The 133,388-nt window shown below is 38.6% G+C and overlaps 8 protein-coding genes across 14 annotated transcripts in view; 5 read left to right on the top strand and 3 right to left on the bottom strand.

Annotated features, from left to right (window-relative positions):
- Positions 1 to 16,774: 16,774 nt before the first annotated feature.
- On the bottom strand, positions 16,775 to 41,078 carry LOC114464977 (asc-type amino acid transporter 1-like). Its single transcript, XM_028449670.1, has 12 exons — positions 40,861 to 41,078; positions 38,711 to 38,887; positions 32,947 to 33,151; positions 30,149 to 30,300; positions 26,806 to 26,931; positions 26,577 to 26,730; positions 25,237 to 25,360; positions 23,458 to 23,561; positions 23,278 to 23,374; positions 23,016 to 23,165; positions 20,039 to 20,216; positions 16,775 to 17,501 (listed from the first exon to the last, which is right to left on the bottom strand). Exons 2-12 carry the CDS (start codon positions 38,841 to 38,843, stop codon positions 17,371 to 17,373), a joined length of 1,554 nt encoding a protein of 517 aa, XP_028305471.1. The 5' UTR covers positions 38,844 to 38,887; positions 40,861 to 41,078; the 3' UTR covers positions 16,775 to 17,370.
- Positions 41,079 to 41,790: 712 nt separating this feature from the next.
- On the bottom strand, positions 41,791 to 49,194 carry golt1bb (golgi transport 1Bb). The gene is made up of 5 exons (XM_028450272.1): positions 49,047 to 49,194; positions 46,155 to 46,246; positions 45,905 to 46,083; positions 43,681 to 43,762; positions 41,791 to 42,846 (listed from the first exon to the last, which is right to left on the bottom strand). Exons 1-5 carry the CDS (start codon positions 49,069 to 49,071, stop codon positions 42,808 to 42,810), a joined length of 417 nt encoding a protein of 138 aa, XP_028306073.1. The 5' UTR covers positions 49,072 to 49,194; the 3' UTR covers positions 41,791 to 42,807.
- Positions 49,195 to 50,637: 1,443 nt separating this feature from the next.
- On the top strand, positions 50,638 to 63,670 carry slc35b4 (solute carrier family 35 member B4). The gene is made up of 10 exons (XM_028451578.1): positions 50,638 to 50,892; positions 52,270 to 52,383; positions 52,448 to 52,550; positions 52,643 to 52,692; positions 55,454 to 55,535; positions 56,583 to 56,643; positions 57,478 to 57,587; positions 57,653 to 57,728; positions 59,483 to 59,558; positions 62,087 to 63,670. The coding sequence occupies exons 1-10, from the start codon at positions 50,816 to 50,818 to the stop codon at positions 62,328 to 62,330; spliced, it is 993 nt and encodes a 330-aa protein (XP_028307379.1). The 5' UTR covers positions 50,638 to 50,815; the 3' UTR covers positions 62,331 to 63,670.
- Positions 63,671 to 64,750: 1,080 nt separating this feature from the next.
- On the top strand, positions 64,751 to 74,295 carry LOC114465274 (proline-rich extensin-like protein EPR1). Of its 2 annotated transcripts, XM_028450182.1 has the most exons (9): positions 64,751 to 64,963; positions 67,214 to 69,137; positions 70,706 to 70,820; positions 71,654 to 71,834; positions 71,952 to 71,966; positions 72,104 to 72,187; positions 72,345 to 72,415; positions 73,708 to 73,843; positions 74,173 to 74,295. In XM_028450182.1, exons 1-9 carry the CDS (start codon positions 64,889 to 64,891, stop codon positions 74,194 to 74,196), a joined length of 2,625 nt encoding a protein of 874 aa, XP_028305983.1. In that variant the 5' UTR covers positions 64,751 to 64,888; the 3' UTR covers positions 74,197 to 74,295. The 2 variants fall into 2 exon arrangements, with proteins under 2 accessions (XP_028305983.1, XP_028305984.1); XM_028450183.1 differs by lacking the exon at positions 71,952 to 71,966.
- A 1,462-nt stretch (positions 74,296 to 75,757) lies between these two features.
- Positions 75,758 to 87,211, top strand: LOC114465275 (neuroepithelial cell-transforming gene 1 protein-like). The gene is made up of 12 exons (XM_028450184.1): positions 75,758 to 76,056; positions 77,092 to 77,158; positions 77,264 to 77,323; positions 81,326 to 81,433; positions 81,841 to 82,008; positions 82,086 to 82,148; positions 82,217 to 82,313; positions 82,394 to 82,470; positions 83,508 to 83,765; positions 83,855 to 84,025; positions 84,687 to 84,873; positions 86,835 to 87,211. The coding sequence occupies exons 1-12, from the start codon at positions 75,923 to 75,925 to the stop codon at positions 87,122 to 87,124; spliced, it is 1,680 nt and encodes a 559-aa protein (XP_028305985.1). The 5' UTR covers positions 75,758 to 75,922; the 3' UTR covers positions 87,125 to 87,211.
- Positions 87,212 to 87,996: 785 nt separating this feature from the next.
- On the bottom strand, positions 87,997 to 96,015 carry asb13b (ankyrin repeat and SOCS box containing 13b). The gene is made up of 6 exons (XM_028448644.1): positions 95,354 to 96,015; positions 93,976 to 94,175; positions 92,661 to 92,811; positions 92,401 to 92,535; positions 91,237 to 91,428; positions 87,997 to 89,560 (listed from the first exon to the last, which is right to left on the bottom strand). The coding sequence occupies exons 1-6, from the start codon at positions 95,394 to 95,396 to the stop codon at positions 89,412 to 89,414; spliced, it is 870 nt and encodes a 289-aa protein (XP_028304445.1). The 5' UTR covers positions 95,397 to 96,015; the 3' UTR covers positions 87,997 to 89,411.
- Positions 96,016 to 98,392: 2,377 nt separating this feature from the next.
- tasor2 (transcription activation suppressor family member 2) lies at positions 98,393 to 123,357 on the top strand. Of its 4 annotated transcripts, none has more exons than XR_003674205.1 (23): positions 98,394 to 99,053; positions 99,235 to 99,377; positions 99,929 to 100,024; positions 100,115 to 100,187; positions 102,913 to 103,004; positions 103,089 to 103,226; positions 103,550 to 103,683; positions 103,761 to 103,777; positions 106,286 to 106,385; positions 106,447 to 106,541; positions 106,626 to 106,732; positions 106,930 to 107,002; positions 107,322 to 107,396; positions 107,478 to 109,310; positions 111,083 to 111,830; positions 112,509 to 112,863; positions 113,159 to 115,438; positions 116,336 to 116,455; positions 118,956 to 119,109; positions 119,192 to 119,297; positions 120,528 to 120,709; positions 121,459 to 121,773; positions 122,257 to 123,357. XR_003674205.1 is itself a non-coding variant. In XM_028448642.1 (22 exons), the coding sequence occupies exons 1-22, from the start codon at positions 99,020 to 99,022 to the stop codon at positions 121,599 to 121,601; spliced, it is 7,098 nt and encodes a 2,365-aa protein (XP_028304443.1). In that variant the 5' UTR covers positions 98,394 to 99,019; the 3' UTR covers positions 121,602 to 122,231. The 4 variants fall into 4 exon arrangements, 2 of the variants coding, with proteins under 2 accessions (XP_028304444.1, XP_028304443.1); XR_003674204.1 differs by having other exon boundaries at positions 121,459 to 122,178; XM_028448642.1 differs by lacking the exon at positions 122,257 to 123,357 and having other exon boundaries at positions 121,459 to 122,231.
- Positions 123,358 to 126,836: 3,479 nt separating this feature from the next.
- taf3 (TAF3 RNA polymerase II, TATA box binding protein (TBP)-associated facto) overlaps positions 126,837 to 133,388 on the top strand; it is a 10,728-nt gene continuing 4,176 nt past the window's right edge. For 2 of the 3 annotated variants that reach the window (XM_028450884.1, XM_028450883.1), the window contains exons 1-4: positions 126,837 to 127,214; positions 129,049 to 129,291; positions 131,120 to 132,918; positions 132,980 to 133,095. In XM_028450884.1, coding sequence (XP_028306685.1) covers positions 127,049 to 127,214; positions 129,049 to 129,291; positions 131,120 to 132,918; positions 132,980 to 133,095 — 2,324 coding nt within the window. In that variant the 5' untranslated portion in view covers positions 126,837 to 127,048. The remainder of the gene's footprint in view (positions 127,215 to 129,048; positions 129,292 to 131,119; positions 132,919 to 132,979; positions 133,096 to 133,388) is intronic. The other variant, XM_028450885.1, reaches the window with a different exon arrangement.

Here is a 133,388-nt window from a genome sequence, read left to right as displayed (position 1 = left end):
ATTTTTAAAACGCGGTTTGTTGCTAAATGTTGCAAAAAGTTGCTATTTATTTTAGCATGCACAACTTTACAATCGGCACCCCATACAGTTCTTACGATACTTTGCTTGGCATTGCTGCCTAAGATTACTCTTGCATTTATGCCCTCTGCCTGGTCAGATGGCTAGTGCTCTAGGGCAAAAAGTCACAGTACATGGGCACCAAAGGCAGCCAAACAATGCCTTTATAGGACCAGGTGCTGCTGCAGCATTACCATTTGATTGTGTTTCACTACAGTGACGGGCTGTGCTTGTCACAGAGGTGCATTGATTAAAGCACATAAACAATTTGTTAGACCTTTTTATGTGCGTTTTTGTGTTTATATGTATGGTTTTTATGGACCCGAGAGTCAGAAATAAAGGTATCTATCCACTGATCTGTTCTAATGTTGTTCATAAAGACCACCTATAAGACGCAGTCAAATTAAATTAAGGCTGTACCAAACATACAGGAACATGCAGAAGCACATTATCTTATTTGTATAGTAATAATGGGATGGTACTTTTTTTTATATATGTCATGGACTATCAAGTTAGCCTCTGGATGGTGTTTTCAAAACAAATGAAAATCGAAATTTGTTAATTGGACTCTTGAAGATTTACAAATGGAGTATTTTTCAACGAAATGCATTAAAATGCATTTTTTCTCCCAAACAATACCAGGATAAAACAAGCAGGTTTGTTTTTTTAAACTATTGTTATTACCAAGTCTGGCTGTGAACTGTGAACTCAAGTGAGCTTAATTGTAATTTAATTTCTGAGGATAAAGAATAATTGTAATTTAATTGTAATTGAAAAATGTAATTGACCCCAACCCTGGTGAGGATTCATCCTCACTAACTTAACTCATTTTAACCTGCTGGAAGGACCCAGACACACACACACACACACACGCACACACGCACACACGCACACACGCACACACACACACACACACAAGCTAACACAGCTTTGCCACAAGTGTGTTTTAATACAATTTACATTTAAATATGTATTTTCTACATATATGACATATATAGCTAAATTATTCATATCCACAGGCCTAATAGATAATAGATAATAGAGAGCCTGATAAAGGTTCAGGTTTTAAGCCTCCTACAGCAGCAGCTTGTTTAAGACTTAGACTTTCTTTATTGTCATTCAAACTTGAACTTTACAGTACAGATAAGAACAACATTTCATTGCATTGGCTCGTTTTGCAGGGGAAAAAACAGAATTAAAAACAGCATAAGTATTTACATAAGATAAATAGAAGGCGTGTTGAAAAGAATCGATTTGGCAATATATCGCGATATTACATTGTGCGATTCTCGGATAGATTCTAAATGCATCCATATCGATTGTTTTTCAATAAGAAAAATAAAAAAAATAACCTTTATTTAACCAGGAAAGTATTTTCCACTGCAGGAGACATTATAACTGCACAAAGAAGTGTGCTGAAACCTGAGAATGTTGACCAGCTTGTGTTTTTTCAATAAAATCTAAAAAGAAAGACTAACTTTCTGCATTCATTTGTTGTTCTAGACATATACCTCAGTCATGTTGCACTAAAGTCAAAGTTGGTTTAAAAGCCACAGATAGATTGTATTTTTTTTATTTTAGGTTGTAAGCACATGGCATGTTAAAGCCAATGTTTCGAGTGTAAAATATTCCAATAGAATATATTTCATACATAATGTTCTTATGAAGGTGTATACATTTACATATTAGTTGTTTCTTAAGTCATATATATATAAAAAATTGCAATAACCACCTTATACTTTAATATCGGGATATATCGTATCGTATCGTGACCTATGTATCGGGATACGAATCATATTGCCAGATGCCAGGCAATACACACCCCTAATAAGTAGTATTAAAATAAAATAAGGTGCAGATATAAATGGATATCAAGAAGAAAAGCTAAGATTCCTATACAGATATTCCTATACGATATATTGCAGGCTTTTTTGGGGTTATCTTTTATGCATGTTATATTGTTTATTTATTCAGTCCAGTAAAGTATTATTTTCATAATAAGAGCATCAGACCTCAGTCTCTTTATTTACAGGCCGGTGGAGCACATGGTCGGCGCACACGCACGCACACACACGTGCACACACGCACACACAGCTGACCTCCGTGACCTTTCCTCTCGGCCTCTCGTGACCTTTTCCAATAGGCTTGGGATCCACTCTCTCAGCACACTCTATTTAAAACCTAGCATGCACTCAAGCATCAAGCATGCACACTGTACACATAACAAAGAGACACGTTCAAACATTATACAGGCCTCACAAACTGCCTCATACAAACACAATCTGTCACACACAGTCATGTCGTGCTTCTCCCTCTGTCTGTCTCACTCTGTTTCTCCTTGTCCCCTCTGTCTGTTTGATGTGGAATCCTCATTAAACTGGTGAATATCTCCATCTTGTGGACATTGTTTCAATGGAAATTGTGGTTTAAAATGTATGCTGTCCGTGTCAAATGAGCAACATTTATCACAGCAGGGTCCACAAAACTGTATGATTGTCTGATCCAAGGGTCAGATTATATACATCCATGTCAGCATTCAGAATAATGACAGGGTTCTCGCCAGCGCTGTTGAGCGTAGGGTCCCTCGATGTTGTAATTTTGCTCCCCTACGGCACAATGGCGCCCCCTACGTTCAGTTTTCAGCAACATAGGGGGTATTTTTTGTTATTTTTTCCTTTTTTAATCGGTATCGTCCTAATAACTAGTACACACTTGAACACAAAAGGCACTTCCAGGCTTAACTGAGAAACACATACATCAGCCGCACTGTCAATTTAATACAGGCAATCTGCTCGGATGCCCGTCTTTAGCCGAGGACCTAGAGGACCCCTGCCGCCACTTAGCTGCCCCCGACGCTGCCTGCCCTGTGTACTTACTCCGCTTGATAACTGTAATTACTGTCCAATATAAACAGTGTGCTTCAACCATACATAGTGTGTATGTTTCTAACTCACAACGGATCATATTACCGTCTGATTGAAACATGTTTGGGCTTAAAGCAGGGTCGGTTGTAGGCAGGCATATATGAGGGGGCAGTCAGAAATGTTCAGGGACCATCATATGTACACATCATGCTCCAACACTTAGTTTCCCCTGTGCTTATAGTAACAGCGTTCGGGCTCGGAGGTGGGCCCTGGTCACCTCTGCTACGGCCCTGGAGTCAACTGAAATGTGCACCTCAGCCCTGGTGGTGATGGTGGGACATGGTTTTGGGGGGGGGACTCTCTGGTGGTGATGAGACCTTGTCACCCCCTCTCTACCTGTCCTCCCTCACCTCCTCCCCCCTGCTCATTCGCATCCTCTACACGAGATATGATGAGAGCTTCCATCTTCTCCAGAGTCTCATCCTGTAAATGCATCCCCAGGTTGCGTCTAACCCAGGACGAGGCTCTCTGGAAGGGGTCTCTCCAGTCTGCTGTGGGCATGCCCAGGAGGGCTTCAAACTCAGCCTCCGTGGCCACCGTGTAGTGCAGTGACGTGCGGTGAGGTTCGCGGCTGGTGAGGCACTGACTTTTTCAGATTTACAAATATTTGAACCTATTTATAGAGCAGATTAAATTCACCATTCAATTGGCAGCTTGCACATAAACTACTGGTTGTGTTTTATATAACATATCAACACACACACACAGACATATTTGACCATGGAAGAACGTTATATTCATAGTGCCTCAGAGAAAGAGCACATTTCCTCTGCACCCTTATTGTTTTCTTAATTTGCCATTGCAATTCCATAATTCATACTCAATGAAGATAAAACTGCAGTGTATTTATGGTCTTACCTTTACTTTTAGTGTCTTACACACTGATAAAAGTCAATTATGTTCTCAGTTTAGTCAACAACAGCAGAAAGTCAATTTTAATGGAAGATTATTCTAATTAAATGTAAATTTCACAGACAATGGAATTTGTATTCACCATCAAATTAGTTATAATTAACATTTAAAGATGTTAGTTAACTACAGCTTGCAGAATTAACCTTTATTTTTTAGCCCTCCAGCAAAGGTGATTCAACTCATGCAACTGTTACAAAAGTTGGCAACACATTCAAATCTACAGTAGCACTTCCAGTGATGAGATGGCTAAAAACAGGAAAAAAGTGTGCGGTGCTTGGTGCCTCGAGCAGGCCACGGCGCTTTCAGTCACAAAAAAATGTTGGCACTCTGTAGCCATGTGTAGCGCAGCGGCCCCCAGCCCTTGTGACAGACGCATAGGTGCGCCGCTCGCAGCTGTCATAGATGTGGTCTGAGGAGCATGGCGGGCGGTGATTGTCATGGTCCCGACGGGAGGAGACCACCGTCCACCCGCCTTAATTTCCTCGTCTATCCATAACAGAAGTAAAACAGCACAAAAGGAAGAAAAAGCAAACCGGTAACGTTACGTATCAGTCCTTAAAAGGACCTTCTTTAGGCAGGCTTGCTTGCTAATACACATGTAAAAAGGTGCAGGAACAGAGATGCGTCTCTCGTTAAATCTGAGTATGGAGTAAGGAATCATAATCTTTGATTTGAGGGGGAAAAACTTTTATTTGAGGAGGCATTGCCCCCTCTTGCTTGTGCGTAGAGTCGGCCCTGGCTTAAAGAGACATTGTCTTTATTCTGGTCAGACAGGTTTTGGCCGTGTTCTCTTCTTTTTTCGGCACGATCAAATGTGTGCTTCCACCTCGCGGCGTGTGTTCCAATATTACTGCAGCTCCCACGTAATACCTCATTTAAATTTGAAAAGCGCGTCTTAGAATCAGTCTTTTGAATAAAATATTTCTTGTCACCAATTCAACAAATAACTTTTAGCTTTAAAGTAAGACTGGAACAAAGATTAAAAAAACTACAAAATTAGACAATTATACATTTATACAAAATTAGATAATTATACATTTTAAAAATGTCCACGCCAGTGTTGTTTGCTACACACGTGATCCCTCTATGCTGTGAAAAATTTCAGGTGAGGACCGTGAATTATCAATCTGAACATTATCACAGCAAGTACCAAAGGGTTTTGTGTATTCTTGGCGTCGTTTTGCATTTCTTTTCTGTCATTTGTCAGTCTTTTTGTTGTTGCTTTGTGTGTTTTTTGGGAGTCAATTTATGTTATGTTGTAATTTTGGAGTCATTTTGACATTTTCCATCATTTTTTGTACATTTGTTGTCGTTTTTTGTTGTTTGTCATATACTTTTTTTGTAGTTTTGTCATTATCTTTTGTATATTTGTAGTAATTTTGTGGCTTGTCTTTTTGTTGTTGCTTTGTGTGTTTTTTGGGGTCAATTTATATTTTTGTTGCCATTTTGTGTTCTTGGAGTTGTGTATTTTAATATATATATATATTTCTGTTATTTTTGTTGTCGTTTTTTTGTGTGTGTTTTACCTTTCATATCGTGAGTTTTTAGAATAATTTTGTGAGTTTATTTTGGGGGACTCACAGAATTAGACCGAGGGCCACAAGTGGCCCCGAGGGCACCAGTTGCCTGTCTTGTCTTTTTTGAAAATACGTAAAGCATGTTTTTATATTAACCTTCATAATGACCATAACATGCCTGATTATAGAAAATCATTGTATCTGTAATTCGATAATCAAAGTAATTTTCCCAGGACCCGTGCACGTGTGAGGTAAATTGTCTGTGCTGTAAACAACTTGTGCTCATGTGTGAAACGATGTGCCTACATGCACACGCTCCCAGGGTCAACAAGGCTGCCCGCTGACTTTATCTTGAATGTCACTTTGTTTTTGGTTGGTTAGACAGTAGCCTCTCTTGGATTAACTTCTCGGATGATGGCACAGGTGAGGCCCGTGGAGGAGCACCGCCCACCCCCAACACACACCCTCTCACTCCACAACGCTTACTCCACCAAAGCAGCCCTTCATTTTAATATGCAACATCTGTGCCGCCTAAACCTTCCAAAATGGATGTTCCTTAGAGAATGTAGTATCTGCTCAAACTTGGGGTTGGGGCATTTGGTACTGCAACGGTTCCGCACAGATGTTCACACTTACAATGTCACCCTGTCCTTTGGCTGGGTACCTTTGGGAAGTCTATTTTAAGTGACGATGATGTGTTTTCTTCCTCAGTCATATGAGATCAGTCTATCTGTAACTGCCAATGTGATGAGAACTCTACACAGACTTTCTCTGATCAGTGAGAAATGAAAGAGCTTCTCTATGTATCCATTTATCCTTGGTTAGTTTCAGCCATTCTATGGTGGTGCTGATTAGTACTGATTAGTTTTATTATCTTTCAGGCCAGGGGCCACAAAAATGTGATCGTATCAGAACCGAGGGCCACGTTATCAACATTTATGTCAGCATTTAGAATAATGATTGATCTAAACATTAATATGTGGTTTTCTTGTTTAGTCAGTTTTTAGTAATTTTGTGTGCTTTTGGAGTCATTATGTGTGTGTCATTTTCTGCATTTATTTTGTCAATTTGTGCATTTTGGTGTTACTTTTGTGTAATTTTGTTAACACTTTGTGTGTCTTTGGAGCTATTCTGTAATGTGTTGTTGCTTATTGTGTTTTCATAGTCATTTTGTTTGTTTAAGTGGTTTTTGTCTGTCTTTGTTGTCATTTTGTGTATTTTAGGCATTTATTGTGTACTTTGTGCATTTTGCTGTCGATTTGTGTGTTTTGGGAGTTACTTTGTGTATCACATTGAACTTTATATTCCTTCAAACTTCTTGAAATACAATTTGTGGGGATTTGTTTTGGGGGCCGCACAAGGCTGCCAGTTGCCTATGTCTGTTTTAGGCAACAGAGAGAGTAAAACTACTGAAAACAGCACAAAAAGCAAATGATCTTAGCAGCCCTGAACTGTATGTATGTGTTGTGCTCTCAAAAAGAATTGAGAATATTTGAGAAGCCATGACCTAAAGGCTGCTTGTCACTCGGATTATTCAACTGATTCTTATAGACTCCAGACAAGGCTGCAGAGATTCATGGAGGAAAAAAAGAAAGATTGCAACACAAAAAGGGAAGAGGACTTGTAGAGTGCTTAATGCATGGCTTACACAAAGAAGATGTTCATATTTAATGCTCATCATTAAGGCAGGGTTTGAGCATGGAAGACACTTCTGCTATTTTCCCACACCCCTTGAGCCAAGTCCTTGTGACAGCCCTCCACTGCATCCCGGCAAATTATCCGCATGAGCTGCGGCGAACAAAAACAGCCCAGTGCGGGGGAAGTGAGGCCCAGCCTATACTCCACTCCTGTGATGGGAAAACACGTCACTTTGCATCAGCTCCAGCCTTCAAAACCACATCATCTGCAGAGAGGGGAACAGGACCACTCCATGGGGAGAGGGCATGTTGAAGGGAATGAGGCTGATGAGAATAAGATAGAAAAGGAGTAGAAATAAAGGCGTGGACCACAGGACAGGAGAAAGATGAAGGAATGAGTGATGATGCTGATTCTCATCAGGTGATCTCATTTACCACGCCCTCTGGCTATAAATCCCATGATAAGCCAGGAATGGGATTGTTGATCATTAAAACCAGTTTTAATGATAAACACTATTTTTTTTGGATGCGATTAAACTTTTATAATATCCACACGCACACATTGAGGATGGAAAGCCCACTAGAGCTCTGCATTCTGAAATTCCCACACTTACTCAAAGTGGTTTGGTCCCTCACGCACACAGCAGCGTTCAGGCAGACTGTGTGTGTTTCTTTGCAAAAGTTCACCTCATAAACGAAATGTACTGCTTTTCTTCTGTTTTTCTCTCCTTAAATTTTCAACGTAATAAAAGACGTTAAGCGTTGTATACCACTTTCAATAAAAAAACTAAACAGCTTCACAAAAACAAGTCCCACATGCTCTACGTGCAGCGGTGTCAAACTCATTTTAGTTCAGGGGACAAATATGCAGAAGTTTTTAGGTGATCTTAGGTGGGAAAAGAGCAAAGTCAACATTAATGTTCCCGAGTTTGCACTTTCAGATATAAATAAATTATATATATCATTATCAGTCCCTATAGGATCTTCTCTTAAAATTCTCAGATTTTGTGAACTTGGGGAAATTTCGTGGGAATAAATTGAGGAAATTTACCAGATTTTGGAAAAATGTGGAGTTCTTTCAACAATTTGAGATAAAAAAAAAGACGGCCATTATGTGATATAATATAGAAAATGTATATGTGTATGGTTGCTGTACGGACAACCCCCGGTGCTATTGGTACGTTTACACAAGTACAAGTACATAGCGTCTTAGGATTAGGGTTAGGTTTAACCCTATATCGCAACAATTGTTAGGGTTAGGCTTATTCTCAGTCACGTGACCTAAACTGGCCAATGAAGGGCGCTGCGTACGGATTGAATGACGGTATATTGATACAGCAACCGTACGGATAGCCACTGCCTATAATATAATATTGAAGATTTGAATATAGTTTTTGTTTTTGGAGGGCTGAGATATCCACAATTAGTTGGTAATTTACGAAATGGTTCATATCTTTGTCTATCATATTTTAATTTCTCGAGCGGGACCGAATTTGATGCTTTCAAGGGCCGGGTTTGGCCCACGGGCCTTTAGTTTGACACATCTGATCTAGCGCCTCCTCGTGGTTTGCTGCAGCGCAGGCAAATCTATCAACACTGCCAAAGGCTAAAATACATACATTTTATATGTCATTTCACAAAAATTACAATAGCTTTTACTATATTTAACAGGAGCACTTGGCACCTTTCTGTGTCTACCGGGAATTTTCTAATCCCAGTGATTTCTAGCTGGAACTGTTGGATCGATTCAGCCCATTTCAGACTGGAATACTGATTATAATTATTATTTTTCTTCCATAGTCCAAACCATGTGCTAAAAGTCTCCAAATTATGGGATCTAATCTTGATCCACAACAAAAAAAAAACATAAAAACAATTCTACAGGTTCTAAAAGGCTCGCTGTGCTCCAACACATCTTAATAAACGCATCATTCAACGCCCAGAGATGTCATGAAACCAATTTTGATTACATTTAGGTGTTCAAGCAGGGAGAATGTAAAACATACAGAAAATGAGACCAAACTTCTGCATTTTTACCCAACAGTGGACAAACGATTCCAGTCATAGAGGCCCCTGACTTACAATATTAGTAAATCATACAATTCTGCATCTTTAACCATTAGGTCACCGCTGCCCGTGTAAGAAAGCAAAAGGATGCAAAGCAGTGACGTTTTATATTTAAGCATCAGGGAGAATAGTTGGTTTTACCTGGTTAGACTCATACACACATACAGGTGGTGTCTGTGGCCTCTTTCTCAAGGATACATCCCAGCGGCCAAGGAGACTGGAGAAAAATGGAGTTACACCAAAATAAACCTGTCTTCCAAGATGCATGCTGGAAGACTAAATTGCCCTATTTAAAGGCATAACCATAGACCGTCTTTGAATAATATTGACTTGCAAAGCTTGTTCAGGTCAAGGACAGACAAAAGTAGTTGGCACATGAATGATGGAAATAAAAACAGATACATTACGCAGAGGTAGGCAACTTTTATCACAGCGAGGCTAAAAAAAAACGTGTTTGATCAACGGGCCATGTGATCAACATTTAGAATAATGTTTCTATAGTAATTTGGTGTGTTTTTTGTCATTCTGTGTATGTTTGATGCTGTCTTGCTCATTGTGAAGCATTTGTGCATTTCTGTAGTCCTTTTGTGTATTTTTCAAGGATGTACAGTATATTGATAAGGATTTAGCGATTCCGATGCTTTATCGACTCCTGCTAATCGATCCAGTTTTTTTCGATCCTCTTATTGATTACCAATGAGGTTGAAAGTATAGAAAAGAATACAGCCTGGTTTATTCATCGCTGAAAATAAACAATACCTAAATGAGTCCTCAATAAACAAATAAACAATACTCAAATGCGTAAAATGAGTCTACAAGTCAAGTGGCTATTAGCTTAGGATAATAAATTAACCTCTTTTTTTTATCATCATCATGTAACGTTGGCCAATATATAAATCCCTTAACTGCTGAACCAGCAGGCTGCTTTTATTGTGAAATATACAGGTATGCTACTACATCCTAAGAAACGAGGTTGGATGTAAAATTATCTGTGTTCAAATTAGGGGACGGATCTGGATAAGCATAATGCTTTTTTCCGTCGCCCTTTCCGGCATGAAAAAGGACAAAAAAAAGGACCAAAAAAAAAAAAAAAAAAAAAAAAAAAAACAATGATGTGATTTTGCTCTGAATGTCAAATGAATTTCTGTGAATGCAACCATGTCGGAAATGAACTGAATAAATAAAATAAAATAAAAATCCTGTCGCCGAATTAGCTAAACTGAATAGCAGCCTGAGTAACAATTAGGGCTGGGCGGTTCATACCGAATACCGGTATATGTTTTTGTTATGATATGAATTTTTAATATAGCGCCATACCGGTGTATTTAATTACACAACTTTTGGAACCCTACACGCAGCGTTACAGACTGGACCCTTTTTAACATTGCGCTTCTAAATAGGAAGGTAAACAGTAGCACTCTGGTGTAAATCATTAGTGTAAATGTGCCTCTGCTACAGGAAAACACCACTCATGGACACGGAGGCACGGTTAGCTTAGCATGTTGACAGTAATACACAAAAAAAAAGAGCAAAGCGTCACAATTTGTAATTCCTATAACGCGGAAATAAGTCCTGGTGGAGTTGCAAACAAAACGCTCCCTTATTCACCATAAGAAGCCACCACACCACTGAGTATGTAGCATTTAAAGCTAGGAATTAAGCTAATGCTAAAGCTAAGCTAACGTGGCAAAGAGCCATTGGGCTACTTGTATTACTACTAGTGTGGAATTATTCTACAATATTCACTCATCATGACAGTAAAATAGACCATTTTAAGTCAATGTACTGCAGTAATTCCTCTCTCAATCAGTAGAAAATGCTGTGAACACCTGAATATGCATGAAAAAAAATTAAAATAAAGTTCTAGTTATCATTTCACCACCGGAGCCACTAGTCAGCTTGTCAACAGCTATCTGCTCACCTCTGGCGTTAACAGCTGTGAATAACATATTCCTCAGACATCAGATATAGATAAAGGAGACCTCTATAAACATCAGTTCTTACTTATCTTTAACTTTGGGGACTTTTCTACAGCATCACATGTAGCAGCTCACCTGCTGTGCAGCGGCTTGTGTGTGTGACGTCATCGCAAATTTGCGAGTGGGGTGCGTTTGTTAACCCTGGCGGCGCAGCCCGGGATGGGAACAATCGAAAGAGGGTTTTTGTTAGCGATTCCAAAAAAATTGTTTGACTAAGAACCGGTTCCCAACGAAACCGGTGTCACGGTCTGAGTTTACCTCCGTACTGAGATTCATACCTGTCAAGTTTTGGATTTGAAAATAAGGGAAATTTTCTAACGCAGAGATTGTTGTACTGATTTTAAAAGTCGACCATCGATAAAAAATTGACCAATGATAAAAAAAAAATACATGATTGTCATGATCAGATTTATATAAATACAACAGCTTATTATTGTAAAAACATTTTTTTATATATATATACAAACAATACATGTAATAATAAAAAACTGCATAGAATAAATTTTAAAACAACTTTTTTTTCTATTCAAACACAGTGCTTTGAAATTTAATTTTCAATCTCAGCATGGCGGAAGTAGCAAAACTCACAGCGTAAAAAGCAAAAATTAATTTTCTGGTAGTGCGCATTCTCATAATCGATCTCAGTATGAGGTAAACTTAGACCGTGACACCGGTTAACAATGCGTATCTCTAGTATTTTTCCTGTAAATATATATGTTTTTTGGAGTCATATTGTGTATTTGTGTGTGTGTGTGTCATTTTGTGGGGGTTTTTTGGACTTTTTTTTTTGTATTTCTGTTGTCGTTTTGCTTGTTTGTTAGTACTGTGGGTTTGCAGAGTCATTTTTTGTGTTCTGTGTACTGTTGTTGTCATTTTCTGTAATTTTGTATATGTATTGGAGTAATTTTGTGTATTACTGTTGTCGTTTTGTTCAATTTTGTAGTCGTTTTGTGTGGTTTTGGAGCATTTTCTGTGTTTTTATCTTGTCTTTTACTGTATTTTCCTGCAATGTTGTAATTCTTATTCTTATTTTTTAATGTATTCTTGCTCTTTCTGTTTATTTGTACATTTACTTTAAGGGGCCGCATAAAATTAGACCGTGGGCTGCATGTGGCCCCCGGGCCGCCTGTCGCCTATGCTGCATTAGCGGCTAGTGTGACAGGAAAAGCCACATAAATGTGAAAGATTAGTTCTCTTGGCATGAGGATAATGAACTTTGATAAAAATAAATAAATAAAATAAAATACATTTTTAAAAAAACCAGGCTTTATGTGTTCATTTGAAGAAGAAAAAAGGGTTAGTTAAAAGCATAATAATTGTAAGTTACTACACCTGAGCATTCGTTTTCCCAGGCTGATCTGATTGGCTGTTAGTCCTGGAGTGATACGTCAAAATGATGCATTCGATACAAACAGATTTTTGCAATTACAGCCAAATCATCTTTTGAACAAATAAACTCATCTTTTTATTTTCATTATTTTGGATCCACTTAATAATATTTTGATTTATTTATCTCCAATTACATGTATTGTAATTCTGATATTATTATTATAAATGTATTTAGTATAATCCGTTTTTTAAACCTGGGTCACACTAAGCTCAAATAAAATAAAATAAGTCTAGTTAAAGTCTGAAACACCTTCTGTTTTGGATTGTACCTACCTTTTACCACAAAGTGTCGCTGTTTTTCATAAACTAAAATCCATTGCTTTGAATCCGTTTCTATATAAATGAAAATAAAGCATATCATCCACCCATAAATGTTGCTTTTCTGACAATGCACATTTAAAATTAACTTCTATTCTTAGCATTAAATAGAATATATCAAAATGATCTGTAAATCTGGTTGCTCAAGCCAAGTTACAAATGTAGAATAAAGATGCAATTCAGATTTTTGTTATACCAAGTTTGATTTTCATTTAATTTATATTTGAATAACTTTTATTGACAAAAAAAGACAACCTTTGTTTAAACTTGATGTCCCCATGAAAGGTCAACATTTAAGGTTTTATCCATAGAGATATTTTGAATAGAATGAATAATGCTCCTGCAGCAGTGATCCTACACTCACGCTGTACATGCAGGTTGTCTGTTTGAATCATTGCTTTGTGGCTGTAAACCACTCTGTATAGCCAGCACACTATCCATATTCATGTGATGTTTGCCTGAAGGCATTGGTGTCTGCTAAAAATAGCATGGTGAGAGAAAGGGGCGCACACTGTATATCCAAGCATTCATGAGTCCTGTCCCTTTAATTGCATTGTCTTTTTGCTGAGGTCTTTATTTTTGTAAATATGAACCCTGTAAACAAGGTGCACATTGGGATTTTTTTCAAACTGAGAATAGTAGAAATTGAAATCCAACCACTATAAGCCATAGACCAGTAGTACCAGTATAGGGACAATTTGATACCGGGCGGCAGAATAGAATGAAAATATTTTTTCAATTTAATTTCTAGTTGTTTATTATAGTAAATAATTTCTACTTCTGCTTTAACACTTTGCAATGCTATACAGGCAAAAACTGCCTGACTAATGGGCTAATAGACCCTTTCGCTTTGACATCATCATCCGGGACATTTGCCTTAGCAATACCCTCCGCCATTTTAAGAGGGGTATACATTTGCCTGACAACCGCTATTTACACTATTTACCATGAACAACACAAAGGTTTTATTCAATGTCGTACGAATATTTTAGCAGATTAGAGCCAAAGGCCAAGCACCGTTAGGAAGGGAAGTTACATCTGCTTGGTTTGGAATCGTGTCCATACCAAGCACCTCAAGGTTCATGGAAAAACAACCCGATAACATGGCCAGATCTCCAATGGCCTGATATTTACGAGTAACTCATTAAAATCCCTGGCGTCTACACAATGGAGAAGACGAGGACTTACAAAATCTTGGATGCATATATTTTCTTTGACGTAGGCTTATGTATGTGTTTTTGTGCCTATATAGGCCTGTGTCATCATGATAATTGGCTCGTTGTGCATTGTGGCTATGCTAGGCTAGCGCCGCTAATAATATAATAATAATACACCCTAAATTTAAAAATAATTGGGTATATGAAGCACATTTGTTTATTTAATATACAATCAACACAATGCATATTTACTGTTCATTTCCCATTGCTTGTCTTTAAATTAGACATTTACATTAAATTTTCACTACATATTTCATTTTAATTTCTCATGCTCACTCATGTGGTTCTCTCCCAGCATGTAAGCCCTTTAGTTAGGCCTAGCTAGCCATAAATATTTTAGTAATTACTGAATAAATTACAATTTAAATGTAGGCTAATTCATAATTATTGTCATAAAATCAGTCAGGAAGAAATTAGATCCCCAAAATGCACAACCTACCATTAACGAAATGTCTACTGCAAATATACGACCACTTTGGTTTTGGGCTCCATGTAATTTCATCTACGTTTGTTCGCCTCAGTGCTTGGATCCATAATTTCCAGCCAGGCATGGTTATGACTGCCAAACACTATGCAGGATTTGGGAATTATGCAATAAAAATCAGCCAGACTGCAAGATCTCCACCATGTTGTCAGCGGTAAATAGCAGATGTCAGGCAAATGTATACCCCTCTAAAATGGCGGCACGCGTTGCTAAGTCAAGTGTTGACGTCACGCAAAAAGGTGTATAGCATGGTGTTATGGAAATTATTATATTAATCATATCATCAAATGTGTGTTCATGTATGCAATCTGTCATGTGTTCATACGATGACTGCATTATATCGTACTTTTGAACAGAGACGTTGCTCCTTTGCTGAGTCATGTTAGCCTTTCACATCTTCCTTCGGGAAGAGTTTAGTATTCTTTCACCCTGCACTCACAGATAAGACACTAGATGACTGGACTTCGTCATTCAACTCGGGCACAAATCATGTTTCCAAAGAGGGCGACCGTAAATTTGCCCTGACAATGGTTTCTAAAACTAATCAACAGTTTTCATAACATACACCAGTAGTTCTCTAACTTTTTTGGCTCAAGTACCCCCTTTTTTAAAAAAAACATTTTGAAATCGTATGCGCGGATGGGTGAAGTCATATTAATTCAATTAATTAATTAATATATGACTTCACTCGTCTGCGCATACGGATCGAGACACAGGCTTCATCAGCTGACTCTGTGAATGGGTAAAAGTGTGACATTATTTATGATATTAGTCCATTAGACTGGGATATCCCATCCAATGGATTAATATGATGAATAATATCACAATTTCCCGCTAACGGAAATTAATTCAGGATATAATTATCTAGATTTGTAGCATAGGGCCAAAGTGACTGAAAACTGACAAAACAACAACAAAGCCACAAAGACAAAAAAAGACAAAACCCTTCCCCCACCCCCTGTATTAATGCTCAGATCAGTCATTATTCCAAATGCAGACATAAATGTTGATCATGTGGCCCTCAGATCAGATACAATCACATTTTTGTGACCCCCGCTGTGACAAGTTTGCCCATCCCTGCTGTAAAACATAATATAATTTAGAAATATTTTATTCTTAATTATCTGTTTTATTTTTACAAATCAAAATGTTAGCATTAATCTCATCCTCAAACCTAGAATTTTTCACAACTGTTACACTTCTTTATCTTTTTTTTAGTTGGTAAACACTAAACAGAATGACCAGCACATTATCAGTGGTTCTGTAAATGGCAGAGAAATAAATGCAACAGATGTTTTTCTTTTCGTAGCAAAGACAAAGGTCTGAGACCCACTGTGAATGAGTGTGCAAACCATTTTTAGGTCCCGACCCATCTTTAGCAGTGGTTCGCAAACTTTTTTGGCTCATGTACCCCCTTTCTCTTATTTCGGAATCCAAGTACTCGCTTTGTCCGACTACAACATTTTGCTCGGGATTCTATGAAAAAACAATTACAGATCATAATGACGGAATTAATGAGTGATAGCACATTTTAAAGAATCTAATTTTGTAAATAACTCAATTAAACAGTATTTAGTGTCTGCTGAATAGATTTATTTCTATAGTTTTAATCGTTTACGGTCACCTCCCTCCTGATGTGGGACCAAGACTGACCCTTTGTATTTTCAGTTTATGTTCTAATTAAAATAATTTCTATCATCATTTTGTGTGTTTTGTTGTTGTTTGTCTTTTCTTTTTATTATTCAGCATATTTTTCTCTTATTGTCTGTTTTTGTTGTCATTTGTGTGTTGGTATTATTTAAATTATTCTCTATCTCAGTGTGTGTGTTTTTGGTGTCATTTGGTTGTTTCTTATGTTGTTTTGTAAGTTTCTCTGTTATTTTTGTGTATTTTGTGGTGATCTTGTGTCTTTTTCTCTCATATACTGTCTTTATTGTCATTTTGTGTATTTTGTTGTTTGTTTTTTTTTTTTACTATTAATTATTATCATCTTACTTTGTGTGTTTTTGTTGTTGTTTTGTGAGTTGCTGGCAATGTTTTGTCATTTTTGACTAAAAATAAACATTATAAAACCCCATATTTTTAATGCTTTCATTTGTTAATTTTACATTCTCTCTCCATTCACGTACCCCTAGGTGTACATCTACCCCCATTCGAGAAACACTGGTCGAGAACAACAGCAACTGGGAGTTGATCCCATTTGTTTTCGTGTATTCCCGATGTTTGAACACAGTTATTACGCTCTTGGGACAAACCACTTTTCATTACAACCAAGTGTGGGTTATTAGCTGAATAAGAAAAGGAAGTGGGGGGGGGGGGGGTAGTTAATGGCTATGATGTGGATAATTAGCCACAGCGGTAGTAAGGTGACCAATTATCCCTCTTCCTCATATATTTCAATCTGTGGTTTAAACAGACAGATCCCTTTTAGCCTTTTTGAACATGCAGGACATCTGCCCTCCAGCACTGTATGTGAAACACTGTCATGTTAAATGAATGAGTTTCCTATGACTAAGAGGACATTATTAGCATCTAAGGCTCGTATATACGCTTAAACACTCATAAGGTGCTACATGATGAAAGAAGTTAGAAGGGCTTTAAACATCATTTCTATAACTGTTTACATGCACTTGTGTGAAAATATCTCAAGGCACTAAAGATCCCAGCTTCAGCAGGTAGGTTTGCACTGTCCGTCGTGGCTCCGAAGAGGAATAAATGTCAGACTGTGACCGATGACTGAGATTTAAAGACCCACACATAGGATGGGAGAAAGGCGGGTCAAAACGTCCGACGTGAAGTTCCCAGAGCGTGAGTCCAGGAGCAGAAACACAGAGGGATCGTCCTCGTATGTATATCCCCGCAGAGAGTTTTAGGAGCTGCTGGACAAACGGCTCTTTCCTGATGAGCGGTCAGTCCATTCCAAAGGGTTGGGAAGGTCAGTGGTGTCGATCTGAGGGAAGACCACGAAGCACAGCCGCTGGCCCACATACGTCGCTCTCTCTGCAGGAGGAGACAAACATGAGATACAGACACAGGTCCCATGTGTTTAAACATATGCTGGCATGAATTCTTTATTGTGGGAACGTAATCAGAGTTCCTACACCGTCAGCCAAATTCAATTTAAGACTTTTTAATGCCATTTGAAATTAAATTTAAGACCAACTTAACAGTAAACACAAATGGGGGGGGGGGACGCCACATCAATTACAGTACATAGGGTTAGGGTCAATTTTTTTGCAGTGTCTGGTGCAGACATGTAACTGGCACAAAACACACAAAAAATACACAAAATGGCAGTAAAATACACACAAAAAAAAAAAAAAATCACTCAAAACATACAAGATGGCTACAAAAATATCCATAATTATATGAAACAACAACAAAAATCCAAAAAATAAAAATTATTAAGAAAAGCCATTCAGAAAAAAACAATTTTCATTCAATTTCATTAATAAATTCAATTCAATTTAATTTAATTTGTTGGTTCCGCTGTTGTGATTGCGCAAAGTTACGGTAAATTATAATTTTTTTAAAAAACAAATGTGACCATTTATTTTGAAATGTGAGACGCATTACAATCATAAAATCATACTTACTAATGTGTTGAACATGAAGACTTTTTAAAAATTGATTTAAGGCATTTTAATGACAATTAAGGTCTGAATTTAATGAATTTTAAGTCTTTTTAAGGATCCACAGGAACCTTGGTAATGCCAAACAAAGCCACAGACACTTTAAACCTAAACGCTACTGATTAATACACGCAACTGTGCATCAAACTCACATCAGTTTGATGAGTTTGATGAATCTGTTATATCACTTTTGGTAAGATAATAGCTAATTTTTATTTATTTTGTAAAAAGAAAAAGAAAAGAGCTAATATTCATTAAGTAATCCAACAGCGCCACCACATGGACAAATGTGATACTGTAACACTGTTATGTACTGTGGCACTTTTTAACTGATGAGAAAACAATAAATCATTAATAATTTTATCAATCATTCTATAAATAAATGAAAGATGTTATTACAATTCTCTGATGACTAACCATACTATGGTACTATGGAGACGTGTCAGTGTTTCATCTACAGACTGAATAAATAAAACCTAAAGTGGGTTTAAAGGGGTGGTATTATGAAAAATTCACTTTATAATGGTTTTTCTACAGTGATATACATTCCTTTAGCCTCATTCAGAGGGCCAATGTTGAAAAAGTTCTGTTTCCTCCCTCCCTTGTTATTCCACATTTTGTAAAAAGTCGGTTCCAAACGGGCCAGTTGAGTTTGTCTCGCGTTATGACGTCAAAACGTGGAAACTCCTCCTCCTGACAATCCTGGCTCCTCCTACCCTATATAAGAGTGTGAGCTCCTCCCTCTCACACTACCTGCTAGGTCAAACAAACAAAGCGACAGCAGGTTGATGATACAGTTAATATCTTTACGTTCGGTAAATAGATTATCCAGTATAGAGATAAACCGAAGAGCCCTCACAATCAGTTTCATTTTTAGTAGCTGTTATACCACCTTGTATCACCCTTATGGGATGATCTGACGTGTTTGTGACCTAATGCAAAGCAGCGGTCGGACAAAACAATGGACTATCGTCTTAAATGGACTATTTCTGTGACCAGAAGAGGTGAGGATGACAAGAAAGCGGCGTAGCATCTCATGTGAGTGTTTGAAACAACTGACAGTTGAGAGTTTACTTCCCTGTGGCGCAGCCCGAAAGCTCATAATCAGTTCCACTTTTAGTAGCCGTTATACCACCTGGTATTGCTTTTATAGGATGATCTGTAATGTTTGTGACCCAATGCGACGCTTGGACAAGTCAGTAGAGGTGACGAGAAGAAGGAAGACTGTTAATGATTTACTGCTGCTTCTGTAATAAACACACATGCTGGAGCAGCCCCTAAAGTAGCGCGTGTTTACGCCTAACCATGCATCTGCAATAAGGCCCAAAACTGCCTGTTTTTAGGAGTGCTCTGCAAGTGACTTTTCAGAGGGCTAAAACTCCAGAAAACAGGCGAGTTTGGGAAAATAAACCTCAAATACTATGTTGCTGTTGTTCTTAGAACAAATGGAGATAGGTGAAAAATAGCAAAATACTGGACCTTTAAAAGAGAAAATGTTTGAATTAACATTCCTCTAATGATTTTATCAGTATATACTGAAAACACTAATGTAAGATGACTAACATATTACTGTCCTCTAGTGTTAATAAAAAACAATTTAAAAAAGACATTCCTGTCATATGTCTGTTTTTATTGCGTTTTCACTATTTTTGTTTTCAACATTTTTTTTTGTTTTCTGTTTTCACTGTTTTTATTTATTTGTGTTTGTTTTTTGTCCTTTATAGTCCTGTAAGTCTGATAAAGACTGCTTTTTATTCTTTTAGTCTGTTTTTTCTCTGTTTTAATTATTTGTGACAAAAAGCAATTGAAAGAAGAAAAAAAAAGTGAATGTAACCATGTCAGAAATAAACTGAATAAATAAAAATAAAATAAATAGTAGCAGGGAAACCCAGTCAGAGAACTCACCTATGAAGCTGTAGATAAACCTTGGCTTTTCCTTCCAATGGACACCCAGGAAGTAGACGGGTACTCCAGTGAGCATGATGACCAGCCCAACACCACAAACCACTGGCTCAGAGTGGAGACTGAATCCCAGTAACAGCGCCCAGAACATGAGGTAGCACACTGGAACCACCAGGCTTACCTGAAAAAGATCACAGAGAAGACAATTAATCACATTGATTAGCAACATACAGTAATTATCTACCAAATTACTAAATGGTACCTGTCGTGGAAATGTATATAAGACAACACAACAAAATATGTGCACAATTATAAAAACATCCTTGAATTTTTAATTTTTTTTTTTTTGTTTTGTACATTAAAATACAATTAATTGGAAGCAGCCACGTTTGGCCGGATGTGACGTAAAGTCATTGATTCTGGTGCTTTGATTGATTACATTAGTTCTCACCTGATTTCTTTGATTTTCCTCTTTAATGAGGTTTTTGTAGTGCTGGAAATTGTCCATCTGATCTGGCAACACCGAATCCCAATTTCATGTGTGATGTCACAAATGTAGAAAATTTGAAACAGGGCAATTTTCTCTATGTTATAAGACTTACACATACCACAAACAAATGACTGGATGGGTTTTTTTTCACATTTTGTGTCCTGGTGGACACAAAAAAAAATAAAACAGATTAAAAAAAAATTCTAAATTGCTCTCCCCTCTCCCATATCAACCACGGGCCGGATATGATGTACAATCGCACACAATGTGTGTCGACCTTAGTAGATCTCGTTCAGAAGACAAAACTCCAGGTGGTGATGGGGGGAGAGGAGGGGGGCTGGAGGGGGGCGGAGCATCCATTCTGCACACATTCGCGTTGAAATAGAAGACACAGCCTTGAGCTGGCGTGTGAGGGAGACCGACGGTGATAAACTCATTGTTTTTGATTCAGGCTCGCACAGATTCGGTAACCTTGAGTCTTTGGTCTCCAGCAGTAAATCAAATAATGTGGCCTCAAACTGCAAGCCGAGCACTCAGCCGCTCCAAGCTGGTTTCAATCTCGCGTAAACACTCCAAAGAAGCCTTACTTTTGAGTTAGTTAATCACATTAGTCTGAGTGTTGAGTGCTCTGCCCCATCCTTCAGCAATGGCTGGCAGCCTTTCTTAAAACAGCTGCTGACATAGTACAGACTTTGCGATAGATCAGAAAGCTGCCAGCTCCAATCAGCAACATCCCTGCTATCATAAATCCAATCGTGTAGATGTCCTCCACGGAAAGCACAGACAGACACACGACCTTCCACTTATTCCAGGAATCTATCGTGTATCCGGCTGCAAATGTTTCGCTCGGACATGCAGGCTCACCTCTGCCCGGTCTTTGAGTTAAAAAAATTTGATCGATTGCATTGAGAGACCAGCAGACCAATTCCATAATTTCGATTTTTAGATAAAGGCAGAGAGAGTCTCATCTTAGATCCACAAGAGATAAGACAGCAGCCAAAACAAGCAGCAGGGCAAATAGGAAAGAGGGTGGGAGCAAAGAAAAATGTGACAGCCTTCACAGAGTATATATATCGTGATTCAAGATATATCGAGTTTTCTATTATGGAGATATAGAAAATGAAAATATTGCCTATATGGAAATTTTTTTACTTGTTAGTGTTTATACAACCACACAGTACAAATCACACCATACAAGTATTTAATACTATCCATAGAATACAGTCAAACAATGTTACAATTTTTCCATATGTCTGAGATATCTATATATATATATATATATATATATATATATATATATATATATATATATATATATATTTATAGCTTATTTTGTATTAAAATACTCTTTTTAAAAGTCGCTACCTTTGTTACTTCTCAGAACATAAAAAGCACGTGCATCCTAACCCTGAGCTTCCCCTAAACAAGCCACAATACAGAACTCACTCACACGTGCTGTCCCTTATAGGAGAAAAAACCAAAAGTGGTACGTATTGTGCAGCTGTTTGTTAATAAATGTGTCTGTGTGGCATATTTCATCAGCAAATTGAAGCCATAATTATCTTTCTGGTAAGATTTTATTAAGTTAAAAATATCAAGATTCATATCATATACTGTATATCATCATTTTGAGAAAAAATATGAGGATATGAGTTTTGGTCCATATAACCCAGCCATACCAGCTGCTACACAGACTGTCAGGAAAACAAAAAACCTCCATAAATACACACAACAACAAAAAAGACTCCAAAAAAGATTACCAGAGGAAAACATTAGATTTCCTATTCTTTCGCCTGGAAAGACATCATCAACATGAACGTGTGCGCACAGAGGAGACGTTTTTCATTTTAATCTAGTTTATTTTTCAACTACGATAAACAACTATGATATATTGTCATCTGTAGCTACATTTCCATAACCCTTGGAAATTTGCAAAATCGAAATAGTGAAATAAAAACTGGTGATGAAAACACCTGAATTTCGAAAAAACACTCAAATATGGCTAAAGATTTTTACGCTGTCATGAGGAGGAATTTAAGACGTTTCACACACAGAACGTGACATACATGGTCACATGACCTGACATACCTGGTCACATGACCACTTCTCTCCGAGTAAACATGATGTGGTACGTGTGGACAGAAGAGGAGACCGGGACATTTCTTAGCATTATACTTTAAAATTATTAGTGCACATTAGTCGTGAAACAACAAAGGAATACAGAGTGTTATAAGGAGGTTTGGAGTGTCCGTCTTCCTGCAGCAAAGTCTCGCGGGATGAGATTTCACAGGAGTTGCGGGGCTCCAAAACGACCTTCAATGGAAGCACGTTCAAAGCGCAATTATACTTTGTTGACTTTTAGAAATATCGCTTTTATTTTGCGAAATTCTGTAATGGAAACACAGCTAGTGATATATGAAGGATAGAATTTTTTTTTTTATTGATTGGTTGGACCAGAGCATGGCTAACACAGACAATGGTTGGCTGTACCTTGATTGGTCGATAGAGGTTAGGCTTCCTCCAGCGGTAGTGCAGCAGCCCGGCGATGGTGACGCCGTACGACAGGTAGTTGATAAATGATACGTAGTTGATCAGGTTGTGTGTTTCTCCGATGCAGAGGATCACAATGGTAGCAGTACACTGTAACACAAACCAATGAAAAGCTTACACCTGTATGGTAGCAATCCATGGAATAAAGCACATGAGAAGCCTTTTTAAAGAACATTGTTGGTTATTGTGGGATCGTACATACGCAGACCAGTAGGGCTGGGATAGGTGTGCGGTTCTTGTAGTGGATCATGGCGAGCAGGCTGGGCAGGTGGCCCTCTCTGGCCCCTGAAAAACACAATCTGACAGCAGAAGGACGAGGAGAGGATGAGGAACTGGCTTTGGATGTTTGGAGGGAGCAGACACAAGCAGCACTGGGGCTCACCTGGAGGACGTGAACAGGTAACCGTTGATTCCTCCAAAGGTGGACAGAGCCACAGAGATCGGCATGACAACGGAGAACGTGCCGAGCAGCTTCTCTCCAAACGTCTAAAGAAAGAATCGACATGATCAATGATGACTCAATATCACAGTGAGTGGTGTATGGCAGGAGGTGTCACCAACCTTAGGTGTACACCAGTGGTTCTCAAACTTTTTTGGTTCAAGTACCAAGTTTCATTTCTGATTTTTTGCTCAGAATTGTATGAAAAAAAACATCTATAGAGCATAATGATGGAATGAACGAGTGATAACACACATTTTAAAGAATCTCATTTTTTAAATAAGTGGAAAGAAACAGTATTTAGTGCAGTGGTTCCCAACCTTTTTTGGATTGTGACCCCAATATGACATCAAGAATTTCTGGCAACCTCAAAGACTTTTTTTTTCTAGAATTCGTTTTTTGATCATGTTTGAGCTCAGATGAAAAAATGATTCACTGCATTTCAGTTTAACTAGATTTATATTTCACAAAGTGAAAGTATAATAATACCATTGTTTAACAATGTGTTTTTTTTAATTAAGAAAATCATAATTAAAAAATTTCAAAAATATATTTTAATTTTTCTGAAATTTCAGGCGACCCCATTTAAAGTCCAGGCGACCCCACATGGGGTCCCAATCCCAAAATTGAAAAAGGCTCATTTAGTGCCTCCTGAATAGTTTTATTTATTAAACAGGTTAAACCTAACCTGCTGCTTAAACCCCATTGGGAGCAGGTTTGCGCCACAGACTGTTCCCATAGCAACTAAGGTGTTTTCTCCTTGAAGAAACAGCTGTTCCATTTACAGCCCAGTTTAACTGAGCCGGACTCTCAGGTTAAACCTGGAAAAAACCTGAGTTGGGTTTTTTGATGAAATACCCCCAGGTCTGCTCCAGAGAGCCCCCATCTGGCATGCTATAGATCAGAGATCGGATACTTCTATCAGATTGGGGCCACAAAAATGTCACTGTCTGATCTGAGGGCCACATTATCAACATATTTGTTAGCATTTAGAATAGTGACCAATCTGAGCATTAACACACGAAAGCACAAATACTTTTGTCTTTGAAGTCCTTTTGTGTGCGTTTTCTTGGTGTTTTTTTGAGTTTTTAGACATGTGTGTTTTTGAATCATTTGGTCAATGTTCTTGTCAATAAGGCACATTTTTGTTGCCTTTTTGTGTGTGTATCCATTGTGTTTTTGTTATATTTTTTGTGTTACTGTCATTTTGTGTATTCTTCTGTCATTTTGTGCAATTTCGTTAGCATTTTGTGTGTCTTTGAAGTCCTTTAGTGTATGTTGTTGTTTTTGTAGTCATTTTGTGTTTAAGTAGTTGTTTAGTGTGTCCTTGTTATCATTTTGTGTACTTTTGTTGACATTTTGTGCATTTTATTGTCCTTTTCTGTGTTTCTGGAGTTCTGTGTGCTATGTTGGCCTTCATATACCTTCCAACTTCATGAATTACAATTTTGTTTTGGGGGCCAGACAAAATTCGACCGAGGGCCGCTATAGATGCTATCCTGCTTTATCAGAGTTGCTTTCTGTGGAGCTGCATGATGACACCATTAATGTAGTGCAGCTATGCATCTAAAACATGCAGGACAGGGGCTCTCCAGGACTGGACTCTGGCACCTATGCAGTTTGACCTGGACTCGTTTTTCAAGCCCCTGGTAAACCTGTGGGACAGACACTGGCCCAGTCCCAACCAGTAGCAACCCTTCACTCTATGAGCTCTTTACTCACTACGGCCACAGCATTGGATGACAGCAGCTCCTCAGGCGACATGGACGAGAAGTAGGCGATGTTGGTGAGCGTGTAGACAATGGTCACCAGTGGAATGGAGATGTAGATGGCACGAGGTAGGTTCCTGACCACATGCATAGATCACAGGTAACAGTCAACCCCAGGCAGGCAGTTCATCATGCTGAGAAGGATGTGTGTGGGCTGACACTCACAAACAGCTGATAATGGTGGTGGACGCAAGCAAACATGATGCACTGATTGAAAACATCAAGTGGGGTTTTATTTTGTGAAATTTTGCTATCGTTAAATATTTTTTATGTTGTCATTTTGTGATTTTTTTTATTCATTTTGTGTGTTTTTGTTGTTTTATGTGGGTTTCCGTCAATTATAATTGTAATCACGATGTTGATAATTAAAATTGTGTTGTAATTGTAATTGTTGTGTAATTTAAAAAAATCTGTTGCTATCGTAATCGTAATTAAATTGTAATTAAGTCTTGATAATTCACTTTGTAATTGTAATTGCCATGAATATTCTATAAAAAATGTCAGTTATAATTTAATGCAAAACTGGGGAACCATGTTATAGTTCTATGTACAGTTCTACACATGTGTAGTTAATAATTAATAAAATATGTTTCATGTCAAGCTTTCCCACATTTTACCATTAAAAAAAAATTGAAATCAAAGGGTATACTGACAGAAAACAGGCTCAGACGGCCACACCAATAATACAAAAACCTATATTTTCATTGATTAGGAAGCCTAATAAGGTAACCAATGGATAGGAAATAAATGACACGATATATATATTAGTTTTTACAGCTTATTTAGGTTATTCAATCTAAGTAATTGTGATTAATTGTAATTTAACTTTATTAATTGAGAACAAAATTGTAATTAACTTTCTGAGAAAAAAAAAATATTGTAATTTAATCGTAATTGGAAAAAATGCTGGTCACTGTAATCGTAATTAAATTGAAATTGAACATGGGTAATTGAAAACATAATTGTAACTGAAAAATGTAATTGACGCCAACCCTGGAGGACACAAGCAAACATGATGGTGATGCATTGATAGATAACTGTTTTTTGGCATTTTGTAGGTTTTATTTTGTGAAATTGTGTTATTGTTGAGTATTTTTATGTTGTCATTTTGTGTGTGTTTTTTTGAGTAATTCTGTTTGTTTATTTTGTGTGTTTTTGTCATCATATGTGTGTTTGCGTTGTAATTTTGTTGTCAATTTTGTATTTTTGGCTGTGTTTTGTGATATTTTTGCCATTATTTACTGCGGTTGAACGGAGAAGCTATAAGAGTTAAGTTATAAGTTAAACACACACCGCCTCGGGTTCACCACTTCCTCTGTGACGTAGTTGAGGAAGTTCCACCCGCTGAAGGCAAACGACGCCTGGAGGAAGGCCAGAGCGATCTGTCCCACAGAGGGAATCCTGTCCATGGCGAAGGCCACGTGTGGCGTCAGCGCCTCGTAGTTCCCTGTGATTTTTACAAAATGAGTCTGAGTGTGATTCGGGGCAGATCACTGCTGTTGTTACAAGCTCAGAAATTTACCGTGGAAGACCTGAATCAGCCCGACCACGATGATGAGGCCCAAAGCCATCAGCTTCCCCACAGTGAAGATGTCCTGGATTCTGGTGGCCATTCGAACACTGGAGCAGTTCACCCAGGTCAGCAGCACTGCCAGCACACAAAATGACAACAACAAAAAAAACATAAAATGACAACAACAAAAACATATAAAATGATAACAAAAAAGATAAATAAGGAAACAAGACACTAATGGGCCTGTACTACGAAGCTGGATTTCCTCTTATCGCGCTAACTTCCTGGATTTAATCGGTGTGTCCTGTACTACGACACTGGCTAACTTCTTACCAGACTAAATCACCATGGTAACTTAGGCTGAACATCTAACTTAGTCGGGACCAGGTTATGAAGTGGATAAGATCTGAGCGAGTACTAAAGTCCCGCCTCCTGACCAATCAGTTCTCTTGGAAAACGACCTGCCCAAGAAAAGGTGGAACATTCAGTCGCTGCATGGATCTGATGTGACGCTGACAGGAAAGAGAATATTTAAGCATCAGTGCAATCCTTTCATTTACGATGACATCCTATAGGACAAGGATTCTCAACTGGTGGGTCGGGACCCAAAAGTGGGTCGCGGACCTGTACTGAGTGGGTCGCGAACAGCTGGTCAAAAATAAATAAATACTTAATCTCTCATGTTGGACTTGTCTTTTATTTTGAAAGAAACTTTTCTCTTGACAGACATGCTGTGAAATGTATGTTGCACAGGAAAATATATAGATTTAAGTTTTAAAAAAGAGAATATGTGTTTTCAATAACTATGTTTGAAAAACGTGGCTCGCGATTAAATGGCCGTGGAAAAATGTGGGTCCCAGGGTGAGACCCCTGCTATCGGAAATATATATATTTTTGTCTGATGGACTGACCTACATTAGTCAGCTGATAAAGCCTGCGTGTGTCGGGATCTTTCAGACCGATAAATTCATTCATTCATTCATTCATTTGTTCATGTATTCTGTGGTGACGCTGAGAGCCTCAGTCCTGTAAGATAATACAGGCTGTATAAAAAATAAATATATTCCACCTTATGATGTGGGCTGAGCAGTATGAACACTTCAGAACCACAGACAAGGTAAAAGTAAAAGTGAAACTGAGTGTCCGTTTACTCTCCCATGAATTGATATTGTATAATCTCACTAATTTTAGCATTAACACTCATCAATTCCTACATTTAATTCCTTGATTATTTTTCTGCAGCAACAGTGTTGTTTTTGGTCTGAATTATGGATTTTAATTCTTCATATTTTGAAAGAATTATTCCTCAATTGTGACGTAAGTTGCTCTACACAGTACTATCTGCTTGTGATTGGTCTGACGCTGTAATCTCCCCCTGTCACAGAAGCGTGCACATAATCTGTCTGAAATCACCTTGCTTAAGTGAGCATATTCATTTCCTGCTTCGTAGTACAGCTGAGGGGTATTCCATAAAGGAGGGTTAACAAACTCTGAGTCTATCCATAAACTCTGGGTCAACATACCCAGCGATGGGAAACTCTGGATATCGGATTCCATTACAGCTGGTATGAAGTGGGTTAATCAACCCTGAGTATGTAAACCTTGGGCAACTTACGTGCACACGCGCAATAACGAGACAATATTAATGGATTAGAGATTTACTCGAGCTGCCATGGCAACCAAATGGAAGAGAGTGATTTATTCATCCTAATGGGCGAAATAAGATGGTGTTTGACGAATATAAGCCTGTTCTAAAGGTGCGTTCAGTCTTCAGTGACTATAGTGGCTTAAATCATCCGTAATTAATCACACTTTTTGGTCGCTTCATCACTTTATTGCTTCAGTGACGCGACGAGCGGTGAATAATAAGAATAAAATGTGGCTGCATAGAGAGCCCTCCCGTTACACTGGCTATAAAGACAGTGACTGCCGCTTGATATAGAATCAATTATATTGATTTTTAATGTAATCTTGTCACCAGCATCATCTCGATGTCCTAAAAAATGTCATTAAAAAAAAAACTGAAGCGGGACGCGAACCCGCGACCCATCGCTTCCAAAAGGAGCGTCACAATTCACTGTGCCATCGTACCTTTAAAGATGTATAATCTACAGATTTAACTGTATAACAATATAAAACAACAATCAAGCTTCAAAAGTGGATTTATTTAAATTTTCATCTCCTCCTTTACATTATCCACAGGTTTGTATTCAGGGAACTTTACTACAGGCGACAGTAGATGTTTTAATGCAGATCAACCTCTCAGTGACTTTCACTTAATGATCTGTATCCACAATGTTTTAAAGAAAACAACCGTTTGCACAAAAAAAAAAAACATAACGCAACACAACATTAGTAATGATGTGAGCACGTCTGTGGCGTGTGATGTTACTAATGTGTTTCAGAGAAAAGTGTTAAGGTTCATTAAAGTGTTTAGAAACGGTGTTCAGGTGGGCGGAGCCAGCTAGAACCCCAGGGTTTCTTCGATAAAACCTGCCAGCGACCAGGTTTAGTTCACGGACAATGTTGCCATGGCAACATACTCAGAAGAACATAACTCGCATTTAGGAATGGGATACTCAGAGTTTCCCTCATTTGAGCCTGAACATACTCAGAGTTTGAACATAACCTGCTTTATGGAATAAACCTCTGTTCTCTGATAGAGAATGTTTGGTTAGGTGAAGCCAGCTAACGGAGAGATATCCGGGATATACTTATCCAGCTTCGTAGTACAGGCTATAAAACGACAGAAAAACATCCCCAAAACACATTACAATAGCAAAAAGACACTAAATCTCACAAAGCATTACAAAATCAGACCAAAATATACAAAAACATAAAACTGCATCCACCTCCTACCTTTGAGTATAGACTAGTTACTGAAAGTTGTAAATGAAGACTTGGCTCATTCTGAGGTTTTGCAATAAAACATTAGCAAAGCAAGTGACAGAAACGGAAATAAATAAATAAATAAATAAATAATATAAACATATATTTAAAAAAAGACAAAACAACAAGATAGAACAATGAAACAATGGGACAACAAAATAACAAAAAAGATACAAGATGAAGCCTTTTTACAAAAAATTACTAACCTCAACAAAATTTTTCAATTACTGTGAAACACAAGTGCCACTACTGTAAGTATGGAGACATCAAAAGAACAAACAAAAGAACAGCAGTAGAATACCCACAAACATCAGCACAATCCCATCATAGAATCTTCTCCCTCATTAATAATTCAAGCTAATAAATCTCTCAGTGCATCAGCATCTGGCCTAACAAACGTGCACCTCCCTCCGATCGGCATCAACAAACATGCACAAACGAGTGTGTGAAGGTGGACACTCACACACACAGATTGCAGAGAGCATGCGTGTGGCCATGTACGGGGGGACACAGTTTGGAAAGACGGGCTGCAGGATGTAGCTGGAGAAGGTGAGGGCGATGACAGCCAGGGTGGTGGGATACATGATGATTACGGCGCTCCATAACAGGAGGAACCTGGAGCAGACACACACACACACACACACACACACACACACACACACACACACACACACACACACACACACACACACACACACACACACACACACACACACACACACACACACACACACACACACACACACAGCATCTAATCACAGTCTGAGCATTATCACAGGCAGTGCTTTAAGGGGGCGACGCTTACCAGGGTTGGGGTCAATTACATTTTTCAATTGCAATTATGTCTTCAGCTCAATTATGATTACGTTGACCGGCATTTTTCCCAATTAAAATTAACATTACAATTATTATTTTCCCCCTGAAATTCAGTTACAATAACATCCTCAATTAAATTTAAATTCACTTAATCACAATGACTGAGTCTGAAATAAAAAAAGCCCATAAAACCTTACCTTCCTCTTGTGTTAGCTTTCTGTTAGCATCTCTTATGATAACGGGTCCATTTTGAGCCATGTGTTAAATCAGCTGTAAAATACACTGAAAAATATTATCTATCATCCAATTGGTTTTTCATCTCTTGGTTATCCATTAAAATATTGATATTAATATTTTTTGTTGTGGAAACCTATTTTGTGTCTCGATTTCATTCTTTCTTTTTTTTTTTTTAATGGTAAAATGATCCTTAAGAGAACTAAAAGGTAAACTTGATATGAAAGATATTTTCATAATTCTTAACTACATAGAACTGTAACATGGATACCCATGTCAACTGCAATTACAAAGTCAATTATCTAAACTCAATTACAATTACATTACGATTAATTACAATTATGTCATAATTGTAATAAATGTAATTAACCACACCGCTCACTAAGGTCACACTTGTCCAAACTGTAACAATAATAAGCTTGTTGAGAACAATATTATTATTTCCAATCTTAGGTCTAAATGGGACTTATCACGTCTTTATGTTTTTGAGGAGATTTTATTTTATAACTTCATTTTTGTTCAACGTTATTTTTCATGTCTACGTTAAGGCCATGAGACTTAAAGTTAATCAAAGTGACTCCAACTTTGAATTTAGTTCATGTAGATTTGATTTCAAACTGGCATTTCTTCTTTTGTTATTGATATATACAGTAGATCAGTAGATAGATCGATATATAAATATCACCATGTTTTCGTCCAATATGTAGATGACAGACTGACGGCAGGTCATAAAGGGAAGTAGAGGCACTTACTTTCCCATTTAAAGCACTAATCACATGTATTATTAAATCAATTGATCAATGCCGGAATAGACTAACAGATTCAGATCATTAAGACAGCATAATATATCTGCTATTATTTATTTTAAGTATATTTTTGGTTATTTTGTTTGTTTTGAGTCCATTTTGTCTCATTTTAGTTGTTTTTGCTCCTTTTCTGTCTGTTTTCAGTGATTCTGATTTTGGTCCTTTTTGATGTTTTGGTCCCTTTTTTCTGTTTTTAGATTGATTTTGGTCATTTTTTTTAATCTGTTTTAAAGTATTTGTGGATCCTTTTGTGTGTTTTAAGTCCATTTTGTCCGTTATTATTGTATTTTGGTCCTTTTTGTCTATTCTTTGTCCTTTTTGTTTGTTTCTAGCAGGGTTGGGTTCAATACAATTTTTCAGTTACAATTACGTCTTCAATTACCAATCGTCAATTACAATTCAATTATGATTACAGTGACCAGCATTTTTCCCAATTACAATTAAATTTCAATTATTTTTTATCCTCAGGAAGTCAATTACAATTACGTTCTCAATTACTAAAGTTAAAATACAATTAATCACAATTACTGAGCCCGAAATAAATAACCTAATAAAAGTGAACCTTCCTCTGGTGTTAGCTTTCTGTTAGCATCTCTTATGATAACAGGTCCTAAATCGACTGTAAAAAACACTAAAAACGAATATCTATCATCTAATTTATTTCCTATCTATTGATTACCTTGTTAGGCTTCGTAATCAATGGAAATATAGGTTTTAATATTTTTGGTGAGGGCGTCTGAGCCTTTTTTGTGTGAGTATACCCCTCGATTTAATTTTCTTTTAAATGGTAAAATGTGGGAAAGCTTGATATGAATAATTAAATAATTGTTAACTACATATGTCTAGAACTGTACATAGAACTATAACATGGTTCCCCAGTTTTGTGTTCAATTATAATTGACAATTTTTTAAAAACATTTTCAAGGCAATTACAATTGCAAAGTCAATTATCTAAACTCAATTACAATTTAATTGCGGTAACGACAGCAACAGATTTTTAAAATTACAACTACAATTATAATAATGCCATAATTATAATTAATTATCAATTACGCAATTACAATTATAATTTACCCCAATCCTGGTTTCTAGTGTGTAGTAGTGTGTAGTTTGTTTTTGGTTTTGTATCTATATATATATTCTCATTTGTCCTTTATTCTAAACTGTCTCTGATTTATTAGAATACGTTAAAGTCTGCTTTTTTTAATCAAAGTGACACTCACACAAAGGGGACAAGAGCAAAACATTAATCCAGTCTTCACAAAAAGATTGGAGGATAAAAAAATAAATTAAAAAAATCAAATACTGTACATAAAAAATCTCTGCCTAAAGATCGGACAGTCTCAATATGTTTCTAAACGATTGGAATCTTAGAATTCAATGGAAGCATCACATTCACACTCACCCCATAAGGCCTCCAAATATTTCAGTCACGTAGGAGTAGTCGCCTCCAGATTTGGGGATGGTGACGCCTAACTCGGCGTAGCACAGCGATCCCAGCGTAGCGATGCATCCTCCCAGAACCCAAATGACCAATGCAAACCCTACAGAACCAGAATGCTCCAGGACACCCTTAGGAGAGATGAAGATCCCTGAGCCGATGATGTTCCCTGAGGAAGAAGAGAAGCATCACCACCTGCAGCCAATTCCACATTTACAAAATAAAACAACATGTTCCAAAGAAAATACTGTCTTTTTCTCCTACATTTTCCACAGTCTGACAGACAGAGGTGACAAGAAACAAAGTACAACTACTTACTATACTTAAGTAGTTTTTTTTTGGTATCTGATCTTTACTTGAGTATTTTTTACATTTTTATTTTTTGGTGACTTTTTACTTTTACTTCTTACTTTTTTAAACAAATATTTGTACTTTCTAGTTCTTACATTTTAAAAACGAGTTTGTTACTTTTAGGACCTTTGAAAATGACGTCACAACGTAAAAAGACGCAAACCAACAACCGCGAAGCTGCTTGTAAATGGATTTTCAGCAGCACGACTCATTTTCAGTCTCCTCACATGATTCTCTTGAGGCTAAATGAAAAATGTTGGTAGTTTGAGCTTTTTGCTGTTAGGCAGGTCCCTTAGTTTTATGGTTTAATTTTTAAAAATGTTTTTAAAATGTTAAACTCAAAGCTGCTCTGGGTTTAATTAAGCATTTGCATCTTTTTATCTACTAATTGTATCTATAATGAGTGCTAAATTATCCAGGTGTTCTTAGAGGGAAACAGATTTAATTTATTTCCATGTACCAGCTTTTTACAAGTAAAATATATGTAATTTGCTGGTTTAAAAACCCTGTCTTATTATTGAAGGGAGATTTGTTTTACTTTACATAAATTTAAGTAAGTTTAGTAGCATGTACAGTAGTTGCTGCACAATTAATCAAATTTTAATCATGATCACAATCTTGGTTGCCACGATTGAATGAACTTGATCGTCTGCAATATTTATATTTACAATATGGGCTCTGCACTCTTCAATAGTGTATTTACTCTGTTAGCCTTTGGTACATTTTAAATTCTTGTTTTTTTTCCGATAATTCCATTTTAAAGCTTCATTTTGCCCTGTAAACTGTACACATATTGTTTGTTCAATAGTAGTGCAATAAAAACAACAGATTTTTACCTAACAAGATGAATAATTGTGTATATAATCGTGACTACAATATTGATCAAAATAATCGTAATTATCATTTTGATAATACTCTATGAATGAATATGATGACATGGGATAAATGGGACCAGGGGACCCACCCTTCATTTCCGGTAATTTCCATATTTATGGGAACATAGTCGCGTGATGTATAATTTCAAAGGAAATTCAACATAGTTTAGAACTAAGCCTCGCACAATTCGATTAGGGGCCCACCGCCCCTTTTTTTTTAGCAATTTCCATTAAAGTTTTTTTCTCATTTATTTGTGAGTCAAATATTGCGACAGTTGGTGGTACCAAATCCTCGACACATACCAATATATGAATGGGGCCCATTACTCCGTATGTGCCACGGGGGTACCAGGGGGCCCCACTTTTCATATGACTACTCCTCCGTTAATGCTCGTTGAATCAGGCTGTAATTTGACATGGATATTCTATGAGCAAATGTCAAGAGCCTCTTGAAGACCTTTTTTTACTCAGTGGAACCGAGTCATTTGACTGAATTCTCAGGAACGTGGTACGTGCTGTTCGGCGCGGAGAAATTCTGCGGGCCCGGCCACAGTTCATCTGAACTGAACTTGATGGCATCTTCTCTGGAAATTGTTTTTAGTGTCATTTTGTGGGTTTTTGGTGACTTTGCTGTTAAAAAATGCTGTGTGATTTTTATTTATTTACTAATTTTTGAGTAACTTTGCTTATTTTTCTTGTTGTATGTCCTTTTGGTGTTTTCCAGTACTTGTTTCTGTATTTTTAATGTTTGATGTTACTTTAAAATATGACCTTGGAAATATTACCCTTAGAAATGAGCAATTGACCTTTCGCAAAACCCCGCCCACAAACAGTCATGGTCCAATCATACGTCCGAGCAAACGTTACTATATAAGCAAGGTCTGACATGCTCAGAGCTGTAGAAGGAGAACCTCCCATAGGCACAATGATGAAGCGGTGTGTTCATGGCTTGTTCAGGTCGGATATCAGGTACCCCAGTTTGGCTGGGGGAGTCGTGTTTTTTTCGTTCCTAAAGCCAAAAACAACTGGAGTGACGTCTACAATGAACTAGAAATCTATAAAAACATGTCAGGTATGCATGTCTGTGTAATATGGGAGATGTGTATGTTTTTAATGTTATCCCATCTTATCTGTACTCATGTGTATGTTCAGAAAAATGACAATAAAGCTTGATTTGATTTGATTAAATAAGGTGTTTTAAGATATCACAGTGCCTTGACATAACTATATGTTCATGTACCTTGTAAGGGGGGGGGGGGGGGGATGACATTGATGGCGACGACAGGAGTATACAGCAACTATCATATTACTATCATATATTATATTACTTGAATTTTTCGTCGACATCCTCCTGAAGCATACAAGTCTCCAAATCTATATTAACAGGCTTTGTTAGCACTTAGCAGCATTAATATCTGCTATCTTATTAGCCTTGGGTCAACTATAGGTTCAGCTAGCTAGCTAATGTAACAGTTTATTTTATTAAGATCCCCATTAGATGATACGAACAATAGAACATAAGAAAACTTACCCAGCAGGGCAGCAGCATGACTGCTCCACAAGGCTGTGCTCATTGCATTTGAGGTCACTAACACGCACCAGTAGACTTCTCCCAGCCATTACAGAAGAGACAAACTCAGGAAATTGACAGACATTGCAAAAGTAAATAAGGGGGGCGGGGCTTTTACGAAAGGTCAATCATCAGCCAATAAGTCGTCATACTGGTAATAATCGACCACCTCGAGTGAAAAGTACATTCTGTTTTCAAAAAACCCTCATGGGACGATAAATGGATGCTGGTTCAGTTATCCCAACTGTCTCCACCTGAGTATATATGTGGGAATAAAGCAAAGTACGCTGACAGAGAGTGTGTTGGAGGAAGATGGAACGGCCATAGCTCAGTGTGAGAACAATGGCTCCTGCCCACAGCCTCAGTGTGCAGTGTGAGGTACCAGCACATCCAATACATTCACTCTACAGCTCTACCAGGAGCACAGCAGAAGGCACCCAAGTGGCACACACAGCCATTGCATAACCCAACATAAATTAGCCCCTCAGTGTGTGAGAGGTGGGAAGTCAGCAGCTCACCTTCTACATGGCTGCATTCCTGCGGCGTCCCAGCAGTAGCGCAGGAACACACTGCTCGCTGACGGACGTGTTTAAGGATTAGTTAGTGAGGACTTGATCTATAGATGGACATACGCCTTGTTTTCTAGATGCTCTGTGACTGCAAACACATTTTATCTTCTGCACTGAGCACATGCGTTCACTCCTGGTGTCTGTTTAGAAATAGTTATAATTTATTGATTATTACACCATGACTTTATGGTTTATCCCACTTTGGAACAAACAGATGTTTGTGCTTCTGAACTGAAAGGAGTTATAGGAACAGATCTACTCTTCAAACATCTGTGACAAAGGACAGTAACAGATTTACTCTTTAAATGTCTGTGACAAAGGACAGGAAGAGATCTACTCTTTATACATCTGTAACAAAGGACAGGAACAGATCTACTCTTTATACATCTGTGACAACTGACAGGAACCGATCTACTCTTTAAACGTCTCTGACAAAGGACAGGAACAGATCTACTCTTTATACATCTGTAACAAAGGACAGGAACAGATCTACTCTTAAAACGTCTCTGACAAAGGACAGGAACAAATCTACTCTTTAAACGTCTCTGGCAATGGACAGGAACAGATCTACTCTTTAAACGTCTCTGACAAAGGACAGGAACAGATCTACTGTTTAAACGTCTCTGACAACGGACAGGAACAGATCTACTCTTTAAACATCTCTGACAAAAGACAGGCACAGATCTACTATTTAAACGTCTGTGAGAAAGTACAGGAACAGATCCACTCGTTAAAAGTCAGTGACAAACGACAGGAACAGATCTACTCTTTAAAGGTCTAAAACAAACAAAAGACAGGAACAGATCTACTCTTTAAAGGTCTAAAACAAACAAAAGACAGGAACAGATCTACTCTTTAAATGTCTGTAACAAAAGAAAGGAACATATCTACTCTTTAAAGGTCTAAAACAAATAAAGTTGAATTGAATTGAATTGAATGTCTGTGACAAAGGACAGATCTATTCTTTATATCTGTATTAACAGGCAGGAACAGATCTATTCCCTAGATATCTGTGATCATGATGTCCATCCTTTTAGAGACATGAATGTTGACTCTTTCCAAAGTCAGATACAGAGGAACCACTTTGTCACTTTAAATGCTGAGGTGAGCAAAAGCTGAGTGACTTTAAAAAGTCCTTGAGCCAAGTTTCTGTTGCACTTGAACCAGTCCGTAAAGTTCTTTCTTTAATGAATCTCATGTTGAACTCATTTAGTTAATTGACGAGATCGTCCGATCATGTGATGTCTCGTCGTGAGGGGTCCGAGTTGTAATGTTGGGAAATTTGAACTAACCTGCATCTAATCTGTTTTTTCCTTCAGATTCCGATATGTTGACTCTGTCTACCGTCTATTGTTGTTCCTATGGTAAACTAGCTGCAGCAGAAGCATGTTGTGTAGCTGCATGTCTATGGTAGACTGTGGATGTGATGTCATTTAAAGTTTTTGTAAGTCTTATTTCATCCATCCATTCATTTTCAAACCCGTCTGCCGGTGCCTATCTTTGGCTCACAGTGGGCGCTGGCAGCGGTACACCCTGGACAGGGCGCCGGTCCATCGCAAGGCAACACATACACAGACGACCACTCACACTTAATCCTACGGATTATTTAGAGACTCCAATCAACCGAACAGTCATGTTTTTGGATTGTGGGAGGAAGCCGGAGTACCCGGAAGAAAAAATCCCACCCAGCACGGGGAGAACATGCAAACTTCACACAGAAAGGACCCAAGTGTCCACCCCAGGGCTTGAACCAGGACCTGTGAAGCGGACGTGTTAACCACTAATCCACCATGTTCCCCTATTATCCATCCATCCATCCATCCATTTTCAAACCCGCTTTATCCTGTTTTTCAGGGTTGCGGGGGTCTGCCGATGCCTATGCCCCAATTATTTGTTTATTTATTTTATTCAGTTTGAAACTTGAAAAGCTCATTAAACGTCAAATAAATCATAATGAAGTTATAATAGTTTTTGTCTTTTTCCTCATTTGAAAATATTGTACTTTATGGATCTATGTACGCTCTTTGGCCTTATACCCTAATGAGTTAATGAGCCACTTCTGTCAGGAACCAATCACAGGCTGTTTGAGTCACGTGTTGTTAGTCATTAATTAATTAATTTTTTATTTTATTTCAACATTTTGTGACAAAGTTGTTACAATAGTTCAATGAGAAACACTTACTGCTCCAGGACTAGTTAATGACTTTTTAATAATTGATCATATGATCAGTGATCGACCAAAGATCAGATCAGCTTTGGATTAAAAAAAAAAAAAAAAACTTTTCATTTGGTCACATTTGACCCACACATAGCACGAGGGTGAAAGACAGCTGAAAGTGACCAGTGTTCCCAGTGTGTCTCACCTATGATGATGGTGCAGGCGCTCAGCAGGCCGATCTCCTTCTTCAGAGTCACCCTCTCCGGGTCTTTCCTCCTGGTGCTGCCGCTGTGCTCCTCCATGTCCTCCACCCGCTCCTTCTGCTGCTTCCTCCGCATTCATGAGGCGTCAATGGGCCGCGTTTGCGCAACGAGCTGCGGATCTAAGCACAGAATATTAAACAAGGAGGCGTTCAGGGACCCCGGAAGCCCCGACACTTCTACACCCTGACATCTGAAAACATTACACATACATCTGTAACCTTCACTATTAATGCATAATTAATATAATATTAAGAGATATAGCACGCTCAAAACTACGGAAGCGTAGAGCTGGCTACAAGGGAAAAAATATTTTGGATCACTATATCGTATGAACCATATAATTATATTGTACAAAAATTATATATTGTATGAACAATATAGTATTTTGTGAAATATGCTGTTATATTGTACAAATGATATAATTATATAGTACAAACATGGTAATATATTGTACAAACATGTTATATTGTAAACCAACAATATAATTATATAGTACAAACAGTATAATTATATTGTACAACATGATGTTATATTGTACAAATGATATAATTATATAGTAAAACATGTTGTTTTATTGTACAAATGATATAATTATATAGTACAAACAGTATAATTATATTGTAAAACATACTGTTATATTGTACAAATGATATAATTATATAGTACAAACATGATAATATATTGTACAAACATGTTATATTGTAAACCAACAATATAATTATATAATACAAACAAGATAATTATATTGTACAACATTATGTTTTATTGTAAAAACAATATAATTATAATGTAAAAAAATGATATATTTTATGAACAATATAGTATTTTGTAAAACATGCTGTTATATTGTAAACCAACAATATAATTATATAGTACAAACAAGATAATTATATTGTACAACATTATGTTTTATTGTAAAAACAATATAATTATAATGTAAAAAAATGATATATTTTATGAACAATATAGTATTTTGTAAAACATGCTGTTATATTGTAAACCAACAATATAATTATATAGTACAAACAGGATAATTATATTGTACAACATTATGTTATATTGTAAAAACAATATAATTATAATGTACAAAAATGATATTATATTGTATGAACAATATAGTATAATGTAAAACAGGGGTTCTCATCCTGTCTCACCCTGGGACCCACATTTTACCACAGTCATTAAATCGCAACCCTTTATATATATATATATATATATATATATATATATTCAACCAACTAAATTTAGTTTTTCCAAAAACAGCTGTTGAAAACACACATATGTAATAATTTTTTAAACATAAATCTATATATTTTCCTGTGCGACATGCATTTTACAGCATGCCTGTCAAAATAAAAGTCCAATATGAGACATTAATTATTCATTGATTATTGACCATCTGTCCACGACCAACCAAGTACAGGTCTGCGACCTAATTTTGGGTCCTGACCCTCCAGTTGAGAATCACTGCTGTTAAACATGTTATATTGTACAAACAATATAATTATACAGTAGAAACATTGTTATATTGTACAAACATATACTTATATAGTACAAACATGATAATATATTGTACAAATAAGTAGAATGTATAACAGGAGGAATATATATATATATAGTTTTTTTGAACTTTTTTGGGTTCTGTCCTTGTGAGTTACAGTAGCGCGATGTGAGCCAGTCCCCTCTTTGTTTACCCTTTGAGTAGGTTATATGTGTGCCACAGGCATGTTTAATTTTTTATTCGCACTATGCTGAGATGCTAAGGGAAGAGTTTTTAATTTTTTAATTGTAATGTTATATGTTAAAGAATATGTAGTTATCTGATTTCTTAATCAGAAAATGTAAGTTGCTGTTGCACTTAATTTGCTTAAATCTGGGTTAAAGCTTGAAATTGTTGAATGATAGAGCCTCATTTACATTTTATTTTGGGATTGTTCATTGCATTTTAACTCTTGAGGATCACAGCAATAAAGTTGCACTTTTGACAATATATCTGATGTCTGCAGTGCATTGAAAAAAAAATTGAATCTCGAATTTTTCTTTTAAAAAAAGATTTGTTGTTCAGTAGTAACTTCCATTTCACTTGGCTCACCTCCACTGTCAGCAGTCACTGCCTTGGCATATGACCTGGGCTTAATTTTCAGCCCACTGATGACCACATCATTCATGTGGGAATACTGCTCCAGATGGTCAATTCTCCTCTCCAAATCAGAAATCTTTTTGTCTTTTTCAGCATGTTCAACAAGCAGCTTACTGACCTGATCCATTAGCTCGATTAACTGTTTTTGTTGATTCTTTATTACAGACATATCATCTGATAAAAAAATCAAGTGTTTTTCCATCACAGGGGTTTTCTTTGGGCCATGGTTTTGGGTGTCTATAGCCTGGGCCTGGTGGTGGATGGCTGGAGCCTGGATGGCTATAGCTTGGGCCTGGTGGTTGAATGGCTGTAGCCTGAGCCTGGTGGTTGAATGGCTGTAGCCTGAGCCTGGTGGTTGAATGGGTGCAGCCTGGGCCTGGTGGTTGAATGGCTGTAGCCTGGGCCTGGTGGTTGAATGGGTGCAGCCTGGGCCTGGTGGTTGAATGGGTGTAGCCTGGGACTGGTGGTTGAATGGCTGTAGCCTGGGCCTGGTGGTTGAATGGCTGTAGCCTGGGCCTGGTGGTTGAATGGCTGTAGCCTGGGCCTGGTGGTTGAATGGCTGTAGCCTGGGCCTGGTGGTTGAATGGGTGCAGCCTGGGCCTGGTGGTGGAATGGCTGTAGCCTGGCCCCGGTGCCGGCAGAGCCTCAGTGCTGCTGCGGTGGGGGAAACAGCCAGAAAAACCAAAAGGCTGAGGGGTAAAGCATGATTTACACGTCCTCCTTGGACGCAGCTTTTGTTCAGAACTAGACAAAGACAAAAAAAATGTATGGCATTTTCTGTCCAGATGATATACAATCATATTGTTTGTACAATATAACATGTTTGTATATTTTATATTGTTCATACAATATAGTGATTTAAAATATATGTTGTGATGATAAACGGACAGTGCTCTGATCAGTTTCACTTTATTACAGCACAGACGTGTTTCTATTCCGGTGGTCCTCCTCAATTTATCTCACACACACTGGGATGAGAGCACATTGTTTCACTGTAGTATGATTGCATTTACCCATTAATAATCTTTCTTTTCTAAACACAGCTGTCAGATCTGCACCAATCAGGATCTTCTGACAATGGGCAGGTCATTTTCCAAGAGAACTGATTGGTCAGGAGGTGGGGCTTTAGTACTTTTGAGGTAAGAAGTTAGCTAGCGTCGTAGTACAGGACACACCAAATAAATCCCAGAAGTTAGTGCGATAAAGAGGTTGTGTGTTTTCAGAGACATATTCTGTGGTGGTTTTGTCTTTTTTTGTTGCCATTTTATGTATATGCAGTAGCTTAGTGTGTCAGTTTGTCTAGTTTTGTTGTTTGTTGGGCTTGTGCGTTTTTCTATCATGCTATGTAGTTCTGTTGTTGTTTTGTGTATTGTTGATTTGTGTTTTTTTGAGTCATTTTAGGCTTTTGTTTTTAGGGGTTGCATGTAGCTTGCAGGCCACCAGTCGCTCATGTCTAAACTACAAAATAAACTTAAAGAAACAGCCTTGGTCACTTTATCTAAAAGCGCTCAGCTCACTGTGCTTTTATTTTGACAGGCAAATGGCACCAAGCGACACACAAACAATCTTTAGTTCTTTTGAGTAACATTAAATGTAACTCTGTAGTGACACTTTACTTTAGAATGAACAGGCACCAATGTAACAGCATACCAACTTTCACCCCACATCACTCAAACGGAGCATTTTTTTTTCAAAGTACAAACTTTACTTGATCAGGTCGGTATAAAAAGTGAGGTGAGGAGAGAGACGTGGGCAGGGAACAGCTTTTGGTCACGTGGAATGATACCAACATGGAGTCCTGCTGCCTTCACGGACGTCCTTAGAGGCAGCGGAACATCCAGACTCCTCTGGATGTCAGAACATTCAGTTCATTAAAAGCACGAAACACTCCCGCGTTCGTTATACCATCGTGTTGCTCTCGCCAATCTGGTCCACCAGCTGAAAGGAGAGGAAGGGGGAAAGTTACTTACAGTAGGGGACGCTGGATTTCATACAGAATGTAAAACGCTCGCAGGTTAAAAGAAGGAAATGTGGTGTTCAAAGATATACTTATGTTAAGATTACAGCTGGGCAATATATCTATATCTATATTTTTGTTGTTCTTTTGTGTATTTTTTTTGGTAATTTTGGACGTCTTTCTGAGTTGTTTTGTGTATTTTTTGGTATGTATGTTTTTCTTGGATTTGTGTTGTCCCATTGTATGTTTCTTTTCTCCTTTTGTGTTTTGTTGTCCTTTTGTTTATTTTTGTTCTTTTATGTATTTTTGTTGTTCCATTGTACATATTGTGTATTTTATGCATTGTTGTTCTTTTGTGTATTTCTCTGTTAATATGTGTTTTTTTTAATGTCATTTTGAGGATCCCAAGCAACGTTTAAGCGCTGTACTAAACTATTTAGTCTTCTGCGACAGAGTAATCGACTTCAGTATTTAAGGAATAAATGAACTACTCTGTATATAAAATACACTAAAAGTGGTTACATTTTGTAGAAAAACTATTAAAGAAAAAAAAAATCCCCACAAAAACAGTTAGACATGTTAATGTTAATTTAAAAAAAAAATATATATATATATATATATATATCAGTATCTGTACAAAGAAAAAAAAAAAAAATTTCACCCTCTTTTCCTGACATTAGTATTTCACCTTTTTAATAATTTTGTCTCAATTTAAAAAAAAAAAAGTTCCCAGCCATTAAAAGAGCTAAAAAATACCAACCAAAAACTAAAATAAAAAAGGCTAAAACCGTACAAACTAGAGGCTCCACACTTACCGTCCTGATGCCGGGTAAACTAAGCAATGACCCAAGAACAGGAATTCGTCTGATGAACCCCACTGCCACTGGGAAAAACCCCCTGGGAGACAGAAAGAAGTGATACTTTCACCAAAGTTGTTTTTCAATGACATACTTTTACTCAAGTGTGGCTTTTCAGTGTTTTATGCTGGACTGAATAATAATAATAATAATAGGGTTGCACCGATTTTTAAAAAGAACTGACCTGCCGATACCGATTTTGGCTGATCCCACTTTTTTTTTTTTTTTTTTACAACAAGAGCATATACCTTGAATGTTCCAATCTTACTTTATTGTAAAACTTTGAACAATACAAACTTGTTGTTTTAACTGCACGTGAGGTAGTTATCTGTAAAATAAATGAAAAGTTTAGAGTATAGCTGTCCAAAATACTTAATTATATCAGTTCCTTTAGTCTTTCATTTTTCACATTTTAAAACAGCTTACACTGTAGACCTGTTTGGAGCTATTTGCCAAAAATAAAGTGCACAGCAGTATTTTAGGTTTTACAAATAAAGAAAATCACAAAATTTGAGGTAGATGATAAAATAATCTACAGGACAAATTGATATTCAGTGCCAAGAACTCAATAATTTACATCCTAGTTGCTTTGCAGCGGGCCACTAGCTTTTTGCCCTCACTAGCTTTAGCATTAGCTTGATTGCTAGCTTCACATGCTGCATACTCGGCGGTGTGGTGGATTCTTAAATGGCGAATGAGGTAAAGTTTTGTTTGGAGCTCCACCACAACTTATTTCCGCGGTACATGAATTACAAATTGCAATCATTTGCTCTCTTTTTTGTGTAAAACTGCTGAACTGCCGACATGCTACATTGATGGTAGCAGATGAATGCGCACGCGCTCACATGACCTGGTGGGCGGGGCCTGTCAGTCATTTCACAGCAGAAGAGGACAGTGGCTGACTTAACTCACTCAGTGCCATTGACGAGATTACTCGTCATTTGCGTTTTTTCACGGGAATTACTAGAAAACACCCTGACGGAGGTCTCTCATCAATATCTAAGCTGTGGGGTGTAGTAGTGACCAACTGTGCCCTGAAGATGGCAGCAGTGCACCTTTAGATGAGAGATTAGCCACTGATGCTACCCAGCAAAGGAGGAAGAAACAGGAACGAGGGAGATTATGGCGCTACAGAGTGAAATTGTGACGTATCCAGCAGCTCATAGCACCACATACTAACACAGAACATGTATGGACATGAGTACATTATTGATAATGTTGAGATGGTGAGATAAAACCATCAACGGGTCATCCCTGCGTGTCGGGAGGAGGGAGTCGCGGGGGGGGTACAAAATACCCCCAGCCTGTGAGCCAGATAGCAAAATAATAGGTGACATGTAGGAGGTAGCAGCGCACCTTTGGATGAGAGATCATCCATGCTCAGCAGAACTCAGAGGGAGAGGAGGAAAGGCGTTTACGAGACAGAAAATGGTGCTACGTACGAGAGTTGATGTTCCCAGCAGCGCACAGTGACACTCTGCATGTCGGGGAGGAAGAGCAAGTTGCGTGTGCGCAGACTGACGGGAGTGAAACTTGGAGGAACGCCAAAATACAGTAAGAAATCCATTCAACTCTAACATAGATAGCAAAATAATAATAGTTTTGCCATCAAAAGCCTGGTCTCAGCGTTTACACTTACATCAAATATCTATCATCTAATTTTGTTGCTATCTATTGGTTACCTTGTTAGGCTTCCTAATAAATGAAAATATAGGTTTTAATATTTTTGGTGTGGGCGTCTGAGCCTTTTTTGTGTCAGTATACACCTCGATTTAATTCTCTTTTAAATGGTAAAATGTGGGAAAGCTTGATATGAATAATTTAATAATTGTTAACTACATATGTGTAAAACTTTACATAGAACTGTAACATGGTTCCCCCAGTTTAGTGTTTAAATTATAATGATAATTTTTATAGAATTTTTATGGCAATTACAATTGCAAAGTCAATTATCTAAACTCAATTACAATTTAATTACGGTTACGACAGCAACAGATTTTTAAAATTACAATTACAATTATAATAACGCCATAATTGTAATTAATTATTAATTATGCAAATACAATTATAATTGACCCCAACCCTGGCAAGGATCGGCTGATCCCCCAAAATCAGGGAGATCGGCACAGATTGATTGGTGCATCCTAAGTGAATAATGGTGAGCGCGGTCTGAGGTGCCGACCTGAACAAAAGGAAGAAACCGTAAATCTCCAAAACCACTCCGATGATTGGCCAGCCGATCAGGACCACAAACACGCCTCCCAGGAAGAAGCTGGTGGCCTTGGCTTTGTGTCTCTGGAAGAAGAAGCGGAAGGTTCGCTCGAGGCCGATGACGAAGGAAAGCCCAGAGACGAACAGGATCTGCACACAGACGTTAGATTAAAAACCTCAGGAAATGTCAGCAAAGCCAACTGAGTGCAGGTGAAGCTCACATTTCCAATGGCGAGGAGGGCTTTGTCAAAAAAGAGCATCATCCCGAAAAAGAGGAAGAACACTCCGAAGCCCGTCAGGCCCATTCCGATCTCTGCAGGGGGAAAAGTTTATTGATCATAGGAAATTAAATATGAACGAGAGCAGATGAGACTCTGAGAGCAGCACCATGTTCATTGTCATCTTACTAGAGACTAAACACACACAGCAGTCCATGTAAATGAACAGGAGCAGTCCTACATCCATTCTGTCACAGTTAACAATAGAGAGTTTTCACGACGCGTCATCAAACTAGAATTGCGTAATATTTGTTTTCAAAACTGTAAATTTGTTGTGGAATTTGTCGATGTGTTTTGCACTTCTCAGCCACTGTAGAATATATAGAAGTTTTTCACGGCACGTCATCACTGCTTCATCAAACCAGTAGTCGCCATATTGGAGGTACTCAGCAGGTAAACAAAGCAGATCCTGAATGTCGAACTAAAGGAAATGGTGAATTATTTCCGTGTTTTTGGCTGTACAACTTGGTCAGACCTTGAAAAACATTTGGAGTTTTATAAACTTCCAAAAGTTACAACAAATCAGGGAGAAAAATGTCAAAAGTTATCAGAGGAAAGGAAGCGCTTGTGGTTAGTGAAGCTAAACCAGGATCTACGAGGCAAAAATCTGGACAACATCTGAATTTGTTCGACCCATTTCTTGTCAGGTAAGTTAATTGTTGATAGCAGTGGCTCTTAACAAATTTTCTAGTGTATCAAAAATACTACCACATCGAATACAAAAACCTTTCACATACAATCAAAATTCCTATGAATTCAGACATAATAATGTGTTTAGACCAAACAGGGTCATATCAAACGTTGGCAAACATAGTACTGTGTATAGAGCCATGAACCTCTGGAACAGCCTTGACGCAGAGACACAACAGTCCATTAATCTGAAACGATTTAAGGAGAAAACGAGGAGTACATTTCTACATGCATACAGATCTCAAGTCAACTCTACAGCGACGACATGGAACTCATTAACTGGTCATTGAGCGCCATTGACAAAATCTTCTCAACAAGGCAATTGCTTCAGCACGAAATACCGTGTCCAAAGGACACATACCCAGGTGGATATGTCATGGATGCACGAGGGAGAAGCCAGATGCTCTGTCTCTCCCAGCTGACAGTGGAAGATGTGGAGGACATCTATCTGCTAGGAGTCATGATCTTTGGCCTGCTAATGATGGGGGTATGTGTATGTGCCTTCCGGATGGATCGTAAGCTGAGGCGACTTTCAGAGGATATGAAGGTACTCCGAAAGAAGAAGAACTTTACGTTTGGAGAGTTGGAGGAACGTAAACAACGACTGGAAAAGAAAGCCCGAGGAGATACGGAGAAAAAGGACAGTGAAGAGGAGTAACAACAGGAACAATGACTGCAGACGAGAATATTTCACATAAAAAAGGACAAAAAAAAAAAAAAAGGAAGAAACGAGGTTGGATGTAAAATTATCTGTGTTCAAATTAGGGGACGGATCTGGATAAGCATAATGCTTTTTTCCGTCGCCCTTTCCGGCATGCAAAAGGACAAAAAATAAATAAATAAATAAATAAAAAAACAATGATGTGATTTTGCTCTGAATGTCAAATGAATTTCTGTGAATGCAACCATGTCGGAAATGAACTGAATAAATAAAATAAATTTTAAAAAAATGATAAGAATATAATTAATATCAAGCTACTGCATGTGGCATTAATGACTTAATATAATCACATTTAATAGCCTGCTACAGTAGCAACACAGTTCTTAAAAAGTAGAGAGCTAAAACATGCTGTATTTGCCATTGTATTCCAGGTAAAAGGTCTGATCTTTATCAAAGGATGACCGAGATTGGGTTAGAGTTAAAACCAGGTAGTTGACCATATCAGGATACACAACAGACGGAAGATTCTCCGGGTTGTCATTCATCCAAAACAAGGAAGCCAACTCATATGGATCTGCACCACCAATAAACCATAACTTTTCCAAATATCATGCACTTTCCTGCGGACCAAGTCCTTCCCTGTATGTCTTTGCATCTATAACGCATTTTGAGGTGCTTTTCTGTGGTTTTGGACATTTATTCATCGCATTGTTTACCTCTGAGTGCCTCCAATATGGCCGCACATCCAGGTTACTGCCCAAAATGTGACGTAGGTGAAAACCATCTATATGACAGACTTACAGCGTGGTAGTAAATCAAAGACAAGTACCTATAGTGTTATTGACAATAAAATAGTGACGTTATGGTTTACTGTTTACATGTTTGTGCCTTTTAGAGAGAAAAAGTAATACGCTTATTGAGTTGTTCTGATCATCAATGATTTTGTTTCTTAATTAGTAAAATAAAATGCAAATTTACAACAAATCAGTAGTATACTCCATCCAAACGACATAGAAATGGGATTGAGAAAACAAGATTGTGTGTATAAAGATTACTTATTTTATTTTAAACATACCATTATACATATTCGCAGTTTTGATGCTTTTTTTGATTGAATAAGGGACAAAGTCTTGATAGATTCTTCAAATTCCCAAAGAAAAGGAGCGAAGACTTGTTCATTTAAACCAGTGTCTATAGAATTTACCATATAAAATGAACAGGTTCACAAATAAATCAATATCATATTTGTTATGTTCAAAGTATATAATAATAATAATAATAATACATTTGCGGTTAAATTGAATGTTATTAAATACATAAATATATTTTAAATAAAAAGCTAATCGTTTTAAATACAGTACTCCGGAGTGACGTAACAGCCTATCAGCCAATGGCAATAGAGATTGTCGGCCTGCTGGTACTTGTAGCGGAAGCTGGTTTATGACAGAAACCCCTTAAAAACGCAGAAAACAGAGAACGCTTACTCTGTGAGTCTGTTAAGGAGATCATCGCGGCGGCCGCTGGAGGATTTCGCGGCGCTGGGAGCTAATTATTCCGAATAAATCACTAGATTTATCTGTAGAGTTGATGTTGAGATGCTCTAGCAACCAAACGCAGAGCTAGCGGTCTGACGTGACGTCACTGGCACGTAGACAAAGCCACGTACGCACGTACGTCAACAGAGATCGTCTATGAAAGCCGGTGTGAAGAGCACTCACTCCAACAAGTCAGTGTTCTTTCCTTGGTTCATTTATTACACAAAATCAGGCAAACACAATATCGATATAGTTAGTCATGATACAAGACAGAACAAACATTTTTTAAACTAGCTTAAATCAAGATAAAAACAGTTGAAGAACAATACTTAGGGTAGCATAATAAAGTCAAAACCACAAGTTTAGTCTCTACACAGAGGAACAAAATAGAGACAAAAAAATACTACAGTTCTGTTCTAATGGCAATTCAACATTTTAAGTCTTCTAGTAGACAGGATTTGGTGAATGAAATTTATGAAAACTTGTACAGACTTCATAGGAGAGGTTTCAAGATTTTTGTTTTTATGGATTCCAGCACATAGAGGGATAAGCAGTAATGAAGCAGCTGATAAATTACCAAAACAGGCACTTGCTTCAAATGACCCTCGTATGGACATACCTTTTTAGTAGGGCAGAGGTAAAGTAATTTATTAAAAGAAATATCATGGCAGAATGATAGGCGTGTTGGGACTCATCAAACACAGGGAGACATTTATATGCTGTACAGAGCACAGTGGGTACTGGGAGGTGCACCAATAACAAGGAAGAGAGGTTCATGACTAGATTGAGAATAGAATCAGAATCAGAATCAACTTTATTGGCCAAGGGTGTATGAATACACACGAGGAATTTCTTTTGGTGACCTGTGCTCTCTCAGGTAGTGTAACATTAAATAATAACAATCAACTAGAATAAAGAAAAATAAATAAAAAAAAGAAGTATAAACATAAATATAAGAGTAGTTAGACTAATTTGTGCAAACTAAATAAAAATAACAAGATAATACTAATAATAATAATAATAATAATAATAATAATGAAATAAAATAAAAATACAATAATAATAATAATAAGATAATAGTGCAGTCGTGCAGAATAGGACTGAATACTGACTGAATAGGACTGAATACTCGTCAAAAATCATGATACAGGATTGTGAGCATTGCAATGAGCCAGAGACTGTGGAACATGTTTTCCTAAAATGTAGTAGATATTCAAGACAAAGACAAAATATGCTGCAGGATTTACGCCGTCAGGGGATGGAGATTAATGTGGGTAATGTCTTGAATAAAGTTAAATTGAAAGGGGTACTCAAATTCCTTAGTGATTCAGAAGTTATGGGAAGAATATAGTTTTTTTGTTTTGGTTTTTTGTAAAGATATTGTCATTAAGTAGTGAAGGTGATAGTGACAATAATGATAATTATTATGACTTTGGAAAAGGATAAAGCCCTGGTTCATACTCCGGTTCAGTAGGTGGCGGAAAATGCACCTTTGCCAGTTGAGTGTCACCCGCCAACAAACCACAAAAGAAGATGAAGAAGGCAAAAAGAAAAAGAAGAAGAAGAAGAAGAAGATGAGGAAGATGCCACGGGGCAGCTACATATTTCCGGCGTGTTAGTGTCGTCTAAATTTGTGACTTTCGCTGTTTTTTTTTTAGCCATCATGGGGCGGTTATTATTGATCAAGTAACACGTGGTGCAGCAGCTGCTGATCGAATATGGGACCCGGGGTCGCCATTGCTCTGGTTTTCGTGGGCTGTTGTAGCAATGTGGTGTTTCTGGAGCTGCTCGTCAGGTGAGTGCGCTACACGTAAAGCTGCTCTGTATATGGGGCCCTATTGTAAAGTTACACATGCTAAAATAAACAGCCATTAGCAACAAACCACGTTTACAAAACGTATGTGATTTTTTTTTTTTTTTTTATTTATTTGTAATTTTTTGCCATTGTGAAATTTGCGATGATTTTCCTCGTATAAATATAATGTAAATGTGAAATCTAAATGCTAAATATTATTAAATTTAAATCTTTGATGTATGGAAACCCAAAAGAGTCATAATTAAGTAAATAAAAACATTTTGGAATAAATACCATTTTATTAAATAACAAATATATAATATGGCCATTAAATTGTTAAATAAGGTAATATTATTATGAAATACGTTTTATTATTCTTAAATATATATTTCCACAATGGTCTTTTTTTATTTCATAATGTTGTTTTTCAGCAGAATGACTAAGTTCTGTCAACAAAGCTAGTGGGTTGGACCTCGGCTTGATCCTTTAATTGTGGGAATGCGAAGCAATTACTTAACGAAATGCTGTTAGTTATCTGTGGATTCGCATTCCCGGTTGGATTGTCGCAGCAATGCAAAGTTTCTGGTATCGATTAGTTTTCCTGGACATCGGTCATGGCCGTTCTTTGACCGACACAGTGGTAGCAATGGGAGGGAATATACATAAAAGTATTATTAATAATAAAAACAATAATGCAAGAAAAGTGCAGTGAGATGTGTCTAGCTTGAATGTATTCATTTTGAGTGAGGGGGCGAGTGCATGCGTGTGGCCTCCGAGTGCCTCCAATATGGCAGCGGATCCGGGTTACTGCCCAGAACATGACGTAGGTGAAAACCCTCTATTTTTTTCACCTTTGACATTTAGATTTAGATTCAACATTTATATGTAGATTTAATATTTAACATTTAGAGTTAATATTGGCATTATATTTTTATGAGAAAGAAAAATTTCACAAATATTCCTGTAAATCTGGTCAAGAGTAGCATAAAAAAAAATCACATACGTTTTCAAACGTGGTTTGTTGCTAAGTGGTGCAAAAAGTTGCTGTTTATTTTAGCATGCGCAACTTTACATCTGCGCCCTACTGTATATCTGTAATCCTCATTTCACATTTACAATTTAATGCCAGCATCATTTTGTAATTATAAATAAATACAGCCGTTGTTTCACTGGTAAATATCAGTTTAATTGTTACACAGAACGGTTGGTAAGAGCTAATTTGATCTGGTGTTTGTTTAATGAATGAATTCTACGGCTAGTTCATAGTCTTTAATGTAAAAACCCCACAAATGGTTTTTAAGGATAACTCCGGATGTTAAGACTTTAAGTATCACATCTTTTGTCTCAGATTTATTCATGTCTTACTTTGTTTTACAGAGAGTTCCCAGGATGTGGCAACATCGTCACGTTTGCTCAGTTTCTCTTCATCGCATTAGAAGGTTTCTTCTTTGAAGCCAGACTTGGACGTAAAAAGGCGGCGATCCCTGTCAGGTAGACTAACAGTTTCTTTTCCTGCAGATGAAAGGTAACAGTAATGGTTCTTTCTTCCTCTCAGTAATTACTTCATCATGGTGATCATGTTCTTCACCGTCAGCGTGATCAACAACTCCGCTCTCAACTATAGCATTGCCATGCCTTTACACATGATCTTCAGATCAGTGAGCTCTTTTTTTTTTTTTTTTTTTTTCTGCACATTTTTTCCAATTATTCTGCTGTTTTTTTCTGACTCACTGTCCTCGTTGCTCTGCAGGGATCACTCATCGCCAACATGATTCTGGGAATTATCATCCTGAAGAAGAGGTTTGTGCTCTCTGTTCAACAGTAAACCACAGTTGGACATTATTCTCATCCAAAGATGAGAAGAAACACAGTATTTTGTTGCTTTTTAATTAGATATTTAGATTTTTAAGGCCTGTTTTAAATTTTCACAAATTCTGTATAAGGGAATACCCATTTCCGTTTATTTCAGTTTAATAGAATCCGTGTACCCTTCGTTCTTTGGTTATTCCGTTTGAAAACCAAATCAAAATATCAAACAAACATTGTGGTTATTTTGTTTTATTGATTTAAAACCAAAACAGAAATACAAAAAAACCAGATAGACTGCGTTTTTTTTAATTTTTTTTTTTTTATCTTGTTCTTTTTGTGTGACGGGGATATTAGAGCGAGAACGGAAGTCGCAGCCCTTCGTTTCCCTCCCCAGGTTCTGGACCAAGTCTCCTCACACAATAGGACTGTTAAGGATTTATTTCAGCAGTTTTCTGCTCCTGTTTTCATTCAGTCTGTGGATCTTTTAGCTCGTAAAAAAGCTGCTCACGTTTGTTTTGTTTCACGGTGTTACGGTCCAAATAGTATCCAAATAAACTGGTGACTGACTATCGACTGTGAGGAACAATAGATGTTAGAACTTCTACCTTTTGTCACTTTTGCAAAAACAATTACAGATTTGCAGCCGTCAGCTCACACGGAAGTTGATCACAAGAAACGAGGAGCACCAGTAGATTCATTACACCACCTCTGGTTCCACATATTATGTGTATGTTTTACGTAACATCTATTTTTTTGGTTTTGATTTATTTATGTATTATTTCACCAGTAATGTGACATATGTGTTACTTCTTTTTATGTCAGGACCGGGAGCAAAAGTCTGCCCAGTCACCAGTTTATCTGGATACTATTTGGACCTTAATTCTGTCCGGTAAAGTTGGCAGATATTCACAAATTTGGACTTCCAACATTAACTTTTTAACGAAACGATATCGACACACAAATTACTTTGCCATCAGTGTGAGGTTGAAAACATACTACAAGATTATTTTTTATCAAACACAGCAGAGTAAAAGTCCGTGTCGGTCGTTTTGTGTGGTGAGAAAACATGAAGCTCTCGTCCTAGTTTCCCCCGTAAATATCAAAATATCACACAAACAGAACCAGATTTATTTTAAAACAGAAAAACGCTGCTTGTTTGGTTTTTGGTTTTCCCTGTTTCTGGTTTTAAACTAATAAAACAAAACAAAAAATATCAGCTTTTTCAATTTTATTATTTGGTTTTGAACTTAAATAACCAAAGAACGAAGGGTACACAGATTTAAAAGTTTTTTCCTAATTTGGTGTAATTAATTACTGACAAACTTAACATCCCAACATCACGCCAAAAATACTTAATAGGGATCCATTAAAGCGATATAGACCCATCACATGAATGTTCTTTAAATGATAACTCTGAAGCTGAATAAAAAATATATTTAATCAACTTTTAGCCTCAAACACATGTAATATCTATATATATATGTGAATTTTAATATGGTGATTTCAACCAAACAGCATTAACATATATTTGCCTAGGGACCTAAAAGACATGTCAGCTTTACGCATATTTAAAAAATCTTTAAAATCCTTTTTTTTACCAATTTATTTATTTGTTGGTGTAATGAAAATGTGTCTTGATGTACCTTTTTATGTAATGTTTCTTTATAATTTTTACTGTCTTAAATTTTTTCTGTTCTTATATGTACTAGAATCTTGATTTATTAGTATTTCTTTTTTTAATGAATGGACCCCAGGAAGATTAGCAACCACCACGGTGGAAGTTAATGGGGGTCCAATGAACAAATAAATATCATGTCGTTGTTACATCAGGGCTACTCTTCGTATTTTCTCTTTGAGCAGTTTGATGCCCTCAGGCTCATAAAACCAGTTTGAGTTACTTAAATGCAGCTCTTCCTTGAGTAATTACAACATCACAGTTTGAACATGTTGATCTCTACCAGCGTTTGTTTTAAGTGTTTGTTATTGCAAATGCAGCTTCTAAATCTCCTCTCATTCTTAATAATAAAGGTTACAAATATTTGTCTTTCAGTTGAACTTTCTGTCATTTGAGGATTCCTTTAAGTTAAATGTTGTAAATAGTTGAAAAATGTCATATCTTTATGACGTGTCATATAGACAATTCCATTTCAGGAAGTTTCAAACACTTGCTACAGATTAAACCTCCTTTTTTATGGAAAAATCTGGTGATAATGTGGGATAATCTCACAAAACATGTAGGTGTGGAAAAGGTTTCTCAAATGGGGGCACGTGTACTCCTTGGGGTACGCATTGACACTACAGGGGGTACTTGAGAGAGAGATAGATAGGAAAATTACCAAATGAAGGCATTAAAAATATGGGGTTTCATAAGGTTTATTTTAAGTTAAAAATGATAATCATACTAAGTATTACCAGCAACAAAATAAGAGAAAAATATTTTAGGGGCATTTTAGTGGATTTTTATCTGGCAAGGCAGAACAGTTTCCTGTGTGAGATATTGCAGAAACACATTGGTGCTAAAGACTAGATTTTAGTGCTCTATAAGTTGATTTAAAAATGTTAAATGCAGTTTTTAGAGCTACATTTGAGTTATTATTTGAGTCAAAACAAAATACACGTTTAATTTCTCATGGCTCTTTAAGGTCAAGGTAAAACAGTGAGCTGTGATAATTGCGCTACACAGCTCATTTTGACGTGTGTGCACTGTTGTTGAAGTACTGGTAACTAAAGCATGCGTGTGATCTCTTTGCAGGTACTCGCGCAGTAAATATCTGTCCATAGCTCTGGTTTCAGCTGGTATCTTCCTCTGCACCTTCATGTCTGCAAAACAAGTGGTAAGCTCCCATTTACCTGCATGTAGCCGTTTGATGTCATCAGTGTTGTGCTAGTTACTGAAAAAAAGTAACTAGTTACCATTACTAGTTACTTCATCCACAAAGTTACTCAGTTACTATTTTGATTACTTAGTAATGCGTTACTGGAAAAAGTAACTTTTGAGTTACTTAGAATTAAAGAATGTATTATTTATTTTGGGTCATTTGTGTCCATACAGCTTCATATCAGTGCTGTAATAATATAATAATCCACTGTTGCTCAACTGCTATAAAACAACCATAAATGATGTGCATATTAAGCACAAAACAGCTGCTCCAAAATTAAAACAGTAAATTTTCAGCCTTAGCACAGTAATGTAAAGTAAGCTGTGCACATTCTGCCGTTGAAAATGCTTATGAAAATAAATGTAGAAAAACAAATTCACAGCATTTTTCTCAGCTACACAATGCTAAAAATCACGCTAATGAGCTGCTGTTAGCAGTGACTCAGCAGCAGCGACAGGCTGCATATTTACAACAACATACCGTGCAAAAGTTAGGCTGATCTGTCCCTGGATAACAGTCACAGTCCATTAAAATCCAGCCTCAGCGTTAGCTTAGCTTCACTGATGCATCTTTTGGAGACAAAAATAAGACGCGTGTTTCCACTCTGAGAAGCACGTCCTGCTCCGCATTGACTCGCCATGATTGGCGCACGTGATGTAAACAGAAACACGCTGACAATGCTTATTCTTCTACTATTTTACCGTGTTTGGCACGGCATCCCGCAGGGCATCCCTCAGAAATATGTAATATGTCACTGTAAACAGGAAGTGCACTGCAGCTAGCAAAGTAACGGACAAATGCATCACATTGTAACGGTAACGGCGTTATTTCTTTAGACAAATATTGCGTTACAGTACTAGTTACTGTCAAGTGACATTGGGGCGGTAACGCGCAACACTGGATGTCATGGGTTACAAAAGGGAAAATGTTGGTTTGGTTTGTTCTGTTTTTTTTGTTTTTTTTTTGTGATTTTGTAGCTCTGGTTTGTTCATGTTTACCCAGAATGTGTCCAATGAGGGATCAGAGGAGCCTGGCCTTTATCCCTTCCTGTGCTGGCTCATAGGTGAGTAAAAAGAGAACTTCATCTAACACCACTGCACGTCACATATGTCACAATTTGTACCTAAAGGACATTTGTTTATACTTTAGCAATTCATCGATTCTTTGTAAAACAAGGTGTTTGAGGACCTCAAGGAATCTTTGCAGCCCTGTTTAATGATACTCAGATCTCCTTACGTTATGTTATCTATTTTATAAAGGAGGCTGTATTTGCTCAAGCAACTCTCCTTATAGTTTCAGTTTTGCAAGATGTTGTAATTGTACTGCCCTGTGGGGTATTTCAGAAAGCAGGTTATGTTCAAACTCTGAGTATGTTCATGCTGAAATGAGAGAAACTCTGAGTATTCCATTCCTGAAAGCGAGGTATGTTTTTCTCTGAGTAAGTCACAATGGTAACATTCTCCATGAACTGAACCTGCTCGCTTGGCTTCTTGTTGATGATGTCATAGGTTCTCTCAGAGTCAACATTCAATGTTGATAGGTAGTCATGTTAACACAGCTCAATGTTGACAGGTAGCCATGGCAATCCTGAGGGTGTTTAGCTCCGGTCACGGCTGAGGAGGTTTAGCTGAGCTTGAGCTGTTTGGCGGAGGTCTGAGCTGTCAGAGTGCTTTTCTAGTAAGGGCTCGAGCAACAACGATGCGTAGGACCCTATTCAGAATCAGAATTCCTTTATTAGCTCACTCAGTGCCATTGACGAGATATCTCGTCATTTCAAATCCAAACGCTCAGCAGTTGAAAATGCAGTTGAACCCAACCCTGGCTCATGTGGATGCTGTGCTTGAAGCAGTACCAATGTTTGTTTTATCCTGTGTGTCAATGGTGTGCGTGTGTTCAGGTATCGCCATGTTGACCTTCGCTCTGCTGGTATCAGCCAGAATGGGCATCTTCCAGGAGGTGCTTTACAAGGAGTATGGAAAACACCCCAAGGAGGCTCTCTTTTATAACGTAAGTTGTATTAATAATGTAGCTCTTACTATTACTGTAACGTCTGTGATTCCCACACATCACAGCACTGCCTGCCTCTGCCCGGCTTCCTGCTGTTCTCCAAAGACATCTACAACCATACCGTCCTCTTCAGTCAGAGCAGTGAGTCCCATTCCCTCCACCTGCATCTTTTGGCACTCATTTATCAACCGTTTGTATGTTCAGATCTGAGCGTTCAACCACATTCATGCAATCTTCGGTATTTAGCAATCCTGACATGAGTGTACGCTACAATCAGATCAGAGTGAGTGGATTTGTGGTGCAGCACAACCAAATCTAGGGCCCTATAAAATTGACATTAACGGAATCACAGAATCGACCAATGATAACTGTTGAACGCGGAAATTGACCGAATATGGATGAAATGCCGTCATCGTGAGGCAAGGAACGTTTTGTTATGGAGAAATGTTTCCGGGAAGCGCTTATTAGATGCACCCGCCCCACTCCAGTCCAGGCCGCTTTAAACAGTCTAAACTGCCAAAAAACTATGCAACTCATCCCTCACTCTAAAATACGTAGCCACCAGTGCCCGTTTAACTTTAATGTGTCTGTGAAACTCCACCCATTTGTGGTGAAGCGCTGAGCGGCGCTTCATGAAAACATGATCAGCTTCACCTGCTCAGAGTGTTTGAACAACACATCTAATCAGTGCTACAGAAGATCTGTGGATGAAGTTGTTCTGTTGTGGACGAGACCATCAAAGCCACGGATTGTAACGTTTTAAACATTGTTGGCTAATGATAGTTTCTGATACTGCCAAATATTCTGGCCCCTAATGGTGAAATAACTGATGCATCCTTGGGACCATTTTTTTTTTTTAATCGTTACAGTCTGGAATGATGTCATCAGGATCATTTGGATTAGGTTAATTACCTTAGAGCGGTAAGTTTGTTTTACCCTCCGTTTATCTGTTAGTCCGTCTGTCAGTTAGCAAGATAACTGAATGGATTTGGATGAAATTTTCAGGAAAATTGATAAATGGGACAAGGAACAGTGATTAAACTGTTGGTTACCTGTCCGAGCAGGAGCGTATGGTTCACCCACACACAAACACACAGGACGCAGCGCTGCTATGCGCTATCTTGGAGAATGAGTTCCGATGAGGTCCTATTTCCTCAGCATATCACTGGGGGCCGTATAGAGGAAATAGGACCTCATTCATGCTTTTAAATATAAATGGTTCCTGAAACTTTGAAAAATGTGCTTCAGTATTTAATCAGTAATATGATGAATTATTGGTGAAATTAGCTGAAGGCATAATAAACACAGAAGGGACAACATTTAGTCATTGTAAGGCTTTTTTCAGGGTTTCGATCGTTAATTTCTTTTAATGTGATAAACGTTGTGCAGACAACGGAGGTCGATAAATGTGATTTTTCTGTGTCTCTCTCCAGGATGTCTCTTGTGAAGTTGTTTTCAGCGTACACAGGGGCAGACTTCACCTGCTCAGTCGTTGATCCTCTTCCACACAGTGTTAAAATGAGCTCCTTTAAGTCCAGTTTTTACACGGTCAAAAAGCACATCTTTGTTTTGCTCCATCTCAGATGTGAGGATGCGGATTTTCATCTGGGAAAAGTTTATTTTCTTGATTGTCCTCAGTGGGCAGGGTCTCCGAAATGGGAGGGCGTAACATGTTAATGAAGATCGATTTCAGTTGCCACATTTATCAACACCCGATCATTTATACGCTGGGATTGGTCCAGTACGAATGTTTCATGAATCACACGGTGGTCCTGTCATACAACCATATGTGCACCCAGATTTACACCCGTTTTCATGCATGGTTAATAAATGAGGGCCATTGAGTTCACCACATCAACCAAAGGGTTAATTATGGGTTGTTTTTCTCTTTGCAGCTCCTTCTGAAGTCCCTGTGTTGGGTATCACAATGCCAATCATGTGGATCTACTTGCTGGTCAATGTCATCACACAGTATCCTTTTTAAGGATGAGTTAAAGGGATACTCAACCCAACTGATATGACAAATGTCATTGACACGAGCTGTGTTTCCATTTGAAATATCACTTTTATTTTACGAAAAACTGTCAAGGTTCGACAAAGTATGATTGCGCTTTGAACGTGTTTGCATTGAAGGTTGTTTTGGAGACTCGTAACTCCAGTGAAATTTCTGAATTTTTATATTTTATTTCGACAGTCGTCAGAAAATAATAAAAAGAACAAACACTCAATTATCTAACCAATCAGCTGAAAGAGTGTAGGTTGAAGCAAAAGCTTATAAACGCCTACCCATCACAAAAACAAAACAACATAGCCAAGCATGCTGATGAATAGTTGACTTAACTGGCGTATCGTAGTTTTGTATGAAGTTAAGATTGACAATGACTTGATATATTTGCAAAATATTTTCAGGTTTTAGTGACAATATTAAGTCTTCCTGCAACACGCAGTGGCTGAAATAAATTATTTTATATAATTTTAAAAGACATAATTTTTTTTTAAATAACAGGTTACACGTATTCTATTTTTTTTATTTTGCAGAAAGGCTGTACTTGAATTAAGTTAACAGTAGCATAACCAACTTAGCATCTGCATTGCTTCACCCCATGGAATTAAATTCAGAGGGTCCAGCTCTTATAGTGGGGTCTCTAAACCCTCTTCCCCTGGTCAGGGGTCTGCAACCTTTACTCTATAAGGAACCATTTAATCTCATCTCACCTGGATTAAAGTCCTCCTGGAGCCAAAAAAATACCTTCTCAATGAAAACAATACAGTGTATTAAATTATATACAGTTAAAATTATATAGATTAATTTTTGATTTAATTTGATTTGATTTATATTGATCATGTAAATGGAAACTTCAGAAAAGTTTAAAATAAAATTGACAGCAAGAAATAAAACAGCATCTTGCATCTTCAAATTGTTAATGTATTTGAAAGGCTACAAAAGTAACTTGAAATTTGATAACACATGATCATGTGATCAACACATGCTAATTTTGCTCATTTCTTGCCACATATAAAACATGCATATTTAACCAGCACATTGGTGGTTAAATGAATTTGTTCCCACACAATCAAAATCTCTATTTTCTTCAAGAATAGTGTTTTTGTTAGTTTAATTATCTTACCAGGAATTTAAAACTTAAGGTTAGGCCCCAGAGCTGCAGGTTGCAGACCACTGCCCTGAGAGAACCACAGCTCAACATCTGGCCTGGCATCACAGTCTCAGTTCTGGTCCCTCCATGCTGATTCTGATGAGCCTGTACAGTGTACACGCTATCAACGGAGCTCGGCACGTTTTTCCTTTTTACTGCTGCCCTCAATGTGAGCGCGCTCTCAGTGAAGGACTCGTTATGCCTGGCTCCGTTCATAGCGGGCTGCGTGCACTCCAAAGGAGCACATTGGTGTTTATACTCGATGCATTCATCATTCAATTACCTGCAGCCAGTCTCATCATCCAGGCCCGCGGGAATAAAGCTCGACCCGACCTGACCCATTAACTTAAATTGCAGGTCCGAGCCCGAAGCAAAACTGACGTAAATTATTATTTTATTGAACATATTGCAGCCGGTAGATTATTAGCGTGGTGCCTCGCGCAGCAAGGGGGGAGAGGGGCGCGCACACACTCACCACAGCCCAAAAGGTATTGTAATGACGTAACTCGGGCCGTTATCACAGTTTTACAGTCTTTAAAGGAGGTCATAGTAACACACCAAAAATAATCAAAGAACACGCCCACACTATGCAGAATTGTTCACTCTTTTCCCCGCTTATGCCCGCCCTTTCCCCAGCCTCCCAGCCAATCAAAACTCAGAACACATGTAAACAAAGACACACATTGGCTGAGAAAGCTGCACGTAACCATGATGCCTTCTCGGCCATGGGAAATCTCAGCATCAGTTAACTACTGAATACACAGAGATGTGACGGAGCGCTCAGCCGCTCTGCCCAAAATAAGGTCATCCATACGCACTCACACGGATGCGACCAGATAAAATTTTCACTCGCATATGCGACCATTTTGGTCGCAGTCTCGAGCCCTGTTTGTTTTTGTGCGGGTTTTTTGTTTTGAAAAGAAAATCTTTTCCCATTATAAGTTAGCAGACTTTTTTTTACCAGTGTGTTTCCACATAAACGTTGGTCATGTGACTGATAGTCAACAGTGTGTGTTGCCTGTTTATGGCTGTTTAATGTTGGTAACACTGTTAACATGGGTTTTGTGTGCTTTATAGCTTTACAGTGACTTTGTCATGTAAGTTGGACATCCTTACTTTAGACCAAAACATGTTACTAAAAAAATGTTCATTATGAAAAAAAGTCTGCGTTGTTCATCTTGATATTTAAGTTCAAATTGCCAGAATTCAGATATTTTTAATAAAACAAATGTTAAATATTGTTGAAATGATGTGAACAATAGACAAATGTCTGCATTTATATAATTTATTTGTGTTTATCATGCACCGCCTCTCCCTACATTACAGACTTTAACCATTTCCCAGGTACGTGTGCATCCGCAGCGTGTTCATTCTGACCACGGAGTGCACCTCGCTGACCGTCACTCTGGTTGTGACGCTGCGCAAGTTCTTCAGCCTCATCTTCTCCATCATTTACTTCCAGAACCCCTTCACTGTGTGGCACTGGGTGGGCACGGCCGTGGTCTTCCTGGGAACGCTGCTTTACACCGAAGTGTTGAGCAGCGTGTGTGCCGCACTCCGACCACCCCAGGCAAAAAAGACTGAGTGATGCGGAACTTAGAGTGTGGTTTTATATTATTATGGGAATTCAATTTTAAATGACAGATCTTATCTGAGTCTTAGAAAGAGCAAGAAAGTACCGGTAACAGCTTGTATTTGATGCAAAGCATTCGTGTGGACAGTTACTACATGCAACCACCACCCTTGTGATGTGTGAAGGGGGTGTGGCTGCAAAAACTACAGTGAAATACATTGTATCTATAATAGGACACAGCCTCAGATGTCTGATGAGCTTATGTCTATAGTTCAGGTAGTTTTAGGAAACACATGGTGGAATTACAGAGCAGCACTGTCAAGGTTTTTCTCCACTTTATCCCCACAGATCATCCAATCCCGTCTCACTACTTCAACCTGTAGTGAAGGCACCTTTGATTTAGTGCTGATATTCATTTATATCGTCTGAACATGACTTTTGGGAACCCACCTGCATTCTCATTATGCTTAGGATTCAGTTTCAGTGGTTCTGAGCTCAAGAGAGGTAGATTTACATTTAGCTGTATTTTACTGTTTAGTGCAGTTTTGTGTCTGATTTCTGCCTTTTACAATCTAGAAATGTCAATATTAGGAAAATAGGAGTCTGCAAAGTGACTTTAAACAGTGAAAAAATTAGTTCCTTTGGCAAGAAACTGCTGAACATGCTCGCTTTGTATTAATGGAGAAGAGTGAATGTATGAATGATAGTGGTTCTGCAGCCGTGCTGGTTGTATGTGGACCATTTACTTTTTTTCAACCTTTAAAGAAATTATGGCCCTAATTGTTTTTAATCAAAGGGAAACCTGTTCAAATAACTAATGTTTGAAACCTGAGCTGTCAATACTTGGTTCTTTGTGGTCCTACCCAGTCCTGCAGGATTTAGATGTTTTTCTGATTAAAGCTGATCGAGCCTGTTTACAAACCACTCCTTGCAATCAAGTGCAGAGACATGAAAAATCTGCAGAATTGCAGCCCTTTGTTATTTTTGATGCAAATGTATATTTTACTGACCATGCCCTGTGGGTTTTCGCAAATGGAAACAATGCAAATGTACACGGTGAATAGAAACAATGTGTGTTTGGTAATGTCTTTGTTCTGATGAGATTTTGTCAATAGGAAATGTAATCTTCAGCACCTCATTATGTCACACCATTGCAAGCAGAGACTTATGGGATTTATTTTGTCTGAATGTATTTTTCTATGTTAAAGCTAATGCCATGCATAGAGTCATGCATTTCATAGATGTGTTTTCTTTTAACCTCAGGTGTGTTGAACCACAGTTTGTTCAAATGAAATTCTTACACTTTGTCAAACAAACATTTTGTTCACATGACACATTAAAGTATTTCCCACACATTTGTTTTCTACAACTGTATTTTTCTTAAAAACGTGTGCATGAATTGCACTCATCACATCACCTCAGTGGAAAGTCACACATCTGTTTCACATCTGTCTATCAGGTTTCACAGCTGACTACATATCAGAGTAGAAACAAAGAATAAAGGCACAAATCTGAGGACGCATTTAAAGAGGTTCAGTAGCGGGCTTGCTACCGTGGTCCACGCTTTATTTTGAAGGGGATTTTATTTCTGGCAATGCTGTTCAAGCACAATAGAAATACGTGTTTGTAATTTCCAATGCACTGCTTTTATTTGCAATAATTGACAAGATACCATTTATGATACAAAAGTTTATTTGCGTCTAATTTATTTTTTAATTACACTTAATATATAAAACTCAGACGCTAAACAAAGGAGAAAAAACTTAAGACAGATTATTTACACTTTATTATGTGTAAGAAAACTGCTGTCTACCCTGTATTATGTAATTTTCATGTATTAATTTATCATCGATATTGCTCTTTTTTAATGAAAGTAAAAGGGAATAATTTCCATTATAGAATCCTTACCTGCAAGAAATTTAGGTATTAAATATTGCAAAAACAATAGGTTTAAACTGTTCCATCTCTTCACAACATAAATGTAAGAATTTTAATATTTTACATTAAAGACCAGTTGAGAACCACAGTTTTATGGGGCACCCATTGTAAAATAAACAGCAACATTTAGCATCAAACCACGTTTAAAAAACGTTTAAGATTTACATGTAACAGCATTTATATTTAGATTGAACATTCAAATTTAGATTTAGATTTAACATTGACATTTTTACGGGAAAAGTAACTTTCACAAACATTGCTGTAACTCTGGTCAAAAGTAAATAAAAAAAACTCACATACATTTTTTTAAACATGGTATGTTACAAAAAGTTGCTGTTCCGTTTTAGCACGCGCAACTTTACAATCTGCGCCCCTTCGATGACTGCTATGTCTTTAGTAGTTGCATGTGAGGGACACGATGTTCTCTTGTATGTTATTGCTGTTGGACTTAAACGACCAATCAGCAGAGGGGGTGTTTCGCGCTATCCAATCACAGCGGCTGTTGTTGGGACGTGCAAGTTGCGCTGTGTCAGTACGAGCTAGTTTTCGCACAGTGTTTTATTCGGCTCTCCGGCTAAAGTCTCCGTGTTTCCCGGGAGAAGGCAGAGATTTCTGGGCCGCTGCTGCGGGCACAGATGGGGGGAAACAGTCCGAGCCATTTCCCCGAGGAGGAAGGAGCCGGAGGGGTGACTTTTGTGAAGGGCATACGGGTGAGTGTTAGCCTTCGGGACGACACACCCCCTTCGATTAAAAAATAATAATAACCCCATTTTCATTTATTTATTTATGGTTCTAACGTTTATTAAATAATTTAGATCACAAATAAAATAATCGTGGAACAAAAGTGACTCATAAAAAAATAAATCTGGCTCCAAACAGCTTTTTTTTTTTTTACACTCAGGCTTGTAATCATCACTGAACAGCTGTATTGTTTTTGTGGAAAAATTACTTTTGTAAAATAAAAGGTCATATATGATAATGATGATGTAAAAGTCAGTAGCATGATCTGGTGTTATTTGTATTTAAGGATTAAAAGTACAAGTAAAAAAGGACACCTGGATTATTCTTAAATAATCAAGTTTGACATCAGCATAAGAAACCCATGTTTTAAATTATTTTTTTTTCGAGTTGTTCCCTCTTTTTAAACTATTTAACTACGTACGCATTTTTGAACAGTGTGGGTTTCTACTGAAATCAGGTATTTTGTATATTTAATGACCATCCAAGACAGACATGGGCAAATTTTTGCGCCCCCCAAAGCAAATCCCTCAAAGAATGTAAATCAAGAAGTTGGAAGGAATATAAAGCCCAACATGATACACAAATTAACAGCAAAATGCTCAAAGTACACACAATGACTCCTCCACCACTTAAACAAACAAATTGACTACAAAAACAAATAAACAGCAACAAATTACAGAAAAGTTCCAAAGACACACAAACTGTCAACAAATTAACAGGAACATACAGAAAACGACAACAAAAATACAGAAAGTGACCCCAAAAATGCACAAATCGACAGATAAAATGCAGAAAATGACAGAAAAATACACACAATTACAACAAGAACACAAAAATAACAAAAACACACGTAATGACAAACAACCCAAAAAAAAAAAAAAAGACACAACCCTTTTACCCCCTGTATTAATGCTCTGATTGGTCGTTATTCTAAATGCTTACATGGATGTTGATAATGTGACCCACGGATCAGAAAATCACATTTTTGTGGCCCCCGCTGTGATAGAGTTGCCCATCCCTGATCTAAGAAGTACAATTAAAATATTTTAGGTTGAATATAGGGTCCCTTTAAAGTGGAACATAAATAAAAACTCAGCAAAACAACACACAGACAGACATAAACACCTAATGCTGATCAAAGTTTTCAAGTTAATCACAGAAATACTTATGATTACTGTATTTTATGGCATGTGAGTCATAATATATTTCCTTTTAAGGAGCAACTAATACAATGAAACAACGTGTCAGTTTTTGTGCTGCCAACTCATTGTAAAGAGTTCTATATGATGCTTTTTCGTTCGTAGTAACAATGGGTTCTACTAAGAGATGTAGCTATGTGTAGGTCAGTCTAGCTTATATATCTACAAGAAGTATTTACTGTGTCCATACTATCGCTACATGTTTACACACAACAACATAAATACCTGTAAAAATAGGGGAGGATTGTTTCCATACCTATAGAAAACACATAAATATGGAATGATAAAATTTTGTTGCAGATTGTTTTACCTGAAAATAACAAGTGTCATGAAGTATCCAGGCCACTATACTAATATTCAGACATGTGACTTATAGCAAGGTCAGACTTGATGGTCGATTTTTCCATGAAAATGGTAAATGTGGTGTTTGTCTAGTAGCAGGTGGCGGTAGCTGGCACATCCAGAGGTGGAAGTAACTGATTACAAGTACTCACGTTAATGTAATTGTGTTGCATTTTATGAATACTCGTTCTTTTTTGAGTATATTTCAAAATCAGTAATTTTACGTGTACTTAAGTATGTTTTAAAAGAAGTAAAGTAATTAGTTACATTTCTACACCTAACTGTTACTGAGTAAATTATTATTTATTGTTTTGAAATAATCAACGGACATTATGAAACTACAAAAAATGAAATGACCAGACAACAATCAAATGCATCACATCATAGCCGACCAATCAGAATAAACATAATACACGCTGACAAAACAGCTTTGAATGGAGGTTATTTTCTTAGTTTTACAGTTCATAAATGTATATATGTCAGTTTTGGGCGCCTGTGGCTCCGTGGTAGAGTGGGTCTTCCAATAACCGAAGGGTTGGGGGTTCAATGGCTCTATTCGAGTCATTGCCATTGTGTTCTTTGGCAAGGCACATAACAAAAGTAACTTGTAACTTTTACTTTGAATATTATTTAATGGAGCAGTTTTTTACGTTTGTTTTTTTTGCTCTCGTATTGTAGCTGTCGGACAAAGTCATCCACCGCATGAAGCAGACGTCAACACAGGGACGTCCTCTGCACACTCCTGAGCCCCAAACACCAGCGTCTCCTCCTCCAACCACAGCACCACCTCTACAGGAACCTCCATCAGTGGACCCCACCCCCACTGTAAAGCTGCTCCCGCCTCCACCTGTGAAGTTTCATTCTCTACCTCCGTCCTCCACCGAGCCACAGGCTTCATGTCAATCAGAGGCCTTTGTCCCCACTCAGCCTTCACCCTCTCCACCTGTTCAACTGGAGCCTCTGACTCCGCCTGCTGTGGAGCCGACTGTCCTACTTCCTACTGAGTCGTCTACACCACCTGCTACAGAGGACCTGCCTACACCTCCTGAAGCCCAACTATCCATCCTACAATCATCTCCTCCGTCAGAGGCTTTGTCTGATCCTCCATCTCCACCCTGTGAGCTCCAAACACCAATTTTGGCCTGTTCTGCTCCATCTCTTGAACCTCTGGAACCTATTGCTGCCTTACCTCCACTTTTGGAGCCTGTAAATGTTCCTGCCACTGTTGAATCTACATACATTGAAGCAGTAACCCCGCCAACCATTGTTGAACCTACGCCCGTTGAAGCAGTAACCCCGCCAACCTTTGTTGAAGCTACGCCCATTGAAGCAGTAACCCCACCAACCCCTGTTGAACCTACACCTATTGAAACAGTAACCCCACCAACCCCTGTTGAACCTACGCCCATTGAAGCAGTAACCCCACCAACCCCTGTTGAACCTACACCCATTGAAGCAGTAACCCCACCAACCCCTGTTGAACCTACACCCAATGAAGCAGTAACCCCACCAACCCCTGTTGAACCTACGCCCATTGAAACAGTAACCCCACCAACCCCTGTTGGACCTACGCCCATTGAAACAGTAACCCCACCAACCCATGTTGAACCTACGCCCATTGAAACAGTAACCCCACCAACCCCTGTTGAACCTACGCCTATTGAAGCAGTAACCCCACCAACCCCTGTTGAACCTACGCCTATTGAAGCAGTAACCCCACCAACCCCTGTTGAACCTACGCCTATTGAAACAGTAACCCCACCAACCCCTGTTGAAGTAGAAACACCATCGCCTCTCACTGAGTGGGCGGCTCCACCCTTTGCAGTCGTAGACGTGCTTGCTTTGGAGTCTCCTGCTGTGGAATCAATCCCCCCATGTGAAGACCTTCCACCTCCACCCTCGTCACATGTTGAACAGGTGTCCTTTACACAGCCTGCCATGGAGCCGATGTTGCTGACTTCCATCGAGTGCTCTACATCTCCTGCTGCAGAGGACCTGACTACACCTCCCATAGCCCAACTGTCTATTGACCCCGCCCCTCTGCCTTCACCTGCAGAACCATTACCTCTATCAGAGCCTTCATCTCCACCCTGTGAGCTTGAAACACCAACTTTGGTCTTTGACGCTCCATCCCTTGAATCCCATGAGCCCATCACTGCCTTACCTCCACCATTGGAGCCTGTTGTTGCTCCTCCTTCCACTTTTGAAGTTACACCCATTGAAGCAGTAACCCCACCCACTCCAGCTGAAGTAAAGGCACCATCATCTCATGTGGAGTTGACAGCTCCACCCACTGCAGTAGAAGACATGCCTGCGTTTCAGTCTCTCCCTGTTGATTCAACCCCTCCACCTCCTCTTCTACATGAGCCCATAGCACTTCCCGCTCCCACTCCAGATCTCACCTCTGAAGAGAAGCCCCCACCTTGTGAGTACGTGGAGCTGGCTGTGGAACTCACTGAAGCACCCAAAGGTGCAAACCAGTTGGAGCTCCCTCCTGGTGCACCAGCTGTCCCTGAGGGGCCTGCAGTTGAGACGCTGTCTGCTCCTGTTGTAGAGCATGAAGCAGCGATAGTGGTGACGGGTTCAACGCCTGCTGCTGAGGGTGAGTAGTATTAAATATACTTTAATAGTTCAGCAAGAACACGCTGCATACAGATCACCTCTCTAAGTGCTTTCACACCGAACGCAACGTCAGCAACTATAGTTGCTTAAATGGCCCTCATCGCTTCATTTACCCCATTGACATGAGGACCGGGGGAGGGATGTGGGGAGAAACTCATTGCCAATTGAACGTCGCGAAGCACCATCGATCAAAGTTGCTTGAAAAGTTCAGTTTTCAACTTTGAGCGACTTCCAGTGACTCAGATAACGTGATTTAGTCACTGGAATCACGCAAGTCGCGTCGTTTGAAGGGAGGTCACTTGACATTGCGTCATTTACATTGATTTTTAATGTAAATCGAGTCACCAGAGTTGCTGAAGTTGCATTCGGTGTGAACGCAACTTGAAATGAATGCTCTTCATACTTCTCAGAAAACTTTGTCACTTTAACAATGGTGCATTGTGGGAGGTAGAGGCGTAAAAGGTGTTTTTACATTGTGAGAAGTGTAGTTTTTTGTTGGCTCTCGGCACAAAGCAGCCATGTGTAACCTGTCCCTCAGTGATAAAGTTCCAGGTTGTATGTTAGGAGAGGATTATATATCACCTTTATCAGCAACCACCTGCTTCTTGTATGCCTCCCTGCACCCACTTAGCATGCAGAATTAGCTTAACGGAGAGAACTGTTGTTAGCAGCAGAAACAAGCCATTAGCAGTTAGGTGTTAGAAGTGCATAAATATGGTTAGCAACTGCAAAACAAATTAGAAAATGCACAAATATATGAATAAACGAAGGACTTTGGTGAATCGGCAACTGGTTGTGATCAGCTGATCACCCCAATACAGATCAATTTAATTCTCATAAAAGCCAACCATTAATGTTACAATGATGTGGCAGAAGTTCTGGCATTTCATTTGCACGGCCAAACTGTCCTCCCTCATTCTGTGCATGTCTATGCAGATTTATAATTTTCTGACATTGCCACCATCTTTGTTCCGAGCAACATGTCTTGCCACACATGCTTGTGCTGCAGCAAAGCATCTCTGATAAGACGCACAGAGTCAAAGCAGCAGCTCGTCCTTTGTTGTCGAACCTTCTGAAAATTTCTGCATAGAACCCCTTTAAACCGACACAGGTGACTCATCAATCATAGATGGGTAACTATCTTCCTCTATCATTATTCAAGAAAGTTGGATGACTGATGAATCACCTGGAAGACATATCGATCTACTGATGTTATGAATGGTCTCAACCCGAGTCAAACCTCCTCTAATATGAGATGTTGCATCTCAGGGGGCTTTCCATAAATACATTTTAAAAAATGTACACATTTAAAAGTTCGACTATGTCACTTTATTGGTTGATATTAAATGCTGTGAAAAGTAAGACTGTCATCAGACCACACCATGCATCTTTATAGCACTGTTGTGTACACGCTTGAGGTGTAAAGTAAACAGTGTAAAGTGGTGAGAACATTGAAAAACAGCTTGTAAAGTAAAAACAGGATCTGTTAAGATGTGTAAAGCCTACTGCTTGTCATAATAACTCTGATGTCTACATGTCAACATGCAGAGCAGCTCCTCTCTCCTGAGGCTGTCGAAAAAAAACTGAGGCAGGAGATCAAGGAGGAGATGCAGAGAAGCCTCGAAGATACGATCAACCAGAGGAGGCTGGAGCTTCAGCGACAGTAAGGAAGCAGGGCACCTGAAAAATAATACAATAAACATGTGGTATTTTAAATAATTTGATTTAAGACACAGACTGTATTAATCCATGTACCCTTCATTCTTTGGTTATTCCGTTTTAACTAAAAATAACAAAGAGTGTGGTTATTTTGTTTTAGTTACTTAAAACCAAAACAGAAATACAGAAACCACAAAAACCATAAAGCAGTGTTTTTTTGTTTTAAAACTAAACTAATTATATTTTTTTGCTTGAGAGATATTTGGATATTTACGCGGGAATTAGAGCGAGCGTTTAACCACGTCACATTCTGTCAGAGCTAACAGGATGGTCTAAATAGTATCCAGATAAACTGGTGACTGACTCTCGACTGTGAGGCTGGTGTGAGGAACAATAGGTGTTAGAACAAAAACAATTACAGTTTTTCTAGGGCAGTAAAAATATTTATTTTGCTTGTAATAATACCGCTAGCCACTAACGGCAACTGTCAAAACACATGGAAGTTGATCACTTTAAACGTGGAGCACCAGTAGACTCGTTACACCACCTCTGGTTCCTTTAATCACAAACTGTATGTGCATGCTTTTTGTTACATCCATTTTTTGTTTTGATTTATTAATGTATTAATAAAGTTTAAATTCGATTAAAATGGAATAACCAAAGAACGAAGGGTAGTCGGATTTGTATTACTTGTTAAATATTTGACATCTTAACTTGTAGATTTGATTGACAGTTGTAAACTCCACCACTCCACATTGATCTTCCATTAGAAAGGAACTCAAGTACAGGAGAGACTGGTGCCTCATTATATGCCGTGTGTGTGTTGTGCCTGTGAAGACTGGAGGAGATCCGGCTGGACGCTCATGCACAGGCCCAGGCTGCTGCTCAGGCTCTGGTGGAGGATCAGGTGAAGAAGACTCTGCAGGCGGAGAAGTCAGTGCACACACAGAAGCTGACGGAGGCCATCACCAAGGAGCGGCTGAAGACAGAAGACCAGAAGCTGATGGTGCAGCTCTATGTAAGCACATAGCAGGGGTGGGCGGGACTTTGGTGTATGTGTGTGTGTGTGAGGGTCCTTCTCCTGTCCCTGCTCTCACTGTGCTTCTCTCTTTCTCCTGCCCTGTTGTGGCCTCAGAGGATGGAGCTGAAGGTAAGACGGGGCTTTCCTTACTCCTGCATGTCCCGCCTTTTCCTTTCATTCTGCCCTGAGTTGTGTAGAAATTTGTGGACACTATGATGTGTCTGTCTGAGTGTCTGCATGCCTGGTGACATGTGAAACTCCTGCAGGCCCATCAGCTGGAGGAAAAGGAAAAGGAGCTGAAGAAACGCAACAATCTGCACAAAGAGCACGTGGCAAAGCTGGAGGCTAAGGTGAGAGAAGCAGAGCTGTCCAAAGGTGTCCCTATCAGTTAGTGTTGGAGCTCAAGAGCAAACATAGCAGGCGGGATTTAAATGAACATTTATTATAAATTAAACTACTATAATGTGTACAGTACATAATATAAACGCTGTCTTCTCACCTCATTAGTGCACCGAGTTTTACAGAGTGTCTGCTGAGAGCTTCCAGAAGGGGAAGGAGGAGACTCACAGTCGTTTTGCGTAAGTTCACTTTCAGTGTTTGTATTTAACACCATGGATGGATAGTTATTATGGAGATGCCTTGCTTTATGCGATACACGGTCCTGGAGGGCTGCAATCCTGCAGGTTTTGCTGTGTCTTCCCGCATTAACACACAATGGCCCTCATCTAGCAACTGTTCATATGCTCAGAAGTACATTTGACCAAATTGAGGCAAGCTTCGGTATTTATCAATTCTGAAGTGAGCGTATGTTACGATCAGATCTCACGTCAGGTCCGAGCTTGTGTATGCAAATCTCAGTGTGTGGATTTGTGGTACAGCACAGCCAAAGCTGACTGAGACTATGTAAGGGATTCATGAATTTGTTTTAATTTGTTATTTATTGTGCAGACAATTGAGGCCGATATAAACGTCAGTTTTCAGTGTGCTGTGAGGTTTGTTTGTAGTGCGCACAGGGGGGCAGACGTCACCTGCTCAGTAGCTGATGCTTCAGTGTTTTTTCTGAGTTCCTTAGTATATATGGTGGCCGACGGGTAAAAAACAGTGAAATGCTGCAAACACAGGAATGCTACACTCAGCCGTTTTGTTCTTTGTTGAATTCCTTTTGCTCTGACCAGTAACCTGCCTTGTGGTCGTTAATGACTCAGCGATGCAGTGAAACATTAACCCCTCAAATGGTTTGGCGTTTGTGTGCCTGGGTTGTGGCCCCTGGAGATACATGTAAGAGCTTTGGGTAATGGAGGAAGACAAGACCTGTAAGTAGGAAGCCGTAGCCAGACAACAAAAATGTCCCCCTTGTTTTATTAAGAAGTGTTGGGAGGTGGTAGACGTCTAAAAACCTGCAGGATTGCAACTCTCCAGGACCATGTTTGAACTTTTGAAACAGGTAAAGATTTTAAGTATGTATAAAAGGTCAAAAATCTGTTAAAGCAGAGGTTCTTAATTCATGGGTCTCACAAAGGGAGCATTGGAACTGTTTATCATGGGTCCTGAGAATTTTCTTAGTGTATAGACAAAATAATCTTGTTCTCTTGTTTTGAAGGGGAGTGCCCTCTGTTCACACTAAAACCAATAGGTGGCATTAACTTGGTAAATACTCTTATCAAAGTACTAGGATTTGCTGTGTTTACTTTAAGAAAAAAATGTTAAGGGATTTATCTCCACTCACTGGTGTAACCTAATATCCACATGGCTGTATTTGCTTTTACAGGTCATGTTGTCAGTGTTAAATGTCGGACGGAGAAGACTCAGTTGTAGTGTTTGCTGGACCAAAGCATTGTTACATTAAATGTGCCTCTTCTTTCCTCCTCAGCCGTTTCAACATTCAGCCGTTATGTGGCGAACTGCAAAGTCAGATTTTAAAGTGCTACCAGGAAAACACGGGACAAAGTCTCTCGTGCTCTGGGATCGCCTCGGCCTACATGCAGTGTGTGGACAACGCCAAGAAAGTATGAATTATTAGAGACAGAGATGCACCAATACTTTCTGAAAGCCATAACCAATAAAGCGCTATTTTCCCCCAATTTCGACCGTTCAATCGTTTCCATGTTTTGGTTAGCTTAGCAACGGGCTGAGGCTGAGCCGTGTCAAAGAGACAAGACTCCTTCTTGTCATCGACTCTGTTGCATTCACAACTTTACCTATGTTTAAGTTCAAATTATCTTAATATTTAGTGCTTTTTTTGGGTAAAAATTATATCAACCTATCATTTTATTGTTATAAAGATGGGATGCACGATAAATATCAACATCTGTGTGTTTTTCTCTTTAACTTACAGAACAAGTTGAGCACCGGCGGCTGATGAAGACATGCGTTTTTATGTCAAAGGACAGAAAAAAAAACACACAAATTACAGGTCATTGAAACCACATCCGTGTCACTTTTACACTTACATGTAAAAGGAAACTCCACGCTCAGCAGTTTCTTACATCACCATCACTGACTTAGTGCCGATACGGCAACATGTGGGATTGGTCATGTGGCTCTTAAAGCTCTGCAGCAATTTTGAAGGAACTCCACACCTTTCGTGTGTGGATTTTATTTTGAAAGCGCTGTGTATGTATGAGACATAAACACAGTGGAGGGGGATCATGGCTGCTTTAGTGTGCCTTTAAGTACAAATGCATGACAGATTGTTTGAGAGTTTGTTTGTACACATGGAAAACAATAAAGGCTGTTGTGGAAATACTGGACTGTTACAGACAGAATTATTGAATGGCTGGTTGACACAAGTTTGGATTGCAATTAATTTTGTATTGTCAACTTTAGAATAGAATAGCCTTTTTTTTTTTAAATCATAGTTACCACAAATCTGAAATGCTGCTCCTTAGTGTATACGATAAATAAGAAATAATTACATTGTAGGGAATAAAATACCACACATTCAATGACTTGTAGCATTATAACGATAATATATTATAAACATTGAATTAATTCATGCAGATGGAAGAAACATAATTTTAAATTGATCAGCCACAATGTTACACTAATGAGAAATGTGTTGTGGTGGTTCTGATTGTTTCCATTACATTTGAGGATGTGTATAACACACCTACGAAATAATTTTTGACATCCTTATTTCTCCAATCATCTTACAGTGTTCGACACCTAAAAATGCTTCCAGACCAAAAGGTTGGAATGTCCTCATTCATCATTAATCCATGAACAAAAGAGTACCAACATGTCATATAAGTCACATACCTAAACAATGACAGAACTTATGATTTTTAACACACAAGCAAAATAAAAACCATTGAGCAATGAGTTATTATTTTGATCATCTTTTATCTGCATTGTGTTTTTAGAGTATTTATTGTATCTTTTTTCGATGACGAACTGGAATTACTATGTTCCTGAATGTGACCGCAAAATGTTTATCTAAACTTTATATATATATATATAAATTGTGGCATTAGAGATATTTTAGTTTTCTAGTTTTGAACATTCAGATTTCCAATCAACAATTCAAATTAATAAATATTATGCTAAATACTCAATATGAAGTTTACTGTTGTTTAATAAATTATAATATTAAAGAAAACTTGGCAAATAAAATTCAACTGAAAGCCAATAAACAATATTTTAATGAAGGATTTTTAGCACAAAAGGAAGCACATTTTACTTTAAAAACATTGATAATAAACGCACAGCTAATTATTTTTTTAAATATAAATATATACAAATAAATGTCTTATGCCCAATAAGAAGCTCACTTCGTTTGAATAACGTATTAAACAAGTTAGACAAAAATACATTTTTTTTTAAACTGCAAAAAAATGAACCCAAAGCTCACATAAGCCTCGCCTTCTTTCTGGTATCCCAGCAACGGACCTCTAAACTCCGTCGTGATTGGTCCATTTCCAACAAGCTGCCAGATTCAAACTTCCGCAGCTCCATGTCTGCTCTGTCCACTCTCCTTTGTTTTCTTTGCGCAATAACTTAATTCGCTTCAAAATTCTTTTTAAAAAAAACAATTACTCAAGCCTGCAACCCCAGTTGAACTTATTTCTAATCGAGCCTCCTGAAAAATGGACGACGTTGACGGATCGAGCGGACAAACGGGGGAGAAGAAACAGAAACTCCGCAGGATTTCAACGAGGACGACGAGCGTCATCAGCGTCGAGATTTCACCGAAAACCCTTCGAAGAAACAACTCCAAAAAGTGCGTACATGTGGATGAAGTGCTTGCCTTTTATCCTGTTATACTGTATGTAATTAATGTGGAGATTAAGTGAAAATACTAGACCTCAAAATGCGAAAAGGCTGATCACCCGTTTTAACTGGCAAATGGTGCATTCAATGTACCTCGGACACAAGGACATCCGTGTGCGTTCTAACAGTTAAATAAGGAATTAACTTATCTTTATTTGTTTAACCGAAAGGCTTCTTTGAAAGAAAAGTGTTTTAAGATAGAAACAATAGTGATATTAAAGGGCAAGGTCACGATTTACATTTGATACATACAGAAAATATTCCAAAAACTGAACTTTAAATTAGAGCTTCAATGTATGTGCGACAATAGTACACTTTAATGCTTTATTTATGGCAGTGATTAACATAATTTTTTTTTATTGAGTTCAGTGATTCCCAAACTGGGGTACGTGTACCCCTAGGGGTACATTGCACGGGTTACTCGGACAGATTTCACAAATGAATAAAAACTTTTGGGAAATGTTTTTAGTTCCTTTTTAGGATTTTTTTTTTTTTTTAGCAAATTCACCACAAACTACGAGTAATATTGCTCAATAAATTACTATATTTTCTTGTCATTTATTTAAACAGGATTATTTTACGCTATAGAGGTCATTTTATCACACTTCTGGCAATAGGAGACAATAATTAGCTACATTTTACAAAGGAGATGCTATTTATTTACTATTGACGTAATTACATGTAAATTAAGTTGCATGATATATTCTTTTTAAATATTTTACACATTGCACACATTCTTATAACCTTGTAATTTTGTGTGTGTGTGTATATATATATATATATTATGCTGTAGTATTTTTTTAATGCCCGCATCTTATTTTTTATTCTATTTTTTTATTTGCAAGAGGGTGTGTTCTTGCCCATGTATTTTGTTTTGTGTCCCTTTTTCTATACTGGAAGCGCTTTGGGCCACATCTAATGTGTAGGAAAAGTGCTGTAGAAGTAATGAATGATGATTATTCATGTTTGGGTTTGTTTCCTACAGACCTCCACTGCAGAGAGGCAGCTCATTCACCTTTCTCACCCCAGGGACTCCATGGGACTTCAGCTTAGTGAGTGACAGATAAAACCATCACATGTGACTCTTCTGTGTTCAGAGTTTAAATGGTGACCAGCCAGTGAGACACTAAAGTATTTGTTATTTCATGCTGCTGCAGAAACGAAAGCGCAAAGAAAAGGATGACGACACGGTCAGTCTGTCCAGCTTCGACCTCAAGGTGAGAGTCCTAAATATTATACGTGTGTGTGTGTGTTGCATATTGGAAAAAATGATGTACATAAAGATGTATAACATACATATTTATAACATGTAGTGCTGAGCATTACTGGCTGATATTTATCATGAATCACTGAAGCTAGAACAAACAAACACAGCTACAACCTTCTTACACTGTCATCACGTATCATAAACCCTCCTTTACTGAAGGTTTATTGAAGATTTACTGATGAATACCAGTATAAACCACCAGTATAATATTTCATGTCGTATTTACTAAGGAATACAACCAATATAAACGTATACGAGCTATGGCAGGCCTGGGCAATGTATTGAGATTCAAGATATATCGAGATTTGTTTTTTGGCGATATTGAAAATTATAATATTGCCTGTAATGATATGTTTTAATTTTATAGCTTTTATTGTTGAAAGTGTCTGGGGGTACTTTAAACATAGCCATAGCCGCCGGGACTATAGATACATTTCCGGAGCTTTTCCACATAAGCACAATGTTCCTGTGTCACCATCATGCCAGGATGGTCAAGTGGTCTAAGGCGCCGCACTCACTGCTAACGTGGGTTTGAATTCCACATTTGACAATTTTTTTTTGGTCATTTTTAACATATTTAATATGGCAAATTCCACCTTTAAAAATACATTTTCGACAAAAACAAACATTTTAGGGTTAGAGTTAGTGATAGTTTCATTTAGGGTTAGGGCTAAAATAAAAGGGTTAGCGGGGTAGCTAAAAATAAATATAAGCTAAAATACAAATGACAAAACTTTAAGTGTCACGTGGTGCACGTATCATGTGACCTAAACTGGCCAAGGGGCGCTGCGTATCCATAGAGTGGCAGTCTACGGATACGTTTAACGTACCGGTAGCCATGGCTTTTATTGTATTAAAATACTTGTTTTAGGGGTCGCTGCTTTCACTACTTCTCAGAACAGAATGAAAAGCACAGTTAGATGGATTTCTGAGTGCGTCTGAACCCAAAACTTACCCTGAACTAGCCACACTACAGTACTCACTCACACATGTTGTCCCTTGGCACAGAATGTACATCTGTTTGTTAATAAATGTGCCTGTGTGGCATTTAACATTAGCAAATTTAACCCAAAATTGTCTTTCTGGTAAGAGATTACTAAATTAAAAAATATTGAATTTTTTCTAGTTTATCATCATTTTGACAAAAAAAAATTGAAATATAGTTTTGGTTCACATCACCCAGCCCTAGTACAAACCAGTATAACTCAGTGTAAACCAATATACATACTGAGGGCTAATTTCATCATAATTGACACTAATGGGAAGACAAACCCTCACTATGGACATCATCTTTGTTCTTGAACATGATTGCTCTATTATACTGCATAGTTGGATTTCCTTTTATCGTGCTGCCTTCTGGGATTAAGCCAGTGTGTCCTGTACTAGGACACTAGTTAAGTTCCTAATGAGGTAAATCACCATGGTAACTTGTGATGAACTCCGGAGCAGATTATGTTCTGGATAAGAGACCAACCATTGTCAAAGCACCAACTCCTGACCAATCAGATCTCTTTGAAAATGACCTACCCACTATTATTAGAGGACCATGGTTAATGGTGCATCACACAGAGCACCGTTGTGTACCAACCAATTCATTTATTCATTCATTCATGTTCATATTTGAATGCACGCTGTTGGCAACGCTGAGAACCTCAGCAAGAAGACATGCTGTCTGTTTATATTGTCCAATTATTATTTGTATAACCTCACATATTTACACATTAAAGGGGACATATCATGCTAAATCCACTTTTTTAGCCCTTAAATGCATTTTGTTGTATATTTAGAGTGCTTAGAAGTACAAAAAAGTTCAAATTAATCTCTTCAGGTGCTCCGTTGATATCTTTATATTCTGTTTTGGTCATATTTTTCAATCTGTTTCGATTTTTCATTTCTCTATTACGTTTTTTGAACAATAACGTCACAGTATTTGCAGCGGAACTGCCAAATTAGGACATCGACTCCAGGCCCAACACTTCGAGCAATCCGCCATTTTTATTTCTCGCTTTTATTTTGTAGTCCAAGCTCAAGGATGCCGAAGTTATGATAGGATAAGTCAAAATGTTCGGTTGTTGGATGTAGTAACCCACACGCTTCATTACACCGTCTCCCAGCATCAGAACCTTTTCAAAGTGCCTGGTTTTTTTATTTGTCATGGAAATGTACCCACATCTGTGGGTAAGGTCATTTTTGTGTGCATGCGAAGCACTTCAAGGATGACTGCTTCGCCAGTATAAAGAAGGATTTGCCGAAAGACTTTGTCTGATTGAGGGTTCAATTCCTTCTATCTTTGGAGACAACGAACAGAGCACTTCGGTAAGCTGTAAATAACGCTAAAAAGTGTGATGATAAGACGTCCCTGTCATTGTTTTGTTAGCATTAGCAGTTGCACCGTCTTCATATGTTAGCGCTGTGTGCTCCTTTTAGATCCTTAATGATATGGCCTACGTGATTTAATTTAAGTCTAAAGTTTTCATTAGTCATTTCATTTTGCTGTTTTTGTCTCCGAAAAGACTGTATTAAAATGCATTTCGTGACGTTAGCTTGGCGCTTGTGTTAGCTTGGCGCTTGTGTTAGCTCACTTGTTAGGGTTCTGTAGGTTCATCATCGTTTTCATCTCGCTCCGCTGGGTCAGACTCTGGCTCGAACACGTAAGGCTGGATGGACAAGTTGTTGACATTTTGTAAATGACGTGTGAATAAAAAGTTTCTGCGCCACTAGACAATCGTAGCTCTTCTATCAAACTACAAAAATGGGCGAACAGGGTGGAGTTGAACAGAGTGTCACCGCTGCAGCCTGGAGAGGGGGCGGGGTATGAAGTGTCTCATTTGCACCAAAACGAGTTGCTCTCAGAAGCACATCAGAAAAGGGGTAGAAAAGGGGCCTGTGGAGCTATAATAATGAGGAATTCAGACCCAAGCATTGCAGTTACGCTTTACATAGGCCACAACTGTATGATTTATATGTAAAAAGGAAGGATTTAAAAGCATGATATGTCTCCTTTAAAGGAGCATAGGGTAGGGTTTGAGAAAAAATAAACATTAATTTTAAGTTTTTTTAATGCTAATGGTTGATGAAGCGTTCTAAACCGAGGAGAATGAGCCCACACACATTTCTCACTATTGCTTTGAAAAAATTGTGAAACATTTTGTACTGCTGTTTTGGGCACCAATTTCCCACGCAGTTCTGCGGACGTGACGTTAAATGACGCTGGTGCGCTTTCTCAAGGTCTTGCAGTAAACAGTCGCATGAACAGCGAGTAAATAAATAACCGTGTCACCGTTGGAGTGCGGATTGGGCCGCATTTTCTTGTCTGAGTCCGATCCAACAGTGAAAACCACATTTTTTTTCTCAAAGAAATGACACGTTTACGTTTGTTTTAGTGGTAAGCACCGATTTTATTAACAAACAAGCGAAAGTGAAACACAAAAAAGAGACCCATCAGATACATTTACATAATCCATATATCAAAGATTAGGGTAATTCATGTTCTTAAGCACAAAACGGTGTATTTCTTTATAATTCTCCCTTTACCGTGAAGCCTGCTCTCACTGTTATAGTTAAAGCTGCATTCTTCAGGGCTACGGCAGCTGCAGCAGAAAAGGAAGAACGCTGCGTGCAAATGACACAATGTGACCGAACATGACCACCAGTTCTAAATATCTGTCCGAACGCGACTCGTCCGGTTTCGTGGGAACCCGTCAGGGTTCCGCCAGGGATCCATCCTCTAGTTACAGTATCAGCTGTAAAGATGACTGCATTTACCCTAACTACCGTGTTGTCACTATGGAGTCTGATTTCTAGATCCGAGTCTGCAATGCTCTGCCAGATGAAATGGTTGTTGTTTTTCAGCAGTGTTGTGGGGAAGTGTGTTAACTTACTTTTTTTATATTACACTATGAATAATATTATATATATAATAATATTTGAATAATTATTTTCTCTTCCACAGGAACCCAGCAACAAGCGAGTTCGACCATTGGCCAAAGTCTCCTCTCTGGTTAACCTGATGTCTCCCTCTAAAAACGGAGCCGTGCGTCGCTTTGGTCACACGATCCAGGTGATGCCACACAACTGTTTATATCTGTCCTATTTGAAATGAAAATATTAGCAGTTATATTATGTCAACTTATTTTATTTTTAACTTATATCATCTTATCTTTAACTTATCTTACGTTATCATCCTGTATTGTCTTATTTTATCTTAACCTTGAACTTATCTTTACTTAACTTTACCTATGTCACCATATAACTCATCTTGACTGATCATCTTGTATTATCTTTTTGTGTGTGTGTATGTGTCTTGTGTTGTCTCGTCTTAACTTGTATTGTCTCATTGTGTCTCATTGTGCATTGTACATTTGATTAATTGTGCAGCCTTGCTCTTAACTCAAATTGTCTTATCTTTTGTCTCATCCTACTTGATCTCAAATAATCTCATCTTAACCTGTAAAACACACCTTCCAGGCGATGTCGTTGCGTGCCGACACCAAGTCTCCGCGTACATCCCTCAAAGGTGGCAGCAAAGCCTCCAACCCGACTCCCACGAAACGCAGAAACAGCACGCTGTGGTCGGAGACGCTGGACGTCCACCAGAAGAACGCCTTCTCCGTCAAAGAAATCAGGAGACAAGAGGTCAGACATCATTCTGTTCTCTGAGTGCAGGTGGTATTAAAGGTGCAGTGAATAAACTGATGCTCTCGCTAATTCAGGCAATCCACGAGCTTTACAGAGGAGAACAGGATCTCATTGAAGATCTCCAACTGGCACGAAAGGTTGGTAAAATCAGGTTTAGTGGCTTTAAGTTCTTCCTGTTCACACGCTCGGCTCCTCTTGGTTCTAGGCTTACCACGACCCCATGCTGAAGCTCTCCATCATGACGGAGGAGGAGCTGGCACATATATTTGGTGACCTGGATGCTTATATACCCTTACACGAGGGTAAGCCACACTTGACACTTCAAACATTGTCCCCTCCTCCCTATGTGTGTGATCATGAAAGGCCTGTGTTTGACCTGCAGAGTTACTGATAAAGCTGGCAGAGGGAACGGGCTCTGATGGGACCGTGTCTCAGGTCGGACAGATTGTCATCGACTGGGTGTGTATCATTAAACAATTTAACAGTTATTTCATGAGCAATTGACCTTTCGCAAAAGCCCCGCCCTCCTTATTTACTTTTGCGATGTCCGTCAAGTACCCGAGTTCATCCCGTTTGTTTTGATCTTTGATTTATCTCCGCCAAGGAGGTAATATTTAAAAAAAAAACGGAACTTACCAAAATTTTAATCAACGGTGGAACTTACGTCAGAGTTGGCGTCAATTGTAATTGTAATCACGTAATTGATAATTCATTACAATTATGGCGTAAATTATTAATGTGGTTGTAATTTTAAAAATCTGTTACTGTCGTAATCGTAATTAAATTGTAATTGAGTTTAGATAATTGACTTTGTCATTGTAATTGCCCTGAAAATTCTGCAGAAATTTGCCAATTATAATTTCACGCAAAACAGATTAACCATGTTACAGTTCTATGTACAGCTCTACACATATATAGTTAATAATTATTAAAATGTGTTCCTTATAGATCTTTCCCAGATTTTACCATAAAAAAAATAAATATATATATATATATATATATATATATATATATATATATATATATATATATAAAATCTTTACTTTCATTGATTAGGAAGCCTGAAAATGTAATAGATGGGAAAGAAATTAGATGATAGATATTTGTTTTTAGTGTATTTTACAGCTGATTTAGGACCCGTCATTAGAGATGCTAACACAAGATTTCAATTTATTTCAATGGTAAAGCTTGATATGAAACATATTTTAAAAATTGTTAACTCCATGTGTAGAACTGTACATAGAACTGTAACATGGTTCACCTGTTTTGTGTTAAATTATAATTGATATGTTTTGTAGAATTTTCATGGCAATTACAAAGTCAACTATTTAAACTCAATTACAATTATGACATCAACATATTCTTTAAATTACAATTATAATCACGCCATAATTATTAATTACACATTTACAATTATAATTGACCCCAACCCTGGCAATCAAGCACTGTCAGTGTTGTACACACGTGCTAATAGGTGTGTTTGGGTGTCCTCTAAGCTGCCTGGTCTAAATGCCTACAAGAACTACTGCAGCAACCAGCTGGCAGCCAAAGCTCTGCTGGACCAGAAGAAGCAGGACCGGCGGGTTCAGGACTTCCTGCAGCGCTGCCTGGAGTCGCCCTTCAGCAGGAAGCTGGAGCTGTGGAGCTTTCTGGACATCCCACGCTCACGCCTGGTGAAGTATCCTCTGCTGCTGCGAGAGATTCTCAGACACACACCCCCGGGTCACCCCGACGTCCCCACACTGGAGAGAGCTGTACGTTTAGAACTGGTCACTGGAAAAACACTGAGAACGAGTGTTTACTTTGCTTATCTCCTCCCTGGTTTCTTTGGATTTTTTTTCAGATCACAATAATTCAGGAGATTCTGTCTGACATCAATGTGAGAAAAGGCGAGTCTGAGTGCCAGTATTACATCGACAAGTTAGACTTCCTGGATGAGAAGCAGCGAGATCCACTCATCGACAGCTGTAAGACGCTCCTGTGTCATGGTGAACTGAGGAACAAGAATGGATCGGTGAGAACTCTTCCTTTTTATACAGTTTATATCTATGTACAAGTTGTCAATCTGTGACTTGATGCTTTACACTGGGGATATTACCAAGCCTCTAAACTTAAAGTGACATGGATTTATTTGTTTTTTAAATAAATAGGTTTCATGTGCTCACAGGCAGTTTTAAATAAATGCTTAAAAGTTATATGTGAGCATTACGACTACATAAAATAAGTTGCGGATTCACTAAAGGTTTAGGGGTATTAAAACGTGTGCAAACATCACTCCACGCGCTAATACGCCGTACAAACCCCAGGGAATCAGGACTGCGCGTTTTCTGCACATCACAATGTGCCCACAATCCATTTAGCGCGTTTCCCTCTGATGAATATGTAAAGTAGGCAGATCTCATAAGGGCCGCAAAAATATTTAACTGTTTTGGAAATATAGCCTATTTTATTTAAATATTTAAAATGAATTAAACCCCAAAGATTAAATTTTAAGTGACTAACACTCCTGATCAACAGTATATGTGATTGATAGTTTTAATCAGTACCACTGTTGATTTCCTTTTGATTCCCAGAAGCCTATATAGTACATGTAGTTCTCCGTATGTTTCGCTCTCCTGGCTCAGTCCTGGACAGAGATGGAGAATCACTCTGTGCTGCTCGTGTGTTGCTTTCAGAGGCTTCACGTCTTCCTCTTCTCTGAGCTGCTGGTTCTGACCCGGCCGGTGACCCGCAACGACAGGAGCTGCTTCCAGGTGTACCGACAGCCCATCGCCGTGGGGGACCTGGCTGTGGAGGAGCTGCAGGACGGGGAGGTCCGCTCAGGAGGCTCCTTCAGAGGGGCCTTCACCAACGGGGAGAGAGGTGTGTGTGTGTGTGTGTGAGATAGAGTTGATAGAGATTTTATCATGATTTCATTATTGGAAGCTTTGATTCATCTGATACAGGGGTGTCAAACGTATATATTTCAGGGGTCAAATACAGACCGGTTAGATCTTAAGTGGGCCACAGACCTTTTGCATAGAATACTAGTTATTTCAACCTTTCTGTGCCCTAGTTTACACTTCCACATATTAATGAAATGTAAAATATGTAAGGCACCAACAATATTCAAGCAATAAGTGACACTTTATTTTAAATTACCTTGACGATTTGACAATTTTTTTATTTAATTTTGGGGACATTTTGTAGGCTATTTTGGGGAAAATCCAGGACTTTGGACAACTTGAGTTAAAAATGACTGCCATCATATGATATAAGCATGGGTTTAAACATGGAACACTTTATTTCTGAACTAAACTAATTCATGCAATTGTTGCATTTCATAGAAAATGATCATCTTCCTATTTTATTAGCTTCTAACAAACATATGTACAGTATAACATACCACTGACCATACACCAAATCTGCAGCACTTAAAAACATTGGTCACAATGTTTTAGTGAAAATAAACATTTAAAGATGGTTAATTTAATACTAAAACATCCTCAGGTGCAGCAGTATTTATCTCTAACTACTCTCATGTGTATTTATTTGTGACTTTGAGTCCTGGAAAGTTGATCAGATTTTAGATGGATCTCAATGGTGACTAGAGCTCCTGAGGGCACCTCACTTGGTCTATCTGTTGTCCGCAGGCACCGTGTTGGTGACTCCTGCTGTAGAGTGTCATGGAATTTGTGTATTTGGAGGGACTGAGATATCTACAACTGAATCAGTTGAAAATGTACACAATGATTCATGGTTTCTCTGTCATTTCTTATTTATTCTGCAGGCCAAACCGGATGCTTTAAAGCAGTGTTTCTCAAATAGGGGTACGCAATAGCACTACATGGGGTGAGAGAGAGGGAGATCGAGGAAAATTTACATATAAAGTGTCAGTCTTGGTCCCACCCAAAGCGTGATATGACCAGAAATGATAAAAACTATAGAAATAAATCTATTAAGAAGCCTCTAAATCAGTTTTTTTCAACCTTGGAGTTTAAATGGGGTCGCCTGAAATTTCTGAAAAATTTAAATAAATATTTTTAATTGAAACACAATCTCAAAAAACTGTATTTATATACTTTCACTTTACTAAAATGTAAGTTAATCAAATAAAAAACTGAGCTCAAACATGATCAAAAACTAATTCTAGGAAAACAAGTTCTGATGAACTACGGCCGGGCCTGCGGAACGTCTCCCCGCCGAGTAGCACGTACCACGTTCCCAAGAATTCAGTCAAATGACTCGGTTCCACCAAGTAAAACAAATGAATTTGTGTGACGTAAAATCGTGATCTATGTTGAATTGCCTTTGAAATGATATATCACACGACTATGTTCCGATAAATTTAGAAATGAGTTGCGTTTTGAGTCCGGTAGCCCGGCCTAAAAATGACAGAAATTTTTAATATCAAAATGGGGTCACGATCCAAAAAGGTTGGGAACCACTGCACTGTTTCCACCTATTTAAAAAATTAGACTATTTAAAATGTGTTATTACTCATTAAATTACGCTCTAGAGTTTTTAAATTGTTTTCTAAGCGAAACATTGTAGTCGGACAAAGTGGGTATTTGGATTCAGAAATAAGGGAAAGGGGTCCTAAAGCCAAAAAAGTTTAAGAACCACTGTTCTAAAGGGCAGGGTTTGGCCCCAGGGCATTGAGTTTAACACGTGATCTAGTATCGGACTTACTTCTCCCAACAATGTGCAGAACATGCAGGCTGTATTAACTAGTGCCAAGAAGGTGTCAGTGCTGTGTAGGTGGGATTGTTTTTGTATTGGTTGGTTTTGGTACAAAACTAGTGTAGATGGGTTTTCTGACTTCATGGTTTTTCTTCCTGCAGCCAAAAACGTATTCCGTGTGCGCTCCTTGAATCCGTCTCATGGTCAGTCCCACACGCTGCACGTCAGCGACATCTACCATAAGCAGCAGTGGCTGAACAGCCTCCGCACTGCCATCGCCCAGCAGGAGGGGCGCATCCCCGCAAAGCACCGTTCCTCCACCATCTCGACTACGAGCAGCAACGCAGAGATGGATGAGAACCAGCCACCGTCGCCGGTTCCCAAACTTCGGCCTCAGACGCTCTCCAGAAGCAGACTGGGCTCACTGAGGAGGAAGGAAACTGGAGTGTAGATGTTCTTCCAATCACTGTCGGCTGTGTTAGCATGCGTGTTTGTAGCTGCACTGAAAATCAATCACTTCCGTCCTAAATGTTTTGCTGAAAAAAATTTAAAAAAAAACTTAAAACATGAGTTTTAAAAAGGGATTCCTGCCACAGTGACTGAGATCTGTTTACATTTGCTGTACAATGATTAGCAGGCGTTTCACTTGTTAGCTGCAGCCTCATAATGTAAATATTTACAATTTTGTTAATGTGTCATTTCCAGTTGTTTGAAGTATATAGAAAACTATGGAGAAAAATAATGGTGATATCAAACTGGCCGAGGTCACGAACTCGATTCACACAGAAAGGGTTGTTAAACAGTGTACAGTGGAAATCTAACACTGAATAAAAACTTTTATCTGACTCGGGTCATTTGTTGTTTACATGCAATAAAAAAACAGAAGAAGCACAAATAATAGTTTCTAACCCTGACTGTAAGTCATTTATTTATTCATACAAACATCTGCAGTATTTACAAATGTACATTGATAATAAACAAATATGTACAGTAATGAAGCCTTGCGGGATCCTTTGAAAATAAGTTTCCAGCTTTGCAAAGTAAGTCAGAGTTAAACAAACCCAACTAGTTTTTGTAGCATTTTGGATTATAAATAAATATAGACATACATATAGATACAGGGGTGCACACACACAGTCTAGTCTACACACTGGTGATGCATACGTCGAGTTGTCAATGCAACCTAGCGTGAGAGGCTGTGATGATGAAAAAGGGAAAACAAACTTTAACACCACAGCCTGGATTGAATAGCATACGGTAACCGTATAGGCCGATGCGTATGGAACTGTCCGCTATAACTCATCATCAACTCTGCTACTGCACTTTTTTTCTTTTTTTTAAAAATCAAGACGTTTTTTTTTTTTATATTTTTATCAGAAATTGGTCCATTTTGTTGGCTAAATCTCCACTATGTTCGTTTCATGTCCAGCCTTTTCTGGCAGTTTATCTGACATCAAAATGAAATGAGTTTATTTGTATGCTCTTTCACACACTAAGTAACCCCAAAGTCATGCATAACAGAGTTTGTTTCTTTGACATTTTTGATGAGGTTATAAAAACAATGGTTAAAACTCGGAGGAACTACTTAACACAAAAACTACGCAAATACAAGTTACAACATTCGATCTGGTAGGGGGAGGCAACACTTATGTTTACCTCTTCATATACAGTATACATATACACATTATGTATACAGCACTAAATGTAATTCAGTCTTAAAATCAAATCCAATTAGAAATAATCTCTGATAATATGTCATTAGTACTCAAAGTCACTCATTCATTGTTAGTATAAACTATGGGATCACTAATCAATGCATCTTAAACATACAGTAACAGAGAACACATGCTGGTGTTCGTGGGTTTATCTGGATGGCACTTCTATCCATTGAAAGAAGTTAGAAATGACTAGGCTTTACATGTTCAGGATTTTTGGGCCAATCACCAATCAGTGAGTTTAAAAAATGAATTCAGGTTGTTTTTTTTAGTACGACCGACCTGATTCCTTCAGTATTAACTGAGACAGATTCCAGGAAAATCAAACGTTACCATTTTTCGGGACCCAAACGCAGCCTTGTGGCTGTGAGGGAGTGGAAGAGTTGAATTTCCATGCAGGACCCGAACATCACATTTGTTGTCAGTGTGTGGCTGCGTCCGAATAGTCCCTCCTATATCCTTTCCTATCCACTTTTCCATAACCTCGTAGATGACGTCACAGGGTTAAGGAAAGGTGTTAGGAGAGGAGATAGGAAACGGCCATCACGTTTGTTTTGACAATCAGACGCACTTCCACTCGGTGACGTAATAATCCAACGGCTGCGAAGGTTAGCGACGTCTGCCGTGGTGAAAAAGCTACAAATTTCCAAAAATGGACTAAAAGCACAACTGATATACTGTAAAAATCACATGGTTTGAATGTAAATCAAAGGAAAAGAGGCTACCAGACTACAAGAAACAAAAGTTAAACTCAAAGAACATCACATTGAGAATGGTTGCTCACATTCACCCTCCACTCAGAAATATGAATATAGCCAACCAGATCAGTGTAAAGCCTAGAAATGACTAATTGTTTGTTATTGATAAGGTTTGAAAGAGATAGTGTGATTATTGTACATGAGTCAAACTACAACATATGGTCTGGATATTATTCAGAATGCTCAGTTTTAGTGTTTAATAAAGACTTGATACAGACTCTCAGGGATACCTGCTACTTTTCCCGTCTTATGAAATAAGCTGGAGTTAGACTTCAATGACCGGCGGCGGCCTGTAGAACAGGAAGTTGATGATGCGATTGGGCAAGCTGAGCCGGGAGAGAACATCACGTGACCGTACGCCAAGTTTCTGCCTCAAAACCAATCGACTGAGCTGCTGCAGGGTGAGAGGTGTGTCTGAGGAGAACACGGTAGAAGTTACATCAGGGCACTGATTCCTCACCACGAGGGGCCGGAGCTGTGTTTTTGTTTCAACTGCAGATCGTTTCATCATTTTAAAAGTTAGCCTTTAGTCATTCATGAGGAGTTGTAGTCAATCATTTTCCTTAATATTGGTTTTAAAAGCACAACATAAAAATATGTTTGTATCTCTTTGAAAGAAATAAGAAAGAAAATATTATGATCCTTTTCCCATCAGGTCTTTCTTCTGTACAAATGCTTTACAAACTAAAGCAGACTAACCTTGGGTCTGAACCAGAACAAAGAGGTCAGAACACATTACTCCAGTTTTAAAGTCTTTACACTGGCTCCCAGTCAGTCTCAGAATAGACTTTAAAGTTCTGCTGCTGGTGTATAAATCTGTGAATGGGTTTGGTCCAGAATCCATCAGTGAGATGTTAGTCAGGTATGAACCCAACAAGTCTCTCACATCTATGGACACAGGTCAGATAGTGGAGCCCAGAGTTCACAGCAAACAATGTGATGCTGCAAAGAAGCGGAACAAACTGCAGCAGAGCTGAAGTCAGCATCACATGGGAACATTATTTAATCCAAGTAAAGGATTTATTCTTATTATTTTTGATTTAATGTTTTATGCTGATTTTATTCTTCTTGTTGATTTTTAAACTGTTCAATGTTTTCTGTTGCACTTTTTGATCATGTAAAGCATATTGAATTGCCTTGAGTATGAAATGCGTTATACAAATAAATTTGCCTTTCCTAACCATGTTGATCAAAGCCTGGCTGGAAATCTTTCAGACCACATCTGTAGGAACTGAAGACACTAAACCCCAATTTCCACTGCATCTGTAACTGCTCCGAAACTGCAACGCAGCTGATTCCCACCGCATCCAAATCTGCTCCAGCACAGCACCGTAACTGCTCCATCATGCTGGAGCCCTCTGCAGCAAATACACAGACCTTCTATTTCTGCTGGATGCTGGAGCTGTGCTGCAGCAATATGACAAAAATAAGCTACAAGAAGTAAGGGACAGGAAGTAGTGCATAAATACAGAATAAAATATCTGGGGGTGGACCAGACCTTTCCAGTGATACCATGGTTGGCCCGATTCTAGCACTTTTAAAATTGTATTTCACATATAAATATTGCATTCATCCATGGTTGAATCGCATACATATATTGCGAGATTACACGTGAATTTTCGGGATCTTCGTAGTCCTTGCTGAAACAGATGCACAGCAAAACCGGAGGCGGTGGGGATTGAAGGACTGCAGATTGCACTGAAGTTACGCAGCGGAGCAGTTTCGGAGCAGATAAACGCCTCCAGTGGAAATCCAGCGTAACAGTCAGTGACACACATTTTCCACATCTGTTTCTTTTAGTGCTGTGGTATCTGAAATCATCAGAGTCCTGGGAGTATTCCCTGTATTCCTCTAAGGGTTAAGGAAATGTACAATAAACCCAGGCTATATTATGAGACGTTATTGTAAGTATTTACTGTCACTTAGAAATGTCTCATATACAAACAAATATCACCTACAGACACTTTTATTACTAAGTGTTGGCATCTTGATGGTACTGACAAATGGCAATTACATAATGGGGTGTTAATGGGTGTAAATGAAACCAGAAGAGTAGGGAAACATTGAATTGAGTGGTGACAGCGACTTACTCTCATAGAACTGTAGGCGGAGGTAAGAGGGTGAGCCCACACTGGTGTAGTGGACAGGTTTCTTGTTCAGGTTGTCTCTGGCAAACACGTTTCCTCCAAACTCCACCAGCAGCTCCATCAGCTCCAGGTTCTTAGCTTTAGCTGCATGATGAAGCGCCGTCTCGTGGAGTTTGGCTGCATTCACGTTTGCCCCTGAGGAAGAAAAGACAACAGTTCAGACATGAGGAAGTTAAAGAAGCAAGCAAAACTTTATTTATAGACCTTTTTTATACACAAAATACAAAAAGTACAACAGAAAAAGGAAACTTGAAATTTAATTCAAAATGGGTATTTGATAGTAAATGGTAAATGGACTTGATTTTATATAGCGCTTTATCCCCACACTGAAGCAGTCTCAAAGCGCTTTACATATCAGCTCATTCACCCAATCACTCTCACATTCACACACCAGTGGGACAAGGCGCTAGTCAACCACTGGGAGCAACTTAGGGTTCAGTGTCTTGCCCAAGGACACTTCAACACATAGTCAGGTACTGGGATCGAACCCCCAACTTCTCGATCAGAAGACGACCCACTACCATCTGAGCCAAGGTTGAGTGCTTCCTATAAAAGCTGACAGAAGGGTGGAGGGTTTCCTCCAATCACAGCCCACAGTGAGCATTGATTGACAGTTTAACTGAGGAAATCCACTGTGTTCCGTGTGAAACAGCCGCTGTAGCTGTGATGTTTTTGACTCTGTGCTTCTATAAAGAGCAGATTCTGCTCTAATCAGAGGGTTCATCAAGCTATGTGTGTATTTACAGACACATCTATGCTACGTCTCTCTTTGTGTGTGCGCGGACGTGTCTGTGTACGCCTTAACGCTATGTGCGTTTGGTGGTCGGAGAACAGGGCTGTAGGGTTGTGTGTACCTGTGGTTGTAGTGACACATCTTAGCTTATGAACTCGCTATGTGTATAGACACATCATTGTGTCTGTCTCTGCACACAGTGCTATGGGCTAACTGAGTGGGCGTGTCTTACTGCTACAGCAGTAACAATAATAATCAAGCCATTTTTTAAATTTCCCTCCAAGTGGCAGGTCAGCAGAAAGCAGGGGTTTAGTTACTCTTTAAAGTGACTTGCGTTTGTTTAATACAGGGACTTGGGCTTGTCCAGCACTGACCTGCGTTGAGGAGGACTTTGGCGCAGTCATAGTTTTGCCGGGCACAGGCGACGTGAAGGGGCGTCCCATAGTGACAGTCGTGGGCCTCCATCAATGCTCCTCGGTCAATCAGCAGCTGAACACAGTCTGAATTACCTATCAGAGTAAGACAGAGCATACGGAATTGTTGTCCTTAATCAGATGACTATATGTAATGTTGCTCATAGTTTACTCATTTATTTTCCGTCAGGGGTTGGATGGAGCACAAACACTAAAGGTACCTCCCATGCAGGCCTCGTGCAGAGGTGAGAAGGTGAACAGAGGAGGGTTGACAGTTGCTCCGTACTCCAACAACAGTTTAACGCAGTCCAGACTTCCTGCTGCACCAGCATCGCAAAGCGGCGTGCTGCCATCAATGTTACGAGCATCCACCTGGAAGAGGTGTGACACAGTGTGCGCATCAGAAGCTAGTACGCAAACCTTAACATACACACACACACACAATGTGCAATAAAACAAACTTTAAAAAGTGTAGGAAGCTGTGGAAAAAATGTGGGATTTTGATGTACAAGGTGTATTTCTCCATTTTAAAGCCATGACTTGGGGCATTTGTTTGTCAAAATAACTCAGAGCGACATTAAACAGTTACAAATTCTGTTTTCGTTTGATTAAAATGCAGAACATTTGAAGACATGCAGGCCTTATTGGTAAGAGGACAATTCGATCGACCTTTGTTAAACTGAGAATTTCCCCCCAACTGCACTTTCGAAGGGACCGTCATCTGTACAGCAGTGAAATGAAGCAACACGCTGAAAATTAAAGGGAGCAATAGAACAGTGGTTCTCAAACATTTTTGGCTCAAGCACCCCCTTTTTCTTATTTCAAAATCCAAGTACCCCCCTTTGTCCATCTAAAACATTTTGCTTTTGTGTGTTGTTGTATGATTGAAATGATTGTTGTTGTACAGCATAGACATAAATGCTGATGAATAGTTGACTTAACTGGTGTACCGCTCCGCGCGCTCTTACCCCCACCCCCTGCCCCAGGTCTGATAAGCATGCCCCACATGAGCTCCGTCACTCCGCTGGGTGCGCCCATGCGCTCTGTTGCTACGCATGCCCGGACGCCTCAGCGCACACTTCCTGTTTCCTCCTACTGGATTTTCAAAAGAAGGTCACCCTACGCACTAATTAATTATTAACTACATATGTCTAGAACTGTACATAGAACTGTAACATGGTTCCCCAGTTTTGCTTTAAATTATAATTAACAATTTTTTATAGAATTTTCATTGCAATAACAACTACAAAGTCAATTTTCTGACCTCAATTACAATTTAATTATAATTACATCAGCAATGGATTTTTAAATTGTAATTACGCCATAATTGTAATTATCAATTACAATTGATGCCAACCCTGCCTCATATATATATATATATATATATATATATATATATATATACATATACTGTCTATACCCTCTTTACACAAACACATGCCGATATGCTTGAATCCAGAATTCATTCATGGTTATACAGCCTAGAGTTGGACAATATACATAAAATGAATGATATATGATATATTGTCCCCTCACCTGGGCTCCAGCATCCAGCAGCAGCCTCACACACTGCGTCTGACCCTGAATGCAGGCTTCATGCAGCGGGGTGATGGAGTCCACTGCCACGATGTTGACCGCTGCCCCTCCTTCGATCAGCCGTTGCAGCTGGAGCACCCGGCCCTGGGCGGCGGCCTCGTGCACAGCCGAGCGGTCAGTCCAGAAACCGAGGCCATGAGCTGCAAACATAAGAAATAATGCCTCTGCTTGAACTCTATCACGACAGCTAATCCCTGATGGTTCCTGTTCCAGCTCTGGTTTTTCTCTTCTGTGGTTTCACTAAACTTATTATAATACATCATTTAATACAGTTTAAAAGAATTAACAGCTGCAGGATGGGTAGCTTTTCTCTTTGCGAGGCTGGGGTTGGTAGTCAAACATAACTGTCTTGAAATAAAAAAAAAATAGGTGATAAATTTAGATATGTAATGATTGTATAGAGAAATATGCAGACAGTTCAGATTTGATGCTGTACTATATATATATATATATATATATATATATATATATATATATAGTATATCAGAGGTGTAGACTTGAGTTATATGACTTGGACTGAAGTATGACTTTAGACTCAGCTTGACAAAATCACAATTGGCCTCGCAGCATTTTAGCTCTACATTTTAAGAACTGTGTTGCTACTGTAGCAGGATATTAAATGTGATAATATTATGTCAATAACGATATGAATTATATTATCACCATACTAGAGAATTAGTTAAGAGTCGCTGCTATCAACAATTCACGTACCTGTCAAGAAATGGGCCGAACAAATTTGGATGTTGGCCAGATTTTTGCCTCGTAGATCCTGGTTTAACTTCGCTAACCACAAGCATCTCCTTTCCTCTAATCCCTGATTTGTTATAAGTTTTGGCAGTCTATTAAACTCTAAATGTTTTTCGCAGTCTGACCAATTGGCCTGACGGCAACAGGAAGTAGGTTTCCGCAACGATTGCGTATTTCCGGTACAGAATACGGTAGTTGTGAAAAAGGTCTATATGGCGATTTCCGGTTTGATGACGCTCCGTGAAAACCCAACAAAACAAGTAATGTGACTAAGTGGATTTGTACATTCAAACATTTATGTTTATTGTGTGCATCGTCTTTTTTTATTAAAAAAAAAAAAAAAAAATTAAAATATTCTCTTCTAATATCGATAACAAGGTCACAGAATTTGACGGGTCCCATATTTTGATGTAACACCTGCGACACAGCTGGTCACCAATTAAATTCAGTCCCCTGCTAATTTATAACACGGGTTAAACACGGTTTCTACACAGTATAATAACGGTTTTACTGAGCCCAGTTCACCAGAGTTGTTGTGGGACGCCTGGCTCATTATCTTTAAGCTACTTACCAATTTCCCCGAACAAGGAGGGCCTGGTCCGAGTGATCTCCATTACATTATTAACCCTGTCCGGGATCCGGTAGCCCCTCAGACCAAAGACAGCATTTAGGTCATTATTACCGAGACCAGACAGAAGATTCAAAGCAACCACATATGAGATATGAGAGCATGTGTGAGTTTGAGAGAGAACGAGACTGACGTATTGTGACAAAGGATTCTGGGAAATGTAGGAGTGTGGAGCCTAGATAGATAAATGTATATAGAAATTGTCTACCCATGCATCCATGGTCATTTACATATGTAAATGTTTATGTACATATACTGTTTGACATGTACTTGTATAACCGGACGCATATGTGTGTGTACATATGTTAAATTCTGTATAACCTCTTCCCCTTTTATTTATAACACTTGTAACTTAATTTTTGTTCCACGTATATATAGTGAAACCCTGTTTTTATTTTATTGTATACTATTTTGTACATCACAACTGTAGACATTTTTTTAACATTTATTATTTTTGTGTGTATATTGTTTTATGACACACTTGCTTTGGCAATGTAAACTTGTTTCTCATGCCATTAAAGCTGTTTTGAATTTAATTGAATGGAGTAGATAGATACAGTTTGGTCCATAACTATTTGGACAGACACTTTTTTGTAATTTTGGTTCTGTACAGTACTAAAATAAATTTTAAAATAAACAATTCAGATGCAGTTTTTTTTTTTTTTTTTTTTTTAAACACAAACCCTTTTTTCCAGGGGCTTAAAAGTAATTGGACAAACTAAATAACTAAAGATAAAATTTTCTTTTCTAATACTCTGTTGAAAACCATTTGATGGCAATGACTGCCTGAAGTCTTGAACTCATGGACATTACCAGATGCTGGGTTTCCTCCTTTTTTATTGCTCTGCCAGGCCTTTACTGCAGCAGCTTTCAGTTGCTGTTTGTTTGTGGGCCTTTAGTCTTTAACAGGTAAAATGCTCATTTGGGTTGAGATCAGGTGACTGACATGGCCATTCAAGAATATTCCACTTCTATGCTTTAATAAAGTCCTTGGTTGCCTTGGCTGTATGTTTTGGGTCATTGTCCATCTGTATTATGAAATGCCGCCCAATCCATTTGGCGGCATTTGAGCAGACCCTGAACACCTCAGAATTAATCCGACTGGTTCTGTCCTGTGTCACACTATCAATAAACATATATAAAGATATGTTTATTGGTGTTTATCAATAAACACCAATAAACACCAGTGACCTAGTGCCACGAGCAGCCATGCGTGTCCAACGACCACACTGCCATGTTTTACAGACAATGTGGTATGCTTTGGCTCATGAGCTGTACCACGCCTTCTTCATACTTTTATCTTGCCATCAAAAAGTAGAGGTTGATCTTAATTTCATCTGTCCAAAGAAGGTTTTAGAACTGTGCTGGCTTTTTAAGATGTTTTTTAGCAAAGTCCAATTGAGCCTTGCTATTCATGAGCCTTATGAGTGGCTTGCACCGTGCAATTATTCCTCTGTCTTTATTCTCATGCAGTCTTATCTGTATGGTAGACTTGAACAATGACACACCTACCACCTATTAGTGTTTTCAACTTGGTTGGCTGTGGTGAAGGGGTTTCTCTTCACCAAATGATTCTGTGATCATCCACCAATGTTGTCTTCCGAGGACGTCCAGGTCTTTTTGCATTGCCAGAAAGACCTGGAAGTTGCCCGTAGTATTGTAGTTGGTTGCTAATGAACTCAACCAGGACTCCAAGCTCCGAGTATGCTTTACGACGACTGTGTCCTCTTGAACTAAAGTATCCTCTTTACCAATCCATCACTAATGTTAATGTTGTGCCGACTGCAAATCCTTATTATCTTTATATTCTAACTCAAAAAGTAAAAATCAATGAATGGATGAATATCCAGCGCTGTGGATGACGCCATTGTGATGAACTCTGACCCGGAACCAGTCTCTATGTTTAAAAAAAAAAAACATTACGAGATAATTCGGAAAACAGATTAAAAAAAAAAAATGAATTCGGAAAACGGATTTTAAAAAAAAATGAATTCGGAAAACGGATTTAAAAAAAAAAATTAATTCAGAAAACGGATTAAAAAAAAAAAATTATTTCGGAAAACGGATTTAAGAAAAAAAATTAATTCGGAAAACGGATTAAAAAAAAATTAATTCGGAAAACAGATTAAAAAAATATTATTTCGGATAACGGATTTAAAAAAAATATTAATTCGGAAAACGAATTTTAAAAAAAATATTATTTCGGAAAACGGATATTAAAAAAAATAATTTTTCGGAAAACGGATTAAAAAAATATTAATTCGGAAAACTGATTAAAAAAATATTAATTCGGAAAACGGATATTAAAAAATTATTATTTCGGAAAACGGATATTAAAAAAAATATTATTTCGGAAAACAGATTTAAAAAAAATATTAATTCGGAAAACGGATTTTTTTTAATTTTTTTTTTACTGATTACAATGCTCCATAGTAATGACATAACAAGGGAATTGCCCACACTTCCCCATGCAATGGCTTTTGAGTCAATCGTCCAATTACTTTTAGTCCCTTTTAAAACAATGGCCCAAATACAAAAAAAAAATTACTTCAATTAAAAAAAAAATAATAAAAAAAGTATAATTGCATTTAATGTTTTTATGATTGAAGTCATTTTTTTTATATTTGGGCCACTTTATGGGTATTACATTTGTTTTTTGTTATTCAATCCAAAAAAAAAAAAAAAAAACATTTCAATCCAAAAAAATATTTTCAATCAAACAAAATTTGAGCCCCCAAAAAATTTATTTTACTTTTTTTTTTCTTTGATTGAAAATATTTATTTTTGATTGAAGTAACTTTTTCTTATTGAAAAGCTTTCTTATTGTTATTATTATTATTAAAGTGAATTTCTTTTTCTTTTCTTTTTTTGCAGTGTAGCAGTGTTGCCAAATATAGTAGACAATTCCGCAGAGATACGGTTAGAAATCCACCAAAATGCCCTTAAACCTAGGGCACAATAAACCCAACCTGGCAACACAACTTGTCAAACCACTCTGTGTTTTTACATAACGTCACACTTAGTTGCTCCTTAGATTTAATAGTAAAGAGGCAGTTTAAAAAACTAAAACGTAAATAGTAGAGATATTTGTATGTAAAAGTAAACATAAAGACAAGAGTAAAGCACAGATAACCGAAACGCCTCCGTGAGTCCAGTTGCGAAGTACTAGTACTCCACGTCAGGCTGGTAAACCTGTCAAACTGAAAGCAGTCCTCTCCAACGTTCATTTTCCAAGATGGACGCTGTTCCGACTCCGTAAGTTTCTCTTTCTTTTTGGGCTCGGTTTGTCACTGCTTCACCCGGGGCATCGACGTGAAGCCAAGTGAAGTCAAGTCCGAGGATTCACTTCGTTGGAATAATTTTCCAAAGACATTCCAGGAAAAGTGACTTTTTGTGGATGTATTTTCATCTTCGCGTTGGATTTCATAACTTCCTGGTTGACGACGCAGTGTTTGTTTTAAACGGCGGACAGTCACGGACACTTTCGGGAACTTTATAGCCCGTTAGTGTCCATTTATTGACTTTTATTTTTGTTACTATCCTCTGGTTATGTTTCAAACTACAGGTTACAGCTTTCCCCTGTGCATTAAACGACTTCCTTCCTAAGATATGGAAAGTGGGAATGGAGGTGACTCCAGTGAAGGTGAAACAGGTTTTTTTTAACTCCTGAAACGAAACAGAACATTTTGTTAAACGTCTTCTGACAGGACGAAGCGTCCCGGTGGCTTCACACATTTACTTCCAACAGATAGCTAAACACGGTTTACACTCATATTTGTGTTTTCAGGGTGTATTTCTGTACTTTATCTGCCCTTTTTTTTTAGGTGTTTGTATAACTGTGGCGGACTCAGATGACTTCCTAAGGGCTTTGGCTATTCTTCAGAGATCTTACTTATACGAAGAATCAAAGCAACTTTTCACCTACAACTCTGCATTTGTAGTGAAAAATGCTCAACTGGAAGAGAAGGTTAGTTCTACTATCATTCTTCATAGTGACAAGACATAATCCCAGTCTTATGTACACATACATACAATAAAATATAGCACACTTGATAGAAAACATTTTGTTCACAATTAGGTTTATGGTTATAGTTAGGCATTAGACGAATGGGACAAAATCAAAATAGACAAAAACCTATGTACACTGGGTCAGGGTTTGGGATTTTGAGATAGAAAAAAGTTAAATACCAAAAAAAATAAAATAATAATGTATAGACTCATGAATAGATAATAACGGCACACAATTATTAACCATTTTATTACACTCAAGTTTATGGTAATATATGTGTTGTAATGCGTTACATGTACGTGACTTCTTTGCCTTTTACTCAAGTAAATGTTTTGGGGAAATAACACAACTGTAAAAGACGTGTTGAATTAGTAGGTTTATTGCCAAATGTATAAAATTGTACTTCAGTCAGTCAGTCAGTCAACTTCATGTCATAAAAAATATATATATACAGATAATTTACCACGAACAGGATCTTTTTTTTTAACACCATCTGTGTCTGTTGATAGTACAAGGCCTTCTGTACCAAGAAAAGACATGCAGGATATTCAGAAGAGGATCTAAAGGAGACCTATGGGTTTTTGCTTTTTGACGATGTTGAAAAGGTAGATACATTATGTATTTATATCTATATGGGTGTGGCTGGGATCAATACATGTAAATATGTCGGTAAAGATATTGTTGTTTACTTTAAGGCAAACGCTCTCGGAGAGAAGGGTTTGCTCACAGGAAACAGTGACCTCACAACCCTGGGAGATCCTTCCAAAGGTAGATAAATTAACCTCTGCCTTTCTTATGTCTTCACAACCATTCAAACAATTATGTACAGTATGTTACACCTGCAATACATACTTTCTTGCATGGTAACAACTATGAAATTCATGCAATTTGGTTTAAATAATCAAAAGAAAGCATTTACCAACCTGTTGCTGCATTCAGTGTGTAGTCTGTTGATTCTCTGCTACTGTCCTGTCTTTGAAAGCGAAAGCTAAACATACAGCTCTACAAATGCACAAAAATGAAAGAGAAAGTGAGTGGTCCAATTGAAAACACACTGCAGAAAACCGAAAGTAAAGTTTGGTAGCCTCAAGAGCAGTAATTGGATAATTTTTTTTATTTTATTTTTTTAAATCAGATCCAAGGTCAATATTGTACCCATTCATATCTGCATTTATAGCAATAGTGGTGTGTTGTGTATTTTTCTCCCATTTTGTGTAAATTAAAGAGTTGATTACTTGTATTTTTGTAAAATTTTTAATTAATTTGTGTATATTTGGTTTTCTTCCATTTTTTTTTGGATATTCTGTTTTGTATTTTTCTCTAAATGTGTAAGTTTTTTTTTTTTTTTTGAGTCATTTTTTAGTATTTTTGGCTGTTTTTGTATCATTCTGTCATTTTGTGTGTTTTTTGTCAATTTGAGCCTGTACTACAAAGCTGGATTTTCTGTAACTTTCGGGATTTATTCGGTGTGTCCTGTACTACGACGCTGGCTAACTTCTTACTCGGCTAGATGACCGTGGTAATTTAGGCTGAACACCTAATCTACAAATGTCATGCCTCCTGACCAGAAGCAGACAGTCTCAGCATGAACATACGACAGTGAAACAATGTGTTCTCATTCCAGTGCGTGTGTGATAAATTGAGGAGGACAACCTGAATAGAAATGTCTGTGCTGTAATAAAGTGAAACTGATCAGAGGGCTGTTTATTTATCATCCCATAGATTTATATTGTATAATCTCACGCTTTTACGCATTAACAGTGTCGGAAGCTTCCTGCTTGCATTCTTTTGTTCCTGCTTTTCCTGCAGCAACAGTGTTGGTTTTTGTCTGAATTATGAATTTGAATTTTTTACATTTTTAAAGAATTATTTTTCAATTGTGACGGAAATTGCTCTACACAGTTTCTTCGTGTGTTGTTCGAGTGGTCTGATGCTGCAATTTTCACTCATTTCACTAGAGCACGCACATAGTCAGGTTGAAATCACCAGTCTTAAGTGAACATGTTGATATCCTGCTTTGTAGTACAGGTGTTCTCTGACAGAGAATGTTTGGTTAGGTGAAGCTAACGGAGAGATAACTCGGATATACTTCCAGCTTCGTAGTACAGTTACTTTGTGTACTTTAATTTTTGTAATTTTGTGTATTTTTCTTTGAATTTCTATTTTTGGGGTAATTTTGAGTATTTCCTTTGGGGGCTGTACAGAATTAGACTGAGCTGCCAGTTGCCCATGTCTGTTCTAGAATGTCTCCCTTGAGTTTCATGCGATTAGACATTTTGTCCATATTGTAGGGATGTTTCAACAATTGGAAATACCTATAGCCTACTGTCAGAAGGAGCATAGAAATCTCTCTTATTTTTAACTTTACTCCCCTAGTTTTAAAGAAGTTGGAGTCATTTTCCCACTGCAATAGGCATTAAAAACTACGCATTTCAGGGCAAAAAATATTATACTTTACATTCTCAGACTACCATGAAATGTCATCATTAAGAAAATCAATTGTGAATGAATGTCATACATACAGTAGCTTTTATTTCATCAAGAGTTTGTGATTGTATAGCCAAATTATTCTGTGACCAATGTGTTTGCCTAAATATACACATGGGGTGAGCACAGATCTACCAGAGCTGTACGAGCCGCGAATGAAATTAAAAAAAATACAAGCAGAATTATTTATTTTCTATAGAATCGTAGCATTGCTCAACAGGAACCTTAACCTTGTCACACACTTTAAGGCTGTGCAGGGTTTTGCAATAACTTTGTTTTGTCCTTCCTGTTTTTATTGCTCAATAGTAGTGTGCAGATCCCTGCAGTTCTCTGACTAAAGTCTAAAGCTATCACTCATTATTCACAATAAAGTCAAACACGGGTATTGTTTTAAAGACCTGTCATTCCTGTTAGACTTGTTTTTAGACAGAACTAGTCTCAGTGTCTCTCAGTGATTAATGAAATGCTCAGCACGTTTGTCACTGCTACACCATAAGGACTAAAGTATTCAAACAAATGCCTGTTTAATCAGGCTTTCAATCAGATGTTGGAGAGTTTCAGCGAAAATCTGTGCCCAGTCATTTTGTAGTACATGTATGAGGTCACTAATGTTGGACGAGAACGCATCGTTTTAGATTCGTACGCACTTCCTGGTTTTTAGTGTACGCAAGCTGAAGTGTGCTTACGTAGGCACACTTATAAATGAGGCCCCAGGTCTGCAGACAGCAATCACTGCAAGAGAACATAAGACAAGTTAATCAGTGTTTCCAAATGAAGTACATGTTACTTAACATTCTAAATTAACTCAACTTCACTTTAACTCTTTATTTGTAACTTAGATCTGAGTTCTTGTTAAACGAATAGTAAAGTTAGCTTTTTACTGAGAGATCAATGAATCAATCTGCTCTCGAACCACTTGGATTTGAAAAGCCACTGAGAAGTTTTAATTGAGGCCATTATTTGCTATAAAACACATCTTAATTGACAGTCTTCTGTGTTCAACAAGGTGTTTACATTTCGATGTACTCTGATTGCCTGGATCCCAACCGCTGGTGTCACCCGAAATCAGGACACATTGTCATCATCAAGCTTACAAGGGTGAAAAAACAACTTTGTTCTGCACTTTTTGGGGGTTTCTTTGGCTGTGTATTTAACACTGTGTTGTTTATAATGTTGTTGCAGGGAAAAATTAAAAGTGTCACAGAAAACTACACACAAACTTTGACCACGCCCACAGAAGGGTTTGACTGCCATGTGTCTGAACACTTGTCCTCGGTGTCGTCTCAAACCAGCTCGTTTTTAGCTTTTGAACGAACCCAGGTATGAAATTTAAGCCCTTGGCTGAAATTACTGTATTTTCTGGATGACATGACACCTGTCATAAGCATGAATAAGGTGTCATGAAGGCTCTTATTAAGTGTCGTTTGTTACCCCAACTCTTTGTTACACTAACCCAAAAAATGCCAACATAGCTTCAAAAGTGTCATAATTTAGCAAACAACACTTAATGATGGCTTGATGACAGCCTTCGTGACACCTTATTCATGCTAATGACAGTATAAAGTCAGACTTATGAATAAAATGCCAAGTAAAGTGTTACCAGAAAATGTAATATGTTAACATATGTCCTTTGCTTGTTTCAGTATTACATCTATGAGCACCCTCTTAATGGAAGCAGAGAAACAGCTCTGTCTCCGAGTGCTGCCTGTCCACTTGCCATTGTTTCATTTTCATACATGAACAGCAAAACAACAGTTGCAGCTCCACAGGGGACCAGGTACATTATTCCGCCACCATATCAAACACGATGAAGGATTTTTCTGTCCTTTGACCAACTGTCCTTGTGTTTTTCAGGGAGGAGGAAAAGCCATGTGAGCAATCAGACTTTCCCTGTTAAGCTAAAGTGATCATGGAAAACTGAGCTGATTGTGGTTTTTGAAATTTGTGTAAAATGGGCGACCGTGGCTCAGGTGGTAGTGGGTCGTCTTCTGATCGAGAGGTTGGGGGTTCGATCCCAGTATCTGACTATGTGTCGAAGTGTCCTTGGGCAAGACACTGAACCCTAAGTTGCTCCCAGTGGTCGACTAGCGCCTTGCATGGCAGTCCTGTCCCACTGGTGTGTGAATGTGAGAGTGATTGGGTGAATGAGCTGATATGTAAAGCGCTTTGAGACTGCTTCAGTGTGGGGATAAAGCGCTATATAAAATCAAGTCCGTTTACCGTCCGTTTCCGTTTAAAATAGAAGCACCGGAGCCAAAGTTGCTTTCAGTAACTACAGGAGGCCATATTGACCTTTAGAGATGGAAAGGTTTCTGAAAAATCAACCCAATATTAAGCGATACCTTTGGAAAAAGTGTACGAAGCATTTGATACAATACAATTTTAATGCTTTGAAAGTGTCCAGAGATTGAGCGTTTTGGATATCAGCAGGCAGAGAGTTGCTGAAGGTGGGCTACACCCTAAGCACAGTCCCCAAATTGCACGGAGGCGAGAGTGTTGGATAGCTAGGAGACCAGTATCAGATTAGCACAGGGTCCAGGTTGGAGTGTAGGGGTGGAGAAGATCAGAGAAATTAAGGCGCAATGGGTGTGGATGACCTTGTTGATGATGAGGAAACGTATTTGATTCAGTACCTGAGCAGGAGCCAGTGGAGATGGATGAGGGTGGGTGTGTTAATGGTTGAGGACCCTAGCAGCTGCCTTCTGGATGTAGCGGTGTCTCTCCAGAGCTTTGTTGGTAACCCTGAACAGGATTCCAATACAGTAATCAAGGCGGGAGGACATGAATGCATGAATCGGTGTTGGAGTGAAAGGTGGAGTCTGGAAAGGAAAGGTTTTTAAGAAGAAAGAAGGTAGACATCAAATATAGTCACTTCTACTGGCCATTCTTCAGCATAGCACAGACAAATGGCAAAGTGCCATAAATCTGTGAAAGCAGCGCAGTGTTAAGTAATGTTCAAAGCTGCACATTTAAATGAGTGGTAAAAATGTCAAGGTGTTCAACATTGACATTTGACAATTCTTGATTGCAAAGTCAGGGGTTTATTATTTAAAAAATAATATGATTGTGACTGAGTCAGACGTCAAGGTGTTATTCTTCTTCCACAAAACCTTTGACAAAAAAAATGTATATACAACTGAACAAAAATTTAAAAAAAACAAACGCAACATTTGTTTTTGCTCCCATTTTTAATGAGCTGAACTCAAAGATCTAAAACATTTTCTGTATACACAAAAGACTTATTTCTCACAAATATTCTTCACAAATCTGTCTAAATCTGTGTTACTGAGCACTTTTTCTTCGCAAAGATAATTCATCCCACCTCACAGGTGTGGCATATCAAGATGCTGATTAGACAGCATGATTATTGCACAGGTGTGCCTCAGGGTGGCCACAATAAAAGGCCACCCATTCTCAGACTATCATGGAGGTCAACATGCTGGATATGGAGGTCCTGGGCTGATATGGTTACACGTGGTCTGCGGTTGTGAGGCCGGTTGGATGTACTGAAACGCCTTTAGAGACAGCTTATGGTAGAGAAATGAACATTCAATTCATGAGCAACAGTCTGGTGGACATTCCTGCAGTCAGTATGCCAATTGCATGCTCCCTCAGAACTTGCGACATCTGTAGCATTGTGCTGTGTGATTAAACTGAACATTTTTAGAGTGGCCTTTTATTGTGGCCAGCCTAAGGCACACCTGTGCAATAATCATGCTGTCTAATCAGCATCTTGATATGCCACACCTGTGAGGTGGGATGGATTATCTCTGCAAAGGAGAAGTGCTCACTAACACAGATTTGTGTATGTAGAAAATTTTTGAAATTTTTGAGTTTAGCTCATGAAAAATGGGAGCAAAAACAAAAGTGTTGAGTTTATATTTTTCAGTATATATACATATATATATTATTTCACACTTATATGTTAAACTCGTTCTACAGCTTTTTATGCTGCTTTTTTTACTTCAAAGGTGCTGCAGTGCAGCTTTTTGTTCGCTAATTTACCATGCAACAGTCAAGCCGAGTTAGATTGCAAATGTATTGAGACCTTCCTCTGAATCCAGAATAGAGACCACTTTAGAGTTTGCATGTTCACACCTAAACAATAATGCAGACTTTCTAGGGAATTGAACTGTGGTGCGGTTTAAGATAGCTAAAATGAGCTGGTGTGAATAAACCTGATGTCATGAAGACCACATTTAAAGATTATTAAATGCCTTGATTACAAAATTATTCGAGCACTGAGAAACAAACTAAGTTAGGTTCTGAATTCACTCAAATGAACTCGTACCAAGTGTCAATCTCAATGCAACTCATTTTTTGAAGTTCTGGTAAAATATGGATGGAAGAAGATGACGTGTTTATCTGTTTTATCCTAGCTGGGATTTACTGGCCTTGGCGTGGTCAGCTTCAGATTGGGAGCAAGTCGTTTACTGTTGGTTTGAGGTCTAAAGCCGGAGCCTTGATTCCTGTAAAACTGTAAGTTATACTTTAAACTTATGAGGTGGTTGAGTTGTTCATGCTTCTGTTTGTGTTGAAGTTCTCCAGTGTTGAAAGTCTGTCGAGCCATCTCAGTGTCGGATCTGCAGCGCTCTTTGCCCAGGACCGGTTTTAAAACCTGTCTCACCGGTGAAGGTGTGGATTTAGCATGTCAGAAAGTCTTTTGCCTAAGAAATGTCTCAGCGAATAAAACAGGTTTTATATTCTTGAATTGTTTAGCCTTCCTCGATGGTCTCTACTGCAATCTGTTTGAGTTGGTTCCTTCACAAGAGGAACAGAAAGACTCTTTCTCACTGCTCCTCAGCAGCATACAAGAAAAAAATGTTGTGAGTATTACAAATATATATATATATATATATATATATATTTGCCTATTTATCACAATCACTTTTTAGCCTGGAATCTAAAAATTTCATTAGTGTCATTTTTGTAACTTATTGGTGAAATGTTGTTCAGTAGCCCCAGTGATTGGGTTATACTTGTTCTGTTTGACCTGAAATGCACTCTAATGTTTTCCTCTCAGGCTCTCTCTGTTCCACTGGTTGATGGCGGGTTTCTTCTGCTAATGCACTCTTCTCAGTTTATCCAGAACGATGGTAAGATGTGGAATAAAAACAATAACTAGCAAAAAAGAAAGAAGGTGGAGTTTATGCTAAACGCTGACTTACAATCATGTCTACGCAACATCAAGCCCAACATGGCTGCTCCATTGGCTGGACGTAATACATCAAAGTATTCAGAAAAGTACTTTGAAAGTTAATTTCACTGAAAGTGCATGTCTTTGTTTATTGGTAATACATATAACGTGATTGATGTTGTAAACATGAGCGGTACAGCACTGGTAGGATTTATGTGCAGTAACCACTATTATACAGAATTTACATACAGTATTTAATTAGCTTGTTTTATTTACAGATGCTTCCTCTGAGGGAAACAATGTTCTACAAAGCCTCTTTGTTTTTCCACAGTCACGTCTTGCTTTGAGAGCAGGTAATTGCATCTCTTGAACATATTTATCTATTGGCGTTGATTTTTTGTTTTTATACAACACTTGTTCTTAATCTCTTATAGGGACAGATTTCGAGCATAAAAACTCTGCCTTATCATCTGTAGTTCTTCAGTTGGCTCCAGCATTGAACTACGGAGAGTGTGAAGTTGAGAGATTAACCACGGATTGTAGTGAAGAACTCTGTGATGTGTTGTTGCAGCATTTGCAAAACTACAATCAAAGGACAAACTCAAAGACAATGAGCCCCTCTTCAGAGGAGTACGACACTCATCAGTGTTCATGCACACAGAGGAACAATACAAGGACACTGCAGCGACTGACATCATACCTGAGCCGACCCGGCTCCTTTCAGCTGCCACTTTCCAAGGTTTCAGAAATCCTGTTGGCAGAAATGGAGGAGCAAAGGGAAGACCTGGAAGAGGATGTATATGTCTTTCCATCATCTTCTGAGTGCATGGGGTTAGAAGATCGTTTAGACACACCAAATGTCTCAGTGATGAATGTTTGGCCACCTACAAAACATGAGAATAATAAGCTCAAAGACTTGCAAGCAGAGGATTTAAGTGTGCAAAACAAACCAGGCACCATTGTCTCTAAATTAAACAAAGTTCTTGATGTGGTAGGTAAAGAACTCCACACTTCCCATTCCCAAACTCATCCTGCAGAATTTATTGTGACTATATCCACAGCAGAGCAGGGCGTTGCAGTGGAGACTGTAAATTTGCAATTACCAATGGTACCTGTGAACTCTCTCAATCATGAGACCGGAAGGACGGTTTCGGACTGTACAGAGGCTATTTGTCTCACAAAAAGCAAAGAGAAGAGACCAGCAAGGGGACCGCCCAAGAAAAGGAAACTGGTATCTTCAGCTTTGGTTGCGACTCCTATTGTCGACATGAGCAAGACACCAGTGGAGGACAGTAATGATAAGGAGAAACCGGAGAAGAATCAACAGATTTCTGATACATGGAAGTGGAAAATGAAAAAAACGTCTCCAAAATGTAAAACAGTGGAGGCTGTTACGGTCGCACATGGACAGCCAAGTCTGCAAAGCACATTTTTAAAAGAGCTTGAGTTACAACCGATGGAGAAAACAGAGCATCAACTACCAGTTATCAGCCATTGTGGGCAGATCCTGGTTCCCTTTGGTTATGTTTGCACTGCCAATGAAATGAAAAGTTTAAAGAGAAAACTATCTACAAATGACAAACAGGAGCCAAAGAAGCCTTTGATCAGTGCCTCTGTTGAAACTGAACTACATTTTCCAACAATGGATGGAATTAATGTGACAAAATCCACAGATGTTGCTCCTCGAGAGGGCGATTTAAACACGGGAGTTTCTTCTCTGGATTCTGTGCCGTTGAATCCAGAGCATGAGAAGAGTGATGACTCTTTGTTGAAGAGTCAAGAAATTGATGTAGTTTATGACAAACCAATTGGTGCTCTTTGCCCTGATAAGTCCTTGAAAAAAAGATGCATTTCTTTGGCTAAACTGAAATCAGTTTTTGCAAAGAGAGAGAGACATACTGAAGTTTTGACAAAAGAAATGACGTCCAACAATGTTCAAGATACACCTTTGATCAGCACGTCAGAAACTACAGCAACGACGAGCCTTTCTTTGACTTCTCGAGAAGTCGATAAAGGGGACCACAAGATATCGGACCTTGTGTTGAATGACATTTCCTCATCTGTTCCAAATCAGATGTTGCTAAATGAGACGAGCACTGAGCTGGAGAAAAGTGAAGTGGAGAAGTGTGGTTTTCAGTCAAGTCCAAAGTCAAGATCACAAGTTCGAAAACACACCAACAAGCGGCATGGAATCCGCAGATGTCCTAAAAAGATTAAAACCCTCAAAATGCCTCCAGGCATCCCCGGAGAAAGATTTAAACGTGAATGTAAGTGATTTCTCTTTGTTCTCATATTTAATTTATAGCGCAACTAAAGCCTGAGGTTTTGGCTGGTGTGTGTCGAGGCGGGAAAAAGAAAAAATGATTTTGTTATGTACGGGGGAACCTGAAGCTGTTAAAACACACCCGGTCTATACTATAAATTCACCAAAGGCCAATTTATGCTATTTCATACATAAGGCATTTCAATGTGCTTTACATGATTAAAAAGTGCAACAGAAAACATTTAACAGTTTAAAAATCAATAAGAACATTAAACTCAGCAGTAAAAACTAGGGGTGTCCCGATCCGATATAGATGTCTGTCCGATATCAGCCAGAAAACGAATATCAGATTTTATCGGACTGCATCTAAAATCTCCGATATATATTATATTTATTCAATTGTAGAATACTGTAGATATCATGTTGAAGTAGGGCTGCTGGATTATAGAAAAAATTATAATCACAGTTATTTTAGTCATAATTGAATTCCTGATTATTTTTCAACCAAAATGTTATTTATTTTTTGTACAAAAAAAACCATAAAATATATTTTTTTAAACATAAACAAAATTCTTCACACAGTAAAATCAAGTATGTTCACTTTTGCACAAAAACAAAACAGTTCTTGCACGTGATGTGTCTTTGGTCTTGGTCTTCATCATCAAACCCAAAGTGTTCCCATATAAGAGAATTGGACTTGCCTTGCTTGTTTACCAAGCATTTTTACTGCGTTTCTCCTGCGATGTTTTAAGACTGCTCGCAACAACTTTCCTCGTGTTGGCTGCAGGCTAGCTTTGGCTTTGAGTGGGGCGAGGCGGAGGGGAGGAGCTTGCATGTGCGTGGATTAAACAACTCAAAGTTAGTATTAACGTGTGTGCCAAACTTTATTATTTTTAGATGTCCGAAATAGTGGGTTTGTTTTATTTAGCAAAAATAAATAATTTTTTTTAATAAATTTTTTTTCTTAATTATGTTATTTTTGTAATCGTTGGGTGTAATAATCAATTGGTTAATAACAAATGGGTCAATTTTCTCATACCTACTGTTGTTGACTATTGTTCTCTGTTTGAGTAACATCACTTGATCAAGCCTTTTGTAACATTCGACACTACAAAACAAGTCATAAAAGTATGAATGATTTGTGCTGATATCACATTGATATCGGTATCGACGAAGCGTCAAGGCTGAAATATCGGTATCGTATCGGAAGTGTAAAAGTTGTTAAGGGACATCCCTAGTAAAAACATTAAATCAACAACAATTTGATTAAAAATGGCACACGGTGGATTAGTGGTTAGCCCGTCCACCACACAGCAAGACTGTCCTGGGTTCAAGCCCTGAGGTGGAGACTTGGATCCTTTCTTTGTGGAGTTTGCATGTTCTCCTTATGCTGTGTGGGTTTCCTCTGGGTTCTTCCCACAATCCAAAAACATGACTGGTAGGTTGATTGGAGTTTCTAAATAGCCCGTAGGTATGCATGTGAGTGTGAGTGATTGTCTGTGTGTTTCCCTGCGATGGACTGGAGCTCTGTCCATTGAGAGCTGGAGATAGGCACCAGCAGACCCCCGTGACCCTGGAAACTGCTGAATGTGGTTGAGGTCAGAGGCTCATCAAAGCATCTCCTTATGGTCCTAATAAAAAAGGGCCTTCCCCGAACTGTTCCTACAAAGCTGAAAGCAAAATGTTTAACTAAGATAGATAGATGAATAGTCCATGTCTGTGATTGGCCTGCTTTTTTCATACAGTTTTTGTTTCACTCATCTTTTGTCTTCACAGGGTGGTTACATTGTGGACCTTCAGCATTTCCTGAAAGTGAAACTCCTCAAAATAAAGATGGTTCACAAAATAATTCTCTCAGGAATGCTGCTAATAAAGAAGAAAATAAGGTTTTCTCACCTACAGATGCGCTGAACTTACTTGCCGAGTTGGCACTCGGAGACAACAGCAACACATTACCTCTACATCCAAAAACAGCACTTGAGCAAAAATCTAAGACGAATGAAAACAACCTTGATCTTATGAAAAATACAATCACTGAGCAACAGTCCGTTTTTCGTCTTCTGCTCAGAGAAAATACGACACAAGTACCTCCACATCTCAGATCTCCCTCACCTAGGCCACTTGTAGGCAATAGAGAATCCGTTGCTTTGGTATTTAAGGAGCATGCATACGCCTCACCTTTGCCTTCCACTCCACTAAGCGTATCACCAACTTTTCTGCAGCAGGTATCTCTTGTTTGTGGCGCTCCCAAGATGCGGTTGAATCACCTAAAGCCGTGCATGGATGAAAATAAAAGCTCCTACCCTCCTGTCAGTACTGAAGACCAAAGTGAACCCAACAGGACTCAAGAATATCCGAAAGAAAATGTCCATTTCAATCAGAAGTTCAGAAACTCTCGTGTGTTTGTTGATGAAGGAGGATCTCTCCGAGTCACAAGACAATGGCCAGGAAAATATGACTTCAGTCTGGACAGCAGGATTGCTATCGGACAAGTGGAGAAGGCCGTCAGCCGGGTTTTGCATGGGTACGTATGTGCGTTCTTTAGTTTGTTCTGTTTCTGATTAATTTCTTTAACTTGGAGCTGCACGATTTTGCCTGAAAATAAAATTCCCAAATCTTTCTCTGAAAACTCAGTGTTTGACATTTTTATCTCAAAGCTCATGAAGGTGAGGACTGTAGACAGTTTATTCTCTGTAAACACCTAATAATACAGGTCCTGGTTTAAGTCCCGAGATATTTTAACTCCCTCACTTAAGACAGGACCTCTTCCCTGACATTGAGTTAGACATCTACTTTTTTCTAGTGAAAATAATGGCCTAAGTTTTGGAGATGCTATTTGGCATCCCACAGGTCTGACCTTTGTTTCGATGATAGAACAACAGAGCTGATCCTCAACTTATGGCCTTGGCTGTCCTGGTGCTATGTGATAATTGACAGCCTTATTTTTCAACACGGTGTTAATTAACTTGCCACCGCTCAGGTTCAGTTCGTGTAGGCTGGTCCTATCAATTACGCCCCTCCATTTTGCAATCTCTTTGCCTACGTGACCGTTGAAGTTCAACCAGAGGACAATAGAGTACCAAGGCTGGGCACTATTAGGTACCCATCCCAGAAAGGGTTATTTTAATAAGTGCCCCCCATCGTGCAGCCCTGACTTGACAGAAATCATAAGTAATTGTATCACATCTGACACTTTTTACAGGCCATGGGCTTTTCCCCCACAAGAAGATTCGTGTGTGAGGCTGATTATCCATTTATGGATAGGCCTGTTTTACAGCCGCTCTACACCACGGTGGGTTCATGTTGACTTGGACTTCACATATTCCTCAACAACCCTCGATGTTGGGTCATTGGCAAACAGTTCAGATTCACCACTGGACCTCAGCAAGAAGAGCAGCCCTGCTTCAGACCAAGAGCCAGTAATCTGGGATCTGTCCCTGCCAAATGCTGTTACTCCAGACCATGACGTTGGTAGAAATGAGACATCAGTGAGCATAGAAAAGATGATGGGAATGGAAAAAATAAACTCACCAAAGTCAACACCAGAACCCCACAAGGTAAACACATTTTAGCAATAAAAACTGTTCAACTGTTTTTAATATGAAATTCATGGGAGGAATGTTTTCACATACCGTCTGTAACTTGCTTCATTTATTTATAGATAAATACTGTATCCAGAAAGGAATGTTTTTCATCACAGCAGCACAGGAAATAAATGAGAAAAAAAAATAGAAGCTCAAATATTAAAATAGCTACTCAAGTGCTTTGCATTTATATCAGTTGAAATAAAACTATTTATTAGATGTAAGTTTAGTCTTACTTTTTTTTGCTTTTGTACACTCTTGTTTTCAGAGTCATGGAAATTTTGCACAAAGCGAAACGACCGTCAGTAAAAGGGAAACTAGAACTAATGCTCCTGATGTTTTATCCCAGAAACATCCTGAGGATTTATCTTCTGAAGACGATTGTGTTATCCTTGAGTCTCAAGAGGAAAGTATGAATAGAGTTTCAGTGGTTGGTGTTTCCCCCAAACATAAGCAGAAGCTCCCTCAATACATTCAAGAGGTGGATGGTTTTTCAAAAACAACAGAAAAACAAATCGTTGAAATGGATGTAACAAAATCTGTGGAAGTCAAAGATGGTGGCACGGAGAAGGTATGCGATGATGTTGGTAATGGTGAACGTGATAAAAAAGGATCTGAAGACAAAATAAAAAACCAACAAATAGACAACATTAGATCTGCTGAGCAAACTCATGGCAATGATGCAGCACACCAGCAATCTGATGTAATGCAGTCTTCAAGAGACAAAATTCAACTAGGTTTCTTAGACCTGGCTGTAAAAGATTGTGAAGATGTGAAAAGTTGTTCTGAAAATGCCAAGAAGATGAGTTTTAGTTCAGCTTTGTGTCTTAACAAAGAACTGGGCAACGTTTCAGTAAAAGTTTCTACCTCACCAACGAATGTTCACAATGAGAAGGAAAACTCTGTAAAATCACAAAGTGCAGATTTGAATAAACCATTACATAATGAGGCCACCTGTTTATTAGGCTTATTTGCAAACCAAACCTTTCCCCACACCGAAAACAGTTCAGACCATGCAATTTTTTCTGTTGATGATAAACAAGATCAGGAGTGGGAAAACAAACTCTTTGGCAGGACTTTTATACCTTTTATTGGATTAGATATTCCTGTAGCGGATGGATTGTTCCTCAACTCACCACAGATGGACTGTGTTGAATTTAGCCACGATAAAACCCTGCCCACTGTAGTTTGGAAAAATGAGTCTGACAGCAGGAGCTCTACTCCTACTGTTGATGAAAAGCAATTCAAGTCTTTAGCTTCTTGCTCCAACTGGATGAACAATCTGAAGTCTGTAAGCAGAAGCGGAGGGCAGGCAAATGAAGAGTCATCAGTGGAGCGAAACCTCTCTGACATTGTAGTGCCTAAGCGTCATTTAAGCCCATCTAATGTTTCTGACATGAAAACAAGACTTCAGGATGTTTCCCGTTGGATGGAACAGCTTTCCAGCACCAATGGATCCAACCTGTTCAAAATTACAAGCCTGAAGGAGTTTCTTGACTCTGTGCCTGCACCAAGAAGCAATCACATGTCATACTTTTTGAACAGACGGCATGTTTCTACCTCCCAATGTTATGACACCAATAATAGCAATTATTCATTTATGGCATCCAACACTACCTCAGAACCTCACAATTTATTGAGCCATGATTTCACACAATTCTGCAGTAATAAACTGATGCTTGGTGAGAACTGGAAGTCAGCAGCTGCTCAGGACTATCCCACAACAAACCATCAGCAGGGAAATGCTGGAGGAAGCAACAAGTTTCCTTCTATTGCCATTTTTCCTGATGAAGGTTCTCCGTTAAATTGTTGGACTCCAGTTTCAATTTTCTCTGATGGAAGGATAAAAAAAGCTAATTTCAAAGCGTCCAAAAACATCTTGGAACGAAATGTCAGTAAAAGCAAATCTAAAAGCAGTAAATGGGAATTGGTTAATTTGATTAAACAACTCTCTCAGCACTACCTGAAAGCAGATCTCACCCAGGGGTCACTACAAAAGGAGTGCCTCATTTTCTTGGAGCAAATTAAACGACTCGTTAAAAAGAGTATTAAGGGCAATGCACGCCATCAAGTATCCAGTGACAACACAGCAATGTGTAGCTGCAGTGCTTTAACTTCGAACTTATGCTCACACAAAGACCAACAGGAAAAATTTCTCGAGCACAAATTAGAGGTAGAAAAGTTCAAAAGGACATGTCTGACATGCAAAGGAGAGAAGAAAGAGGGTTTTCCTGTTAAGGACTCACCACTCGTAGCAGGTGCCACTATTGAATCTGCAGCACTTGGAGGTGTGATCGCAGAATGTGCGCAACAATTCGAAGCAGCATTGCACAAGATCTGTGGTATCGCTCAGTTCCCAGTAAAAACTGAAGTCTTCAGGATGCACCCTGGACCGAATACCCATTTTGAGTACTGTGGTTCGATGAAGAGAAAGCTGGATGAAGACTTTGAGAGTGACATGAATTCCCTTGTTAAGGCATCTTGTACAACAAAGTACAGATTTTACATCTTGGTGACAGCAGAGGACAACATTTTTAAGGCGGTCAGGGTATGATTTTCTTGTACACATCTACATCTAGTACACTCTAGAGTCACTTTTTCACAGCATTCTTAGTTTCTCACCATGACCACTGATGAATTGTTTTTTTTGTTTGTTTTTTTTTAAACATGACTGGAGATAAGTGTACCTTTTTACCTTTTACTGAAGCAGCAGAGGACATATGTAAACTGTTCAGTTAAGAACTGTATGGTAAAGGTCCAAAGTAGAAGCATCTTTGCTTTTAACAAATACAATAAACAAAAAGGGCTGTTCAGAATTATAGATTATATACAGTTTATTATATATGAACTAAATAAGCAGCTCACATAATATAGTACTTTTAAAACATCATTTATCCATGAACATATCCTTCTATGGCCTTTTTTGTGACTTAACATTTAAATGAAAGATTGGAAATGTATGTATTAATTATCTGACTATGTCTGAATGACAATGCTTTGATTATTTCTCCAACTCCTACTTCTTACTGTATTTTCCAGATATTACATCCACAAAGATAAGGAGACAGCTATAACTGAAATGATATGAAGTTGTACTGACAGCTTAGTGAGAAGCCACTATGCATTCACAGGGACATTCAATTAATGGTTTTACTCACTACATGGTACTGTTGGCTGAGAAATCTAGCAAGATATGCTGCAGACTATATGCACTTCCTAAATTTTGAATGACAAAAAGACTGACTTGTAGTCCAGAAAATACCGTATATGTTCTTTTTTTTTTCAGAAAGAGTATTATACAAACACAGAACATACTTGCTAAACTCCTGAGAATACACATATTGTTATTCTTACAATAACTGCTGTTGTGTGAAACAACAGCTGTTGTGTGAAACACAACAGCAGCTCTCTAAAGTTGAATATTCTTTTCTCAATTGACCTAAAGGAACAGTTGGAAGCAGAGGGTCACACTGCTGTTGCTCCCTCTGAATTCTTCACAAAGGACATTTCATCATCTCTACACATCATCCTCAGAAATGAAGACATCGCAAAGCACATTTGTGAGGTAATAAATTGCATTTGCATAATTGAAGAAAGTAATAAAAAAAGGCCATAAATATCTGAAATATGGATAGATGTCAAAAGTACATTTTACTGCAGTAAAGGTACAAATACTCGTGTTACAAGGTACTATGGCAAGCATTAAAGTACTGACTCACCTTATTTACTGAAAGAAAATTTAAAAAGCACATGTTCAAAGTAAAAAATGAATAGTCAACTTTAATAATGCATATAGTTCTGTTGATGACTTGGCAAAACAAAAAAGCGTCAGCAATACGTGGAACACAAACATTCCCACAGTTTTACTCTAGCACGTAAAATGATTTAAAATGTATACATTATGTATTTATGTAGGTGTCTGCATCAAATTAATATTGTTTTAACTTTTAAGTTAATTACATAACTCCGGTTCTATGAGTAATAAGAGTGAGATGTCTCACTATGGGATGCACACTCGTCTGCAGCCCTCAGAAGCATTATCTCAATCTGCCAATCCTGATTGGCTGGTGAAACGTGTCTGTCCACCAGAGACACTCCCACCTCCTATAAGAGGAGGAGGCGGACGGCAGCAAGTCATTCAAAATAAGCACCTCTTCTCACTCGCTCAAACAAGAAGGGTTATGTAAATAACCTAAAGTTCTATTTCATAATATTCCGTGTGATGTCTGACTATGGGATGTGGTAGCTCCCGTATTGCAGACATGCTTATCGAATGTACACCAGTTCGCAGGTCGAAACAGCACAAGGCATGCCCAGAACGCTTTTACCCGCTACGCCAAGAGGCGCTTCTGAAAGACACAGAGTGCAGGGATAGTCCAAGGAAGACTATTTCCTATGCTGGGGTCAATATACTATCATAAAACCTAGATTGGATAGGTGATGCAACAGGATACGGATGTGCACTCTGGCCTCCGTCTCCCGATTATGCCAAAAGCAGCCATTCGTCCAGATACGTGGCCAGGCGGCACCACACAAACACCCTCGGGCTCAGTGAGTGGCCGAAAGGGACCACGCGGTACTCGTAACATATCACCCGGAAAGCGAATCTCAGATACTTTCTGTGGGGAGGATATATTGAGATGTGGAAATATGTGTCCTTGAGGTCAACAGATGTGAACCAATCACTCTGTCGCACCAGAGAGGTGTGCGTGAGCATCCTGAAACTGTCTGTTCAGGGCACGTAAATCCAGGATAGGGCGAATACCGTCCCCCCCCGTTTGGGGACCAGAAAATACCTGGAATAAAAACTGCTCTGACACAGGGCGGGAGAGACGATAGAGATCGCTCTTTTATGTAACAGAAAGAAGATCTCCTCCTGTAAAACACAGGCTGATTGTCCCTGAGCCTGTGAGTGTATTATACCTGCAAGACGAGGAGGGACGATATTGATATTGTTCGTAACACCCAGGGCGGGGATGCGAGCACGGCCCATCTCTCGCATCTGAGGGAGAGAGTGGGCAAAAGCTGTGGTCCGCTCACCATGAGAGGCTCCATCCATGATGCGGTGGTGCCCTCTCTCGGTGGCAGACTGTCCACTGCAAGAAGCTCCATACGTGGTACGGTGGTGCCCTCTTCCAGTGGCGTGGAGGCCGAAGGTTTCCTGGGACAGCCGGACAAACCGTGTTGAGATGGCGGGGCGGGTTGAGGAGCAGAAGATCTTGGCATCTTAAACTGTGGGCCCTGAGGAGCAGTTTGCGGAAACGCCTTCCGTCGCACAGGTGGAGATGGGGCCAGGGATTTTTGAGGGAGACAGAGGAGGAGTGCCTCGTCGTCCTTCTTTTTGGCCTCACATCATTGCTGCATGGAGGCCAACGCAAAGCCAAAGATCCCCTTCGGGACTATGGGCATGTCCAAGATCTCACTCTTTTCCCCATCAGAGAGGTTAGCAAAGTCGAGCCACTGCGTTCCTTTCTGGAGCAACACGTTTCCCATCACTCTCCTCGGGCCAGAGTGATGAAAGCGTCATCCTCCTCTCCCTCTCCCAATATGAGGAGGTCAGAGGAAGTGTCGTCATCATCCCCGCAGTCTAACATGAGGACGTCCTCCTTGTGTTCCTTTCGCGGCCAACAGTGCTGGTTTGTGATGTAAGAAGCCAATAAAACATCACAAACCACCATTCTCAGCCAATAGCAAAAATTGATTGTAATAACCGGGGGGGGGGGGGTTATTATTTTTTTTTCTCTGTATTTTATTTCCATGTGTTTTATATATATTCTTTATTTATGCAATTTACAAATAATATCAAACAAAACAGAACAAAACAGCAGGGTATTATTATTACAAAGATTCCCATTCACGCTTAAGTCTTATAGATTGTCTGGGTTTTAACCCATAGAGGGCAGTCACTCTTACATTTGTACAACCACTCTTGCCAAATTTTAATACTTGACTAAAATGTCAAGAGTTAGATAACAATCAAAAACACTACTTCATATCCAATTAGATTTGTTTTCAGCATATAAAAGTGGTTTAGTATTTTGATGCCTGAGCTTTGTGTGGTTCAGGTCCCAGACTTGCTGAAGCTGAAGAAGTCCCCTCATGTGCTGTTTGCTGGAATTGACACATCAGCCGACGTTGTGAATCTCACCCACCGTGAGCTGTTCGTTCGGGGGGGTTTCATTGTGATCGACCGAGCAGCACTGCAGCACCTCAACCTCTGTGTGTGTCCCTGATGGCAAATAATGACTCATCAAGTCTCCCTATGTTTGACTAACTGGTTTGTCTTTGTGTGAACTTGTAGGCAGTATGAACAAGATATTGGAAATTTTGAAAATGCTCAACAGAAAGGGGAAGTGGAAATGGATGCTGCATCACAGAGACAGTCGCCGACTGAAAGAAGATGCAAGGTCAGAGTCACATGTTGTTGTGTGTGCCTTGTTGTGTGCACCGCCAGTTGCACAGAGTTTGTCGAACCTCCTCTCTGGAATACACCTCAAATGTGCGGCCCGCCAGTCCCTGAGCAGCGCGGCTCGCAAGATTCGCAAACAAGCCACAAGAACGCTCCGCTCCGACTAGTAATGCTGTCACAGGTTCAGCACCGTGAACAGCTGCCAGAGCATGAAGCGGCAGTGCGAATAGCAAAACAAATAAAAAACAATATCAACAAGAAATGATTCTAATCAATTCTCTAACTCAAAGTGTATTTTTACTCAATGAAAAAATTAAGAATAGTTAGGCTTTACAGAAGAGCATGGTAACAGTGTATAGAAACAGATTAATACAGCCCAGCAAAACGTTAAAAAAACTTTGAAAATGGGATTCTGGCTGGCGGCGCCAATGGGTACATGAACAGGGTTCTCACCAAGAATTTTTTACAGCATAGGGGGATCGTGTGGCGCGGACAATTTTAAAATGTATGCCAAAGTGCAATTGTGCAATTAGACCGACCGTGATGCATTCACAAAGACATGCAATTCACAATTTTACTCACTGGATTTTGCTGCAGTCTAAAAACTCCAAAGATGTGTCTGGTGTATAAGTGGCTCTCAAAAATTTAGCCAATTATTGTCTGAGAAAGACAGTAATTACATTTTTCTAACAGTTCACTGATGTTAGCTTGTAAATGTATAATATATTAATGCTATTAAAAAAGCAAATTCCTGTAGCATTTGGACACTTCAAACTGGCTTACAAAGCGCTGAATATAACCTTTTTATAAGTCCATGAGTGAGTACCATCGGTAATCACCATGGTCTGTTTCTTGTTTTACTTCTTGCGTGCACCAACGTGTCATCATTAACAATTTTACCCACAAACTCAGATATCCACCACAATGTCAACAAAACACCTGCCTTGACACTCGCTTAACTGTACCTGGCAATGCAGCTTCTACAATGCTCTCTCCTCTATGTATTGTTTTAACTGATTCATATTCAAGACATGTGGATAAGAATGACTGTATGTTGTTAATATAGGCTACAAAGTTTCATTTTTTTTACATTTTTTGGTTGGTGGTGTGCCTTGAGATGTACCTTGGCTCCAAAAAGGTTGATAAACACTGTATTATTTCAAATTTCTGCCTGTGATGACTTTTTCACTGTTGAATGATTTTATTCTTTTATAATATCCTAATCCAGTACAAGTGCTGAAGCCAAAGAGAAATGCCTCCTTCTGTCTCGGGGCCAAGAGGCTGCGCTACTGAAGGTGCTGCCGTATCACGAGTGTGACTTGATGTCACAAGATCAGCCTGACTACCTCACATGTTTGGTCCGACTGCAGGTCCAGAAAATATCATACCGCTATGCTGTTTGTGTAACAGGTGAGTCAGGTACTGTTTGAGTTTAGTTTAAAGACAACTTCAGATAATTGGTTGCTGTAGCCCCGCTCAGCCAGCACAGCTACATGCTAAGCTAATCCAAACATCAAACATATGGCTGGCAGTTCCTTCACAGTTTAAAAGGAAAACACAACATTTAACATCTAATATACGTGGAGCACAAAGATTCACTCTTCATCAGAGGAGTTCATGTTGGGAAATAAACATTTCCTGAAAAACCTTGTCTGAATAAACAAAATCTCACCTGAACATACTGTTCAAAAAGAAGACAAAATTAATCTTGCTGGAACTATTACATGGAAGTCAAGTGAAACTTCAAAGGAACCATCAAAGGCGATCAGCAGAACTCCTCTGACGAAGACTGGCGGTTGACAGTCGAAACAGGTCGGGAGATAAAAATTTCCTAAAAGACCTTGTCTGAATAAATAAAACCTCCATTTAACGTACAACTCATTATACAGTGTGAGACGATATGCAATATGATACCACACAATACACATGACTCTAAAAACCCATTAAACAGCCCTTGTCTCTCACCTGAAGAAACACCATCAATGAGGGCATTTTTGAGGAATATGAAAACGGCCGTTGCACAGACTGTGCGAAAAAGCCCTGACAGATGTGGAAGATACGTTTTTAATATTTCTCGCTACATGTCAAATGGGATGATTCGTGATTTTTGCTTGGTGCCTCGTCACGTGAGGTTGACGTGCGGTTTCTGTGTTCCACAGATCGAAGCCATGAAGCGTTGGAGAGAAATGGCATTCTAACCGTGACCATGAACTCCTTCCTGACAAAGTGGCCCAGTGAAGCATTCACCCTCAGACCTCAAGCACCCTCTTCAGTCACATCAGCTGAAGCAGTGCAATTTTAGAACACTCCACACCCCTTTGATAGACAGCTGAGACATTGTTCATATTTACAGTTTGGTTCCAGTTTAAGCCTTTTTAAGCTTACACATTGGCTGACACTACCTGGGAAGCTGCTTTGGATCAATGCTAAATCTATGTTTTTACCAGTTCAGTTGTTAAAGCTTTTATTGTTCAGTAAGTTAAATGTGTTTCTTGTAACTGTGATTGTTTTATACTGTTGTATAGATTTGCTCCATTGATAGAGTTTCTGAGCAAAGGATTGCTCAGACAATGTTTCTTTCAGTATTTTTATGATTATATTGTTACGCATTCAGATTTGAAGTTTTTAATCTCATAGCTTAGTGACTTAGCAACATAGAAAGTCAACTTAGCAACAGTTGAAATGAAAAATGTTATATATAAAGATATGATGATAGTCTGATATTTTATAAAGCTCTCCTGTGTGGTTTTTACTGTAAAAGAAAACAACTAATCTAATAGCGATATTAGGCGGTATAACGGTTACTAAAAATAGAACTGCTACACCGTGGCTACCCACTCTTCCTCAGGGAGGGGTTAAATGCAGAGAACACATTTTGAGTATGTAGCTTTACATATATGACAATAAAGTATCATATATATTCTATATTAAACTACAGTGTTTGTTTTACATGTGAGGTTGTTTGAGAGGGAGGAGCCAGGATTGTCAGGAAGAGGAGTTCCCATGATGTCACTTGACGAAAATCCACCTCGCCCATTTGAAGCTGTTTTTTTTACAAAATGTGGAATAACAAGGAATTGAGGAAGCAGAACTTTTTCAACTTTGGCCCTCTGAATGAAATTGATTTTTTCATATTAAACCATCATCAGCATATATGTCACAATAGGGTTCACATACTCATATAAGTACCTACACTAAAAATAATAACAGAGACAAACAATGATATATCATTTACTAAGATCCATCCATTTAAGACCTACTTGTTCCTGTTTTTCAGGGGTCTGACAGTGCCTCTCTCTGGCTGCAAGACGGGGGTGCACCCTGGACAGGGCGCCAGTCCATTGTAGGGCAACACATACACAGACAACCACTCACACTGACTCCTATGGGGAATTTAGAGACTCTAACAACAAAACAGTATTTTTTGGGGGGTTGTGGGGGGAGGCCGGGGTGCCCGGGAGGGGCCCATGCAGCACGGGGACAACATGCTAACTCCACACAGAGGGGACCCAAGTGTCCACCCCAGGGCTTGAACCCAGGACCTACTTGCTGTGAGGTGGATGTGCCAACCACTAAGTCACCATGCACCCCTACAGTATAATAAATCATTACATTTTACTATTATAAGAGTAAGTTTTCAAAATTACAGTACCAGTATTTTTTTTTAATCAGTTTACATTCACATGTTAGACACAACTGCTTTGGATTATTTCTATCTTGACATCAAACAAATATAGAAATATAATCATGTAAATAAAACTACTAGACACCTGTCTTTTTCACTTGCAAACAATTAAATGTGCCCAAAGTGTAATGTAATGGATTTGACAGAGGAGTTGTATAGTAAAAAGTTTAAAATACTTGAATACTGTTTTTAAGTGCTTTCTGAAAAGCACCTGAAGTACTTGTTTGTTTTCTCTATTTTTTTATTTTTTATTTTTGGTTGATTGGGTGAAATGTAGAGCGGATGCTGATTGCATTGTTTGTGGTTTGAGATTATTTTTGCTTTAGTCTATTCATGCCATTAGTCATTAGGCTTTATTTCATCCGTTGGCACAAACGCCATTTTTATCATTATTTTCTTATTATTTATGTATTATTAGAATAAATAATGTGATAATATTTTTTAATTGAATTCATTGGTGTTATTTTATTTTACAAATATTTTGTACATTTTGACAAACCTTTTATTTCATACAGATGCTTTTGTGGGAAATAAATTAAGTTCCAATTGTGCAAGATTGTGTCTCTTCCTTTATAAGTTTATACATATACATGAGATGTTCACTGTATGCAAGGAAAACCGTGGCAAGATGTATTACCAAAAACAACTTTCTAACTTTTTTTGTTATTAAAAAAGTCCTGTCACTTTCTTTTGAGCTGTCATGTCAGTACATTTCCCCACTGCGGGATGAATACAGAATATCTACTTGTGTCAAAGGTAAGGAGTGGACTCCTTTCCATTAGAGAGCAGTGTAGCTGTCAATCACTGGGCTGCCGACTATAAACGAACAGCCTGGACTGGTTGCATCACTTCCTCTTCCTGCCTGACGGCATCTTGGATCCTCTCGCTGTTCTGTATATTTTTGTGTTTTCCCTGGATTTACTGTAATTCCTTTATTTGTTGTAACGTTTTTCATTGGCAGTGTGTGTTCATTTTTGGTATTTGGGTTTTCCTTATTTTGTTTCGGTTTTTCTTCCTTTTTGTTATGGATTCCTTGTGATTTGTTTCATTGTTTGTCTGGAATATGTGTGACACATTTAGTGCTCGCATTGTGGGACGTTTTTAAGTGTATGTGTTGTGTTTGACTTGACAGGTGCGCGACAGCGGCCTGGGTGGTGGTCCCCCCCCCAGACCTGTGCCACTCTCTGGCAGTCCCCATGTTTGTAGAATTGTAAAATAAAGAGGAAATATTTTGTTATAACACTATGCTCTCGTGCCGTGTGGATTTTTTTTCTTAACCAAATTCGTGGTTAAACTGATTCTTGGGGTACAAGACTCAGGTGGTGGTGGTGGTGTTGCATTTAAATCTTAGAGTTTTTATATTTGGCCACATACTGAAAAAGGCCAGCACTGCCCAAGCTGAAGAGTTTTGTTTGCTTATATCTGAATATAATTTATTGTAACCCCCTTGTTTTATCTTTAATGATGCTGCTAATCTTTTTTTGTTTTTGTATTTTTTTTTCTAAAAATTGGATTTTGTATGGACAAAGTGAAAATAATGTTGTTGAAATCATATTATACACCTCTGTACACAGCCCACCTTTGGTTGAACTATAAAAAAGGAACTTTGCAAAGGTTGCAGGTGGCCTATAATGATGATCTGCGTGTGCTTCTCAGGAGTGCGAGTGAGATGTTTGTCACTGCTGGAACAAACACGCTGGAAGCCACACTGCAGACGCTTATGTACAGTTTTATATGCCGTTTGAATAAGTCGGTGAATACAGTAATTGGGTCCCTGGTTGATGTCACCTATAGTGCCATTCGCTATCAGTCGAAGATGTGAAGACACTGGTATAGCTGTCTTTAAAGTGACTGTAATTGTTATTTCTTGTATTTTTGTTTGTTTATATTGTGTCCCTCTGTCTTTTTGGACTTCGAGTTCATAATAAGATTTAAATGAAACATTGTTGTAATGGATATCCATAATTTTATTTTACCCACTTATTCTTGTGTATTTTTATATTTTAGTATTTAGAATCTTGCACTATCGTTAATGTGTTTTTTAAGTACTCTCAGATAATGTTGAAGTGCAATCTGCTCCCAAAATTTTTTTGATGTACAAATACATATATCACGGTTTCTTTTTTGTTGTGAGTGTCAATGTCCAATCCTTTCACAGGCCTGATCCTTTCAATGCATGCGCGTATGACTACATCACTTCCTTCAATCGGAAAAAAAATGCCATTGAAATTAGCACAAAAAAACTCTCCAACAGTTTGGCATCGAAGAAGAGTCCAATTGTGCATTCTGTGATCATGAAATAGTCAGTTACTCACCTAATGTTTCATTGTTCATTTTCTAAAGCTTTTTGGAAGGACATTCAAGAATTCATATCAATGAAAATTAATAAACTTATAATTATCAATGCTAAAGATGTTATTTTATATGTTAGTGGCCATAGTAAAACCCATTACATTTATTATTCAGTTAATCAATTTTTTGGGCAAATTCCACATCCACTGCATAAAATGGACAGAAAAAAACCCACCTTTATTTGCTTTAATAATGAACTGCACTGTTACCTGGACACTATAAAACATCAACACCAAAAAAGCTGCAAGGACTCTTTCTGTTAATGAAGGACTGAATATAACCTTTTGAACTCTAACCTTGGAATGATGTTTTCTCTTTGTAAAATGCATGTATATATGTGTTTGTGCTGTGATGTGTGTTTTGTTAACTGTTAAAAAGAATTTAAAAATTAAAAAAAAAAAAAAGCAGAGCTCCTGAGACGTGATATTTTAATGTAAAATAAATGTAAATATGTGACTGTTTTGTGGCGTTTTTAATTGTTAATTAAAAAAAACAAAAACGGATAAAAACACAGTACACAACATTGACAGTCAAAAACCAAACAGAAAATAAAATTTAAAAAAATAAATAATTAAATCGGAATTCACTCAAAACATACATTTCTCATTATTATTATTATTTTGAATAGCAGGGTTTCACCTATTTTACGGGCCGTAAAATAGCCCGACCGGATGTAGACGCGTTTCGCACATGCGTTGAAAGGATCCTCATAACTATCCGGACCCTAAAAAGATTGGACACTGACAGTGATATCAGATTCTGTGAATTGTCATTGCAGTTTTTTATGTTTCTAAAAACAGTCTCCAGTAAGATGGCGGAAACGTGGTGCCGTCGTACAGAAGCCTTTTCACACTCTCGCTCTGGTTCAGTTCTTCCGCATTAGGTCAAAGGTCAATAAGTATAAACTCGCCATACCTGACGGTATAAACAGCTAACCAGCCAGATATTTAGATCATTTGACCTCGTTGGAGGATTGATTCTTTGGGGAAAAAAATGCGGAAACGTGGTTATCGTTCTCCAAGGTAGAAATGCCGAGTTAGCTGCTGAAGCTAACGCTGCACACGAGCTAAACAAACGATTAATCAGCTAAACAGTGCTGTTTCACATATCGGCCAGTTCATATTATGCACTTCCTTCTAATTTGTAAAATAATAGCTTAATACAAATAATCATAGACCTGGTTAGTGAATGGTGGACCTCGTAAATTTTCCTTTTTAAAGTGAGAACTCATACTGTCCTTTTCACACGGAAATCTCGCTTTACCACCAATAATAATACATTTTATTAGTAAGCACTTTAAAAAAAAAACTTTATAGTTAAAACTACAGACGTAAAAAGGGTACAGGTAAATAGAGAAAATCCAGGAGTAGGACGCAGAGAAGGTCGGTTGCTTAAATACTGCTTCTACCATCGGTTTTACAAAAGTGTTCCGGACGGAGTGTGAAAAGCTCTCGCGTGCGTTTGTCAGACGGCGGTTTCTCCTTGTGCGCATGCGCTGTGTATGCGTCAGAGGGGACGAGTTTGTTTGTCGCTCGAAAACAAGATGGCGACTCTGGCAATAGCGCCAATATAGCTCCTGAATTACACAGCCAAAAATAGCCGTGGTGGTGGGTTTTCCCTGAGACCCCGCACCTCTCGGTGGAACATGAAGACTGGAAGCATGTTTTTGAGGAGAAATTGACAGGAAAGCGTTCCGCTACGAGGCCAGCGAGATGTGTGAGAGCTATGCCCGCTCGCTGCTGCGTGTGTCGGTGGCGCAGATCTGCCAGGCGCTGGGCTGGGACGCGGTTCAGCTCACTGCGTGCGACCTGCTGTCGGACGTGCTGCACAGATACATCCAGCAGCTGGCCAGGGCGTGTCACCGCTACTCCGAGCTGTGTAAGTGTAACTTTATAAACCCAGAGGAGCCGATCACGTTGTTGTGTAGTACAGTTGGCGCCCCCTGGCAAAGGTGGATGTGTCAAAACTAGTTCAAGATTCCAAGTGTCGTTATTGCCATAATAACCGTTGGTGTACAGTTCTAAAGTAATAATACTTCATTGCCGTACTCAAGTGACTCTTTTTAAACACATGTACTTTACTTTTACCCCACTTTACTTCATTATTTGAAGAAAACAGATACTTTTCCTACACTACATTTCCCATAAGCACTCTACACATTTTGTTTTGTTTTAGCAGCCTATGAAGTTGCAAGAATCATAGTTATTATGATTCATAGAAAATAAAATAGCAATAATGACTTTTTGCTGAAGTCAAACTTGTTTTTGTTTTGATGATGATCTAAAGTGTACTCTTACATTTGGCCAAAAAAAGGGGCTAATCTAAATAACATACAGTTTATTGTAGATAATAAACTAAATCAGCAGCACAATTACCATAGTGCTTTTAAAAACATATTTTGTTCTGTTAAAATATCCTTCCACAGTCTTTCTTACCAGTCTAATTTACTATTATTGGAAATGTATGCATCGATCGTTGATTACTGTCTGAATGATGAAGCATTGATTATTTATTCCACCCCTAGTTCGTGATTGATATTGTGCAGTAAAAACATTGATATGTGTAATGTGTGGTGCATTAGCATACAAACAGCTCCCTATAATCAGTGACTTTGGTAGCTTTATGTAAGGTAATTAGGATAGTGAGTTGGAGTATATCCTAGTAATAACAGTGTTTTACAGGAGGTCTTTATGTATTGTCAGTTATAAAGTAATAATACTTCATTGCTGTACTCAAGTGATTTTTTTTTTTTAACACCTGTACTTTACTTTTATCCCACTTTACTTCATTGTCCGAAGATGAGAGATACTTTTCCTGCACTACATTTCCCATAAGCATTCTACACATTTTGTTTTGTTTTAGCGGCCTATAAAGTTGCATCAGTGTGATGTTTAAACCAGAGCTAAATAAGTCATTGTTATGATTCATAGAAAATTAAATACCAATAATTATTTTTTGCTGAAGCCAAACTTCTTTTTGTTTTGATGATAATCTCAACAGTTTCTCAACTGGTCTCACCCAGGGACCCACATTTTGCCATGGTCCCTAAATTGCAATGCACTTTTTGTCTTAGAATTCAACCAAAAAATAGCTGTTGAAAACACACACACAATTTTTTTTTAAACATGAATCTATATACAGTATTTTTTTTGTGGAACATTCATTTAAAAGCATGCCTGCCAAAGGAAAAGTTTCTTTCAAAATAAAACGCAAGTCCAACATGAGAGACATTAGGTATTTACTGTATTTATTGTTGGCCAGCTGTTCGCGACCCACCAGTTGAGAATCACTGATCTAAAGTGTAATCTTAAATTTGCTATTACACCCTTTGATACTTAATGACAGAAAGCAACAGCTTTGGAGACAGGAGACTTTTGCCTCAGTAACATTTTCAAAGATAACTTCCTTTATTACCAAAGTAATTTTTCAGAACGATACTTTAACTTAAGTTATGCGATTAATTATGATAAATCTTTCTCATTTGTTATAATTGTGTTGTTTTGTTTGTTGTTGTTTTTTTTTTGTTTTTTTTACTATGTTCCAGACTTAAAAGTTGAAAATGATTAAGATTCAGTGCATCAGTGTCAATTACAGCTTTATAGCCTTATGATGTCCTGTTATATAGATGAGTAGATCAGTTGTTAGGGCTTCCTCTGCACGTTGCCTTTTCCCACAGCAGGGTCACATTTTAATAACCCTTTGGTTTTTCCAGATGGAAGAACGGATCCGATGTTGGACGACGTGAGCCAGGCCTTTAGACTGCTGGGCGTGAGTTTAACTGAACTGGAGGATTATGTCAACAACCTGGAGCCCGTGCCCTGCGTCCATCAAACGCCACTTTTTCCCATCAACAAAAACAATGTCCTGCAGTTTCCTCAGCCCGGAGTTTGTGATGCAGAAGAGCGAAAAGAGTACATTCCAGATCACATGCCGCCTCTGGTCTCCTTACAAGAAGGTAACACTGGTCAAAGTTCAGAGATTTCTGTTGTGTCTGGATTTGTTTCAGTTAATTTTTTACTGCCAAAGAAACAGAGACGATTAATATATGCAATATGTAATGCACTGTTTTTATTTCTGTCTTGCTTTGTTTTGTTGTTGATCGGTTTAGTCAGGGAACATATTCTGTAGGGATGTAACGATTAATCGTAAGGCAGTTAAAAATCGATTCATAGGTATCACGGTTGATATCGATTTTCTGAAAATTGAATCGCAGTACTTTTTTTGACCAGCAGAGGGCACTATCCACAAGTGTAGGCGGAGGGCGGAGTCTGCTAATACTTTCTTTCTGGCCGCCTTCTACTCTTAAATATGTTAATAAATGATTAATTACCCCTTTAACACCGAAAGAATATCTGTAATATTACTTGAATATCTGTAAAAGTCACATTTTTCTATTAGCTCTGTCTGCTAGCATAGCTTCTCTTCTTCACTGCAAGATATCTGCATGCCAGCCGACCACTGTGTTACCAGCGCCCTCTGCTGGTCCAAACAAATATGACGTAATTTTTTTTTTTTTAAAGTCCAATTGTTAAGGCACAAAATACATTTTCAGTTGCACTTTTAAAAAGAAAAAGAACTATTATGCAGTTTTGCATTGTTTATTATAGAACCAGAATTTAAATTAATAGGCTTCATTTTCATTTGTATTATTCCTTTATTTAGTTAATTCAAGATTCATTTTTAGTTAAATTGCATTATTTTGAATAGTTTATCAAGGAATTCTTTTGACAATGAAAAATAAAAGGAAAATAGTACCGTATTTTGTAGTTTTTTTCCCAAAAAAATTTTTTGTCTACAGTCCCATTTTGTGAAATAAATCGTGAGAGAATCGTATCGTGAACCCAGTATTGTGAATCGAATCGTATCGGGAGTTGAGTGAATCGTTACATCCCTAATATTCTGTCATCAGACTCAAGTTGATTAAGGTCCCCCTGTCTTTTGATTTAATGTTGTTTCCTGAGGACAAGTCGTATTTGTTGTTCAATTTCATCACTTGTGAAGACTTTAGTTGTTATTCTTCTTTCTTAGATGAGGGACCATGACCTAAAGTTTATCTTGGAGATGGTTCACCTCTCAGCCATGAAGTAGGGGGTCTGTGATAGGGGTGGGAGTCTTCACAATCGATTACATTTATTCGATTATGAATCAGTGCATCACAAATGCACTTTTTCACAGTATTTCTTTGTTTCTCACCGTGACCACTGACGATTTGCTGTCTTTAAAACACATTGAGAAACAGGAGATGAATGTATCTTTTATGTTTTTACCTTAGTTTTATTAAAGCTGCAGAATGCATCTGTGAACTGCTCAGTTAGAACTATATGGTAAAGTGCCAAAGTAGCAGCATCTTTACTTTAACTTATACCATAAACAAAAAGGGCTGATCTAAATAATATATCATATACAGTTTATTATAGATAATTATAAATAGTAAACTAAATCAGCAGCTTAACTACTATAGTGCTTTTAAAAACATTTTATATCCTGCTGCATTCTAACTTACCATTTAAATAAACAATTATTGGAAATGTATTGATTATTATTTCTCCCACCCCTAGTTTGTGATCGATATTGTGGAATGAATTAGCCTTTATATGTCTATTGTGTTGTGCATTAACATACTAACTGCTCCCTGGTTTCAGTAACTTTGATAGCTTGATGTAAAGTCATCAGGATAGTGAGTTGGAGTAAAACCTAGTAATAACAGTGTTTTACAGGAGGTCTTTATGTATTGTCAACACTCTGGACTGTGAGTAATTCCCTCCATTTGTTTTGCCCTTTAGAAGAAGAGGAGGAAGAAGTTCCTCCTGACATGGGTATCTCTGCTGAAGCAATGCAGGTAGCCCTGGAAGAGGATGAGGAGGAGATGGATGAAGACGAGGCGATCAACGACGAAAACCACCCCTTGAAAAGACCTCTGGACAGCCCTGACGCAACTATGGGCATGATGCCGACCTCCAAGAGACCACGTATGTACCCGGACCTCAGCCCAGAATGGGGGATGGAGCCCAGGGAGCCCCTCACCTCTCTCAACCCACAGCGAATGCCACCGGGCACACTTCCCTCCCATGACAGCATGGACCCCCTTTCACCTGAAATGCCGTCAGGAACGTTGCCCTCCTTTAGGCCGCTGCCTGTCATCCCCAAACACTCCGACCCAAAGGGTATCACCGCTCCTGGTAAGAAGCCTAAGGTTTCCTCCCCAGGCAGACAAAGGACTAAATCCCATAAGGGGGTCATTCCTGTTCCAGTGGTTGGAAGTCCTATTCAATCTCCAAAACCATCTAAAGAGAAGAAAAAGTCCCCTGGTAGCACAAAAAGCCCTAAAAGCCCCAAGAGCCCCAAAACGGGCTCTGCTAAAGTGTCTCAGCCTCAGAGTAAGGCCGACTTGGTCCATAAACTCCCTCTAGCGTCGCTCAGTGAGAGAATGGGTAAGGAGAACATTCTCATGCGTCAGAACATGGAGGACAAGGAGTTCACTGAAGGCCCTTTTAAGAAACTTCAGCCTGATAATGCAGCGATCGAGGACTCCATTGATGCTGTGATTGCTCGAGCGTGCGCTGAGAAGGAGCCCGATCCCTTTGCTTTCTTTTCAGGCTCCGATTCAGACAGCAACGGCTTCTCCAGCCCCCGACGGCTCACCATCATGGAGCCATCAACGCCCAAAGCACCAAGTGGGGCTGGGATCTTGTTGAAGGACACGTCCACGCCGCTACACCTTCACCCACACGCTGGCCTGGGAAATTGGACCATGGACGATTCAATCAATGAGGTGATAAGGAAAGTCAACCAGGGGGGTCCGTCTGCCCCGCCTCAAAACCAGGCAGAGTATCTGTCATCAGGCTCAGCGTCGCCACCTACGCCCGAACCCCTGCTCAATGCCTTCGAGGAGAAGACCAAGATAGTGTCTGTGGAGGTGAAGAAGAAGCTGAAGAAGGAGCTCAAAACTAAGATGAAGAAGAAAGACAAGCCCAAAGACAAGGAGCGGGACAAGGGCAAGCTGAAAGAAAAGAGCAAGGACAAGAGCAAAGACAAAAACAAGGACTTCTCCAAGGATGCCAAGATGCCCTGGAAAGAGTTTGGAATGAAGGAAGAGGAGCTCTTCAGAGACTTTACTCTGCCTGAGGCCAGCTTTAAGATGAAATCAAGGGATGGTGAAGGCATGAAAAAGGAGAAGGAGAAACATAAAGACAAGAAGAAGGACAAGGAGAAAAGCAAAAAGGACAAGGACAAAAAGGAGAAAAGTAAAGACAGGAATAAGGAAGACAAGCAGAAACAGTCTGCGTTGTCCTCGTTCGGCCTTGGTGAATTCCCTCCACTGTTCAGCGCCTCCACCTGCCTGCGTATCCCTTCCATCCCCTCCATGCTGCCCTCGCTGGCCCCCATCCTGCAGGATAAGGATGTGAAAGGCAAAGACAAGGATAAGAAGAAGGACAAAAAGGAGAAGAAGAAGAAAAAAGACAAGGAGAAGGACAAAGAGCGAGAAAAGGCCAAAGAGAAGGAGAAGGAAAAAGAGGAGAAGAGGAAGGAAAAGGAGAAACGGGAGAAGGAGAAAGAAAAGGAGAGGGTTCGCTTGGAGAAGGTAAGGACCGTCTCCTGGAATGTTGATGTTCTATGTGAGCAGTTGTCTTACTGAGATGCAGCCTGTCCTGCCTGTGTTTTCTCAGATCAAAATGGACGCTCCTCCAACCTTACCAACCTTACCGTCCCCGGTCATTCCCAGGCTGACCCTGAGGGTGGGGGCCGGACAGGACAAGATGTGAGTACGGAGGAACAACCTTCTGCTTTGTAACACTGAGGCTGCGTCCGAATAGTCCTAAAGGAGTTAGGGAAAGGCCATCACGTTGTTTTGACAATCAGACGCACTTCCACTAGGTGACGTAATAATCAGACGGTGGTGACGTAATAAGCAGACGGTGGTGAAGGTTTGTGACGTCTGCTGTGGTGGAAAGAAACTACAAATTTCCAAAAATGTACGACTAAAAGCGCATTTATAACACTTTCTGCTGATATAATCTCAAATATCACATGGTTTGAATGTAAATCAAAGAA

This window comes from Gouania willdenowi, chromosome 6 (assembly GCF_900634775.1).
Source record: "Gouania willdenowi chromosome 6, fGouWil2.1, whole genome shotgun sequence".
Lineage (NCBI taxonomy): Eukaryota > Metazoa > Chordata > Actinopteri > Blenniiformes > Gobiesocidae > Gouania > Gouania willdenowi.
The sequence above is the reverse complement of the archived record's forward strand: the minus strand, read 5'-3'. Positions and strand labels throughout refer to the sequence as shown.

What these genes read in the sequence shown, in the direction of transcription:
- asb13b (XM_028448644.1), bottom strand. Translation starts at nt 95,396, where the DNA reads ATGGAGATCACTCGGACCAGGCCCTCCTTGTTCGGGGAAATTG. An exon ending in CAAAGTCCTCCTCAACGCAG is followed by an intron (nt 91,429 to 92,400) that starts GTCAGTGCTGGA and finishes TTTCTTCCTCAG; the next exon opens with GGGCAAACGTGAATGCAGCC. An exon ending in CCGCCTACAGTTCTATGAGA is followed by an intron (nt 89,561 to 91,236) that starts GTAAGTCGCTGT and finishes TGTTCTCCTCAG; the next exon opens with ACACACCTCTCACCCTGCAG.
- tasor2 (XM_028448642.1), top strand. Translation starts at nt 99,020, where the DNA reads ATGGAAAGTGGGAATGGAGGTGACTCCAGTGAAG. An exon ending in TGGAGGTGACTCCAGTGAAG is followed by an intron (nt 99,054 to 99,234) that starts GTGAAACAGGTT and finishes CTTTTTTTTTAG; the next exon opens with GTGTTTGTATAACTGTGGCG. An exon ending in TCATCATCAAGCTTACAAGG is followed by an intron (nt 103,005 to 103,088) that starts GTGAAAAAACAA and finishes ATGTTGTTGCAG; the next exon opens with GGAAAAATTAAAAGTGTCAC.
- slc35b4 (XM_028451578.1), top strand. Translation starts at nt 50,816, where the DNA reads ATGGGACCCGGGGTCGCCATTGCTCTGGTTTTCGTGGGCTGTTGTAGC. An exon ending in TACACATGATCTTCAGATCA is followed by an intron (nt 52,551 to 52,642) that starts GTGAGCTCTTTT and finishes GTTGCTCTGCAG; the next exon opens with GGATCACTCATCGCCAACAT. An exon ending in ATTATCATCCTGAAGAAGAG is followed by an intron (nt 52,693 to 55,453) that starts GTTTGTGCTCTC and finishes ATCTCTTTGCAG; the next exon opens with GTACTCGCGCAGTAAATATC.
- LOC114465274 (XM_028450182.1), top strand. Translation starts at nt 64,889, where the DNA reads ATGGGGGGAAACAGTCCGAGCCATTTCCCCGAGGAGGAAGGAGCCGGA. An exon ending in TTCAACGCCTGCTGCTGAGG is followed by an intron (nt 69,138 to 70,705) that starts GTGAGTAGTATT and finishes GTCAACATGCAG; the next exon opens with AGCAGCTCCTCTCTCCTGAG. An exon ending in GTGTGGACAACGCCAAGAAA is followed by an intron (nt 73,844 to 74,172) that starts GTATGAATTATT and finishes TTTAACTTACAG; the next exon opens with AACAAGTTGAGCACCGGCGG.
- LOC114465275 (XM_028450184.1), top strand. Translation starts at nt 75,923, where the DNA reads ATGGACGACGTTGACGGATCGAGCGGACAAACGGGGGAGAAGAAACAG. An exon ending in ATCTCCAACTGGCACGAAAG is followed by an intron (nt 82,149 to 82,216) that starts GTTGGTAAAATC and finishes TCTTGGTTCTAG; the next exon opens with GCTTACCACGACCCCATGCT. An exon ending in TCCCCACACTGGAGAGAGCT is followed by an intron (nt 83,766 to 83,854) that starts GTACGTTTAGAA and finishes ATTTTTTTTCAG; the next exon opens with ATCACAATAATTCAGGAGAT.
- golt1bb (XM_028450272.1), bottom strand. Translation starts at nt 49,071, where the DNA reads ATGATCTCCTTAACAGACTCACAGA. An exon ending in GGTTTCTTCCTTTTGTTCAG is followed by an intron (nt 43,763 to 45,904) that starts GTCGGCACCTCA and finishes TCTGTCTCCCAG; the next exon opens with GGGGTTTTTCCCAGTGGCAG. An exon ending in GTTTACCCGGCATCAGGACG is followed by an intron (nt 42,847 to 43,680) that starts GTAAGTGTGGAG and finishes CTCTCCTTTCAG; the next exon opens with CTGGTGGACCAGATTGGCGA.
- LOC114464977 (XM_028449670.1), bottom strand. Translation starts at nt 38,843, where the DNA reads ATGCGGAGGAAGCAGCAGAAGGAGCGGGTGGAGGACATGGAGGAGCAC. An exon ending in GAAGTGGTGAACCCGAGGCG is followed by an intron (nt 25,361 to 26,576) that starts GTGTGTGTTTAA and finishes GCATGTGGTCAG; the next exon opens with GAACCTACCTCGTGCCATCT. An exon ending in TCCCAGCCCTACTGGTCTGC is followed by an intron (nt 23,166 to 23,277) that starts GTATGTACGATC and finishes TTTGTGTTACAG; the next exon opens with TGTACTGCTACCATTGTGAT.